This window comes from Melanotaenia boesemani, chromosome 14 (genome assembly GCF_017639745.1).
Source record: "Melanotaenia boesemani isolate fMelBoe1 chromosome 14, fMelBoe1.pri, whole genome shotgun sequence".
In the NCBI taxonomy this organism is placed as follows: Eukaryota; Metazoa; Chordata; class Actinopteri; order Atheriniformes; family Melanotaeniidae; genus Melanotaenia; species Melanotaenia boesemani.
Window position 1 is genome coordinate 4,596,905 of NC_055695.1, and position 121,896 is coordinate 4,718,800.

A 121,896-nucleotide genomic window follows, 5' to 3' on the forward strand; every position below is an offset into this window, starting at 1 on the left:
GCCGCAGATGAAGCTTCAGAGGTGACCAAACCGCAAAAACCTCCACACCATCAATGTAGAAAAAAAGAAAAAAAATTACAGGCAGTGAGGAGGGAGTGGACGAGCAGTGGAAGGTGTGTGTGCTACAAGGATATTTGTGCGCATACGTGGAGAGTGAGCCAACTGATAAATTTATTATAAAATTTGGAAATGTCAGAGTGAGTCCAGCCCCTCCTCAAACCAGGTGACCCACTGATCCTGGCTTTGATTTGTCAGACAACCCACTAGAGTTATCACAGCCAGGTGATTTCCTGGTCACGGGTCCAATGTCTCTCTCTCTGTGTGTGTGTGTGTGTGTGTGTGTGTGTGTGTGTGTGTGTGTGTGTGTGTGTGTGAGAGAGAGAGAGAGAGAGAGAGAGAGAGATGAGAGCCAGTTGGCAGGGAGACACAGGAAAAGATAAATGGGAACTGGACTCTTCAGTACATTCATGAATAGAAGCTTTCCACCAGAACTGAGGATGCTGCTGCTGCCTCAGTGTTGTTTGCATTCATGAATAAACCTGCTTGCTGCCATTCATGCAAACACAATTAGCTCCATGCTTCACCTGTGAGAGACAAGAACAGATGAACACAGAAGCCATCCCTTATAAATAAATGCTAATACAACCACTGAAGGACCTCATTAACTCTATTGTCCTCAACAACATTGAACTCATTCATTTTTGCATCTTTATATATTGAGAACAAGCTTTAATTGTATAAAAAATACAAAAAATATATTAATATTGGAATAAAATCATTCAAAGATGTCCTCAGCACCTTTAAAAAAAGATACAAAACATCTGTATAAAGTGTTCAACAGCATCCATATGCATGAAAAAGATGCAAGAGGCAGGAAAAACAAAGTGTTCAGCAGCAGATTGTGAGTTAAAGTGTGTTTGTGAGTGAGTGTAAACATGTTTGTGTGGCCTTTTGGGCTGCAGTGTGTGTGGGGGAGTGTTTTTGAGAGATATTTTTAATTCTGTATGTCAGCGCCTCTCATCTCCCTCAGCAAGAGACGTCAGAGAGAAGCAGAAAAACATTTCCAGTGCAACCATCATTTAAATACACACACTCATATACACACATACAAACTTGTGCAAAGATGTACAGTTTCAGGAATCTTTCAAACAGCACCAGTTGTGTCTTTGAAAGTTAAAAAAATTGCCAGATTGCCAGTTTTCCCACTGAGTGCTTGTGAGGGAAGTTTTACATGAGCACGATTAAAATATGAATGTGATCCAGGGTAGATATGACTTCAGATTAAATCAAGTAAGTGTTAAAATTTGCTCGTCAAAAGATTAAAACATTATTTGTTCCTCAGCATGTATGACAACATATCAACATATGGTGTTAAGAAAAGAGAAAAAAAGAGAAATTGTAATTCTACAGACTCTTTTGAGCCATTGTGACCAAATAATATCAAGCCACGTGGCAGATGATGACATTAAAGATTCCCTGAGGAGCAATCATCGTTGATCTAATGACTTCTGTGCCTTTTAGGAGTGTGCAAAGTCACTGAGGACTACAAAGTGGGATTAGAGTCATTCAGGATTTATCTCAAATGGCAGGTAAATGGATTTTGTTCACTCTGCTCAGTGAAGTCTTTGTAAAGCACAAATGTCTCAATCATACGTCACAAAGGATGTAAAAACTCTTTTTCCTTCAGAACTGCCTTAATTCATGGTGTCATAGATTCAACAATGTGCTGGAAACATTCCTAAGAGATTTTGCTCCATATTGACATGACAGCATCACACAGTTGCTGCAGATTGTCAGCTGCATCCATGATGAGAATCTCCTTTTCCACCTTTTAGGAAAATTTACATTTTGATTATTTTAATTTAGATTTATCTTCATATCAATGCAATGATTAATATTAATGCTAATGTTAAGTTTCATTTGAGAGTAGCGCCAGATCACACTCAAATTGTGTGTTTATGAGACTGCAGATTCTGCAGGTTCCCAGAGATGTGACAGAGGGGGCCCAGCAAGGCTAAGTAAAATGTATAGCTTTTGCACTTCTAGTAAAACATTAACAAATTTGTGAAAGTACTAATGGGCAAACAATGATGAATCAACAACATTCAACAAGCAAAAAAGAAAATATGACATTTTTGACTTGACATTATTGTTGTCAATGACAAGAAACCAGTAGTTTAAACTAGAACGACTCCAGCTGTGTTACTGAGGTGATAATTAGCTTAGATTACTTGTTGTGTTCATGCATGCAATGTCTACGAACTCAGCACTTGCAGGGACGGGTGAAGATCAGTTGTTTCTGAAATACTCAGACCAACAACCATGCCATGTTCAGAGTCACTTAAATCTCTTTCTTCCTCATTCTGACGCTTGCTTATTACCTCAGCAAGTCATCTACATGACTAAATTTATTGAGTTGCTGCTATTTGATTGGCTGATTAGATATTTCTGTTAACAGGCAATACTACAGGTAGACCTGATAGTGGCAAGTGTGTGAATACTCATTTTATTCTCCTTATCCTGTTTTATTTAACTTTCCAAACATGAAAGATTTCCATTTATAAATCTGTGTGATATCTATACACTCCCTGTCAAGTTTCCAAGCATCTGTTGGTGCACCATCACATCACTGGCACAGTTTAACATGTGGGAGGGAAGGTGGGTCACAGGAGAAGAAAACTGTTCCTGTAATGATCATGTAGAAATTTAAAATCTCAATGTGTAACTAAAAAGACAATGTGCAGCTTGGTTGCAGATTACAAGTGAACTACACAGAAGCCCTTTTCTTTCATTTTATAATAGACTTTACCAAAAGTGGCTATTTGTTAGCAACTCTAACAACGCTTTCCAGTTTTCTGATGCGTAATCTCCTTTTTCTGTCTCTAATGTACTTTTTGTTGCTTCCTGCACCCACTGTAATGCTTTTAATGTTTTATGTAAAGCACTTTGAATTGTCTTGTACATAAAATGTTCTGTAAAAAATAAACTTGCATTGCCTCTGAAACCAAAAGCAGAAGTTGAATAGAGGTTGACAGGAACAATGAGGCATAAAAGTGGTTTTAACTCAGAGTAATAATAATAATAATAATAATAATAATAATAATAATCTAACTACTGCAATGTTAGATTTTTACCCTAATCAGAAGTTAAAGTATTAGACAGAGCAGAGGAGACTTAGAAGTGAGGGTATGGAGGAATGTTGATTTCATCTGGTACTTGTTTTATTTGGTTGTTTGGGAGGAGACTCAGGAACGTTTAGGCCCATTTATGCTCGAGACATAAGACGGAGACGCAGACAAAAAGAAAGTTTCGTCCGTCTCCTGCATCTGTTCCACCCAATTTACACCAGGTGCGTATGCGCCAATTTCCGGCTGCGCTGCGGTTTCGTTCCGACCTCCGTGGCACGTCAATCCACACCAGGAATGTGTCAAATGCGGAGTGCCCACAAGGGCAGTCTACCTAGCTGGATCCACAATATCACAAAATCACATGAGATTTGGAGAACATGTGATTCGCCACTTCAAGGACAAATGTCTCGTCCATGATTTAAAAAAAACACACTGAGAGACTATGTCCAATTGAAGACGAAATGTTTACGTGGTTCAGCAAATGCAAATCTGCACAGGGGCTTTTATTTTGAAAATTACCAAAAGCTTTTGTTGTTTGTTTTCCTCCTATACTCCTGGCTTCCGCATCATGCCATACACCTGTATCTGGCTAATTGCCCCCATTCTTAAGCCAGAACCTGCTGCTTTCATGCAGCATTGTTAGGCAAAATGATTTCATCTCATGGTTGGTGAAAATCTCTCTTTTTTCTCCACATCAGGAAGAAGAGCTTTACCTGTCTTGGATTTACCTCTTTCAAGATTTTTTTTCTCTTCAAAACTGGGTCCAGCTACCCAGAGCATGGATAAGAAGTGTTTCTCTGTTTATTTCCAAGCAGTTGTAATTTTTGCAAAGAAAACCCAGCTGCTCAGTAGACATTGTTTACTATTCTTGGAAACTTTCACCTGAGGCCTGTACAACAAAGCCTGATTAACATACCCCAGATACCTCTCTGTTACCTGTATTAACTTACCCAGACATTCTGGATCTGGATAAGCGGTACGATCAAGCTGGTTATCAACTTGGTAATTCAACCCAGGGTTTCCCCATCTTGATCAGTGTGCGCTCACATGAATGGGGTGGAGTTTGCAGCGTCTGACCAATCGCAGGCATAAAGAAACCCTGCAGAGCAGCATACTTCACCATGGAGAAGTAGACAACTGTTCTTCAGATTTTGAAGAATTTAAACACATCATCCAGGCCAAAAGAAATACTGTTGCTGCAGCAAAAGCCAGGAAGGAATGGTGGCAGAACATTGTAGACACTGTTTATGTGTAAATTTGTGAGATTATACAATATTAATTCATGGGACAATATAAATGGACAGCACCCTGATGACTCAGTTTCACTTCATTACAGCCCAGACTTTTGGGCAAAGCTTCCTCACTGCCCTTTCTTTATATTTTCCATTCAGTTTTTTTAGGCTCAGCATCCTGATTTGTGTTGGAATATTCATTCCTCAATGTGACGGCACAAGCAGTTGTGCATTCCATAAATTCATGGTTCTGCAGTTATGCCATGTGCAACACATATTATGAACCTCATCTTTTCAGATGCAACCCCAGTGAAGAACAAGTACAAAGACATACTTCAAATCACTCAGTGACAAAGCTTTATTTCTTCATCAAAAGGATGCATCTATCCCTAAAATCTCTTTCTCTCCTAAGCTCTCCTCTGACGATCTGCTCACCAATGTTAACAGAATCTTCTAAGAATGGGCAGGACATTTTCCAAGAGAACTAATTGGTCAGGAGGTGGTGTTTTTATACACGGGGATCTCTTATCCAGAACATAACCTGCTCCGCAGCAGGTTAGCTGTTCAGCGTAAGTTACCATGGTGGTTTACCATAGTAAGAAGTGAACCAGCTTCATTGTAAAGAAAACCCAGGGTTAACTCTGAAGTTACCTGGAAAAGAGAAAATTCAGGCCTCTGGAAACTCACCTGTTGAATTCCTCTCCAAAGACCTTCTCTGCCCCTTTGCCAGTTATTCTGATCAACCAGCACTTTGGACCAGTAGCAGCACAATCTCTTTTATTTTAGTGTTTTATTCTGCTTTGCTTTATCTATATAAAAAAAAGTATTGTTGTCAGGTAAATGATTTAAGGCGACTGAAATGTAATGTAGGGTTGAATGTCTGTTCACATACAGACTGCAAAGTGGACCTTGTATGCATAGGGTCCACTTTGCCTTGCTTGACATTTATGAATGTCCCAACTATAAAGCTGATCTTGGAGCACATTAACTTTCCTCCAAACAATGTGACAAGGCAGAAAACTCATGTAGGTTCACTTTAACCAGCGATTAAATCAGTTTGTTGTCATGGTTCATGGGTTTTCTTCAGATTTATTTCTGTTCCTTAGTTTCTGTTGGTTTAAAGTCTTGTGTTTTGGTTTCCTCTTATTTCATAAAACAGAGGTACCCAATTCAGTCCTTGAGAGCTACTATCCCGCAGCTTTTAAATGACTCTCTTCTCCAACACACCTGAATCAAACGAGTGGCTCGTTCCCAGGCCTCTTCATAGCGGAATGACGTGTGGATGGGGGAATTCAGCCATTTGATTCAAGTGTGTTGGAGAAAGGAATCATTTAAAAGCTGTAGGATAGTAGAGCTCAAGGACTGGAATTGGGTATGCATATCGTAGAGTCATAGCCTTGTATGTTCTGTTCTCATTACTTCCTGTTCATGTGTACACCTGGTCTTACTAAGCTGATTGCTTCACCTGCTCCTTTTTAGTTAGTTCTCCTCCTCACCATATGAATACCAATAAATTTCTTTTGCTTTCTGCAAGGTCATCATCATTGTTTTGTCTTTTCTTCCTTGTTTTAATAGATTTTTCCCGCAGTTTGGTTTGTTTCTCTGTTTATTCATTCAGTTGGTTCTATGTTCCTGTAACCTGCTTTAACAGTGCTTTTGTTGTGATCATTAAACTTCTGACACTTTCGTGTGCCTTCCTTCTGCTTGGTCCTGCATTTGGGACCTGTCCCCAATCCCACCCCACACTGTGACACTTAAAAGCAAAATCTGAGCGAAAAGTTGGAGCTCATAAAACTGACAATCGGTTGCTTCTGAGAATCTTCCCAGATCTTCCGAGAGAATAAACTTCTCAGTTATAAATAACTTTAAAAAATCTCTTTATTTTGAAAATGCACAATGAAATGAAGACTAAAGGTTTCTGCTCTAACAGTCCTTATAAGTGAAGTCTTTCCACTGATTCTACTGGTTCAGTGAGTGTGGTTTAGTAGTTCCATCATCATGTGAAGATGCGGAAGTAACAGGCAGCATGCCGGATGCAGAATCTAAACCAAGAGATGCAGAAAAACCTCGATGACCAGCAATCTGGAGTCAGCTTCACAGTCAACCTGACTTATCAAATATTCAGCAGCTACCTAGTGACACTGAAGGTGATCAAGCCTGAGACCAGGGACAGTCATGGACATAATCACAAATACTCCATCGCTAGGAGCTGCACCCATTTCACCTCTAAAGCTCACACTTATCCCTGACAGATTATAGCTCCACACATCAAATATTAAAGTGGTGGTGTGAATTATTGATCCCAATCAATGACTGCAGATCAGAGCTCGCAGCTGGCAGTGGAGGAGCTAATGTGTGGGTGTTACACGAACAACTGAGCAGTATTACAGAACATCCACTGCTACTGTACAGAAGGCTCAAACACACATTCACGATTATTAACCCTGAGATCGTAGAGGGAGCACAGCTGTTATAGGCTGAAACATCAAATTTGATTTAATCAAAAATTCCTTGAAATATTTCAGGTTTTTAAAATCCCACAATTCTTTTATCAGTTTTACCCATTACATTGGTCTTTCATATCCAATGAAAATCTTTTTTTCATATCCAATCCATTTTACATGACTCAAAATCACAGAAAAATCATTAACTTCAAGAAACTTCCTCACGCAGATCTTTTTTTCCACACAACTTGTCTTTTTACAGGCAGTAACTGCACTCTGATGATGTAAGTTTGCTAAATAATTGGTGAAATGTACTATTCAGACACTAAACCAAATCTAAATGAGAGGTTTTCTATGTAGGATGTAATCATTTGAAGTTAAAGCAAATCAAAAACCCCAGTTTCAGGAAAATTGGGAATTGAACTCAAAGACTTGGTGTATTTTATACAGTTCTACACCAACAACAACATACAGTAGCTATGAATGTTATTTTACATTTCTGCCAGATGATAGCCCTAGCAGTGGTCAATTGTGTCTGTGATGGACTGGCAACCTGTCCAGGGGGTGCCATGCCTCTCGCCTAGTAACTGCTGGGATACGTTTCAGCTGCCTGTGACCCTGCATTGGAATAAGCAGGTATAGACATAAATGGATGTTATATCTTAACCCCTTATCAAGCGGGGCATTTTGGTAAACCTCTCCAAATTAGAATTACTGCTGTTATTGAACCCTCTGGATTGTAAGGACAGGCTTGGGCTCTTTGTAAAGGTAACACTCTCCAGTTTCACCCACAGCAATCAGAATCACTGTAAGTATTACTGATAAAAAGTTATATACTTTAGAACACATATTTTTTTGTCCTTGCCTAACCTGTACAGACAGAATGAGACCAATCTTGATGGGAAATATTGATGTTTGACCTATAGAGAGCCCTCAAAGGTAAGGAAAGTCAACATTTAAACTTTCTGCTTTTCTGTAAAAAAGGCTTTAGTGTTAGCGCTGTGGTTGTTGCGTGTCAAAATGGTTTCTATCATCGAAAAGACAAGACTTTGAGCTTTCATTTGATGTGTATATTGTGGGCATTCATGACGAAGGGGCTTGCACACATGGCTGCAATGTTGTTGATTAGTAGTCATGTACCGGGACCAGTACGTCTGCACCGTAAGGGGTTAATGCACTGTGCTGTTCAACACTGCACCGCCTGTTTTCTCACACACAAACACACAGAAACACTTTCACAGGTAAGGCAGCTGTGAGCACCACATCTGATTATGTTATTGACACTGGGCAGGAAACACAAGTGGAAACGTGCCTCAGCTGAGTGTGAAATACACAGGGGACCAGCCTGCTTCATCATAATAAATGACATAACTCATTTACATCGTGGCTGCTTTACAACACGCTGGGAACAAAGTGGACAGTTTATCACAGTCGAGCCTCACCATCCATGAACCTCTTCCTTTGTGCATTAGGACTGTAAATATAGTTGGGTTTTTTTTTGCTAGTCTTAGTTATGTCTAAGCATTCCTAAAGCCCTAGGGTGTGCTACCACTAATGATTAGTATTTCCATAATGAGCTAAATGCTAGCTGCTGCCTGTAAGTGTTGCTCCTTTGCTGTAGGGGGCAAGCTGACCTCCAAAGAAACAAACACACTGGATTGGGGAAAAAGGAGCTGGAACAATGAAAGACATAACAATATAGTGTTGAGGTTTAAAATGGTAGATATATAGGTAATATTTTAGACCTTTTTAAGGACTATATAATTCTAATTTAATATAATTGTCAACAATTCTTAAATAAATTAAGCAAAAGAGAAAAAAGCTTGGCAGAATCTTTTACCTCTGTTCTACAGAGCTTTGTTGTTTTTTAAGGAAAAGCAATAAAGTTACACCAAGAACCACACATAAGCATTAGGGGACTTGTTCCTTCAATGTTATGGCCACACTGTAGTTTATTTCAACTCAGCCTCACATAAACCATCCCAAATCATTAAGTAGTATGAGGTCTAATTCACCAGTGAGAATAATCCTCATGTTTTGGTGTTTCCTCCTGTTTTAATAACATCCATTCATTTATCCAATTTAGGGTTGTGGGGGAGGCTGGAACCTATCCCAGCTGTCATTTGGGTGAGGGGCAGCTGCACCCTGAATAGGCTGGTAATTGAAACACTAACAATTTAGAAAAAACTCAAATATCACAAAAAAATTTTTAAGCTCTCATGAGGTGATTTTTCAGATGTGTAAATATAGAAGTAATGGAAACACTTTTTTTACACCTCACTGGACGTGACCACTTCATTTCAAGTAAAGATGGCGTGGTATGGACGCAGCAGGAGGAGACGGAAAGACTGCAAATGCCCGATTATCTTAAGTTTTATAAAATTATCCTTAAAGATTATCCTGTGATCTGAGGTGTGTTTGAATTTGTCATGACAATCGGCTCCGAAACAGGTTGTGGCCGACAATTTCAAATAGTGAACTTGTTCAATATTTATGACCAAATATCGTCATGCGTGTGGTGAAAGTCGATGACTCCTGAGTTCTGACTGTGTGGACAGTGATGTGGAACGAAATGTAGCCAATCAGAGAGCAAGCTAACTGGGGAGCAAGGAAGGATGTAAAGTTCATGTTCATGCTGTCTCCAGTCTGGTTTGTTTTTTTTGTTTTTTTTTAGTTTGGGATTTTTCTGTTAATAATAGCTGCAAGACCACCATCATTAATTTATTATGTCCTCTGCCATGCTAGGTGTTGTGTTTTCCAGTCGTTGGCATGGTTCTCTTTCATTTTTCTGGTTGTTGCTATGTTTCTTCTTCATTTTTGTTAGATCACATTCAATTCTACAATCATTCAGCAGCAGACACTTTCCTCCAAAGCGACTTAGGTCTGAGCATCAAGGGTCTTGCCAAAGGCACTCAACTAGAAGGTGTTAATATTCGTCCCCTGTGGGATTTGAACTTGGGTCTCCGGCATGGGAGACAGATGCCGACTAAGCTATCCAGCCAGAAGGATCACAAAGATAGTCACAAATATTACACAAGATTTCTGGCTTAGAGGACTAGATTCTAGATGGGCTGTGGGACAGAATTGTGATGTGTGTGTTGTTCTGTGAAGAGATTATCAGAGCACACCACACACAGTACGATCAAAACTGTTGAATGCCTGATTTTTATCTTCATGTGTGGGGTTTCTATTAAATACCATGCAGCATGCTGGCACCAAATATAAATATATATATATATATATATATATATATATATATATATATATATATATATATATATATATATCCATGTGGCTTATGGATATAAGTTTCACTGTCTCATAAGGACGAAGACAGGAGACAGGTTTTATTTGTTTTGGGTTTTACATTGTTTCTATTTGAGATGGTTCAAGTGTGTCTTCTTTTAAATTATGAGTTTAAAAGTTCAAGGTATTCAGTTTTTACTGCATATTCAACATAAATACATCAAATTACATAATATAAGCTTGAGCACAATTATTGCACATTCTGCATTATAAAAGGTATTATACCAGTAAATAAAATCTGTAATTAAATTAATAAAGGGCAAATTATAGTGTTACTTATTCAGTTACATATTACACATGTACAATAATATTTTCTTATTAACAGTGTCAACCTGAGAAACAGGTTTTTTTTTTTTTTGGTCTTTCCAGGTTAACCAGTGGATAATCTCAATAATTTTGTAAGTTTACCGCTGCAAGATATGAAGAGATTTAAAAGCCCCACCTTTGTTGTATACTGCCACGTACTACAACAGTGCAGAGGAACATCTGCTGCTTTTTTTTTTTTTTTTTACATCAATGACAGTTTGTGCCAAATCTGTGGAATCATTATAGTACCACAAAAAAAGAAAAAAAAAAAAAAAAAAAAGAGTATGGGCACATTTAATTTCTTGGAAAGATTGCAGATATTTGCTTCAGCTCATATATCTATGCCTAGCCATTCACCTTAGCTAACCACATACTTGCTGCATTATAGAAACAGGAGTAATATCAATCTTTTTTTTTTAACTCTTTCCAAAGCAAATAAACACATTTCTAGAAATATCTGTACCACTGCATTTAAACCTAGAAAAATTCCAAGAAGAGTAAACAGGATGTCATGTCCTCTTTTTTTCTTTCACAGTAGAGGAAATATGCATCATCTTTGTTGTGTTTCTCTAAACACACACAGTCTCTGCCTCCCTTTCTCCTCAAAACCACTGCCTCCTTTCCTTCTTTCTATTACAATCTGTCTACTCAAACACAGACAGCTCTCCTGACTACCTGGAATACTCATTCAGATCTGCTTGTCACTTCACATCTCCCTCTTCTTTGTCTTTTCTCCACCTCTCTCTACCTCTGTCTGTCCAGCCCTCTTCCTTGTAATCTGTCTATCTGTCCATCTTAGCCTTTACTTTATGTGAGCAGGCTGCTCTGCAGAGATTTCCTGCTTTTATTTCTTCTACGGGGGAACCAAGGGAATAGTGGGAGGAAGAGGAGGGGGACTCGAAAACTAAAGAGTGGGGGTTCTAAATGTAAACAGTCAAATGCAGAGCAGCTTAAGAGAGCTATAAATAGAGCGATGGAGCATGAGAGGAAGCAAGCAAGAGAGAGATAGAGAGAAAGCTTTGCTTACGGTATAAAAATTGCTCCCGACAGTCGGGGATTAGTGCTTCCCTGGAGGATTTTCACTCCAAAAGCCCAATCTGGGGCGATTGGGAAGAGCACAAGCCTCAGTCATCTTAATTCAGTTAAACCCTGCCCAACACAGATAGAAAACATGGATCCATGTATGTTCACATGTAATACACACAGATTAATGCATTCAAGAAATATGAGCAGACAAATCACTGTCACTGTGTGTTTTAAAAACGAAGTATTAATAGAAAGAGATATGTTAAAAACAACACACACACAGACATACCGCTGAGAGCCTCATTACAAGCAGATTACTCAGCACCATCCTGCAGCCAACCATCGACATGCCTGCTGTGGTGTCTCTAAAAACATAGCGTTTGGTGGATAATTTCTATATTTTAAAAATTCTTGGAGATGAATCTTATACTTTTTGAAAGCCTGTTTATTTCCATTTTAAATGAGGCCATGTTTTAGAAGGAAAATGCACTTGTAAGATGAGCAGAAGAGTTGAGTGTGTGTGTTGTGCCTGTGAAAATATGTTGCTGGACAAGAATCAAACAAGAGACCCTTTGCTGGTTCTCATTGGTTTAACGCCTTAAATTATCATGTTGTCTTGCTTCTGAGTGTTTGTGGCCAAATGAAAATTGAGGGAAATGTGGAAATAAAATGTTGTCGGGTGAAAACATATTTGGATGTAGATACCAGGACAGCTCCATATTGAGACTGATATTTTTGCTGAATGTTGCAAGCAGAACTGTCTTGACCTTAACTCCTCTAAAACAAACAAAAGAAATGTTGGTTGATTTTCCACCATCATCCCTCCTCTGACCAGCTAATTAAAAGGGTTCGTTCATACAGGTATCTCTGGACAATAATTGATCACAAACTCACTTTCTAACCAAACAACAAAGCCATCTTTTCCAGATATCAGCAGTTCCTCTTTTTCTCAGAAAACTCTCCAGGTTCAGTGAGTCTTAAACACCTTAAATAAATGTTTTATTAAATCAATAATAACCTTCAATATATCAGTCTGGTTTAGATGACCATCGCAGTCCACTGAGCAAAACCATAACAATGAGGAGTAAAATGACTGGACTGGCACAGGAACCATTTCTAAGCATCTACAACAGAAGGACTAAACTAAAAGGTTCTCAGATAGCCTCAGACACCACTCACACTGCACAACCACTACATTCTCATTGCCTCAGGTCTGAGATACAGATCACTGGCCTTCAAGACCAAGAGAGCCATGGCAAGCTTTGTGCTCTTATCTGTTTTTTTCTATTTAACATTTGTATTTTTTTGTTTTTAACCTACTTTTTGTTATGCACTGTCTCTCTCTGCAGATGAAGTAATGGAAAAATAAAGTTCTTTGAACTGAAGTGAAGTGAATGAAGAAGAACAATATGCTGACTAAATTAAATTAACATTACAGTTGAATAGTCTATTTTGCTCCGGAACTGAATAAAATGACCCAGACCTTTCTGAGGATTTTGGTTCAAACCAGATATTTAAACCCCTGTGCATTTTCACATTCAGGTAACATGGATCTTTTCAGGCAGGTATACCAGAGCCAAAACAGGAGCTTCTCTGCACAATATTCAGAGCTTTTCTGCAGTTTGGTGCTGCAGGTAGTACCTGTTGGTTTATTACGTCATTTTCCTCAAAACAGCTGCATTCTACTGAAGATGCTGAGACTAAAATGCAAATATCCTGTAAAACCAAAACATTGCATCCAGAAATCAGTCACTGACTGTTCAGTGCTTAAAAATGGTGATACAACCCTTCAGAAATGTTTGGATGGTCTTGAAAAGTTTTTAAAAAAATTTTGGGGGTTGTTTGTTTGTTTTCTGGGCGGGGGGGGGTCATGGCATGTGGGGAGTTAACATTATGAAGACAAATAACTGTACACGGGTGTACATGCAGATACACAAGCACTCCTTTCTCTCCCACAGCGAGGATACAGGCGCTAAAGTTTTTAGTTCCCACAGCAACGTATTAGCAACAACCAGAGTAGAGATAATGAAAAAGAAGAGATCTGTGTATTATTTATTTTTATTTAGCAGACAAGAGATCAGGATAGATAGATAGATAGATAGATAGATAGATAGATAGATAGATAGATAGATAGATAGATAGATGGGGAATTTCATAATTTCATAGAGAGGAGATCAGAATCCAAGTCAAGTCTGAAGTCAATGAATATGTGAATTTATAGTGTGATTTGAGTCCACGTCTCTGGTACATGGTTTCACAAAGTAGAGGGTGTGGCCCTCTGGTGGCACAGAGTCATTGCAGTAGCAGCCTAGATATGCAAAAAAATTCACACAATTTGTTTTGTTACTCTGATGGACACTGATGGACACTTAACGTGTTGACTTCATATCTCATGAGATTCATGTCTGGCAGGGATGGGCAACTCCAGTCCTCAAGGGCTGCAGTTCTGCAGGTTTTAGATGTTTCCCTTCTCCAATACATTTGATTAAAAAAATAAATGACTGTTCTCAACAGCTTGTTGTCATATTCTTCCCAAGCATTTTCACCTATACTGCAGCAGGAAAGATCCAGAATCTGCCGGGCTGCAGCCTACTTGTTGCTGGAAGTTCAGTAGTGTTACATAGTGTAGTGCTGTGTCAGAAACTCTCAGCAAAGTTTTGTTTCACACCAGAATGACTGAAGTGTAAGTTTTCCTGAGTGTGAATAAAAAATCAATAGCTCTGAGAGTTGCAGGTGTGCTGGTGGAAGGAGAGTTGGTTGTATGTAGATCAAGGCTCAAAATTAATTCCTTTCACAGTTTGCCAAATGAATGAATAAAATATGATGCTCCAGTTTGCAAAGAACAGAGGAAAACTTCTCTAATTGGAATCTCTGTCAGCCGAATGAGCAGTTGTGGTGAGACAAATTATTCAAGTACACAAACATGCACTCTGTACATTTAATCTGGTTGGTCTGTTAGGTAACCCAAAATTTTGGCATAAGCTACATCCTCCAGGATGTGGGAGTTTAAACACCCACAATCATCAAAAAAAGTGACAAAAATTCTGTGTGGAGTAATTTGCTTTTCAAATGTTATTATAAACTTGCTTATTTCTGGAGCCTGATTCTCTCATTTTAATGATCTTAACAGCTACAGAAATACAGAAAGGCAAACATGTGGCCCGAGGCGTTAATTCTGAACAAATACTCATGAAATATTTTCAAATGTTTGTACAAATAAAGACTGACAAACTTCTGGGAAATTATCTACACTGTTTCCATACTTGAAGCCATGCAGCCAGTAGAAGACACAGACAAACGCAAGCTTCTGTCCATTAGAGGTCACATGTGGGCGCACAGCTCATAAAACTGGTGTCAAGAGGGGCAGCAGTGGGGAGGAAAATAACCATGCTGATGCTGTGATTGGTGACACAGTGACAGTGATGGAAATATTTTCCACAACCTTGCTCCGGCCTTGGCTGCAGAGAGGAGGACGCCGTAATTCTCTCCTTCCTTCTGGTGTCCATCACTGACCGTTTGACTGACAGGGGAGGTGGTACTGAGATGTTTTATTTTGAAGAGATCTATATTTTCTTAATTTTGTGTCATTTGTGGATTCAATAGAAACAATAGAAACAAATATGTTCTTTAATTCAATTGCTCATTCATAGGAAGACTAATAACATGTTGCATTATGCCTATGCACTCACTAGTCACTGTAAGAGATACACCAGTTCAACTGCTGATCTACTGGGATTTTCACACACAACCATCTCTAAGGTTAACAGAGAATGGTCTGAAGACTAATACTGGACAATAGAAGATGGAGAAACGTAAAGGTGGGGGGGATATTTTCTTGTCCCACTTTGGGCCCCTTAATACCAACGTGGCCTGGTTTAACCACCACAGCCTACCCGAGTATTGTTGTTGACCTTGTCCATCCCTGTATGACCACAGTGGAGCATCTTCTGATGGTTACTTCCAGCAGGATAATGCACCATGTCACAAAGCTCAGATCATCTCTGCTTTCTTGAACGACACTGAGTTCACTGGACTCCAATGGCCTCCACAGTCACCAGATCTTTATACAACAGAGCACCTTTGGGAAATGGTGGATCGTGGATGTGCAGCTGACAACCTGGTACTAGAAGGTAGACCTGATAAAGTGGCTGGTGAGTGTATATTACAGGGAGTCACCAGGCTTGTTCCTTTTACCGAATACATGACTTTTAATATGGAAAAGACACACAAGATCTCTATTTATATATGACGACAAATTCTGAATTTCCCTTAGAAAAACTAGTGACCATAAGCTGTAAGTCCTTGTCCAATAATTAAAAGCCACTATTTTTTATTTATTTGTTTTATCTGACAGTCCTGCACATCTTTCTGTTTTTTAAATCAAATTGATTTTCACTCCACAACTGATCTTCTACCAGCAGTTTCCACTGAAACACCCACATACCTACACACACATCTAATCTAAGCTTTGGCTGCACTGACAATTAAACTGTTGTACAATCAGATGTCTCAAATACATGTAACACAACTGAAAAGACAACCGCCTAAGGCTCTTTCAGTTCAGGCACATTTACTTGCACTACATTATGTTGTGAAATTAGGTCATTGGCATCAACTTTGCATACTGATGTAACAGCCTGCCAGCCAAGGGTGGCCTATAAGAGTATGAAATGGCAGCAGCTGATTCCATGAAAAGTCCACGTTGTTGGTGCACAGTCTGACTCAACAATGCGGTGATACATTATACCAGGGCAATTCCCTGCATTATACTGTCATTAACTGCTTTACCTTCTTCTACTTACAATCTACTAACTACAACCAAGAAACATCTCCGCTAAAATAATTTTGGAAATACTCCCATTTTAGGAATTTGATGAAAATTTTTATACCAAGCTATTCCGTTCATTCATTTCCTTCTACTTATTAGACTCTGTTGCAGGAGCAACTGTTAAGCAGAGCTGCCCAGACTTTTCTTTTGCATTTTTCTAACCATTTTCTCTAGATCCTCCAAGGGATTCACAAAACAGCTGAGAAATCTCCTTGTTTCAACTGAAGGCTATCTGGGAAGCATCTGACAAAAACTCAAACCAACCTCAGTGGCTTTCTTTGAAGAGAGAGGAAAAGGAAAAACCCCTTACAATAGCAAGAAAGAATGGCTCTAAACATCCTACAAAGGAAACCCATTTCTGCAGGTGGTACCTGTCATTTCATTCTTTCAGTCATTTTAAAGCTTGTGACCATAACTCCAGGCTGTTTGACTTCCATTTATTTTGCACTTATTCATGAACCAAGACCATAAAATCCATCTTGAGACAAGAACTCATTCCCACCCAGATAATCCACCACTTTCCTGTCAAAAACTAGTCTCAGTCAAAGGCTCATTTATGATCCCTTTACATATATAAACGTGTACTTCCATTTCAAACAATCTCAAACGCCTCTGCCCACACAGTGCCACATGTCCTTTACATTGGCAAGATTTTTTGGGCAATAATTCCACTAGAGGGCAGTGCAGAGTTCACCTCTGAGTTCCAACAAGTTTCAGAAAACAGCAAACATGGCGACAGTGGAAGAGATCATAATGCATATTCTCAGAAAGAGACATAAAAAGTGGCAACAGAGTAGATGCTGATGGTCTGTGTGACCATTAAAAACATGGCAGCTTTATCTTCTTTGTTCCTTTCACTGGTTACACATCAGCTATTCTACACAAAACCCATAGTTTCCAGTGGTTTCATAGTTTCAGGCTTCACGTCCACAAGCTGTCTGAAAATGGACCAAACTATGCATGTACAGGACACAACAATAGAATGTACGCACATTAAAAATCAGCTTCTGTCTATCTGTGTAGCTCTCAGAGTCTGCAAAATGAAGGATTTTACTCACCAAAAACTGAACACGTTCACAGTTTTCCAAAAAAGTGAACAGCACAAAACTGAGTAGATCAATGTTAACTTGAGCCAGGAAGGCACAACTCCGGCTGGCTACAATTATTTTAATAATAAACAAGACAAAACACTAGAAATGTTGCTGTAATTTTAACATTTTCTTCAGCAATCCATAGTTCTTGGTTTTACAATGTGCATTTTCTCCACAAAACTAATGCACAGCTAATTACATGTTGAGAGCTGTTGAGAATTACTATGCAGGTTCAGTCCTTTGATGTGCAAAACCTCATTGCAGGATCACATCTGCAAAAGGCACCAATACTACCTTTTAAGGACCAGTGGCTTGAAGCAGTACCCATACAAACGATCCACCCACAGGCCACCCAGAGATGAAATCCCAAGTTATTTACAAAGCACACTCCCACATATCCCCAGAATCATGTCAAACTCTGGTCCTCAAGGCCCGCAATATTGCAGGTTTTCATTATTTTACTGCACCAACACTGTGAGGATTGGCTAGGTTGTGGAAGGAAAAGGCAGAAGCTCAGCTCTTTAACCTGGCGCTTGTATTTGCTCACCAGTAAAGGGACATGGGCCATTTCGCAAAAGAGCATATTTCATTAGAAAAATAGCAAAAATACTTGAACAAATAACCAAACTACAAAAATGTTCTTTAGGAGATAGACAATGCCATATGGAACATTATGTCCTTAGCTGCAAATGAATCTGGCATGGAGCTTCCACTCCAGCTTCACACTGGAACCCCTCCTACAAGACAAACCAACATTAACTGACTTCATTAACTCACTTTATCCCAGACACAAAACATGGATGTGCACATTGACCCAGCAATTTATTTAGTTAAGACTTTACAATATTCAAAATGGCTCCATATATAGGTCCTTCAAAAATAATTAGTTGCATCGATACGAACACCCCTTCAAAACATCTACACATGGTACATGCCATGCCACCTAATTTATAAAGGCATTTAAACACTCACCATTCTGGTTTAAATGTTCATTAAAAGGCATGGGCTACACCATGACAAACACACGTGACTGAAATTAATGGGTCATTGTGAGGAAGTTGACAACAAGCTTCCCAGAGCTGATTAAGAGACCAAATTGCCTCTTTAATAATCCCATTGTCCCTGCAATGCCAGCTTCAGATACTCAACGACACACACACACACCTCTCCTCTTTAGAAACTCTTCACACATGCTGGTAACTCTGTATCATTCTCGCCTCCAAGTTTTAATAAACCTGAATGGACTTCCTCATCTGGATCATTATCAGAAGTTATTTATCTTTTTCCATCATAGAAACAAGAAAAACCTGCAGGACAGCGTCCCTCAATTAGCGGAGTGTGACACCCATGCTTTAGAAGTTAAGTAGCTGGCCCAGTGCTTCACAATAAGGATAAAAACTGCACTGTCCTCCCTCAATCTCAGGTTTGACTAGCAGATGGGCTCATCTCTCCATTAGCCCTGTGCTCTAAAAATTATGCTCCAGGAAGAAACTGGTTAGTTTAGCATAACTCAGCATGTGGCTAAATAAGAGCTCTCAAAGATGTTCAAAATGCTGAGTAAAAATTCCTAAAAGGTAAATTTAAAATTTTTTTTTATTCTTTTTAGAACATAAACAGAAAAAGGTGATGTGTTTATAGAATGAGGAACTTGTATTTTCAGACACATCACAGTCTGACCTATATACTTCCCCTCATTGCTTTGCTTTTCTTTTGCACCTTATTTCTTTACTGTCTCTGACAGGCTTAGCTGGGCAGTACATTTCAGATTGGTGTGAAATCGCCGCCTAACAGGCGGGAAATTGGCTCTGTTATTTTTGGAGCAGAGTCATAGGGGACCATCGAACCATCATCCTCTCTCTAATGAGCAGGTGATGGAGGCGTAGCTTGGGTAGGAGGGAGGGATGACTGGTGCCTCAAACACTGCACACATGGCAGATTTATAGATGAGAGTGGGGAGGGAACACAGCACTGAACGAGATTGTCGAAGTACTGAAATGGATTTGCTGAAGCTACAGTAATCCTCATCAGACTAGCCAAACAGAACTGAAGTTTTGGGCATTTCGGGGTGTGCAAGCCTCGTCCTGCATCTCTGAAATGTGGTTTAAAGTGAAAGTGAGCAAAATCAACTGACCTTGCTCAGTGCAAAAATGCATTATAAATAATGAAAATAACACAGAAAACAGACACCGAACCCCTAATTGCTCCTGATGGGTTGTGGTTAGCGGCTTGCATGGCAGCTTCCGCCATCAGTGTGTGAATGTGTGTGTGAATGGGTGAATGTGATGTATGATGTAAAGTGCTTTGGGTATCATTACAGGTACATTAAAGCGCTATATAAATACAAACCATTTACCATTATGTTCACCATTGTAGTGATGATACAAAACTACCCAACTAACATTCAAATGTTGGGTCTATCTGGGCAATAAATGGGCTAAAATTTTGATCCAATATGAAACTGTCCGTACCCACCAGGTACCCATGCACCTGAGCATAATGAATGTGAGCAACTTTACTTTGGGCAGTTATGTGACCCATAGAAATCCCAAATGGTTCCCATTTTTTCAGCAATTACCCTCATCTGTGCCATATACAAATGTTGCTTGGGTGATAATGGCCATGTACTAAATTGCATTTTATTAAGCATTTATGATTTGAGGATGTGCATAAGAGTACACAAGCAATGCAGAATGTGCAGGGTTGTAATGTTGTGATGATTTGAACTTTGAATATTGAATAGGAACCAAATTCCCATTAAGAGTCTGTCTAAAATAAGCTGGTATGACTATTCAGAGGTTGGAGATGAGCAAAACTGGAAGGAATAATCAAAACTTATTATTTTTAGAACTAATTTTCTTTTTATTAGGCTTGTGCTTAAGTTCAATAAGAACCTTTCTCTGACATATTCCCATATCTTGTGTTTAGGCTTTTCATCATTTTATTTGTCACTTTCATTTTCCCTCATTCTTCATCCTGTCATCACAACTCAGGTCCAGTGCTTTTCTCTTCTGCTACTGTTCCAGCCAGTCACTCTGATCCCTGTTATTTAAAACTGACTTCTGTCATTTTTTCTCCAGGCTGACGTTAGCACGGTCTCCTTTTCTTCCTGATACCAGTCTGAAGTATCAGCCCCTTCCCATCTCTGCTCATTCACCACCAGCATCAGCACTTCACTTCCTTCACTTCATGTCACTGATCTATATGAAGATGCCATCAATCACCAAAAGAGAAAAGGGGGGGTTCCTGTACCATCACCCATAGTCTTCTTTTTCCTTTTTTCACCCTGCCAAACACAAATTTAAGATTTGTGTCTTCTTTAGTCAGTACAAACGTATGTGAATGTTATTTTATTATTTTTATTTTATTTTTTTTAGAGAAAAATAATCTGATGAATTCCTTGCAATAATGATGAAAGGTTCTTGGAAAGATGAAGCCAGATTCCACTGATATAAACTACAAATTAATACAGCACTGCATTTGTCCAGTGCACATCATGTGTTCATGCTCAGATTATGAAAGGGGGGGGGGGGGTTGCAGCCAAGCAGCAAAGTGTCATGAATAATCTTGTCTTTGTAAAAAGCAGAACATTCCCTATAACAAGAACCTATGGATATGTTCGCCCACATCGATGCACTACTTGCACACATATTGAGGAGGCTTCATTTTCCTTCTGTAAGATGTTTTAATTGTGTGAAAACTTGTGATAAATCCTTCAGGACCCAAAAAGGAAATCTTGCTCGCATGACTGAGGGAATGCAGTCACTGGTTTCATTTCTACTTGAAGGCATCATACACAGTATTCATCACAGTCCATAAATTCAGGCAACACTGCTCTGACAACACAAACACCACACATCCCAGGCCAGTGCTCACACATCCTTGGAAAAGCAGCAGCCTCCACAGCAGTGGCTAAACACTGCCCCCTACTGTCAGGCAACCATGTCCTTCACAGGAAAATGTTGCTTGTCACAGTTTTCACCCGCATTTCCATTTTTTCTTTTTAAATAAAAACTCTTATATGTTCACACCTTACAGCAGAGATAAGTAGTGTGATACAGCATCAGAAAACATCTGCTACAATTTGACACGTTAGCCAACTGGTAAATTTCCAGTAATATTAAGCACACGTTCCCTTTTCTTTATAAACACAGCTCCACATCGTTGACATTGCCCATCACACTGAACCCATCACTCTTGGTACCCATCACAGTCCTTCTTTGCGGGTCCGTCTGCGCACTGCTAACTTTTTCAGTTTTTCTCAGCCTCATGGCGTGCCAGTGCAGGGGGTAAGGTGGTCCCACAGGGGCCGTGGAAGTGGAACCTGAAACAAAGAGAAATGTCATCTACAGCCATGACCCAGAAATGTGAAGTAAATCAGTGACAGTGATGCCAGGTGTGACGGTGTGAAGAGGAATGAAACGTGCTTGAAGCGCATGGTAGCCGGAGTGTTTTCCATGTTGAATTCAGCCACTGGGACGCCTCTGCCTGCCACCTGGGGAGCAAACATGGCTGCCGGATACACGACTGAGGAGGTGCCCACCTGCAGAGAAGGATAAATAAACCAGTGATCAAAGCTAAAAGATTCACAGAAATAATGCATACAACCTTTCCTACTCAAGATGGTGTCTATTAAGGTAAGAAAGTGCCCCACAAATGATTAAGAAGTTATTGTAAGTAGAATTTTTTCCCCACAGGAAAGTTTAAAAAAAATATATATTTTTTTTTGCATCAGTGTTTCTGTCATTACAGCCATTTTTAATTAATTTATGCTTTACCTGTAAATGATTTATTACAGATGATAAAACAGATCATGATGTTTCACACTTTTAAATTTTCATTAACAAGTGAAGCATTTAATCGGGGGTTGTTTTCTTAGTCAGGATACTTCTGATTTACACTGACATTCTTTTGTACCAGATGATTATGTCTGAATGATGCTCTGGAAAAATCTGAGCATCTTCACAAAGAATCTGAGATTCTTAATTTAAACACACTGAGGTAAAGCCTCATTATATAATAGCTGAGCAATTACCTATATTTGAATAAATCCAAAAAGCCAAAGATAATGGAAGAGAAGACTGGAGAGGTGAAAGGAGAGGTGTTCATAGTTGTTTAATGGCTTGTCTGATTAATATAACCTTGATGGAAGTTTAATGTATTAATGTATGTATAATGTAAGAATAAATGTATTATTAAGTTAAAAACTTCCACAGTCGTGCTATGGTTTCAGTTAAATGTGGTTAGATTCAAGAAGGTGAACCTAATTCAGTGGTATATTCAAAGAGCTCGTGTTTCACATGCAAATAATGATGTGATGTTAGGAAATAGTGGTTTCATCATCTGTACCAAAGAACTCCCACGTTAAGAAAAAAAGTGGAAAGCTCTAAAATTCGAGTACTACATGTTTGTATGTCTTCTGTTTGTGCTGCGTTCATATTCTAATCAAAATGCACCGGTTTGTTTCAAAGCGACAGAAATTGACATTTTCAATGGGTCTCTGTCCACTTGCTGGTGTGCACTAGGGTTATACCGACACACCAAACCACATCAGTGCATCGAGTCAATGATCAACAGTCCAATAGCCTCGATCCAAATTAAAAATATGGACATAGTGATCATTCATAAGATGCATATCAGAAAGAAAAGGTGGAATTGTTACCAAATGTACTGAGGTTTGGATGACAGTGTGCACACCTTTTCATAAAAATCAGTTGCAGCAGAGCTTATTCATTTAATCCAAACCAGGGGTTCAATCAGGGGTTTGTGAACAAGCTTTAGACTCTTACAATTAGGCCTGAAAGAATGAGTCCAGGTAGTCTCAGTTTCAGAGTTCCACTTCATAAATACAGCGTGGGAACAACTTGGATTTGAGCAAAATTCTTTTTAAATGGATGGATGGATGGATGGATGGATGGATGGATGGAAATAATACGCTGTTAAATGGTCTTAAAATGTCAAGACGTTGTTGGTATTCATCTCTCGAACAATGAATCACCCAAACACAAACACGCACCACGAGGCAGAGGTCGCAGCTGTCCAGCGCTTGTTCTGCACTGGTGAGGATGTCTGCGTCCAGAGTCTCTCCAAACCAAACCACAGCTGGTCTCAGGAGGCCATGACAGCCCTTCTGCTCACACCTGAAACACACAAACATACACACGCTGTGTCAAAACAAACTCATTTGAATAAAAGCAGGGACATAGCAGAGAGCATGGGTGTGTGTTGTACCGAGGCAGCTGCTCGACGGGGATCTTGGCATCAACCGAGTCTGGGTCTGGAGCTCTGAGGAGACAGTTAGGCATCAATAAAAAAATACAGGTTGCATTCATTTGCAGTAAGTATTTCTCAGACTTGATTAAAACCCTCTGTGGGGTCCCATTTCATTCAGTCAGATAACTTTTCTTCTTGTGACGGCATTGAGGACAAGAACACTTCCCAATAGTAGCTGTTGATCACGTGAACATCAGCCTACTTCAGGAGGCTCTTTTAGCCTTTAACATGACCACATATGGTAATTGCCTTCCTTTAGTTTCATACAGCCCACTTTCTTTTTCTTATGTCCACCGTGATGCACAGAATAATATCAAGCAGCTCAACATGAGTATTTCCCAAAAAACATTAATCACTGGTTAAACAAAGTCAGCTTACGATCACCTTAAGAATATATCAAGAATATATTAAGGGTTAAGATCTGATGTCTTAGCAGGACCTGGAAAAACTAGTCAATGTGTTTATCTTTAGTCGGCTTGATTATTCTAACAGCATCTTTCCAGGGCTACCTAAATAATCAACTAGACACCCCTCCATGTTTTTTGCGTGTGATAACAGCGGAGTCCCAAAGCCTTAGACATGGCTCTGTAACCCACTCCAGACTGATCGATATCAATGACTGTGTTTCAAATCTGTTTTTTAATTTCTTTAGATCAGGACACGATGTGTTGCTCTTTTAGATCTTTTAGCCATATTCATGTTGTCAGACAAGTTTAAGTGATTTCTTGATTCTGCAGGTGTGGTAGTAATCAGGCCTGAGTGTGGCCCCGGTTTACCTGCTTCTCACCTGATAGATTCCAGTTTCCCCACGACCCCTAATTAGAATAAGTGGTAAAGAAAACTATTGAACTAATTAATTTATTACTTAAAAAGGAGGGACAATTACTTTTCCACATAATGAAAGTTTGGTTTGGTATTAAAGGGTTTCTCTCAATGAATAAAATATTAAATTAAATGATTATTCAAAAACTATTTACTTTTTGGCTGGTAATAATTTAAATAGCATTAAGTTCATATCCTTTAAAATGGTGAAAAACTATAAAACAAATCTAAGAAAAAAAAATTCTACAAGCATAAAAGTGCTGATCAAAGCAACATCGCCTTAAAAAATTATTATGATTTCAGTCATTTCTTTTAGTTAGTGTCACCACATAATAACACCGTTCCTGTGTGACCGGAAACCAGCAGGTAAAAACAAAAGAACTCCAGATGAATCACACATACTGACAGACGTATATTTTAACAGCATTTCTGCTACTAATTGTGGTTCTGGTGTGTAAGTCTGCAGCTGTAACACGGGAACATTTGTCAGCAATCGCAAACATCCATTTTAAATGTCAGGAAAGTGACAAAGTGGCTTTCACAGTGACATTTAATATTGGTCTAATTTTTCCTTTTTTTATGGTTCCATCAGGTGTTATTTAGCTGCCTGACATTTGACTGACTGAAATGGACCGTTTCCTCTGGCATTTTCAGCTCAAATGACTGCGATCCATATCTCTTACACATTTTTTTAACTGTTGGGGGAAAACCGTCGAATTCAGCAAACAGCAGCAGATGACGCTCTTACCCTTTGCCCTTCAGAGAATCACAAATGGGGCTCTTGTAATTGGCCGCCTCATGACCACAGCTCATGCAGCGTGTTTTAAATAAGCTGCCTGAATTAAGATGAGAGATACAAGGTGAGTTTCAGAATTTGCATATTTTGGTTATAACAGCAGTTTTCTTTATTTCATTGAAAAAAAACCATAAAAAAACGACTATCATTGAGGACGACTAAGCAAATAGCTTAAATGTGAGCCGGATTCACAAAAAATGGTGTAAAATGTTCCTCGTCATTTTCTAGCTTTCAAGGTGATGCCATTATTTGCACTGTTCTGAGTTTAATTTTATTTAAGACAGAAATAAGAGAACAGATTTTGCTCACCGTGGATTTCCAGGATGTTTTTGGAACCGGCGCGGCGGTGGAGCTCGTCGATGTTCTGGGTGATGACTGTAACTTTACGCCCTTGTTTGCTAAGGTGCTCCTCACACTCGGCGATGGCCAAGTGAGCCGGGTTGGGATTCTTAGTGAGCATGACTTCACGTCTGTAGTGGTAGAACTCCCAAACACGGGAGGGATTTCGGGCGAAGGCCTCTGGAGTGGCCAGTTCCTGACAGTGGGAGAAGTGATGAGCAGTGATGTTTAAAACCCCTACATTGACTCTTGGGATGTAGAATAATTATAACTTTTTCCTTTAAATTTAATGTGTTTACCTTTTCCCGCATTTAAAAATGTAAAAAAACAGTTTCTATTGCCTCCCTCCTTTTTCTGGTTTATATGGACATCTTAAGCTTGAGCCGCTCTGCATGTTTACCAACCTGTGCTTGCCATTTCCTCCAGTAGCCTCCTGCTCCTCTAAAGGTGGGAACTCCGCTCTCGGCGCTCACCCCTGCTCCGGTGATGATGGCGATATTGTTGGCTTTGAAGAAAATCTCCCTGAATGCCGCCAGGTCTGAAAACACACATGCCATGACACTCAGAGTCGACGCTAATGTTTACAGTGGCTCAATGTCAGTAAATGTAAACAGCTACCTGAACTGGGTCTGGTGGTCATGTTCTGGTTCCTCCCGGAATTCCTCAGGTGGACATGTATTTGACTGTTTATGTAGGCTCTACAGGTTAACTGACGAACAATCATCAGGACTTGGCAACTGAGGAAGAAAAATATCACATTCAGGATTTTTCACATTCAGATTTGTATTTTCCTTTTTGTTTGGTTTAGTTTTCTGATTGTTTAAACAAAATAGACTATATTATGAATACAAAAATGCCAATAACAATGTTGTAATTAGTAGTGTAACCAATGGATTAAAATAATTATGCAATTTAGAGTGTGCATGTGCACAGCTGAATTACTTCTAAAGTAAATGTTTGATGTATTGCTTCTTACAATAAATAACAGAGACAGCTGCAAATTTGTGAGTTGCATATTTTCTATTATTTAAAAAAAGTCAATTGCATTTAGAATAATCAGGATTTACTTCTAGTGAAATAAAATCATATTTTCACAAATATTACTGGCACAACTACATTTGTACGGCATTTATTCCACTACATGTGTATTGTTTCTGTCACTGGCTTTCAAAGAAAGGCTAAATGTATATGCTTTATCTCCAGTCTTCTATGTAAATAATACTCCTTTATCAATAAATCATAAGAAAAGACTAAAGCTGGTAAATCCACTAGCCAATATTCTCTTATCCCAGATACTGTATGATGCTTTTTGCAAATATATCTGCCCATAAACAACATTTTTTCTCTTAGTAAAAGTCTTAAAAGGTCAACACACAATGTTATCATATGGTTTGTTTGGTAGTCGCCCCTTCCTTGTTGTTTATTGTCATAATTATCGTAACTTGTAGCAAAGGATGCATTAAGTCTTGTAGGCACGGAGTTCAGGCCATTATATGTGTTCGCTGGAAAACAGGAAATATCTACCTGTATGTCAAAGTCAGAAAGGTCCTTCCTTAAAAATCTGTATTGGCCAATAAAATCAATATTGGTTAGACTTAAAAATATATACAGTATATTAATAGTCAGGTGACAGACAACGAGAGTTATCTTTTTAGAAAATATATAATAGTAATATTTTTAAATGATCGATATTAAATTATCACGTCATTATTATTTAACTATTTATCGGCCGCTCTCGGCTTCCGTATAAACAGGAGCAGCATTAGTTGCTTACTTTTTTAAACTGGCTTTGTTATTTCGATTGCTAACACCTTACTCCTCCAAAATGTTAAACTTTCCACAAAATATGACTAGAAAGTATCTTTCAAGGATAAATTATAGAAAATGAAACTAAATGTGATCTGCTGAGACGCAACTTGATGCACAATGTGATTTTTGTGCACAGGTCATTCCAACTTTATAACTCAAAGGTCGCCTCAACATTAAACACAAAGCTAACCTGCTACTTTGTTAATTATGCCGTGAGAGATGGTTAACATTATCTCATGAAGAGGTTACTTTTATGCTAATTAAAGATAAAAATTAAAAGTCTGTTATTAGCGTTCTTTGCTATCAAATGCGACCCCCCTAAGCTAACAGCCTGACAGTGAGCATGCTAACAAGCTAGCACTTGTAACCCAAGAAATCGCTCAAGAAGACTAACATCCTGTTAGCTTCGGCCAGGGTTAACTGAGATCTTTTATCAGCTCTGAAGTTTGTTATCTCTGACTACCTGTCAGACCGAAGCCTGGACCATCAGCTGCTGCAAGCAGGAACTTGGTGGTGTGTTTTCCTGGTGAGCAGCTGCGGTGTATTGGATCAGCCGGAAGGGCATGAGCCTATCAAGGAGCAAAGCGGAGGTAGAAGGCAAGCTCCTTAAGTCACGTGACCAGGAGAGCAGTTATGTTTTTTTTTTTTTTTTTTGTTTTTTTTTTTTGTTGTTTTTTTTTTACTTTGTTGTTATAGTTTTTATTTACAGAATAACTGTGTGTGGTTGACTATGACTTAAAAATTAATACTACCTCACAAAATATAATTTATACTTCACAGTGCAAAGGTTTTTCCCCAGCTATTTCCTTTATGTTGTCTTCCCAGCTACCATGCTTTCTTTAGGCATTTTTTATGAGCTTCATGCGACAAAGACATAATTTTTCGAATTGGTTGTATCTATGAAAAATATTAAAGGCAATATAGTATATAGTCTCAAATATAATTGACTTTTTTTTCTTATTTTTTAAGCAGCAGCGTCAATTTACAATCGTCTCCACCAGAGGCCAGCACTGAATTGAGCTGATGGTAAAATTAAATAAATACAGCTCAAGCGCAAAAAAAAAAAAAAAAAAGAAAGATGAGCTGATTATTTAGATTCTTTTACTGATCTCCATGTGTGCCTCAGGCAGGTCTTGCAAATGCCACAATTATTATTCTGAAGTTTCTGGTATACCTGGTCAAAGGTTAAAGACCCATGATTGATGCATACCTGGATGTTTCATATTTAAATTTTGTGTTTTGTATAATAAAGATGCTAATAAGCTTTGTACGACATCATATAATGTCACTATTTCATTTAAATTGAGTTATTTTTCCATTTTATTAATTTGTTTATAAGCACTTATAAGCACTAATTTGTATATAATTTTAAATTACTTAAATTTAAGATTCGTTTCTAACAAAACATTTAAAAATAGCTGACATATGCTATCATTAATTAGCTACTATTTTTGGGCAGCCTATCAATTAATAAATCAACCGTTTATCTAAATAATTTTATCCTTCAAAACAGCCCAGGAGTTCAAACAATATTTTTTATTGTCCAAACCCTAATTAATATAAGATTATAATAATTGCTGAGTTAGAAGCATTGCTGAGTCTTTGCCTTGTATTTCAGGTGTGTGTAAACCACACAAGTCAGTTGTGTTTGGGGTGAGTGTGTTTTCCCTCAACGTGGAGTTGAAACATGAGCAGGAGGAGCTGGCTTACAGGAATAGATACATCCCATCAAACCGCTCATCTTTCTCTCCCTCTCTCCCTCTCCCTCCATCCCGTTACAACAGCTCCAGCCCCCCTCCCACGCCGTCTCGGCGGGTGCACGAGTGGCTGTCGCTGCGGTGCCGAGTCTCTCACAGTCCCGCCGGTCGCCTGTGGACGCTGCCCGCCTGGCCGAACATGGCGGCGGCCCCGGAGGAGGAGGTAGACCGCAGACCGATCCGGAGGGTTCGGTCCAAGAGTGACACTCCTTACATCAACGAGGCGCGGATCTCTCTGCACCTGGAGACAGGTAGGCAGCCTGCCAGCGACACGTCTGGGTGTTTCAGCAGCATCCAGGGGGAAATAGTGTTGAATGCATCGTGTAAGGGAAATAGCTTTGTGGCTTAGTGACAGTTCTCGGATCAGCATGACTTGGGGTTTTCATCGTGCGGGACTGCACACTGGTGGATTGTAACCGCACGGGGAAAAATTCACGCAGACTGGCTTTTATTCCACCCATGCATGCGTTATGTGCCTCGCAGAAAATCCTAGATATAGGACGATTGATTGTTTCTGCTTCTGGCCAGACTCCGCCTTGATTGTCGGCTGCAGTGAAGTGTTTGGTGAACTTGCCTACTCATTTAAAATGCTATTGTAATTAATCGTTTGGAGCGGGAGGAGGGGATGGGGGTGAGGAATGGATGCCAAATCCTCACCGTAGCGGCTCGGCTCGGCGAGCAAGCAGAGCAGATAAGTTATTGTTTCCTTTGTTGCCATGGTCACGACGGTACGCTGTCACGAAGCCTGCTTTTTCCTTTTCTATTTTTTTCCATCTACATCCCGATATCGGTTTAAAGCTATATGTCTGCTCATACGCTTCCTGATTTGGAAATAACGCAACTCCCTCCCCACGAGCAGGGCTGAGGGAGGCGGCTGTCACATCAGAGCGGAGCTGTCCACTGCTCCGAGGTGCTGAAAATACCACGCGCGCAATGGGCGACAGGCACAGACTGGGTTCGTCCACTGCTGAATAACATCATATAGACTACATATTAGATAACTGTATTTATTTATTATTTTTCTAAAGGCTGCTGCATCCAAACAGCTCGTGTCAGACCCTCCCTTCCCCAGAATTAGGCAATGTGACAAATCCCAGTCACATGGCTGCACAGCCTGGTAGTCTAGGTTAGACTTAAACCTATACTTTCCATTTCAGACTCAACTCTATTGTTCTGATTTTGTCTGGATTTTTTCCCCACCACTTTTTTGTCAAACATGTTCCTCCACACTGCTGAACAGTTTTAATCCCAAAGAGCAGAAGAATAAGGTGACGCATTTGTTAGGCTTAACCTTAAAAAAAAAAACATCTTAAAGAGCTCAGGAATTACTCACATATTTGCTCTATAATGCTCCCCCTTTTAGCCTGCTCAGACCTTCATGACTCCTAATCTTTCTCAGCTGCCCTCTGTCTGGCCCTCAACCGTTCCTCTCCATTTTATGCTCTATTAAAAGCAGCACCTCCTCTCAGTAAGATTAGCCTCCCCAGTATAAATGACACCTTTTTTCTTTCTTTTCTGGAAGCCCTGTGTCAGGCTTGGCTTGAATGTGGCTAGCTCCTGGCTATTAGCTGAAATCAGAAAGTGGCAAGCTGTCGGCGTGGCGTCCATGAGAGCAGCTGAGAAAGAAAACTCTTCTTTAAGCCCAGCTCAGGACCATGATGCCTTCCTGTTTTCTTTTCTTTTGTCTTTCCCCCCAGCTTTGTTTAAGAATAATCTTTCTTCTTTTCCCCCCTTCTCACCACTTAAGCCATCTACCCGCCCACTCCCAGGTCTCCCATTTACCTCATGTTTGTGTGTTTAGCTGCCATTGCTTTGCATAAATCCAGCCCACTCCTTTTCTTTGATGTGTGTCATCATCTCGTGTGACAAATTTGCCTGCCATCTTCAGCATGCTTGTGTCTTTATATACATGCTATGTGTGTGGGAGCTAGGTTTATGGGAGCATTTGGTAGGAGACAAGGGTTTATCACAGTGGCTTGTTCTTTCTTTTATCATCAAGCTGAGAGGTTCACATCACACAGCGCCTTTTGATGAATCTAATATGTAAATACTTAGATAACAGTTGCATTAATTTGCATCCAGGCCTTTTGGTTTTGTCTTCCTTTAAGGTCATAAATCATCACTAACCAGACTTTTTCCAATTTTACTAATATTGTTATGTTTTAGACCCAATGGAGTCAATTAATTTCTATTTTTATTACTAGTCTACAAACACTTCTTTGCAATGACTAAGCACAAAAAAAGTTGTTTATAGTTTTTTATTACTTATTAGAAGTAAATGACCAATATTATCATCAAGATTCACAAAAATTAATGTAATCGTGTACATTTGTGCCCAAAATTATTAGATTTTGGTGTTTTACAAATTGTTTTTAAAGGAATATGATGCTGCTATGCTTCTACCTGGGATGCGGACAGGATGGACACTTTTTAGAGGCTGCTCTCTGTTTCTACATCTTTTCCCTTCTCTATCAATGTGGCAAGGAAGGGAAGTGATTGAAAAAGAAAAGGGAGAATTGGAACATGGACTGTACCAGGACAAATTTAATTATTTTACTTAATGCAAGATTTGATCATTAATAAGCCAACTCTGATACAAAATCTGACAAAACTACAAATCTTCAACAAAACGTAGCTTCATAATAAAACACTTTCTTAATCACAAGTGCAAGCCTCTGCAGAGCAAAAATAAAGCATGAAAGGACACAAGCATTTAATAACAACTTAGTAATGAGAAAGAATTATGCAAATATTAATACCAAGGTGTTTCCCTGCTGCAACAAACTAGATTCAGATTAAATTAGCACAAACCTGCTAATGACCCATTCATTTGAGTCAGGTGCATCGCAGCAGGGAAACATCTAAAACCTGCAGGATGACAATTGGCCTCGAGGACCAGAGCTGCTGATCCCAGCCAGTTTGGGTTAATAAGATGGGTGTTAGTTTTTCTGTAACTTCTGCATTTTCTTGGTGGTATGCTTCAGGTGGGAAACGTAAAACGTTCCCCACTTTTAGATCTCCTGAACAATCTGGACAAGGTCCCTGTCACATAAAAACATCCTCTCAGTGATGACACTATCACCATGTTTGACAAGCTCTTTTGTACTAAGTTCAGCTTTGTTAGTAAGTAAATTGTATTTATATAGTGCTTTTCAAGGATAAATGTCACAAGTGCTTTACAATAATAAAAACACAATCATACAATAATAAAACTTAAAAAAATATTAACAGCAGAGTAAATTAAGACAAAAAATTAAAAAGTTAAAGTTGCTTTTTAAAAGAACCCACTTAACACAGAGATCCTAAATTCAATGGGAGAGTTTAAGAGTTTTTATGGCCACAATCTGAAACGCACAATCCCCTTTTGTTCTAAGTCCTGATCAAAGGAGACCCAGCAAACCCCGATGAGAAGATTTCAAAGTCCTGCTGCAGAGAGCAGGCCTGTTGGTAGTGATTGAAGCTGCTGCTTTCAAATCATGCAGACATTTTCCTGTACCCTTGTCCAAACATTAGCCTCCGTTCTTCCCCTGAGTATCATATAGATTGTGAGATGATGGTCCAGATTTTCTACTTTGAATTTTCATAGATTGAGGAGGAAGTAGACTGAGATGCATGAAGCAGACAAGTGCAGGACTGAGGTTTAAATCATATAAACTGGACTTGCAAAGACAAAAACTGAGAAAACAGCAATAATCTGGCAAAGAGTGACTGAAACCAAGGGGTATAGTGTACATACTGAGGAAAACTAACAGGGAGTAGGTGAAGCAAATGAGCTAACTAAACTAGGTGTGGTAATGAGCAAGAAGCAGGACGCAAAACAGAATACAAACTTCAAAACAGGAAATACAGAAGTAAAAATTACAATACTAAAAACAAAACCTGCAGACATATATGCTTGTTTCAAGGCTGAATGGAAGCTTTATTTTAAATCTACAGAAAGATGCAGTAATTATTGTGACAGATGTAGTTATTATTAATATCCTGTTTCCATCAGTCACCATCATTTTCTTCAACTACAATGCTGTAAACACATAACCCTCATGGGTATGTGTAACAAGGGCTTTGAAAAGGCAACAATTCTTAGGTTATTAGTTGTTAAGTCAGTAATAAAAATTTACTGCTTTGTCAGTCTGTGTGGAGACTGTGCAGACAAACAGATGCTTGTTGTATGGACAGTGATGACTAATGTGTGGACAAACATTTACCTGCTTATGTGTAAAGCAGAGACAGGCAAATTAAGCCTTCATTTAAAGCATGTTTGTGTTCTCCTTTATTCAATTTAAATAAAAAAAAAACTTGCATTTAGCTTTTGTTTATCTCAACTTACCCTTTCGTCACTAGCTGGTTTGTGAGTTTCCATTTCTCGTGTAAGAGAGGTCGGACAAGCAGAAAATTTGATGAAAACCAAAAACCATGTAGTCTGAGATAAGATGCTGAAGACCTGAGGAGTTGCAAGGTGTTAATGGTAGCTCTCTGTCTCCATAAGTATGATCATATTCTGCATTTTGGACTTTCTGTTACATTTAGTTGGTCCAGATCTTAGACTGCATGGTGTCGTGAATCCAGGTCAGCTCAGTTGGAGCTTATTAACCACAAAGACCAAGATGCAGGCATTACCACACTCATTCAGATACAGAGAGCTGATACAGACATGAATGAAAGGCCGAGACAGAGAGGGCTTAAATGAGAAGTAGGTGGAGGGTTTAAGGATAAGAACAGGATGGAGCCAGCCCCACTGCTGCACCATGAGGGCTGGCACAGACAAAAAGAACCCAGTCTGGCTCTCATCCATAGGATTTGGTAAGAATAATGCATACAAATCATCTGTGTGTTTCTCTTCTGTCTCTTATTTGCTCTCACAACAGCACTGCTATCTGCATCCATTAGGCAGGCCTTGAGCAGCAGAGTTTCAAACCTACCTAGACAGAATACAAAGACACCAGGAGGAAGTGCATGAGTTTGAAATGCAGAGACGTGCTTACTCTGCCTCGCCACCTCCCAACAAAAACACAACACCCCTTCACTGTTCTTGTGCTGGCACGTGAGCCCATCCATTCAACCCACACAAGCTGGCCTCTGTGCTGAGAGAGGAACCCTACACTGAGGAAGGAGAATGACTCACACCTAAGTTATTACTCAGGATAGAGTAAATTATGTCTCTCCCTGGATGATGGCAGAGGTTTAGCGTAAAAGAAAACAGCTTCAGGGGTTCGTACACAGTTGCTGCTGATTATCAGGCTGTGATGCTCTGTCAGGTTGCTTTATTATTTAATATTAAAGGGGTTTTTAGATGGTGAGGGATGCAGTTGCTTTTCACTATTTTTATTCAAATTATGATGGGGTTTAGGGGATGGGTTTTTTCATTGAAGACCTGGAGAGAAAATCCAGGTAGGTGAAAGATTAAAAAAATGTTCATGTCGTTAAATTTAGTTTTATAATCTCTGATTATTAGCAGCAACAACGATGGGAGAAAAAAATGCCAAAAGTCTGGCACATAATACAAAGTGGTTGCAGTGTAGATTTGAGTTAATATGAGATATTAGCCTGTTAGTATAATAATAACTGATCACCAAATACTTAGTCTCAGGTATGTCTTCAAGTGAAAGACATACAATCAATACACATCACTCCAAAAAAGCATCAATGCCAATTTGAAAATTATTATTTTTTAAATTATGTAACTATAAACACTCACTGTGCAGTTCACCTATACATTTCCTTCCATCTTGCACTAATGCTTTTTTCTTCACGGGACTGTAAACTAAGTAAACTAAACAAAGTTAGTTGAACAAAGTGCTACAATGTGCAGATAACATTAAAACTATTAAAATAGCTTCCAGCTCTCATCTTTGAGACGAGGTCCACTATTTTCCCATCATGTTAAACATCAAACTTACTTCATTTGATGTCAGAACTAGTTGTGGAAGGACCATCTGTTGAACTCTCAAATCACTAGCTTTACTAAGAAGAGGTTGCTCTGGACCTCATTTTAATTAATTTTCTTGAAGAGGTTTCACACAAGCTCCTAACCCCTAACCTCGTACTTTGTGCCTCACAACAATGAAGCATGCTTCTGTTAAATTTTTCCTGTCTGTTAGCAAACAGCTTGGCTAATAGACGTCTGTGAATGTAGTAACACGTTATTACCAGGTGTTGGTTGGCACAAGACTGTTGCATATCTAGATAATAGGTCCGTAGCTCTTTAATAAATCCTGTTGAAGTTATAACTATATGGGCTACAGATGCGCTGCTTTAAATTGATGCCATTCACATCTAAATTAGGTATTATAGAATGTGTTTCCTCCTCTGTGATTCTTAGCCAAGTCTCTGCAGCAGCTGTCTGTATGTTTTTTAGTTTTTGCCTGAGGTGAATGAAATGCAGCTTGACGGGGTTGGTGCAAGATGACTAATCATTACAGAGTATTCTGCTTCTTTACCTTCAGAACTGCGTGATTTATTTTCCGGTGTGTTATGGTTCACTGTCCATCTGTACTGAGAGGCTCCATCCACTCAGCTATGTTACATAATTTAATCTAAGCAGACAGTATAATCCTGTATACTTCAGAATTCATCCAGCTGCTTCTGTCTTCCGTAACATTATCAATAAACACTCGCCAGGCTGTGACACGGGAAACCACACACCACCTGTACAACACAGTGACATCACATGATTTTACTAGCAGGGATGCTTCTTCATATTATGAGCTGTTTGAGCCCTTCTCCATATTTATTTTTTCTTCTGGTTCAGGTGCATCTTAGTTTTAATTGTCTGAAAAAAATGGTACCACTCATGATTTCTTCTTTTTATGCTAGACTTGGACAACTCCTAGTGTTCCCTTCAGCCTTCCACTAAATTTATGGTATGAGCTTGTATTTATTATATAACAAAAACTTTAATAGTTTTTTGCAAAGTAACTATTTCTGTATTTATTTACACTCATTTTGTTGTAAAGTTTTTTTTATTGCTTTCCTGCATTCTGCTATAATGCTATATTTTTTATGTTTTATGTAAAGCACTTTGAATTGTCTTGTACATGAAATATGCTGTACAATGTCTTGCCTATAGGTGATTATAACAATAAGGATGCCCAATACTGACCTGCCTAGATGTAAAATTTTCTAGATCCGCCACTGCTGACCAACTCAAAAATTGTTTTTTTAAAAAGAACGGATGCACAAAAGTAAAAGGCAGTATTTGTTCAACTTTAATTTATTATTTTTTGCTGTTATTGTTGTTGTTGTTATCGTCACAGTGAGGCTCTTCTAGCTATTTATCTATTTTTGGTTTAGTCTGCATTGCCTTTTCCTTTGCAGCCTGGCTGTGAGCTTCTCTTTGATTTCTTCTCCCTCTGTGAAAGTTGTAAGTGTGGTCCCACTGTGTTACTGTTAGAAAAACACACTAATAACAAACAAAAGATGAAGTTATTATTTCTTTTTTTTTCTTTCCTTCTGCCTGTATTGGTGAGGGCCACCTATCAGAGCTGTTGAGCTGCTTACAGGGGACAGAAAGGGAGGAGAGGGGGATGACTCATATCTCTGTGATACGCCAAGTTTCACACTCCCACATTTACAGTGATGTGGATACACACACAAACAACCACACACACTTACTCCCACATGCCCTGCTGAACTGTCGCTTTGTATTAATTCAGCTGAAAGTGGGTCCAGTTGCAGAGAGGAGGGCTTATTGAGGCATTTGAACTATGAACTAAGTCAAAAAAGGAGAAAACTCTGAACTTTGAATTTAATTTTAACTTATTTTTTGCTTCTTGGTCACATCAGATATTATTTCAAACTCTTCTTCAGTGTTTTTTGATAAACACATTTACAGACAGATGGTGAAAGAAGACCTCCAGAGGCCGAATCAGGCACATCACAAGAAAGCCTTCAAACTCCTGCTTTCATGTTTCAATATATAAACCTTGAGTCAAGAATACAGTTAAAGCAACTTTAATTCAACTATGTCAGCCAATTATCTAAAAGAAATTTTAATTCATTTAATCAGACAAGTCACACAATTCCTTATCTGCATGCCAAACTTTAGTCCCTGCAGGTTTTTGCCATCTTTCTTTAATAAAAGTGATCACCTTAAGTAAGACCTAAAGCTTAAAAAGTGTTGGACACACCTTTTAGCATTGTTTTGCCCAAACTGGATTTATCTAGTAGACTCAAACTCGCGCTCACCCCAGCAGACTTTTGTTCAGCAGTATGGCCACTTTCATGTTGTTGTACCTGGATTTTCTTGCATAGTCAAATTCTCCAGACAGCGCACCCCAACTAGAGAGTGCACATTATCCATGATGATGATTAAAATCTGAGCATAGAAGTTTTTGCACTGCAATAAACCCATGCCACTTCTCATAGTGATGAACTTTGTTTGGACACGTCTCGAATAAATATGTTTTTGCTTGCGAGAAGTTGACCATTTTCAGCTTTCCTCAAGACCCACCAATCTTGGATCAATGGATGTTTTCCTTTTTTCTGGTCAACAACAGTCATGAAAATGCTTGAATATGTTCACCATGCTTCAGTGAAAACTGTTTTAGAAACAAGGCCTAGAACAATGCTGGCTTTGTGGGGAGACTGAAGCTAAAGGTTGAGGCTGTTTTGACGCTCCAGTAGCACAATCTGAACCTCAAGCAGTAAATGAACTATTTCAGGTGTTTGTGTTGTATTGGCAAAAGTTGTATTACATAATAATTTTGGTACAGACATCACAGGCACACTGAGTGAAAGGCAGCAAAGGGAGGTAGCAGTACTTTATACTTAAACATTTCTTCATTGGGCTATTGAAATAAATAATTTGTTTCTTTTATAACTGCTCAAAAACATGGAGTTACTCACACAAGCATCCGTAGTTTCCATTCAGCAAGCCCCCCCTCGCATTTCACATTAGCATCCGTAAGAGCCAAGTGTGTGTTTTTCTCTACCTCAGTTGGCATCTTACCACACTCCCCACATCTGGACCTGGAAATTTGACGGTTCTGCACGTGTTCTCTGCTGTTTCTAGGACTAAACTCTTCTGATAAACCTTAGATGATGTCCCAAGAATCGGTTGGAGCCGTTTTTCCTGTGTGGGAGTCATGGCCCCTGATACGTCTGTTACAACTGGGATTACTTTGGGGGCGCTCTGACACCGTCATTGTGCCTTTCACTAGCATTATTTCTTCCCCATTTAAAACATGAATGAGGGAAGGGAAGGATAGGTGAAGGAGGAAAGGATGAATGGAGAAGAGAGATGTAGAATGGATGGAAGGATGAATGAATGAATATGAGAGAGGGAGAAGGTGGATGAGGGAGAAAAGGATGATGGATGGACCAAGTTAGGGGAGTGAAGGATGGATGAATGAGGGACGGACAAGATGGATGAAGTAGGAAAGGATGGATGGGGGAGGCCAGGGGGAGTAAAGGAAAGATGAATAAATAAGCAGAGGATGGAAGAATGAACCTCTGTTTACAGGTATTTTGAGTTCAAAGTTAAAACTTCATGATTTATTTTGATCTGAAAGGAGAGTTTGACTATTGATCATCATCTTTTTTGGTTAACTTGGTTCTGCAGTTGAATGACTCTTTGTTGAAAACAGTTAACTTTTGCAGTCGCAAGTAAGATGGTTTGAGGATTTTTCTGGTGTTTTTGTGACGTTTCAGATCAGTTCGGAATCATTTTTATCAAAACAACAAAGGTTGTCCCTCGCTGCTTGCTGTCTTTCTTTCATGCATTTGTCTGTTTAAATTATTTTAAATAATCTCCTACACTGTAAAAGTCGGGATCATAACGTTGTTAAGATGAATGGTATATGACTGCTGGCTAATAGTTCTGCGACCTCATCCTGGTTTATCCTCTGGAAACCATGAAACTGACCTCTCTTTGCTGCAGTCTTGACTCAGAGCAGTGTTCCTGCTGTGCAACCAATTATCCAGAACACACTGCACGTTAAGCCTCTTCCATTATAACTCTGCTGAGGGTGCCTTCAAACAGCACACCCAGAAAATCGTATATGTGTGTCTTTGTGCATGTGTGTGTGTGTGTGTTTGTTGCCCTTATATTTAACAAGGCAATTTGCAAACATCTTATTTAGTGATGTAGCTTGTGGACAAATGAAGGACTGGGAAAGAGATGGTTAAAGAAAGATGGAGAGTGACGAAGATTAAAGTTCTTTTCACACTCCAAACAGAAGGTCTGCACCTCGATGTCTCACTTGCAGAGCATCACATTAATCTTGCATAATAAATCTCTGTCAGGATCCGAGTCCCAGTTCAGGGCCTAAATTAGCAGCAGCACCATCAAAGGCATGACTGATATTTTTTGACTGATGGAGACAGATGCCTCGATTAGATGCTGATATGCCAGGTGATGCATAGTGATCAGAAGCAGATAAAGGGGAAGAAGATGGGTGTCTTAGTCTTTTAGTCCTCTTGCGTGATATAAACCACATGCAATCAGTGTTGCATGTGTGGCTCATGTCATCACAGAAATGCACACACTGATTCAAACTGCATCATGAACATTAAGTACAGAGTACAAGCTACTGTACATCTCAATGACAAGAGGAACAAGGGTCCTTCCATTAGATGGTGTGCCCCCCACAGAGTTCTGATCTCAGCATCTCATGGAGCCAGTCTGGGACTAAGTGAGGACACAAAGGAACTGAGGCAGTAAAAAATAAATAAATAAATAAAAAATGACAGACGCATCAAGGTGAGTTCTTCAATAAGTATCCTCGTTTTACTTTTAGTGCCAGAAACTGAACATACAATGAAAATAGATTTTATGACTAAATCTAATTGGAGTCTGGCATGCAAACACTTTGAGCTTCATTTGAAGTTTTTAGATCCACTGTTGAGACTTTGGCTAAACTCCAGTTCATACACTTGGCACTGTCCCTTTGCAGAGGATTTTATTTCTCTTTTTAAGCAGAGTAGTGACCACCTGACCCTTCACCCAGGACTTTAGGGGCGTTAGGATGGCTAATTAACAACTACTCCCTGATGTCAGAAAGTAATAATGTAATAATAATTATTATGTAATAATCTTTATTTAAATAGCACTTTTAACCTTAAAAAAAAACACACTTTTCGAATAACAAAAACATCATTTTCCTCTAAGGCGAAATGTAGTATGTTAATTTAAATTAAAATAAAGTTAGATGATTTGAAACAAAAATTTTATAAAATATAAAATTATACAGAAACATTCTCAACAATACATAAATAAAATCAAATTTTAAAAAAGAAAAAATCTTTATTATTATTATTAATGTTATTATTATTATTATTATTATTATTATTATTATTATTATATATTAATAATAAGGGGAGGCTGTAGCTCAGGAGGAAGAGCAGTTGTCCACCAAATTGGAAAGTTGATGGTTAGTTTCTAGGCTTCCCTGAGCAAGGCACTGAACCTCATTTTGCCACCCTATGTGTCTATCGGGATATGAATGTATGTACATAACAATAGAAGTGCTATATGAGTGTGTGTGTGTGTGTGTGTGAGAGAGAGAGAGAGAGAGAGAGAGAGAGAGAGAGAGAGAGAGAGAGAGAGAGAGAGAGAGAGAGAGAAAGAAAGAAAGAAAGAAAGAAAGAAAGAAAGAAAGAAAGAAAGAAAGAAAGAAAGAAAGAAAGAGTAATAATAATACATTTTAGATGGAATTTAAAAGCTTAAACATTTTCAGGCATAAATTAACTATAAAAAATCTAAAATAAAACTCCACATACAGGCAAACTGTATCTTGGAAAGACCAAAGTCTCGTCACAAGTTTAGTTCAGACGGTTTCTATTCTTTTTCTCAGTCTTTGTACAGTTTGTTGATGAAGGAATTTTAGCTTCTTGAATGACCAGAAATAAATCAGACTTTCCTTAAATCCAGAAAAATGTCAAATGTTTAGTGCTTCTCAAAAAAATTTGTTTACATTTTTCAAACTAAACATTATTAGTTACCATTCTGAAATGTGTAGCTTTAAAACTACACACAACAAAAATATAGAAACACTTCATTTAGTCAAATTATGTCAGAAAACTTCGTGTACATCTCGGAGGACAAAAGTCTGGCACTTGAAGTGTAAATGGAAGATTTTATTAGGTTGCATCAGAGTCTCACATCATTAATTAAAACCTTTAACATTAAGTAAAAACGTGTTAATTTAAAGCCTGTGGTTTAATTGAAAACCTGGTTTAAAAGGGAGTTTGACCTGATAATAGTCTGTCAGCATCAGTCAGAACATCAGCAGCAGTGCTGCTATTGATCAGGACATAGTCGTTAGTTAATGCAGAGCCATGGAGAGCCAGACACATGACCTCTGCACCCTGATCAATAACCAGTTTAATTAGTCTGCAATTTATTAATTGTTCAACTAAATCACACTACAGCAATTTTTAAACTAAAATTAGTGGATGGTTTGTAAATACAAGCAGAACCAAGAGGAAACTTTAACAAAAGAAATGTTTGTATGAGTTCTGCGTGTTCAGTGTATGAAGCTGTTGGGAGATGAAGAGCAACAAAAGCAAAAGCACTCATGGTTCTAGAAAACATGAAAAGAAAATGTTGAGACAAACGACAGAAAGGACAGAAACTCAGACAATGATTGTCCCCAGCAGAAGAATTAAAAGCAAATTACATGCAGAAGAAATCCAAAAGCGTGTCAACACACCGTCTGTGACAGTGACGTTAAGCTGAGTTATTTTTACACCCATCTAATGGTCGGCGAGTTAGTTAACAAGGCTCAGAGAGAGTGTTGTGGAACCTCATTAGAGCTGTCGGGCAGGCGCAGCACCATGGAGACATGGATCACAGCTCAGGCAGGTCAAGGTGAGATTGATTCAGTTAATGCATCTCCATCGCAGCACACAGGCACAGAAGTGAGAAACTCCAGAGGGAATGGGGGGTGCTGGTAGGGTCTACTGTGCGGGAGTAGTCTTGGCCGAATGCCACGTAGAGTGTTGCAGAATGCTGTTCTGGGTCGTTCATGGGAAATGCAGGCTTCACCTGCTGGCAGCATGAAATAGACGGGATGGTCTACAGCGAGACAGATGTGAGGAGCTCAGCGTCTCACAGGCAGCTGGAGAGACCACAGGCTGTCTAACGGGGGACACGCTGCCACCTCAGATGTGACAGGAACACCTGTGGTCTAAGTAGGTGCTGCTCAGGCTCTTGCATGTGTGCACATTCACACAAACATGCAGCTTGCTGAAAATCTCCGACTCGTCCAAAAGACTGATCCAAGAGTCCATTTGAGTCTGCAGCACACTGAGCTGTAACCTGCCGAATGTCTGCACCGTCTTCTGTGTAGGGAGCCTTTCTGAGGCCTGCAGCAGAATTCCAGCAGATCCCCAGGTCCCAGATCCAGCTCCTCTTGTTTTAGGTTTCACTAAACAAGCCAACTGTTGAACTGAATTACAAATGGTACTGGGTTTATGAAAGGGAGAAAACCATTGGGGGCGACATAAAAATATTTGTTTTAGTTTAATTTGTTGATGCCTCACAGCAAAAAGTCACTGGTTCCAGCCTTGGCTGGGGGGAGGTTCGAACAGTGGCCTGTGTGGAGTTTGCCTTTCCCCCCGTGTATGCGTGGGTTCACTCCGAGGTTCTCCAGCGTCCTCCCACCATCCAAAGACATGCATGATAGGTTAATTAGTTACTCTAAAGTCTCCCTGAGGTTTGTCTCTCTGTGTCGTCCCTGCGATGGACTGGCAACCTGTCCGGGTGTACCGGACCTGCTAATTCCTGGTATAGGCACCAGCTTCCACAAGAACCTTAATTGGACTAAGAAAATGAATGAATGAAATAAATTTATTATTATTATTATTATTATTATTATTATTATTATTATTATTATTATTATTATTATTATTATCATTATTATTATCATTATTATTATCTTGCATCTATTATCTTTAAATGCAAATATGACTTGAGAGTGTAGATCCACTAAGCTCAGTTTCAGACATTAATAATTCAAAAGTTATGATGAATTATTTCTCTTTATAAGGTAAATGACGACTACCCTCCTGATAGTGATGCCAAAATATCGATACTACAGATACCAGCTTTTTATGTTCTAGAATCCATCTTCCTGTTAGAATTTCGATATTTTACTTATTTGGGGTAAAAATACAGTCTATCACAAACTGGAATACAGTGGAAAGTAGCTATAATATCAGGATCTTCTCTAAATTATACCCAGTTGGCAGGAACTACTTTTTCTTATGCTTACCATGGTCATATCTAATTCCTTTGATGCTGCATTCAGGTGCTAACCCCTATTCAGAGGGAGAAAATGTGTACCACTGATGCTAAATTTTGCATCCTGTTTTGTTATGCACAGTAATAAATGTGGTTATAAAATAAGAAAATGTTGCAATAAATATCTGTATGAGTTCAGCTTGGAGTGATATGTGTCCCTTAGATCAGCTCACAACAATTCAACAGGCCTAGATGCAGTCGGTAAGGATGCTGCAGAGGCTGGAGTCATTAAATATTTGGTAAACTGTCATTGTAGGTTTTTTATAAATAAAAATATGAATGAAAACTATTTAATAGGATGGAAAGACAATAACATCAACTCCTCTCATTTGTTTAGACTAAATATTTTAATATGTAGGTGTTGACAAACATGAGTTATTGTGGCATTTATATATATATTTTTATTCATTTTACTGGTCATCTCAGTTTGAATCACAAAGTTTTCTATAAAAGTGTAACTTTCACTTCCTTTCCCCTCAGCATAAGCTGCTTTGAAAGTCATTTTCCAAATACAATAAGTTCCTGAACAAATTGTAAGATCAGTATCGCCAATGCTGGCTTGTATTTTTCTTGGTATCGGCTTGAAAAGAAAACGAGTGGTAACGTATATAACTACCTCCTGATCTAGAGCTTTACACATGAATATCATTTTATCAGCTGTGTATTTATTTGGGCTATAAACATATTTTTACAGTCTTTCTTGGAGATGTATCTATTTATTTATATGTAGCTTTTAGCATTTCTTTTTACATGCATATGGATCGGCTCGATAAAACTGTGACTTCTCTTTGTTGATTGTCAGATGAACATTTAATAGGGGCAGTTCCAATAATCAATGCCATATTAGAGTATTAAGAAATAAATCCTGAATCCTGTCCAGATGCAGCTTGAAACCCTTAGACTGCTATTCATTTATGATGCAATGTGTAGGCTGAACACTTGGCAGTATGAACAGTAATGAAGATGATTCTGCTGCAGCTGGAACATCATTACAAAGCTGTGAACATGTATTTATGGGTCTAGATGTAGGAAGACATTCTTAATCCACACACACGATGACACCACATTCTTTCTAAAAAACATGTTTTAGAAAGTATATGCTAAATAAGCACTGTACTGAATTTGACCCCTTTTACCTCCAGAACTGCCTTGATAGACTGAACAAGGTGTCGGAAACCTTCCTCAGAGGTTTTGCTCCATATTGACATGACAGCATCACACAGTTGCTGCATGTTTGTCGGCTACATCCATGATGAGAATCTCCCGTTCCACCACATCCCAAAGCTGCTCTACTGGACTGAAATCGGGTGGCTGTGGAGGCCGTTGGAGTCCAGTGAACTCATCGTCATGTTCTAGAAAGCAGGTGGAGATGATCTGAGCTTTGTGACATGGTGCATTATCCTGCTGGAAGTAGCATCAGAAGATGCTCCACTGTGGTCATACAGGGATGGACATGGTCAGCAACAATACTCAGGTAGGCTGTGCTGGTTAAACTAAAACACGCTGGTACTAAGGGGCCCAAAGTGTGGCCAAGAAAATGTCCCCCAAACCATTACTTTCATGATGTTTCCATCTAATTCTGAGCCTAGCATCTGAATGTGGAGCTGAAATGGAGACTCATCAGACCAGCAACGTTTCTCTATCTTCTATTGTCCAGTGTTGGTGAGTGTGTGTGAATTGTAGCCTCAGTTTCCTGTTCTTAGCTGGCAGGAGGCACCCGGTGTGTCTTCTGCTGCTGTAGCCCATCTGCTTCAAGGTTGGATGTGTTGTGTGTTCAGAGATGCTGTTCTGCAGATCTTGGTTGGAACCAGTACTTATCTGACCTCTTGTTGCTTTTCTATAATCTACAACCAGTCTGCTCATTCTCCTCTGACCTCTGACATCAACAAGACATTCTGGTCCAGACAACTGCTGCTCACTGGATATTTTCTCTTATTCACACCATTCTCTGGAAAGCCTAGAGATGGTTGTGTGTGAAAATCCCAGTAAATACTCAGACCAACAAACATGCCACGTTCAGAGTCACTTAAATCTCCCTTCTTCCTCATTCTGATGCTCAGTTTGAACTTCAGCAAGTCATTTTCACCATGTCTACTTCACTAGATGCACTGAGTTGCAGCCATGTGATTGGCTGATTAGGTATTTATTTTGACAAACATTTGGGCAGGTGTAGCCTAATGGTGAATGTATATTTTGGTGAAACTGATGGTTTTTTCCAATTTAATTGTAGTTTATATGTTAAAACATTTTTTTTTACCCAAGCAGAAAGTCTAAATACAAATAACGTATTTTACCTGTCATGCATCATTCAATCTGCAGATGTCACCACCTTGACTTGCAGTCACTTGAGACATACTGCAGGTCTTAGCTTGTGTGGAATTTGGTTAGGCCATAGATTTATTGATCAGTCTCCCATCCCACCCATCTCCCATCTCCTTCTCATTGGATGGGCTGTCTCGTGTAAAATCAGGTGAGTCATCAGAATAAGACTCTGAGGGAGCCTTCGGAGTCACTTTCCTTCACTTCATACAAGGAACCATGATACCGCCTCTTACTCTGTCCTTGTTTCCCCATCAATTTAGGCCTAATCCACTTTAATCAAGTGCTGCAGAAAGCCCCTTTTATGGAGAGTCTTTTGATTGGATGTGTGTACTTATAAGTGTGCCTTCGAGATGGAGGTTAGAAAATGCAGAATAGTCTTTTGATTTTGGTTGAAAATATAAGCAGTAACCCATAAAAATAGCTTTTAAATAATTCACTGTACAAGCACAGGCCTAATCAAATTAGCACACACATGTTTATGACAGGTTTTTCATGTGCACCACAGCTGACTGATGAAACATGAAGGAGACAAGAGATGATCAGATACTGCCTCCTCCTCCTGACCAGTCTGCACCCTGCAGCTCTGTCTGACACTGTCAAGAGACAGATGACTTCATTTTAGACTAGATTTGTTGTAAATTAGCTCCACCTGCTGGTAGAAAAATGTAACTACATGCTGTGACCCTTTACTGGCCTCCACAAACCAGATGCAAATGTCTCTCTTCAAAGTATGTTGACTCAGGTCATCTTCTTAAATCTGCAACTATTTCCAAGTGTAGCTTCTTTATACCTTCTTAAATTGTACGCTCTTATTTTTGTCATCTTTTTTTCACTGACTGTGTCACAGCTTAAAATATATTCTCATAAAACACAGAACAGACCCAAGTGCTTCACAAAGAAATACAAGAAATAAGGAAATATACAACCCAACAAACAAATACTAAGCAAAGGCAAGTTGTAAAATTTAGATATTAATTAAATATTTATCACATAAAAGAACAAATTTAAAAAAAGGGAAAAAGTAAAAGAAACACATACAAAACATTTAATAAAAGCCCAACTAAATCAGGCTTCATAAGAATTTATTTATGTTTGAAAAAGAAAAAAAAATTGCAGGTTTTTCTGCCTTTTATTTATTTCCTTTTTCAAGGCTTAACCCTGATTGGTTGAAGCCGCAGGTTCCGCATGCATCTCTGTGCTCTGTGATTGGCTCACAGTCTGAGGAGTAACTGCTGCATCAAGTTACCGCCTGACAGGGAGAGAGAAACCGGAAGTTAACAGCAGCTTCACATTAAAAGTCAAGCAGCTGTTAGTTTCATAGGTTTAATAAGCAACTATTCACAGTGAATCAGGACTATAAGTAGAGTAGAATTGGACAGATAATATACAATTTGTATATTTATAAAAAAAAGAAAACTACATTTTTTTTATTATTGCCACATGTTTTATTTTTATGTTGTTTGATTTATCTTCTCAGTACAACACATTCCTCTATGTGCTCTTCCAACATTTTATTTTAGAAATAGAGGTCAGAAATAAAATTTCTAACCAAAGAAGACAAATGTCTAAACTACCTGATTTTAAATGGCCTGGGATGACAATGATGAGGACATTTATAGGTAGCACAAGCAAACATTCTTCTACACAGGGGCAGTGCATGTACAGATGGATTGAAGATGTCTTTGTTAGGGACATATTTTACACCACTCCACACTGCACACTTGTGTGGTGGAATAGCAGAAAGGCTAGTCTACAGAGACTTCAGTGACTTAAAATGATGTCATGAGATTATTGTGGAAGAAAGTAACATTTTAAAGGAAAAGTCTTTGTTCTCTATTTGTTTTATTGTTATTGTTATTGTTGTTTTGTTATTAAGTGTGAACTGAACCTCTGTTTCTTTCCTTCTCTTTTTACTTTGTTTACTTTCATTATGTCTGAAAAATAAACTTTAAAAAACTAAACTAACTGAGATGGTGCAGTGTGGCTGCTGGAGATGGTACTTTTCAGACTGTTTTGCAAAATTCATGTTTAGATTTATTTGTCCCTGAATTGAAATTGAAATTAAAATTTCTGATCAACTATTTTTCAAACAATGGATAAGCAGCAGAATTTTATTAATTAAAAACTTGTGAAGGCTGCACAGTCGTGTGGTGGGTAGCACTGCAGCCTCACAGCAAGAAGGTCGCTGGTTCAATTCTCGGCCGGGGGGGAGATTCGAACTTTGAGGGCGGTGGCCTTTCTGTGTGGAGTTTGCATGTTCTCCTCGTGTATGCGTTGGTTCTCTCCAAGTACTCTGGCTTCCTCCCACCGTCCAAAGACATACATGTTAGGTTAATTGATGACTCTAAAATTCTCCCTAGGAGTGACTGTGAATGGTTGGTTGTCCCCATGTGCAGTCTGTGCGATGTCTATTCAGAGTGTACCCTGCCTCTTACCTGTTAATGCTGGGATAGCTTACCCATGACCTGTAATGGACTAAGCTGTACGGGTATGAATGAACAAAAGCACCTGATAACCTTTAGCTTTTTATTTTTCTCTATTATTTTCTACTTTTGTTCCAGTGACTTTTATCCCAACAGTAGTTAGTATAGTTAGTATACGTACCTTCATACATGCAGGACAAATATGACCTGTATTTCTGGTCAGTAAGTGATACATGTTTGTGAGATGGCTCCTTAAAAACACAACTTGTGCAAAAACTTCTGGTTTATTTAATTTTCTATGTTCACATGAATGACCATCGCTAAGCATGAACAAAACGATGGAAAAAAAAAACAATGAGCTAATATAAAAGTTTTTTTTTTCTATTATATGATGTCGCATTTAAAAAATAAAAAGTAGAGGGGGAAAAAAATCATGGTTAGAGGCTTTTATTCTGTAAACAGTGACCGGAAGTTGTTTTTATTATGGCCGACTTGTTGGGGTTGCATGGAGTTTGAAATCCTCTGCACCGGAGCGGAGGGTGAGAGGCTCCAGCTCTGCGGTCCAGCGCAAACATGGCGGGCTGTGGAGGGGACGTGATGGGCTCGTGGTCCGGGTCAGGATCGAGGACGGCAGCTGCTGCGTGCGAGCAGGAAGGGAAGCCGAGGAAAAGGAGGACAGCCTTCCACCTGGGCAGGATGAAGTCCCGCAGCAGCTCCACCAGGCATCAGCTGCAACACGAGCCCGCCGCCAACAACAACAACATGCCGTTCATGATCCACAGCCAGATCGGAAAAGAGATCAAACACATCTGCAGCAACTGCAGAGGAGCCGAGCAGCTGGACGGTGAGCGGACCTCCGTTTACTCCCAGAGGAAGAGCAGGGTTGCCGGGGACCGCTCCCTGCCTGCCGGGGGATCAGCTCTTAGATCTGTCTGGTATCAAGTGTTGGTTCAGTCCTGTAGTTTTTCTTTATTATCGCGGTGTTGCAGCATGTTTTCTCGAGGATTTTAGTGGAGTTGCAGCTCATTCGAGATTCAGTTTTTATGGTCAGTGTTGCTTCCCCCTTCTGTGCCTTTTTAGATCCCAGATCCTGATCTGAAAGCAGAAGTTTCTCATCATCTACAGCTTTGAACAGGCCTACAGTAATGATTACAGAAATACAAATACACAGGTTTTTATTAAATTTTTGAAAAATATTTTTATTACTTTTATTTTAAGGGTGTTTTAATATGTAATATTTAAAATAAGACATGCAGGAGCTCAACATGACAGTAAACTAAATAAAAATGGGGGGAGGAACAGAACCCCTCAAATCAGTTGAATAAACCAATAAACACTCCATCCATAAAATAAAAAATAAACAAAATTGATACACACGTGTACAATTTTGAAAAATAATTTTAAATGGGATGTTTTGCCAACTAACCATCCTAGGATATTGATTCTTCATAATTAAGTCTGCTTTAATTACGGCTTTAACTATTAGTAGGTTATCAACAATGCCGCTGATTAACTTTCCATCAATCGTCCAGTCGATTTTATCGACTTTTTGTTTCTGCACTCTCAAATCCCTGGTCAATAGCTCATGAGATTTGCTCAACTAATCTGTGAATTCATTTAGACAATTATCCATGATCATTACTGTCCATCTGCACATCAGTTCCACATTTAGCATGAAAGCTACAACCAATTCATTAAGATGTATCATTGAGCAAAACCTTTTTAAATCTTCATTTATTTATGAAATCATAATATTAATTTAATGGTACATTGCTGTGTCACACCTTATATTTCCATAAAGTGCTTGGAAAACACTAAATGGGTGATTTTTGGAAATTTAGACAGAAATGTGACAAACACAGAGATTTTATATCTCTAAGGAGTTTTAGATTCAGTGTTTGGTCTGAGCATCTTTATTCTAGATTACAGTCTGAACCACGTTAGATAAGATTTCCTGTAAGTTCTTTTCAGAATAGTTCTCCAGGCTTCTTGAAGGACTTTCCAAAGCTCTTCTTTGGATGTTTCCGCATTTTGTCCCGTTCTCTGTCCAGATGATCCCACGCTGCTTCAATAATGTTCTGGAAAGGATCCATCCCTCCATCAGAACTGTTGAGGTTCAGTTCTGGGCAGGATTCATCCCTCCAGACCTGTTGCCACTTCAGTCCAGTTCTTGTGTCTTGTGTAATTTCTCAGCCTTTTCTCCCTGTTTTCCTTCCTTGAAAATGGCTTCTTGACAGCCACGTTTCCATGGAGACTGTTTCTGATGAAGCTTAGGCCAACAGTAGATGGATCAGCTAAAGTTATCTCAGGAATCTCAGACCTGGTCCAGGTCTTGGCTGGATTTCTTTCAGATCAAGTTAATCTGCTGTAGACTGTTTTTAGTCCTGACTCTTCCTCTTTTTTACCTTCACTTGTCCAGTTTCTGCCTCCATGCTGAGATTTGGCCCGTTTTCAGCTCTTCAGGAATCACCTTGTTGCTGCTAAAATCCTGTTTTCTGGCCGTCAAACTGTCTGATCTTTGATGTTTGAAAAATAATATAAAATTTATTTTTTTAGACAATCAGTATGACAATTTAGAGAATATTAAAACAGATTTATATATAAAAAAACACCAGTAGCATTCATTATCACAGTCGACAAAAGAAGAATTTGCTTTTAGTTTTCTGTTCTGTTATTTCAGCCACTTGCAGCTGAGTCGGTCAGATTGTTGATGCTTAAAAAGAAATGCTCTGTCAGCTGAAAACATCTGTCTTGATTTTTTACCAACAATAAAGCCATAAAAACAAGGGATCCAAAACCAGGAATGAACCAGGCACTTGCGTCATCTCATGCTTCTACTCCTGTTTATCTGATCTGGGTTGCTGTTGAGTGACTCAATGTTTCAGGCAGCTGTGAGGTAACAGACTCGGGGTCAGACCGAAAGAATGTCACCCTGCAGTGTGAGTCCGAGCCCTCTGACTCACGGCTGTGCTGTAGGGAGGTGCGGAAGAACAGGACACCTTTATTGGGTTTAACAAACAATGAGTCGAGCAGGAATGCTGTGATCTAGTTCATTAAAGGAGGAAAAAAGCAACCTTTAATCAGCTTGAAATCTGCATGAGTTGAGGGTTTTGTAATGAAATGTTTGCAGCAGAGTCCTGGAACAAATGGAGCTTGTTTTTGTGTATTTGTGCAGTGAAAGTTTCCGTGCACTCTCACCAGGGTGTTATACTACTGAGTGGTTATGTGTTGTTGTCGAAGGGCCTCTCCATGGTTGCTGCTGCAGAGCTGAGCTGACATCCATCTTACAACAAGACCACCTCGGGGCTGACATCTCCCCTTGTCTGTGGCAGCTCACTGGTTTACAGTCGCTTTGTTTTTCCATCACTGACATCCTCTGCAGATTTATTTTTGGCTCTGCTTTGTGTAGCAGCTGTTGGTTCTGTGTAAAGGAAAAAGAGAAAATTCTTAATCTAATAAAAGAATATTAATTTGAACAAGAGCACAAATTTGAGCAAACGTTTTGTGTCTGCTTTCAGCATTCTCAGTGTCTCAAACACATCATCAGACTGGGTAATCGGCTACACAGCTTTGGAAGTCACGCTTGTCTGGTTGGCTGTTTAAGAGTCTGTTAGCAGGATGGCTTGAAATTTAATAAAATATTTTCCATCAGTTCTAAAGTTTCATGTCAATTCCTACAAAAATAAAGAGGGACAACTTAAGATGAATAACACGATTCATTACACCGTATCATTTTTAATTTAACAAAAATGCGGTAACAGTGTGTGGGAAAACTAAGCCCACCCTACAGCTTCCGTAGGAGTTACGTAGAAGCCAGCTCGACAATGCCAAGGAGGAAAGACATCAGCAATGATCTTAGAGAAGAAATTGTTGCTGCCCATCAATCTGGGAAGAGGGTTCAATTTGGAAAACATCCAAGATGGCTGCCAATCTTCTCATGGGCGGACGTAGGGTCTATGATCTCCACGCTGTGGAAAACGCAGATGAAATCGCTGAATTTGACCATAAAATGGATTCCCTTGTAAAACATGTTCCCTTGTGGAATTTGCTCATATGAGGGTGCGATCTGCTTTCCCTGCTAATCTAAGAGTTCTTCAGTGTCTGAGCCTAATAAAGAAGAGAAGGAAGACGAGAGTGAAACGTATGTTGACAGCTGCAGCTCCCTGGCTGTCTCATTTATGCTCCCTTTATGTACATAAATAAGTATGTCCGTTTCAGTGTCACTGCCCTCATACTTCCATGCCTCATTTACGTTGGTATGGTTGTTGGTAATAGATCCAGCAGAGGGCAGTGCAGAGTTCAGAGTTCACCTACGAGTTTCGACGTCGGTTTCAGACAGTAGCAAACATGTCGAAGGTGGAGGAGATTATGGTGATGTGCATTCTCAGAGGGAGAATTTTAAAAAGGCAGCGTTATAGATGTCTGTGGTCTGTGCAGCTATTAAATACATCCTGGCTTCTGTTTCTTCTTCTTTCCTTTCACTGGCCACATGTCAGTTATACAGCTCAGCACTGCCCCCACAGTTCCCAGTGGTACTGCTCCGCCAGCTACGTTAGGCTACTCATTTGCAAGAGATGGAACTGGAACAAATTATGCACATAAAGACAGACAAAGACTCCATATCTGTCTTTAGTGTACAGCATAAATGGGTCTTACAAGACCAACAGGAACACCAAAGTTGTCTAAGAAATGAAGAATGCTACCATAAGCCACTCTAGAAAAACAGAAAAAGCTGCCTTCGTTTTCGGTGAAGTGTTGCAAATAATGAGAAGTCAGGAAACGAGAGGAACCTCAATAAGACCAAATTAGCCCGAGTGTTTGAGCTGCAGGTGGAGGAAGATCCACAGGGAAAATATTAATGATGTTGATTAAACTACTTACGTGTATTAAAACTACAAATAATGTTGGTTGAGCATGCTGCACATACGGGGAAGAAGAGACTACAGCTAGTTGATGAAGCTGGCGCAGGTTCCAATCCGGGCCTTGACCCCTTTGCTGCAGGTCACCCCCATGTCTCTAACCTCTTTCATGTTTGGTAACTGTGTCATAAAGGCCTCTAGGGCTAAAATGAATATATCTTTAGGTAAAAGATATTTTCCTCATGAACTGTTTAAATTTTATACATCCACACTATGATTAGAGACCCACCCCCTTAGAAAAAAGTTAGGTTACAAAATAAAACACAGAATGCAGGCAGGGGAGAAAAAAAATGGAAACTGTACATTTCAGATTCTCTGAAGTTAGCGTGTTAAATGTTAAAGTTCATGACAGTCCAGTCAGAAAAAGACTGAACCAGTGTGGCTTGTTTGTAAGTGTTTCTCTCTAAAAAGAAGATGGCAGCACAGCTTAGGTTTGCAAAGCTGCATCTAAACAAAACACAAGACTTTTGGAACAATGTCCTTTAGACAGACCAGACCAATGTGGAGATGTTTGGTCATGATGCACAAAAAAACAAGTACAGAATATCAGCAAAAACACCAGCAATCAAGGACGGTGGTGGAGGGATGATGATCTGGGCTTGCTCTCCAGCTACAGGACCTGGACACCTTGCAGACATTGAGTGGATACCAAAGTATTCTAGTCAGATGTGAGTCCATAATGATCCCAAACACAGCAGCAGATCTACAACAGGATGGCTGAAAAAGAAAAGAATCAAGATGTTGACATGATCCAGTCAAAGTCCAGACCTCCACCTGGATGAGATGTTGTGGTGGGACCTTCAGAGAACTGCACGGGAACCAGTGCTGCAAACCTCAATGAACTGAAGCAATGTTGGAAAGAAGAATGGAGCAAAATTCCTCAGAGACTGATAATGCAATACAGAAAACCATCACCTCATATTATTCATTAATATGTTTAATTTTATCTTGATACGTAACGTCTTTAGAATTAAAGGAGGAATAGTGACTGAACATTTCATGGCATCTTGAAATGGACCTGATGTTAGTTTTGTGTTGGAACACATTTGGAGGCAGTAGTAAAACTATTTATGTTATTTAAACATTTTATTTTCTCATTCATAATTTTGATGCATAATGCTTATTTTTCTCTTTTTTGTCACATTGATAAAAATGTAGGAGGAAAAAAGAAGCAGATGAAACATTCCTGATTATTGTGTTGTTCCACTTATTTATTTACTTATAACTACACATGAACATATAAACTCTAAGCCGTTATTTTATCAAAAATTCCTAAATTATCCTGAGATTTCGTACTCGCTCTGCGTTTATTGGTGTATTTGTGTGTTCATCTGTTCTTGTCTCCTGAATTATGGGCTTCCCTGTTCTTATGTGTCTCTGCTGGCTTCAGCCTCGTGTTCTTGTTCTGCAGAGGATGCTGTGTGTAATGGGAAAGGTGTCATTGCAAATGGGAAAACTGGGGCATGCTGTAAGGAGTGGCCTCCAGCATGATTACTTTCATGCAGCTCCCTGTGGGGTGAAGGGAATTGCAGTGAGAGGAGGGAGGGTGAACAAGGCTGCTTTTCTGTTAAAGGAAATTTCTCTGCAGACTCTCCTCATTACACTTCGTTTTCGCTGCCGTTTGCTCTCTGTTTAACCTCCCTCTCTCAGGTGCATCCTGAGGCTTCACTTCCATTTTTCTTTTTCCTTTTTGCCCCTCCCAGTCGCTACATAAGCTTTCTGCTGGTGGAGCCACCTAACACATAAACTGTGATTAAGGGCAATCCAAATTAGCTTTACCTGACTTGATTATCTACCTTCTACTGGCAGAACGTCCCCTGACATTTGAAGCTGAGACAAGTGATCATCTGGTTTCCTTGATGATAAAAGAACTCCATTATAAGAATTCGAAATGGTATAATTGTTTTATGTCTGGCATGAAAATAAACTGCAAAACTTAAGTAATAATTTCTTTTTCAGCTGCAACAAAAGAAAAACTCCAAAAAAAGAATTAATTAGACTTAATTTTAGAATTAATTTGTCAGTTTATGGTGGACTTCTGAAAGGACTTTACCCCTCTGAAATGTATCTCCTTTATCTCCCCAGCTTCTCTGTGCATCAGTTGTTTTATTGCTGCATTTATTAGAATTGTTCTGCTGTGTTTCAAAAGCCTCCACCTCGGTGTTTGTACAGGTCAGAGGTTAAGGGGTTAACCATCAGGCTCTTTCTCGCTAGGATTGTTCCAGAGCATCACTCGAACCGAGTCACGTCCAAAAATACAAAAAAACATCATCAAGCTTAATCAGGTGTTGTTTGTCTGCTTGTTTATCACGTTGTTGTCTTTCTGTCTTCCAGCTGAGGAAGTGGAGCGGTTGGCCGCAATGCGCTCTGATTCCCTGGTACCAGGCACACACACACCTCCCATCCGCCGGCGGAGCAAATTCGCCACTCTTGGACGTCTGTTTAAACCCTGGAAATGGAGGAAGAAGAAGAGCGAGAAGTTCAAGCAGACCTCTGCCGGTGAGAGCCCAAATGCTTGTAAACGCTACACTTCCATTAGCTCCCAGTTCTGCACTTGTTCCTTTCTGCAATCTACTTCACTCACATCTCTGACAGCAGATAAATGTCTCGCTGTTGCACCTAGCAACAGACGCAGTGATGAATGGGAGCTCAGAGGGGCTGTGCCGCAGAGCAAAGGGTGAAATAGAGGCTGCAGCTTTGCTGCTGTATGATGGTGATTGTGGAAGGCCTCCGAAGCCCAGACGGGCATCAGAACATTGAGCAGACCATAACCACCACAGCACTGTACCTTGATTCCATCATTTACTCTAATAAGTTATATATGAGAGATAAAGTCTGTAGCAAAGAAACAAATTAATTTAAGAATAGAAAAAATAAAAAAAACATTTGAAGACATAGTAATGAAGACATGATGTTACCTAAAGCCTAAAGCACACATAACGATTTTTGGACTGTTTTTGTCACGATCTTTGTCCAAAATGGGTCGTAGCCGACAATTGGGAATATTGAACACGTTCAGTATTTCAGAGCCGTTTTCTGAGGAACACCGACGACTCGTACGTTCTGAAAGCGTGGATGATGACATGGTACGGAATGTAGCCAATCAGCGAGCGAGCTGACTGGGGAACAAGGAAGTAAATAAAGTCTGTGTTCACGCCGTCTCCAGTCTGTTATTTTTTTCAGTTCTGTATTTGTCTGTTCACAGCAGTCCCATGACCACCATCATTTCCTCGTCCTATATATCCTCCTCCATGCTGTGTTGTGTTTTCCGGTTGTTGCTCTGTTTTTTCCTCTATGTTTCGATGTTTGTCCGGTTTGGAGGACTTGATTGTTGATGAGTTGCGGGACGGCATCGTCATGTGTGTGTTGTTATGTGATCACATTTTCGGAGCAGACCACACACAGTTCGATCAAAACTGATATTTTTTATCTTCACGTGTGAGGTCTCGATAAAAAATCTCATAAGATTAAAAAAATCATTTTGTGTGTACCAGGCTTAAGATGTGAAGCAAATTAAAAGGCTTATTTACACAATTTAAATTTTGATTTCAATGTATAACCATTCAGACTAGAAGCAGTTAATTAAAGAGTGAAAGAGTCTATAATTAATGTTGGTGGCAGCAACACATTAGCTTAAAATGAAAAATTTTGTCTCCAGTAGAGACTGGAATGTCTCTTTATGGTTGAATTAACTCTGCGTGCAGAGAAGCGTTCCCTATGTGAGGAAATGTCTGTTACATATGTCCACTTCAGAGCTACAATATTCACCCGGTGCAAAGCTGTGAAGGGTTTGATTTGCATTCAGAAACAGCCGCTGTTGTTGCTTCTCAGCTGGATGAATCGTTTTACATCCTGTTCTCACAAACACAGCAGAGGGGTGACGAGAGGCTTCCTACAGCCAAGCTGTTCTCCCAGCTGTCGCAGCTTTTTTAATTTTTTCCCACTGAAACCTTCCTCCTTCCTCTGCATCCACAGAACACACATTATTCATCTTATAGCACACAGACATATACACTCTGCTTGCTGCATGTTGTGTGCACCATGTGTTTTAGCTGGAGTCCAGCCATTATACAGTCGAGGTGCATTAGATAATTGTAGCATACATGATTGATCAAGGTTCAATACAGAAGAGTTTCTTTGTGTTTTTAACAGGAAGAAATACTCAACTTTATGTGCAAATAGAAGTTTGCTAAAAACCTGCATATTAAAATGTTAAGATTAGATGGTACCTTATTTTTATTTATTTAGTTAAAATCCAGATTGGCCAAAGTAATTAAAATCAATTTTCTGATCCACATTAGTCCAATTAATAAAGACTGGGTTCATATAAATCAATAAAAAAAGACAATTACATAGAATAATTAGCTAAGGAAACCAATGCAGTTGGTATCAAATCTTTTCTTTGATTCAATCTTCAGTCCTGAGTGTGCACAGGCGACAGTGGAGAGGAAAAAACTGACCTTGACAGGAAGGACAAACTTCCAGCAGAACCAGACTCAGGAAGGGTGGCCATCTGCTGCGACTGGTTGGGGGTGGAGAGGACTGGAAAGAAGGGTCAACAAGCATCATAACTCTGAGCCAGATATACCTGCTGAGAAAGAAAAGTTGAAGTTATTTACAGAGCACATTAAAAAGCAACATCCAATGGCCAAATGGCTGTACATCAAAAGTAAAGACGCAACTAGAAAGAAACACTTACTAATAAAAGCATTAAAAGATTAAAATTAAACTCTCATACTGAATTGAAAGCCATTGAAAATAAATGTGTTTTAAGATGAGATTTACAAACAGCAAGAGTTGAAGCCTGACTTCTGTGCAGAGGCAGCTGGTTCCACAGTTTAGGAGCCAGATCTGAAGCCCGATCGCCTTTGTTTACCAGCCTCGGACATGGGACACATAAAAACCGATGATCAACAGATCTGAATGATCTGGAGGGCACATAAAGCAGCTAGAGGTCGGACAGATGCACAGATACCTCACTATCAAGAGCCTTATAGTTCAACAGTGAAACTTTTAATTCTATCCTAAAACAGACAGAGAGCCAATGAAGGGAAGCTATAACAAGAGTTCATGTTCATGCTCTCTTGTTTGTGTTAAAGGATGAGCTGCAGCGTTCTGGACCAACTGCAGCTGTGAGATACAGATACAAATATCACCATCATATAAAGTGAGTCGCTCTTTCAAAGTTCTTAAAAGTTAAAGATTCCACCTTAGATAAAAGCCTCAACTTACAAAAATATCTCTTTACTACAGATCAAATCTGTCCTCAAAATTCATCTGAATCAAGTAACAACGTCATATATTTACACAGAGAGAATGAAGAGTAAAGAAAGAAAAATAGAGGGAAGTAATTTAGACATCAGTGCATCATGGGATGCCTCCAGCAGTCTATGGAAACTTGAGTGGGTGGCTATGGGGTCCATCAAGCCAGCCTTAACTAGGAAAGTTTGAATCTAAAGTTAAAAGTAGAGAGAGTTTCTGCTGAGCTGGTTTCACAGAGAGGGGTCTGATAACTGAAGGTTCTGCCTCCCATTCTTCTTTTATAACCTCTGGGAACCACAAATAAACCGGCAGTCTGAGAGCGAAGTGCTCTGTTGGGAAACTCTGGAACTATTAGATATTAAAGATAAAATGGGTCATGGTTTTATGTTAGGAGAAGAATTTCAATTCTATTCTGGACTTAACATGGAGCCGATGAAGACAAGCTAAAATTGAAAAAATATGATCTCTGAATTAATTTATGTATTTTCTAAACATTGTTCTCCTTTAAGTAATTATTTATGAAGTCTAGATAGATTAAATAAAAGTGTCTAACTGTGACTGTTATTCAGTGCAAACTTTCTTTAGTTCACACAATAAACACTTCTGAGTCTGTCTCAAATAAAAGGTTAATATTTTAACATGTGCATATTTGATTTTTTTTTAATCAAATTTGACAGTTTCTGGTGAATTTTTGAGAATAGATTTTAAAAACAAAAAGTAGTCAATGTTTTAAACAGGAAGGTGGTTGAGAAAAAGTGGAGCCGGATTTGATTTGATGAGATGATTATAACCATTTTAAAGATAATTAGTAAAACTTTATTGAACTGGTTTCATTTGTCTCAGTCATATGTTTTTTGACTGCAACAGCAGACTGAACAGTATCTTTCGGAGGGTCATCCAGCTGCAGGTGAAGCCAGGAGATCAATGCAGGCCACAAAACAACAGCGATGGAAGCAAAGCCACATAGCTGCTGCAGCTCACCTTCCTCACCAGCAGTCACACTCTCACCATCTACAACACCAGCTTAATCAGCATATTTTTGTGTTCTTTCAGTGTTGGAGAGGAAAATGTCCACTCGCCAGAGCAGAGAAGAGCTCATCAAGAAAGGACTCCTGAAGGAGGTTTACGAGAAAGATGGAGGTCACAACAGAGGTGATGAAGAACATGCTAAACTAAAATGTTAGATATTGAATTGCTTTAGCTGGTTTATTTAATTACTGTAGTTTGATCTCATTAATTTAGTTCTCATAAGGCTTTCTTCAGCATTTATACAGCTTTTTTCTGTCATGTCTAAAATATTCAACACTTCCAGTCTGCAGCAATGTTGAGTGATAAGTTATTATTATTATTATTATTATTATTATCATTATTATTATTATTGAATAGTAATATTCCACTTTTCTAACTCCAAGACAACACATTGCTCATAAAAAAAAACTAACCTTGTTAACAAGCCAAAACAAATCCATACAATATAATTCAAAGCTAAATCATCCATCAGTGCTGTGTATGGACACTTTAAATCTGCTGAGCACCACCCACAGTCTCAGAAATGTGAGCAGATAACTTGCATTATCTGCTCGAAACATTAAAGGCTCTACATCAGGGATCCCCAACGCCGTTCCTTAAGGCCCACTGTCCTGCAGACATTCAATGTTTTCCTGCTTCAACACACCTGACTCAAATGAATGGCTCATTAGCAGACTTGTGCAGAGCTTGTCAGAGAGCTGTTTAATTTAAATCAGGTGTGTTGCAGCAGGGAAACATTGAATGTCTGCAGGATAGTGGGCCTCGAGGACCAGGGTTGGGGACCACTGCTCTACAGCTAATGTGCATGAATTGTGAGAGTCTAATAAAATGTGAATCTAGGGTAATCTTAGCTTTTTAGCTTTTTTGGCTGCTATAACAGCAAATACACAAACATGCCAAACAGCAGATGTTAAATGCAAGAGGAACTGTATTGTATATGGATAATGTATTCACTGTTTATGCACCTGCTCGTGGTCGGCAGAGTGGATGAGCAGCCATTAGCAGCTCCCATTCAGATGCGCTAGCTGCCCCCAGTCTACTAGCCACCCGGCTGCTAGACTAACCAGCAGCAACGTGGCCTGACAGTCTGGCTGCGTAAGCCTGATGTTCTGATAGTTTCAAAAGCAGCTCAAAGTGAATAAATTACCAATTTGTTTTTCAATTTCAACTTGCATACAACGTTCTATGATTTAGCTCTTTGGTTAAAGAAGTTGCCATAGCTTAGCATAGCATAGCATAGCATAGCAGAGTATAAGTAAACATGAAAAATGAAAAAAAAAGAAGTGTTTTTTGTTTTGTTTTGTTTTTTATTAAAGGAAGCCAAAGAGTGCTTAACCTAACCGACATTATTTTTGTTACCAGGAATTAAGGAATTTATTAGTGCTTTTTTCCCCTCATTCAGTGAAAGAGGATGGGTAGTAGTAGAAGTATTATGGTGGTAGTGGTAGTAGTAGTAGTAGTAGTAGTAGTGTTAATTTGGTTGCAACTTGCAACATTGACACTGAATGTAAGAAGGTAAAAATGTGACACATTTTCTTGTTTATTTGCATTAAATGATCAAAATTACTTTTGTATTTCTTGTAAATTGTTCTGAATCTTAGCTTTCTTTGTTGACTCTCCACATATTTACACTTTCAGTAGATTGCTCATCGCCGGCTCTTCGGGAGGAGGTAAAGATGGAGAATGGTCGCTCCCCGGTGCTAGGCGCCAGTCTTTCAGAGTCTGAAGGTGCTGAGATGATGGAGGGAGCGGCAGCAGTTGTAGGTAGGCAGCAGAGCTTCAGCACTTGCTAATTCTTCACTTATTTTATAGATTGTAGTCTCTCACTGCTTTTATATTAAATTTTTCCATAGGACCACTGGAGTTTCAAATGTCAAGTGATGGCACATGTCAACAACCCAGCCCGGCTCCACCCACAAAAGCATCTACACTATATCCGACTGATGTCACTGAATCAACCATCTCCAGACCTCCAACGCTACACAAACAACCTCCCGCTCTACCACCCAAACCTTTCAGCAGGTTACCGAACCACATCACAGGTAAGCTTGTCTCAGCGCATGCTCATTTTTCTGCGTGTGCACACTATTACATCATTTCCTCCCTCTCACACAGATGGCGCCCCCGTGAAGTTGCCATGTATGTCAGTTAAGTTGTCTCCTCCTCTACCTCCAAAGAAGCTCATGATCTCAGTACCTGCAGGGGGTATGGAGCCCTCCTCACTCACCTTCCAGAAGTGCCCCGCCCCTCCAAGCCACGCTCCAATGGGAGGGCACTCGCTGCAGTACGGGACGCTGCCCGTTCCCCTGCATCCGCCCAGCCGAATCATAGAGGAGCTCAACAAGACCCTAGCCCTTACCATGCAGAGATTTGAGAGGTGAGAATGACACCACTACAGGGCTCAGTTTCTCTTTAAAGGTCAACAAATATATTCTTGGTCATTAAATAATTATTTATTTATTTGATTAACTTAGAAATTAGCTACATGATCATCTTTGTTTAAGTTTTGGACAGCTGCCATCATGCCTCACCTGTAGTTTGGAAGTTGCTGGTAATGCCAGACCTAATAACCCTGCAGCAGCATCAAAATAGCTGGAATCAATGTTTATTTCAGAACTTAGCATAATCTCTGAGGCCATGCTTAAATTTTAGCATTGTTTTTGAATGTGAAGATGAAATTGCATGATATTTACTCTGCAACTGCTAGATCTTAAAGTGGCTGATAATTCTCAGAACCTCTCAGAAGCATTTTGGATCAGCTGGAGGCTTTTCAGAACAGTTTTTGGGACAGAACAATAATGGGGATCTGAAAGGAACAAATGCTGCATGGAACAGTTTCCCTGCATCACTCAGACAGGATGTTCCTCATTTTGATGTAATGCATGATATTAACATTGGTTAACATTATGCAGGTGACTCCATGTCGCTACATGCAATTTAGGCTGATGGTGTAATCTCATTAAATGGAAATAGTGAAAAACCATGAATGTGAAAAGAATTATATGATTAGTTGTTGACTAATCATTGGTTGTGGCTTTGAATTGTTTAATCCATAAGCTGAATAAAATCTTATTTTAAAATACTAATTTAAAAGTGGTTTTATATTTAGATAAATAACTTGAACCAGTAGCTTTGTTTTTTATTTATTAATATAAACAATGAAAATAATTTAATGTTTAATGGTTTCTGTTTAATTTGCCTGCCAATCAGTTTGCCAAATATTAGTGACTTAACTGGTCTGTTTGTAGAGTGTATATAACCTTTAAAACCTTAAATCTTTACTTTTTATTTATACTAAAGATTTATTTTTCAGCTGTTGTTCTGTCCACTTTGTAGAATTTGAAAATGGTTTTTCATCAGCCATGGTCCCCTACTTTGGATTAAATCCATGTCCTTAACTTCCCTCCATCTTGACCAGCAGTGTGTCTGAGGGGAAATTACTGCCTGTCGAGTTGACTGAGTTACTCGTCTGTGTCCAGCTTCACATACACATATTATATACAGCTGTGACCATGACCTTTGTTGTGTTTGTCTTTCCTCTGGAACTTTCAGTGTTTAGATCTGAGGCTAGATTACCAAAAACACACCTCTGACCTTTGAACTCTCTCATCAACATGCAGCTCTATGATGCACACCGTGCCCACGGTGATGTTCGATTGCGACGACAACAAGGAGAACCTTCCAAATGAGGCAGATTATGAGGACTTGCCAGGCATGTATAAAGATGAGGAGGAGGAGGAGGATGAAGAGGAAGACGAGGAAGAAGATGATGAGGAGGAAGAGGGTGATGAGGAAGAGGAAGAAGATGAAGATGATACACTGCTTACAAGTAAGACCAATTGATGCTGGAATAATCATTTTCTTTGCCTACGAAAGGGTTTTTGAAACTCTACAACTCACCTCAGGTGCTCCTGATGATTGTCTGCTGTGTTTTCTTAGAGGCTTTAGGATGTTTACTGTCTTTACAGGTGTAGCAGCTGGTTGTCTGGTTTTTCTGTTTGGGTTTGATTGCACATTTGTTTGTGGTTGTTTGTTTTTTATTTTTTATTCCTCTCGTTTTCCTTCTCATCACTCTTCCTTTCTCTCCCCTGGTCACCATCTCCCTTCTGTTGTTCCTCCAGTCCAGCAATTATATGTAAATTTAGCAATAAACAGATTAAAAAAATAATAATAATAAAATTAATTAATATTTTTAGGATTCAGTGGAAGCCTCATATCCAAAAGGTTGTTCTCTGTTGGCTTTAATTTGGTCTCCAAAAACTTTAAGGATGTGCTCAAGTTAACTTGCTGAAATGTCACACAAAGCAAACTGCTCTTTTTAACTGTCAGTTGTTTTTATTTTGAGGAGAGCTATGTCTCATTGCGCAGACATGGGACTGTTTACAGCACTGTTGCTATAAACTTCAGCAATCAAATCAAACTTTATTTATAACGTGCCTTTCATGCCAAAGGCAACACAAAGTTCTTTACATGATAAAAAACAGTTCATGCATTATTAAAATAAGCCTTCACACACCAAAATAGATAACATAGCAATTTAAAAACACACTCATTATAGACTTTTTCCACACACATGCATACACACACAAACAAAGCAGTTGCCCCCATCACACCCCACCTCCTACCTCGAGTGCAGGACCCCCAGCCACCCAGACAAGGGTGATCACCACGACAACAAGCCCCATACCGAGCAGTCAAAACGCCCAGCGTTAAATAATGTGCTAAAAAAAAGTAATAAAGTAAAATTTAAAAAATAACAAAAAAAATCTAATCATATAAAATAAATTAAGATCAAATAAAATGAAGTTAAAAGCTAAGCTAAAAGGTGGGTCTTGAGCCTCTTTTTAAAAGCATCACCAGTCTATAAATACCACAGCTCCTCTGGTTAGAGCAGAGCCCCACGTCCGTTTGCCTCTGCTGGGTAAAGTGAAGGGAGATGACCCTGAAGCTAGCTGCAGCTTCAGCCAGGTGGAATCACCTCACGTCCGTTTGGTGGTGGCAGCAGGAAAGTTCAACAGCGACAGTGGAGGCTAAAGACCAAAGCAGCACGATTACTAAACTCTCACAGAAAGATTGCTTCAGGAGCAAAAGACCAGACGGAAAGACAAACAGGTTTTGTTGTATCTGAATGCTCCTGGGGGCGTGGTGTTTCGTTCGCATGGCAAAGCAGAGAGAAGCTGCAGTCTCTTGATGCTACCAGCCCAGGTTCAGTCCCGGTATCTCTGACCCACTTTCTCATCTACCTGCTGTTCAAGGACACTACAGCCCACACAATGTTAAAAATAAAACAAAATAAAAACTCCCATGTATGGAGCACACACACTATACAATAAACATTTTACATGCATTTTAAAATTCCCCTATGGAGATTAATTATTTTTCATTTCAATATTAGTGATGACACGACTAATGGACTAATAAGTTTTAATTGTATTACTAGTTGACTTCAAGAATCACTTAAAATGCCAATCCCTATTAGAAATATATCTGGAGGTCTAAAGGTGAAAATACATTAGGCCTGGAAATTAAACAAGCAGAGCAATGTGATTTGTTAAGATCGTCATGCTATATTTGCAACCCTGGACAAAAAAATGATGGAATCAGCACTCCTGAAAGGTGTTCATTCAGCTTTTATCGTTAGCAAAGAAAATAAAACAAGTCAAATACGACAAATTTCTTTAATTTAAAAGCTGGACATTCTGGCTCCAGAGACTATAGAATTTAGGGAGAATTTTTCGTTTGTTTTCCAAGGTGAAAATGGAATATAAATTCTTCATTAATCAGGTTCCAATTTTCAGTGACAGTTCGGCATGTTTGCAGGATGGAGCTTTTTCATGTCTTTCTTTCTGTTTCCACCATCATTTTCACTCAGAGCTGCAGACTGTTTGTTCTGCATTCATTTAGCTGTCTTTTCTAAAAAGGTTGTATTGCTTTTTGTTCTGTTTCAAGATGGATCATCATCATCTTGACAAATGACTTCATCAACATCAAACCTGCTGCTTCTCGCTACTTTTGTTCATGCTTTTCTTTGTGTTGCTGATGTTTTGGTGGCTGTGATTCATGATTTTTCCCCCCAGCTTGTCTGTCTTGTTATAGGTGCTCCAGATGATTGTCAGCTTTGTTTTTGTTGTTGCAGATGGTTTTCTGTTTCAGCTGAGGCTGTGTTGTTCTCTTCTGTTTACTCTCTCCTTTCTTTTGCCTCCACCCTCCTTTTCAGGTGCAGCATTAATATGTAAATTCAGCTGTAGACAAAAAAAAAAATAATACTTAATTATCAAGAGGGGCCTTATGTCCATAAAACTCCTCTTGGCAAAGTAAATTTGTTTGGTACAACACAGCAGCCAGACCATCATTCTGCTTGCTATGATGCTGGACAGGACAAGAACAAACATACTTTTGACTGAAAGAATGAGAAAAGTCCACCTCTTCGTTTACTGTGGAAGCTACTAGGCATGAGGGGGGTACACCCTGGACAGGCCACCGGTTTATCGCAGCTCCTCTGGTCCTTTACCTGAATTTAACTTCATACCATCCATGTTTGGAGAAGTTTGCTCACTTTCTTCAGGTAGTCATTTTTTACGTTTCACTGTAGCAGAACCAAACTGAAGGATCATCATCAGTTTCCTCAGCAAAGCAACTTTTAATGAATTGGGTTTATATGAAGACAATTATTTTGAATTGGACTAATGCGGACTATAATGAATGGGATTTGATTGGATTGCAGTGAATTGGATTGAATTAGATTAGAATTGGATTGGATTGCCTCAAGCGCCTTGAGATGACTGTGTCGTGAATCAGAGCTATACCAATAAAGCTAGTTGAATTGAATTAATCTCCTTGCCTCATGCAGATTTATGATTCATTGCTATCATCCCAAACACCCAGTTCATGATGGATTCTCTTTAGCCAAATGTAATTTTGTTATAAAATTGTATGTTTTGTTATGCATATGCAATTTTTAGTTTACTTTCAGACTTACTGTATGTTTCCCTGATACAGCCTTCCCATTTTCTTTGTACACACTCCAAAGTTTAGACCAGCTGACTGGAAACTGGTGACATCTTTCCCCACACTCCCTGTTGAAATGACATTTTTTACATTTTTACCTGGCAGCTCTGTAGTTGGGCCACGTTTCCTGTCAAAATCAGTCATATAATGACCTCTGCACGCGCTCTCTTTTTAACTGTAGACTCAATGGCTTTTTTTTTTTTGTATTTTATTTCAAACTAAAATTTAAAAAAACAAACAAACCAAAAAAGGGAACATTTACCACACAGAATCAAAGCTTTTTGTCCATAATAATTTAGATATTAAAACTTTCATAGCATTTAATAAGGATGGAAGGCATATAATAAACCAAAAATCACAATAATGAGAATAACAGACAATATACAGTTTCCAAAAAGTCTCATTGACTTGCTCATACCTTTTAATTGTATATTTTTTATATATTTTTTTAAAATCTACTTATTGTTTGATGTTTTCATGTCCTCACTGCAGCTATTCCTTGATTGAACCCTTCAGAGTTACAATGAAATCTGGCGTTTGTTTTCTCCCTCAACTGGAAATTGGATACTGTTTGGCAGGTTCTAGGTTTGCTTTAGAAAAACCTTTGAAACAATATCCCCAAAATATGAATAATAACTACAAAATGGTGTCAAATACAAACCAGTTAAACTTGTCCCAGTCAGTTTAAGTCACAGATCACTGCATCCTGGATCTGAGTTGTGACGGTATCCATCCATTTCTCCTGAAGGCACGCTGGCCATGAAGGTTTTACGAAAAGACTCTCTGGCCCTCAAGTTGAGCAACCGTCCGTCAAAGCGGGAGCTGGAGGAGAAGAACATCCTTCCAATGCAGTCAGACCAAGAACGGCTCGAATCTCGACAGCAAACGGCCACCAAACTGACCAGGTGAGCACCAGATTAACTAATTCACACACACCCCACACCATTTCAGTCACGTGAGCTGGGATAGACGTGAGAAAAATACAAGGTTGAGGCTTTGTGTTGTATCATTACTGACAAGGTGAGTCAATGTTTAGTTTGATCCAGAAAAAATAAACCAACATGAAGAAAATCTGTTTTTATGAATGTATAATGCATCTGGTTAAGCGCAGCATCACTACTATATCTATGTATCTCCTCCATCACCTCATACCAGCTTTGCTTTCATTGACGTGTCGCCATGTTGTCTTCTACTGGAGAAAATATTTTCTTCCATCTGATCTTTGAACCCCACCTCTGTTGCAGTTTTTCTGTTTTGGCAGTTTTTTTTTAAAATTATGCTTCAATCTCCCTCCTGTTCTGACCATCACCTGTGCCAGCATCACATTGCCTCTGAGTCTGTGCCTACAGCCTCTAAAGTCCCAAAATCCACCCTCATAAAAATGGCATTACATGCACTGTCAGCTAGTCTGTCCACAGGACTAAAATGTCTTGTGTAAGATTTTGGGGCGCATTAAAGACAAGCTGAAAACATGCAGAGACATTAAATTTATGTGTAAACAGATTTAAATTTCCCTTTTCTCAGGCGGTTGAGTCAGAGGCCAACAGCAGAGGAGCTTGAACAGAGAAACATCTTGAAACGTAAGACAATTTTCTGACAATTGGAAGCAAAAAGAGGCACATGTGCGTCACAGTTTGTGTGATTGTGCGCTTTCTGTTGTTCCGTCTAGCTCGAAATGATCAGGAGGAGCAGGAGGAGAAGAGAGAGATCAAGAGACACTTGTCGAAAAAGGTAAGGCGGAGAAGAAACTGATTAGGAAGCACATCTGTCTTAATTTTGGATTGAAATATGAGCATGGTTACCATGGCAACTTGACTCCCACCCTTCAAATTGCAACCCTCTGAAAGGATGATAGTATCAGTGGTTACATCACTGTGTTATTCTGTGTGTGCTTGTTCAGCTGCATTTGCTGGGTCATAAAACACAGTCCATCATACTTGTTGGGACCAAAACACTTACTCTGACAGGTTTAAATTGGTTTTTGATGGTCAGATTTGGTTTTAGAGGGTACAGAGATATGACATGCACTGTCTCAGAGAAAGATTTTCAGTGAATGGTCATATTGGGGCCATTTCTGTAGCTGTTCACTGGGACAACAGCTGCTGCCAAAGCAATACTGAGACGTGAATTATATTTTATTGATACATGACCCAGTTTAAGCTAAAGCCACTATTTCACTGCAGAAAAAAATATTCAAAACTCCTTTTTTTCCTTTAATGTATTTTTATGTTGTATTTAACATTAAAGGGATAGTGCACCCAAAAATGTGTTTTTTGAGCAGTAAACTACCTATACTGTTGATACTGTTTTGTGGGTAAAAAATGGCTCATAACGCCCTCTACAAGGCAAAACCAGGTTTTTTTTGTGACATAGAACCATATCTACAACACACAAAAATTTTAAAAACCACAGCCGCTCCCTCCAGATGCAAACAGACAGGTCCTTGCATAGAAAACCACGCCCACCAATGCATATGAAGGCATGTGAACTTTTATGGTGTAGATTTACTAGTTTCAGACTTCTATTCTTTCACAGAGTTTCTCATGGAATATTCCTGCAATGGGACGGATTTATGCTTTTGAGGGGTGTAAAAGTAACACCGGACTTTATTCTTTACCTGCTGATCCTCATCTGGTGACAGACAGCAGCTCAGGACCACCTTGTTCTTGTGTAGCTGAGGGGATTCTGGAGGGGAAAGTCTTCCACATCAGAGGCCGCTCTGTAGCGTAGCTGCTTTGTGAATCTCACTTTGCATCTTGCCAGTGAGCTGAGCTGCTGTCTGTCAGTCATTTCTGCCCGTGTGTCCTGACCCGCCCACTCTCCGCTCCCTGATCCCCCCACACCTCCCACTCCAACCCTTGCAGTTTCAGGCATTTTTCAAATTCAACAGTGGGTGAAGTTACACTTTAAATGTTAAATTTCTCTTTAAATATACAAATATTCATGTGTAACCTACAGCAGTGGTTCTCAATCTTTTTCTACAAGGCTCCTCTTTGGAGGAGTTAAAATTCCAAACCCAACCGCCCCTATAAAACACACGTAGTAGGCACAGGAAAATGAAGCCATATCCCCGAAACTGTTGATTATCATTTAGTGTCGCTGAATCCCTGGATCCAGTAATCTTGTAGAAGTTTATGCAGAAAATTTGTTGTAATTTGATGACAACTGGCAACACTCCTTTAATTCCATCCTCCAGCTCAGCCAGAGGCCCACAGTGGAGGAGCTGAGGGAGGCGAAGATCCTCATCCGCTTTAGTGACTATGTGGAGGTCGCCGAGGCTCAGGACTACGATAGGAGAGCAGACAAGCCATGGACTCGGCTAACAGCTGCTGATAAGGTTCATTTAACCCCCCCCACACACAACAAAACTAAAGAATATTTGATTCACACTGGAATCTGTCTCATACACTGTTTGAATTTGTCGTGTTTCACAGGCTGCCATTAGAAAAGAGCTGAATGAGTTTAAAAGCACAGAGATGGAGGTGCACGAGTCGAGCCGTCATCTGACCAGGTAAGATAAATATGCAGGATTTGTCCTCAGGGTGGTGCCACAATGAAGGCCCTGTTTTATTTATTTATTCTCCCTCTGACAGTTTCAGACTTCGCTGCAGTTTTAATCGATTCAGGCTTAACTCCCTCCGCTGTTTCCATGCTGTGCGCCTGTCGGATTGTTAAGAACATAATTACGAGCAGCCAAGTGTGAAAACTTCTAATCACCCTCCCAGTTGTTGGGTGACTGCTGTGCACGAGGAGCTGCATACGTGTCACAATGCTGCAGAATCACTAATTCTGAAAAGTTAGTGTATTTTTAACCCTTAATTACCAAAGATGCCATACGTCAATGACAATCAACAGTTACTTGAACCTGAGCTGATAAGGAAGATGAAGCAAACAAAGAGGAGACATAAGTCCTCCTTACATTACCTGATCAAGAAAAATGGCTTTCCTCAACAGCTTGTTTTTAAGTGTTACTCAAGCATGACCCGTTAATCTGATCCATATGTGCTGCAGCAGGAAACATCCAAAACCTGCAGGCCAGTGGCCCCTCAGGGACCAACTTTGGACACCCCTGCTTTATACAGTGTGTGGCAGTTTGTCTCAAGTGTTGAAATCTACTGGATTCCCTCAGATTGGGTGTGTTAACAGTGTTGCGCCCATATTAAATTATTTATGGAATCGTTTCGAGGAAACACACCAGATTTATTATATTCAGTTATGAAAAATCTGATTAACGCACCTGAATTTCCCCTATACAGCGATATCTTTGTGTTTGTAGACCTCTTTATCTGACTTATTTAGGTTTTTTATTTGCGCATGTGCTGCATCGCGTCTGTCTTTTCCGCATCCAACGTTAAAAATATGGAAGCGTCATAACGTGAGCGTAACTCATTAAGAAAAACAATGGCTTGCAGCAGCGGGAAGTCAGAGTATAAACAGTAAAACATTGATGAGTAGTCTGTTTTGCAGGCTTATTAGCTCTCACATAAGCAGCTAACGCTAAAGCCGTGGGCGCCACCAAGTTCAACAAAATAACCAGAAGTCAGAAAGAAATCCGGTAATGGACTGAAAAATAAAGACAAAGGTTTTACAAATATCACATTTCAGAAGTGCATGTAGAAAGTTCAAATCTGATTATTAAAATGATCTGATTAGTCCAATATTGGATTTTGCTAATCACGTAAATAGCGTCAATGATCATTAAAAAGCAATCCAATCAGTATCCAGTTCCAAACTGTAGCAGGTAGTTCTATAGATAGATATTCTTATAACCCAATCAGATGTGAAGAAGTGGCTCAAAAGGTCTAAGTAATTGTAAGAGGATATAACTCTCCAGCACAGAATGGAATGGTAATTATCCAGTAAGAGAAACATGAAGGCTGAACAGATTAAAAATGCTAACATGTTATTTTTCTAGTAACATCACAAAGAGTTGATCAGGAGGCATTTATTCAGTTGGTTGCTGTGTGAAACTTCACCCTGTACCTTTAAACTCTATAACTTGGTTCTGCAAGGTCAGACCACATTGCTAGCATTTCCTAAAAGTTGCTAATTTTCCTGTTTTAATTTTCTCCCGGAAGGTTTCACCGGCCATAAAAACAACTCCGTCACACCTCGTCCACATTTTTCTACTCCGACAGAAGTCTCAAGTGTTCAGACTGCTACCTGCTGCCCTCCGACTGCTAACCAGCGTCAACTTCAACCCGACAAGTTGACCTCAAGTGAGTTTGAGCCATCGCAGGACATGAGAGCAAAAACTTTCAGATGGATTAAACTCTGGACTGCTGTGTCCCCACAGTGGGAATTTTACAGACTTCTTGATATTCAAAAGCTTTTAATTGTCATTTTTTTATGATGAAGAGGTGGTGATGTTTACTTTGCTGCACTTCTGGTTTTGAATAAGGCTACAGGAGGTCGCACACACACAATCTGTGCCAATTTCATTTAGGGAAATGGTTGGAGATGGGTATTTATTTTATTTTACTCCTTACTATTGTGTTCTGGCGTCATCTCTGCCAGGCAGGTGCATGTTTATTTTCCACAGATGACACTGAAATAACCATGTTCGTTGTCAGAGGAATTGAAATATTTGCAACACTGTATGCTGTTGTAGGCAGCTGAAACTAAAGCCAAACTCATAAAATCAAAGTTTTCATAAAAATTAACTGCAGAAATATAATTACTAAACATTTTCACATCAGTTTACTGAGCAATAATTTCAGATTCTCTCATTAATTGTCCATCCGTTTATGGGCTGCATTCAAGAGCCCAAACAGTTAAGTTTCCCATTTTAAACCAAAGCAACTTGACTTGTTGTGGCCCTTGAACGCATCCCAGAGTGACAGCCATCAAGAGTTCAGTAACCCACTGTGTCACCGTGCCTACAGTATTGTTTACAGGGATTTCAAAGTTGCCAAATGATCTTATTTAAAAACAAAATATTACCTGTAGACAGTAAAATGTCACTGAACTCTGCTAAATAACAACAAAGTACTTTTTTTGTATTTCATTGTTTATTGTTTGAGGTCAGCCTTTTACAGAAAATATGAAAACCTTGCCACCTTAATTTTTTTTTATTGTTTACAGTTCAAATTGGATCCATGAACTAGCAGTCGTGATCATATTGAGAATTTGTTGCTCAGTATGTGTCACAACTGGTGTGTCTGTGTGTATGCTTGTATACAAGAGTCAGCGATGATGCTGTCGCTTGTACGTAAAAAGGTGTTTTGAGAGAAATATTCTCAGAATTCTAGGAGGATGTACATAAACTAAAAGGAGTTTTTGTAAACAGAAAAACTGCATGTGAGTATTAATTTATTGTGTCTTCTATGATGTATGCAGTTTCTTAAAGAAAGAAACTTATTAAAAATAATAAGTTTGTGCTTCTTTGTCTTCTTCTGTGGGGAAACTTCCACACATTGTGATCCGCATCACATCTGTCGTGCCACCTCCAGTCTCTTACCGACTAAAGTGTGTCATATTCTCAGAGGAAAGCTGGAATATGAAGAGTGGCTCCCACATCCCTGGGCTTATTAAAAGTGGCCAGTGATGAGTTTCCAGTTCATTCATGCAGAGACAAAGCCCCATGGATGGTGAACGCTGCAGGCTCTAGGGGGAGGTGAGATTAAGTCCTGGTGGATTCTGGGGAAGTATCTGCCTCATCTGTGTCCATGTGGCTACACAGCATGAATAGGGTTGCCACAATACTTGTGCCACAGGTCGATGGCTTTCGTCACAATAGCGTCTGTGTTTTCCTGCGGTATCTAGATGGGATGGGTGGAAATCAGCAACAATATTGTAAGGATGCTGTCAAACTGTTTAATTCACTCAGTTTCTAACAATCATCTGTTTCTGCTTACCCAATCTTTTTAAACAGTTCAATATTGTAAGAAGTGTTAAAGCTATTTGCAGCACAATCAACATTTCTTTAATCCCAAACAGTCATACTGCCTTGTATTATTTTAAAATAGTCATAAGCACTACTTCTTCAGACTTTCTGAAGGCCTTTTTAAAGTTTTTCTTTGGACATTTTCTGCCTTTTCACTTGTTTTCAGTCCAGTCTTGTACCTGACCATCTCCAGAGAAATATGCTTTTTTTTGATGAAGCCAACTACTGTAACACTGACCAATGAATTATAAAAACATACCAAGACTCCTAACTCAAGGGATGAGCCAGTGTTGACACTGTGCGTAACAGTCAACTTAGCAAAGAACTGATTTTAAATTACAGTGGTGTGAAAAAGTGTCCTGATTTCCTATTTTTCCAGCATGTTTGTCACACTTAAATGTTTCAGAAACAGATTTAAATTAGTCAAAGACAACATGTTAACACAAAATGCAGGTTTTAAATTAAGGTTTTTATTATTAAGGGAGAAAAACAATCCAAACCTACATGGCTCTTTGTGAAAAAGTGAAATAAACCTAATATCTGGTTGGACCACCCTGCAAACAAGGGTTTGCCATAACTTGCAGTGCGTTTTTTTACAGCACTGTGGAGGAATTTTGATCTCACCTGTGCGGAATTGTTTAATTCAGCCACATTGGGAGGGTTTTTGTGCATGAACTGTCTTTTTAATGTCATGCCACAGCATCTCAATAGGATTCAGACCAGGACTTTGACTAGGCCACTACAAAGTCTTCATTTTGTTTTTCTTCAGTCATTCAGAGGCAGACTTGCTGGTGTGTTTTGAAACATTGTCCTGCTGCAGAACTCAGGTTGATTAGGTGTGATGAACCTCAGTTAAGTTATACTTTAACAAGAAGGACAATCACTTTCTCACACAGGGCCATGTAGGTTTGGATTTTTCTCCCTTAATAAAAACCTTTATTTAAAAACTGCGTTTTGTGTTTACCTGTGTTGTCTTTTACTAATATTTAAATTTGTTTGATGATCTGAAACATTAAAGTGTAACAAACATGCAAGAAAATAAGAAATCAGGAAGGGGGGGAGGGGCTCTTTGTTACTAGCAAGTTGTCACAGAGAAGCATAATTTGTTCCCATTTCCTAATTTGCATCTCTGGAAAACATTTATGTTAACACAGTTTAACAGACAGAAAATAGGATTTTAGCAGCAACAAGTTAATTCCCAAAGAGCTGTTGGCTAAAAATCGGCATATCTCAGCATGGTGTGCAGTATGTCCTTAAAACATGAGGAAACTTGAAAAGGAGGACAAAGAAATTAACTACAACAAAGGATCTGAAATTTAAGTCATTAAGAAGCAGGAACAAATCCAGCAAAACAACCCAGACCTTCAGGCGATCTATCTACTGTTAGCCTAAACATCATCACAAACTGTCTCCATGGAAACGTGGCTGTCAAGAAGTCATAAGGGAAACAGGGAGAAAAGGCTGAGGTATGTCTAAACATTACTGAAAAAGTGTAGGATCATCTGGACAGAGAACGGAACAAAATGCAGAAACATCCAAAGAGGAGTTTTGGAAAGTCCTTCAGGAAGCCTGGAGAACTATTCAAAGAAAGCTTATCTAAGAAGGGTTAGACTGTTTAGGAATAAAGCTGCTCAGACCAAATATTCACTGTCAAGATCACTGGAATTGTTTTGCCTTATTTGCAGCTATTTTTGCATGTTTCTGGCATAAATAAATTTAAAAAAAATGGGAGTCACTGAAGACTTTTGCACAGAACTGAAAATCTGTTTAAGTAAAATGACGAACGTTAAGCTTCATCGTTATCTTTATTATTTTATCATAATAACGATAAAGTGCCATCATCTACTCACATTAGACAGGAACTTGACCACACCATCTGGCTGGTTGATGCCCATCAATATGATCTTGTAGCTAAGGAGGATTTCCAGGGCCACAAACACCAGGATCTTACAGGAGCCGCTGATCACCTTGTCCCACACCCTAAAGATAGTTTCCAAGACAGAGTCCAAAAACTTTAATATAACCTTTTGTTTTTTATTTTACAGTTTGTTTTTTTTTAAATGAGGGTTTTAAAAAAAACGTGCTGCATGGAAACAAATTCCGAGAAAAAATAATACAGTGATACTATTACCAGTACAGTAATTCTAATATAGAGTTTAGAGTGTAAACTACAGGTTTAATGCTAACTAAGTCCACAATGAAATGTTAATATACTAGAACTGCTTTTTTCTGCACTTTGGATGTGTTCAGGTGTATATCTAAGGCCTTATAAGTTGCCTTACCAATAAGACAATTATAGATGTGCAACACAACATGTTGTGTGGTCTTTACTGCACAGTGGCTCCATCATGAACAGTGAGCTGACCTCTGCAGGCTTGATTCAGGCAGGCAGCCGGCGAAGCAGCGTCTGAACCAGAGGCCGTACGGCAGCTGGGCCAGCGCACCGCTGTTTTTCAAATGGTTCAGCAGACGAGGCTCCTCCTGACTCAGATAATGCTCCAGGCTCTTTGGCTGCATCAACACAGAACAGTGAGAAGCTGAACAAGAAGAAACAAAGTCTTAATTCATAGACACACATTAAAAGAAAAGAGAAAATCATCAAAAGTCTTGAATCTCAAGAACTTTTACACTGATGCAGCCAACGTTTTAAAAACTAAATTTACACCATGATTCCTGATGTGCTGTTACAGTCGTGATTCTACGCAGCAGCGTTAAACCGGACTTTCATAACTTAAGCTATGTGCAGTAGCAAGAAACTATGCATGGATTTGTTCAAGCGGATATATGAACCTGCTTCCTTTTATCAATACGTGACATTATGGAAATAACTGCGAAGCGCGCCGAGCTCTTCTCTATGATGACAGTTTGCCATTAACCCTTGAACAGCCAGCTCTACCAACAAGTAGAGCAAATCTTTCAGTCTATAATGAATTTTTATTAAAATGATGGAAATAAACCTGCCTGAACACCTCTACTACTTGTTTTGTGTATGTAATGCACAAAGGAAGTGTTTATTATTTCATTACTGATCCAAACTTTGACCATTTTACTACTGTGACTATTATTAACTATCGTTTCAAGCATTGGCTAAAAAATATTATTATTGTCCAAAGGAGAAGAAAAAAATGTTAAGAAATACTTTTCTCTTGCCTTTTTTCCTTCGTGTGAACTTTAAAGACCTAAACATAAATATGATTGATGTAGAGGCTCTTGAATCATTATTTTAATCATTATTTGTTCATCTTTGGAACATTAAGGTACTTTTTCAACAATGTTTTTTGAATAAAACTTAAAGATTATGGACCAAGAAATAATTCAAAAATATAATCATTATTATTTTATTAGTTTTGTTAAAAAGACCATTTTATTTACTAATTATTTTTAAAAATCTTTTTGGTGCTGTAAACAGCTGCAGCTGAGTCGGCAGATGACTCCAGTTTGAGGATCATTTCTTTATTACCTCTACGGCATCCTTTATTCTAGGCAGCATCTCCAAACACCCAATCAACCTACTAAACGCAGCAACCTTTGCTTTGGTTGTGAATCTAGAATTTTGATTTCCAAATTAAACGCGTTTCCTTTTCTTTACTCCAGCAAGCTTCTCAACTTTATATTCAGTGACTGTACTTCTCCTTAGCTGCTGCTTTCTCTGCCATGTCTGATGCTTTGTGGTGTTTCAGCCTTGTACAGTTTAACAGCAGCTTTGTTTCCAAGAAAAGAAACTTTCCAATATTAACCCCGATTAAGACCTTAGACTGCTATGTAAACAGCATTTTCTGTCTTCTGTCTGCATTTTCTGATCTCAGTTGCATCATAGAGATATCTATACACTTTAATACTCCTGCTAAGCATTTCAAACATATGGAAGTTACCAGCTGCTCAACATTACATGCAGCTATGACAGGACCTGACAAAAGCTGATGCTCAAAATGAAATCCACATGCTCTGGTAAACCTTCCCCTTTCCCTGCATAAATCTACAAAAACAAGACCTGTGTTTAACTGATTAACTTGCTTTGTTTTTTACAGATTATAACAAACAAAATTTCAGGACAAACAGAAGAAACTTTGTTATTGTTAACTAATCCATTATACCCACTAAACAAGCACAGCTTTGTTTGGGATCAAGTCTTTTAACAGTTATTTTTCATTCCAAATATGTAGCATCACATCCCACCTGGCTCCTTGATAATTTATCTAATGGTTTATTAAACCTTTGTAAAAGGGGAACAACCAGTAATTTCATTCAAACATACAGTATAAGCCAACTTCTGCAGACTGGACAAGTTCCACAACTAAAACAAACTACTTACAAAAAGAATCCGAATCAGAATAATTTATTTTGCCAAGTCTGCACGTACAAACAAGGAATTTGACTCTGGTGAATTTATTGAGGATATTCAAGTTTTGGGTAAAAAAAAATGACAGAAAATGTAAAATGTTCATGCTACACTGATATATCATAAATGTAATGTAACTATAATTTCCCTCAGGGATTATTAAAGTATTTTCATTACATGTGTGACATTTAAGTGGAATCCTGCAGCGGTAATTCCTTCTGTCAAACTATTAAAACAAAGGCTTAAAAAAGTGGTGATGTCTCCGTAGCTTGTCATGTGTTAGGTGTTGTCTTGGTCTGATGATGTTGAAATGTGAACAGTATGATGGAGAGAATTGTTTAAGCATGAGCTGACATAGAACAAGAACATTAATTCAAATACTTACTTTGGGTTTTTTGTGTTTGTTTTTATGGTAAATCACCCTGTAAGAGAAGTAAGTGCTTAAACACTGAACAGTTGTGCATTCAAAAGTTTGGAGAAAGTTAAATTAAGTTCATCTGCAAAGGTTTTAGTGCATTTTAGGTACATTCTGATATTGTACAAAAAGCATTGCATGTACGAACTTGCTGATTTTCATCTCAAGCACTTGTTGGGAACGTGAAGTTGTGGCTCAGCGATAACAAGAAAAAAAACATAAGGAACTCAGTTTTTTACCATTATATAACCAGTATCTTGGTTTAATAGATCTGTGCTAAAGAATATCCTAAATGCAGCTCAACTTACAGGAGGCTTTTCATCTTTTAATCCTCTTTAATTTGTTAAGGAAAGATTAAAGCTCTGAAAAATGTCCAGTAAGTTGACCATATAGTCTTGTTTGTCTTTGTGTTAGTCCTGTGATCAACTGACAGTGTGTCCAGGCTCCAGCCCCCCGCCCACATCCCTGCCCAGCACTGGATGGATGGAAGCTAATCATGCTTGTTCTGTTGAACTAAACATTTTAAGGTTAACAAGTTCAGCTCAGCTACAAAACTTTTTTTTCTTTACAGGAACACTTACAAGGTGTGGCATCGAATCCCCGAACTTTGTGTGAAACTGATTGATGAAACACTTAATCAGCCAATAGCAGTCGACAGGATCATCAACAATCTCTTCCATGGCTCGGCTGATGGAGAGAAAGTCTTCATTTTCTTCATCCTGAAAAACAAAAACAATAAATCAATATCATATAAGAGAAGCAAAGAAATAACAGACTTTAATGAATGACTAATATATCCAATAATTGAGTCTGTAACAGTGAAATTAATTTACCTAGTTTTCAGAAAATGACGTGTCAAAGTTTTTAAAGTTTCACTTCTTTAAGCAAGAAATGTAGAAACTTTTGTGCCACAAATATAACTTTTACACAAAACTTTCCACAGATGTTCACAGTCTATAGAGTGCAAACTTTTAGTCTTTTAATTGATGTAAACAAATTCTGATTTGAACCTTTACAATTAAAAGAATGAGCAGCTGTGGACGATTAAGACACTTACCATTGCCAAATCCAAGTCTGTGTGGCTTCCTTGAGCAATTACAGACACAAATGCATCCAATTAGCTGGTTAATGTTCTCATAATGGCTGTAATTGATGCGCTGACATAAATCTTTTAAAAGATTTGGGCTCCAGTTGTCCATAATTTATATGGAAGGACTGACATGCTGCTAATCTTAAGCAAGCGCAGCTTTAATTACAGAAACCTCAATAAGGCAGCAACTAACCCATGATTTACAGTCAGGTTCATATATATTTAGACGCTGACACATGTTTTGTTATTTTACTTGTTTACCCAAACATATTCAAGATAGTTATCTAATCAATATGGGCTTAAAGTGCAGACTATCAGCTTTAATTTGAGAGTATTCACATCCAATTTGGAGGAAAAGTTTAGGAATTACAGCTCTTTAATATGTAGCTGCCTCTTTTTCAAGGAGCCTAAAGTAATTGGACAATTAACTCTAAAGCTATTTCATGGGCTGTTCCCTCATTAATCCATTATCAATCAAGCAGGTAAAAGATCTGGAGCAGATTTCAGGCGTAGCATTTGCATTTAGAAGCTGTTGCTGTGAACCCACAACATGCAGTAAAAGGAGTTCTCAAGAGAGACTATCGGAGAGATATGTGGACAAATTGCATCGTAAGGCTGGAAATTCAAAATGACCTGGACGTCCATGAAAGACAACAGAGGTGGATGTTTGCAGGATCTTTTCCATAATTATGAAAAACCCTTTCACAACATCCACCCAAATGTAGGACACTCTCAAAAAAGCAGGCATATCAATATCTAAATCTACCATAAATAGAAGAATTAATTAGAACTAATACAGAGGGTTCACCACAAGGTTTAAACCATTAACCAGCCTCAAGCATAGAAAGTCCAGATTTAGACTTTACCAGAAAGCCTCTAAAACTGACTCAGCTCTGGACAGCATTCTTTGGACAAATGAAACTCAGATCAACCTGTACTAGAATTATGGGGGGAAAAAGGTAAAAAAAAAAAAAAAAAAGACTGGGACCAGCTTGTGATCCAAAGTACAGCATATCTTCTGTAAAACATGGTGTAGGCAGTTAAATGTCATGAGCCTGCATACCTTCCAACAGCTCTGGGTCACTGCTGTTTATTGATAATGTGACAGCAGACATAAGCCGCTTAATGAAATCTGAAGTTATAGAGAATTAATTTCTGCTCAGATTCAGCTGATCGGATGTCCCGTCACAGTACAGATAGAACAATGATCCAAAACATACTGCAAAGGCCGGCAAGGAGTTTTTTTAGGGCAAAGATGTGGAATATTCTACAACGGCTAAATCCATCATCAGATCTCAACATGACTGACCATGAACTTACTTAAGACAAACGTTATCTAAAATGTTAATGTGGATAGTTTTAATTGTGTAACACTTTCTGTTGTTTACTGGCCAAATCGATGTCTGCATGTATAAATGTGCTATCATTGGTGTATTTTGACCTCTGCTAATGATCTGACACATTCTCGTAAGTGAAGAATTTTAGATTTGTTCATACATATGACGAGTAAGCCAGTAGGGTAGCACCATCACAGTCTGCCATCTTGAAACTACAGCCGCCAGCAAGGGACAAATAGCACCAACTACGTGTTTTCCCTGCAAGCCAGCACACAGTGAGAGGCGGGAGTAGAAGATAAGATAAATGAGAGCAGCTTACTACCCCGGCAAGGTGGAACATTTGTTAAATTGTTATTCACAAAAATGCAGGACCATGAATATGCTGCAGTGATTTTCACCATCGCGAAAAATGGGTAAAAGGGGGCTAAAAGGCAGCGTGGCCAGAGGATACAAAAAGGATAAAAACAAAAAGGAAACACATCAGGCTAGCCTTCCCCGGGTAGAAGGAGATCAAGAGGGAGAAAGATTTTAAAAGGGATGCTGAAGTTGCCAGCTTACTCCTCGACAAGTTAGTCATCGGTAGTGCATTAAATGAGCCTAGAGATAACTTTTTTCATTCGGTTTTGTTAGACAGCGCTGCTCGTTATCATGGGCACATAACAGTAATTTCTGCAATACGTGTTTGAGAAAGTGAGACGCTAGAATGTTCTACGCGTTAGACACATTTCCAACGTTGGATGGCAGTAATTCTTACACAATGTCCCTTTAATAAAAGAACAGTCTTTTATCTAAATGGAAGATGATAATTATCATGTCCAAACTTTTTCTTTGTTATCTTCTCATTTGGTATATCAGTTTCCATTAGCAGCTGAGCATCTACATGATCTAATATCTGAGACATGACGGTACCACGTTTTTCATCTTACCGGGGGTAGGGTCTCAGAGCACCGTGGGAGGACCTGACTCTCCAGCTGGAACATGCGCAGGTACATGTGGGTGGAAGGTGTGGAAGGGTTGATGTACCTCATCACCTCCAACGCCTCCACGATATCCTGGTACTGCTCCTTCCGGTAGCCTCCAACCAAAGTATGAGAGTCACTGTGGGGAGGTAGGATGCCTGCACGAATCATAAGAATCAGGGTACAGAGACACAGGACAGTTTTCAGAAACAAAGTTTATATGAGCATATGTTTTTATTTGCAGAAATATTCCAATAATGACATGTAAAGAGCATTTTCTGGTCACTTTAAACTGAAGAAGGTAATATTCAGAGTAGGCAATAACAATTTTAAGTATTGCACTAAAACGTTTTACTAACTATTCAAGAATTCAGTTTTGTTTGACACCAACTGTTAATTTTACTAATTTCCTTGATATTTTCTGCACTGTTTAGGTTGCCAAATTTGAGGTAGGTGACAGCATCTTTCATGTTTCATGTGCGTGACTGTGTGCATGTGTTTCTTACCCAACAGCACCTTCCATACATGGATCCTGTACATGGAGGGGAGGGGGAACCTCTGACTGAAGGTGCTCAACTTTTCTAGATCTACAAGAGAGTAAACTTCTTCTATTATTTCATTACATGCGGTGGACTCTAGTAGTGACAGACCTCCTTTTAAAAAGGGCCACATTTTGTTGTTAACCTGGAAATAAGATGGAAGTTTGAGTTTTTAGAGCGATCTATAAAATAAAATGGCATACTGGTAAATAAAATAAAGAAAAAAACACTTAATATTCTTTAAAACTGAGGCATTGAGTGTTTCTTTTAAACATGTTAAAGTATCTTGTTTAGTCTGATCAGGTGTGGAAGCCCATAAATGACTTTTTTTATTATAGAAAACTAAAAATACAGACAAATATTTTACTAAAAATCTGTGAAATGACAAGTTAGCCATCAAATTAAAATTTTCTCTCAAACACTGATGTGACTGGTGATTTTGGCTTTTAAGCAATGGTAATTTTCTTGGTTTCTATTAAAGCAAGAAACATGGTGGATTACGATGTATGAATTTATGGGATCTTGACGTTTGATATGTTCTTAGGAAGATTTAATGTAAATAAATGACCTACTAACGCCAATCAGTCCCCTCTGTAATGAATGTTTTTATTGTAATACATATCACGTTCAGCTTTAATACAACATCAACGCCACAAATGACCGTTTTCGTTGCATTAAAATATTACATACCCAGTGGATTATCCTTGAGCAGTATTTCCAGTGATTTCTTCTCCTCCACTCCTCTAAAACCCACTTTCTCGTAATATGCAGAGCGGAAGTTTCTCTGAGGGTCGTCAGCCATGACGTGACCTATACCTATACATATTAAAACAACCGTCCATTATGATTTATCCACATTTTAGAGTGATAGACAGTTTTCACATCACAGAAAAGTAGCTTAATGAGACAACTGGTGCATAATGGGAAACTTTAGTTGAGGTCAGTAAGGTTACAAATGACCCCAACTGGAAAATGTTAATATACCGATGAGCAGCGTCTTACCTTAATGTAATTTACAACGTTTCCAGTTCGTAGTCGTTGTCTCTCTGAGTTACTTCTGGTTGCTGCATAACTTCAGGTTAAACACGCTAACATTAGCTTAGCCCGGTAAACTGAAAATCTCTCAATAATTGATGCTGTCAATTTATTCTGTGTAATATGGTTTACGGCTACACTGTATTTAGAAGGAAACTGCCAAGGTAGCAGTACATCCTGATAAGCTAAAATGAATCTAAACGTTCAGCTACATGCTAACTGTGTCTACCAAACAACTTCCGGGTGACTCGTTCAAAATAAAAAAGTGAAATCTTTTAGTTGCAACTAATAACATCACAGCTACTTTTTAAATTTTTTTTTACTTCCCCAGATAAATAGATCTATTGAAAATCAATATACAAAAATAACCTGAAACGTCCATTGTTGGCCTCAACGCGCTACTCACAGCTTCCATGAATAAAAAGTTAAAACACTGTTATTTTGAAGGCGATTGACAGTTTGAAGGAAATCCTGTGTGAGAGACGACCCTCACTATCACACGCCCACAATACATTTATTGATAAGGTGGTTAATTACTTTGCTCCCTAAATTAACCTTTTTTGTTTGTTTGTTTGTTTGTTTGGTAAAGTTTCTCAAATAATGCTAGATGTCATGATACGGAAGAATATTGTACTCTCATGGAGAAAACGCTCGTTTTTGCTACATAATTTTAACAAAGGCCATTAATAATAATAAAAAAAATGGATTGGTTTTTGTTTTTTTTTTCAGTATTTTTGGGTTTTCTAAAATATTTAATTATTGAGTTAATATTTTTCCAAAGATGTTTTATATTTTATGTTTTTTAAATTAACATAATATTTTACAAAAACATAAAAAAAAAAAAAAAAAAAATAGAAGCTCCAACATGTTCTGTTTGTTTTTTCTACTTGTACTTTATTTTGTGAAGACATAGAATGTTTTGTTTTGTTTTTTTGTAAAATTATCTCATTAATTCAGAAAAATCTTTCTTTTTCATGTGTCTATTGCGACCTGACTGAAGGTAAATAGGCTACTGAATGTCATGCAACATCTCACCCTTGCCTATTATACTTGTCTTGCATAAATTTGTAATCAATGCATGTCAGTCATCTTTAATAAAAATACACACATGTAAAGTCTTGTAAAACCAAGACTTAGGAAATCTGTGATATATCCATAAGGAAAGATGTTTACCTTTTTGGAAACATTCTCTTTCAGCTTTTAAAACAACTTTCAAATATGCATTAGCTGTATAATCTAAAGAAAAAACGATTTATTGTGCAGATGCTAAAATAAAATGTTAAAAATTGAGACAATAAAGAAGTTTGTGGCATTCAAAGCCTTAGCAGATTAGTCTTACTTAGATTTGGTTTGGTGAAAGGTTTTATTGAGGTCAAGCAACATAGAATATGCATATTAATTCAAGCTATCTGGTTGGATTACAAATGTCAATACTGACATTTTCTCAAAGACTGAATTATATCTTATTCTGAACATTTAGTATTAATTACTTTAATTTTCCCAAAATGAGAAAATATTTTGCAATAATGTTTACATTTTATTATCTCCATTTTAATGAAGTGAATTTAATATTCTAGCTGTGAGGTACACATAAAATTAGTATTTACTGCAGTACCTTACATGTAGCAATTAAATGTCTTCAAATATTCCAGAAAAATTACAAAGAACAACAAATATCACAAATACATCGGATTGAAGTTTTATTTTGAAGTTTTATTTTGAGATAATGAAAAGCAGTTCCAAATCTAAAAGAACTAAATAGAAAGAAACAACTGATTCAGTTCCAAAAAAGTCATCTAACTTAGTAGCCCTTTCCACAAGAAAAAAACCCCAAAACAAACAGAATACATTTTAGAAGAAAATAAATGAAAAAACACAATACCATGTTATTCCCAACAAAAACTCCAATGAAGTCACATGTAATGAAGGCTTGGAAAATTAGATCTGAAGCAGTTTGTTTATGTAAAAAGAAAAAAAATATGGCATGCAATATCTAGTACCTTTATGAGGCGGTTATTAAAACATTTGTCCATTGTCAACAAAATATCTCAGAAGTGTTCTTCATCTTAATCATTTAAACTCCAGCTCTGTTAGCATAGCAACACCAAAGGATGAATATAACATTAGGAAAAGTTTAACCTTTGCACATTTGAAGTGCTCTCACAAACAGTAACCGATTTGAAAGAAAAGACCATGCACCTGCAGAACCTTGGTTTATTTATGAGATGAGAAGCTGGTCATAAAACTGCTGTGCTTTGTTAAAGGGGAGCCAAGGTCTAGACTGCTCCTGCGGGAGCACCGTCGTGAACCACTCCTTGAGCCTGTGGTGGATCCTGGGGCAGAGGAAACATTGTATGGACTGCTGATTCCCCTGGAAGACACAGAAGATGCCTGGAGCATTCTCACCCCAGTACCCTCCTCTACCAAGCAGTTATCCAGAGCCTCTTTGTAAGATATTTTTAGTTTGCTTTTTGGACATGTCAGGTTCTTTGTGTGGTGTTTGATGTTTTGGAGCCTCTGTGCTGCTCTCACATCCAACCAGCCCATTTTCAAAGCATCCTCTATGCTTCTTCTGCAGCCCATGTCTGGGTCATACAGTCCCCCTGTTACAACCTGGAACTCCATGAATCTATGTCCTGCCTCGTATGGTAGCCACATCTCCTTCATGGCTTTAGCAGCTGACATCTTCTTCTTAGTTTTCACATCCTCAAAACCAATATAGGCCTTCTGGGCAGGCTTGAGGTTAGTAGCCATGTCATCATCTATTATGCCCATGCGGGAGGCCTCCTGGATGCTGACCCTGTGGCCATTTGCGGGATTCACAATTCCTCCAGTGCAGGCTTGGGCCTCAAGCAGTCTCTGGGCAGTGATGGAATCCAAAAGACCACGATTTAAAGCCTCTGTGACAGATATCTTCTCAAGTGTATCTGTATCAAAAATGGCACCCACAGGTGCCAGCTCACCCACTGTTTCAAGAGGAGAGGACATAGTGATTGATACAGTGGATAGATGCTTCAAAGAGTCGGAAGAATCCTGAGCATCAGCGGCATATGTGGTGCTTTCTTCTGTGACAGTCCTTGTGCTTGTTGTGGTTACCTTGGTGATAATAGATGATACAGGTCTTGACTCAAATCTTGATGTGGAAGAGGACGAAGATGATGTCAATGACACAGGCATTGATGCTTCTGCTGTTTTGGAAGTGGGAGTTGTCACTGACAATTCCCTAAAAGATGTTGACGTTCTTGAAGTTGATGAAGATGATGATAGCTGTTTGGTCTTTTCAATGACAATATCAGCAAACTGACTGAGGGTGATGGTTCGTGAACGGTACTGCCGTAGAACTGATTCATCAATTACTTGCTTTTCAAGCAGTTCAGAGATGTCATACTGTCTTCCAGTTTTCCTGTCAATGATAATGAACCTTGTGGAACCATCTGGAGCAGTGATAGTGATCTCCTCCCACTCATATTCCTCAGACAGTTCTACAGGTCTTGATATGAATGTGGAAGAGGAGGAAGATGATGTTAATGACACAGGCACTGAGACTTCTGCTGTTTTTGAAATTGATGTCAATGAAGATTCCCTGAAAGATGTTGATGATCTTAAAGTTGATGGTGACGTCACCGAAGATGCTCCTGAAATTGTTGATGGCATTGAGGTTGATAATGGTGATGATAGTTGTTTGGCCTTTTCAGTGATCAAACCAGCAAACTGATTGAGGGTGATGGTTCGTGAACGGTACTGCTGTAGAACTGATTCATCAATAACTTGCTTTTCAAGCAGTTCAGAGATGTCATACTGTCTTCCAGCTTTCCTGTCAATGATAATGAACCTTGTAGAACCATCTGGAGCAGTGATAGTGATCTCCTCCCACTCACACTCGTGCTCAGGCAGCTTTACAGGTCTTGATGTGAATGTGGAAGAGGATGTTAATGACACAGGCATTGAGACTTCTCCTGTTTTTGAAGTTGATGTCAATGAAGATTCCATCAAAGATGTCGATGCTCTTGAAGTTGATGATGATGTCACTGAAGGTTCCCTCAAAGATTTTGATGCTGAAGATGCTCCTGAGATTGCTGATGGTATTGAAGTGGATGATGATGTCACTGAAGATGCTCCTGAGATTGCTGATGGTGTTGAAGTTGACAATGATGATAGTTCTTTGGTCTTTTCAGTAATGATATCTGCAAACTGAGTGAGGGTGATGGTTTGTGAACGGTACTGCTGTAGAACTGATTGATCAATTACTCGCTTTTCAAGCAGTTCAGAGATGTCATACTGTCTTCCAGTTTTCCTGTCAATGATAATGAACCTTGTGGAACCATCTGGAGCAGTGATAGTGATCTCCTCCCACTCACACTCGTGCTCAGAAAGTTCCAGGAAGGTTTCGTAATCAATATACCCTTTGTCATATGCTTCACGTATTGTCATCTCTCTGTTAGTTTCTGGATCCACAATTATCACTCTCCTCCTCCTTCGTGCATGTTTCTGTTTTGCCTCTTGCTTCTTCTTGTCTATGATAGGCAACAGGATGAGGCCAGTCTTCTTGTCGAAGATACAGCGTTTCTTTAGTTCCAGATAGGTTAAGTTTTCATCTGTGTTTGGGTCGAAGAAATCTTTTGTGTCATCGCTTTCATCAGTCAAGATCTTGTTCATTTCTTCGTTAAAGTAACCTCTCTTGTAGGCCACATTTACATCAATACGAATGCTGTGCTCAGGATCAATGATTCCGCCACTGGCAATCTGGGCCTCTAGAAGGCGAATTCCATGACTTTTCTCTATTAGACCTTTCTCCATAGCCTGAAAGAGGGAGATTGTCTTGTCTGTTCCACGCACTTTGTAGCCAGTCACAGCCCTTTCTGCTGCTAACAGTTTGTCTCTGAACTCCAGTCCAAACAGTCTTCTGTTGTAGGCATCACTAACTGTTAGATAGAGATTATTGACAGGATCTACTATGAAACCTGAGGCGGCCTGGGCTTCAAGTAGTTCCAGAGTGGTGCCACTACGCAACAGCCCATCTTTCATGGCCTGATAGATTGGCAGCACCTTGTCACTGGCTTCATCGTAAACTCCTGCTATGCAGGTGGAACCTCTAAGGTGTGAACGTAGACGGTCTTCAATGTCTTGGGTTGTCAGTTTACCTTCATTCAGTTGGTTTATATCAGAATGTTCCAAAAGGTTTGCATCCACCAAATCTATAACAGACACCTGGTTCCTGAGTCCCTGTACAGTAAATGGTAATTTAGGTTTGGGGAGAAGTAAAAGACCTGTAACTGGGTCAACTTTGCATTTTTTCTTAAGTGAAACATATGTTGTTGGTTGTTCGGTGTCTGGGTCAATGTAGCACTCAGGGCACTTATTCAAGGCCTGGTATAGTTCCTCATCTATGAGGTCCCGATCCACTGCAATGTCTTTGGGTAAGAACACACTGAGGGCAGGGTCCATAATACCGCCAACTGATTCTTGAGCTTGAAGCAGATGCAAAGCTGTGTTTTTGTCAATTAATCCCTTTCTCATTGCCTGACCAGCTGAAATGAGCTTGCCAGTATTTGTGTCTCTGTAACCTATAGCAGAAGCCTCAGCTGCAGACAACATTGACTCATCTTCCTTACTTACTACTCCTCTGGAACATGCTTCTTTTACTGTAAGATACTGATTAGTCCTTGGGTCAATGATGTGACCTGTGGCTGCCTGCGCATACAGAAGCATGTCAGCACTGCCAGGTGACATGATTTTCTGTTTCTTTGCATCAGTGAAAGACATTTTCTCTAAAGGTCCAGCTGCTACACCAGCAATTGATCCTGTCCCCTTAAGAAAGACTTTTTTATCCAGAGACAGCTCTGAGACAGTCTTCTCCCCTTTCATTAGTTGGTTAAATGTTGGTTTGTCAAGAACTCTGCAATCAAGCAGCTGCTGTGCTGAGACCATCTTACGTACACCGTGAAAAAGTAACTTGGAGGCGTCAAACTTTTCTGAGACTGGCAAAATGTGCAAGCCTGTCTGAGTGTTAGTATTACATCTTGTTTTCAAAGCACCATAGCTGACACCATTGTCAGTTTCTGGGTCGAGATAACAAGCAGGTCTTTGGTTTAGAGCACGAAGGAGCTTTTCATTTAAAAGGTTATGCTGAAGAGCTGTTTCTTTAGGTAGGAAGACACTGAGATTGGGATCTAAAATTCCTCCTACTGACTCCTGGGCCTGCAGCAGACGTAAACAAGTCTTCTCATCAATTAAGCACTTCTTCAGGGCTTCAAACACTGACAAAGGCTTGGACGCACAAGTATCTTTATAGCCAACAACAGCAGCTTCTGCAGCCAACAGTCTGTTTCTATCTTTTGGATCCACAAGTCCTTTGGCACATGCCTCTTCTACAGTCAGTTTTTGTTTAGATTTGAGGTCAGTAATGTAACCTGTTGCAGCCTGGGCTTCAAGCAATAAATCTGCACTTTCCTCTGAAATTACCATCTGTTTCTTGGCTTCTACAAATGAAAGTTCTCTTTGACGTCCAACTACTATCCCAGCAATGGAACCAGTGCCTTTTAGAAAGATCTTTTTATCCACAGACACCTCTTGAACAGTTTTCTCTCCCTTCACAAGCTGGTTAAATGTTGGTTTGTCCAGTACACCACAATCCAGCAGCTGCTGGGCTGAGACTGGCTTGCGGACACCATCAAACATTAGTTTGGAAGGATCTTTCTTCTCAGAAACTGGTAGTAGCATCAAACCTGTGTGAGGTTCAGTTTTGCATCTTTTCTTTAGAGCTCTGTAGGTGGCATCTTGCTCTGTTTCTGGATCAGTGTAACACTCAGGATTCTTGCTTAGTTCACGGCAGAGATCTTCATCCAAAAGGTTGCGCTTTATGGCTGTTTCTTTGGGGAGGAACACACTGAGGTTTGGATCTAGGATGCCCCCTGCAGACTCCTGGGCCTGCAGCAGACGTAGGCCAGTCTTTTTGTCAATTAGTCTTTTCTTCATTGCCTCATACACTGAAAGAGGCTGAGCTGTATGTGGATCCTTATAACCAACAGCAGCAGCTTCTGCTGCTAACAGTTTGTCTTGATCACTTTTGTCCACCACTCCCTTTATACATGCTTCCTCTACTGTCAGTTTCTGATTGGAGGAGGGGTCAATGATATGACCCGTGGCAGCCTGGGCTTCCAGCAGCAAATCAGCGCTTTCTGGGGATACAAGCATTTGTTTCTTGGCTTTTGTCAAAGACATTTTCCCTGAAGGTCCCACTACCAAACCAGCAATTGATCCTGTTCCCTTGAGGGGAATCTTTTTATCCACAGACACCTCTGGGACAGTTTTCTCTCCCTTCATAAGCTGGTCAAATGTTGGTTTGTCCAGTACACCACAATCCAGCAGCTGCTGGGCTGAGACTGGCTTGCGCACACCATCAAACATTAGTTTGGAAGGATCTTTCCTCTCAGAAACTGGTAGTAGCATCAAACCTGTGTAAGATTCAGTTTTGCATCTTTTCTTTAGAGCTCCGTAGGTGGACTCTTGCTCTGTTTCTGGATCAGTGTAACATTCAGGATTCTTGCTTAGTTCACGGCAGAGATCTTCATCCAAAAGGTTGCGCTTCATGGCCGTTTCTTTGGGGAGGAACACACTTAGGTTTGGATCTAGGATGCCCCCTGCAGACTCCTGGGCCTGCAGCAGACGTAGGCCAGTCTTTTTGTCAATTAGTCCTTTCTTCATTGCCTCATACACTGAAAGAGGCTGAGCTGTATGTGGATCCTTATAACCAACAGCAGCAGCTTCTGCTGCTAACAGTTTGTCTCGATCACTTTTGTCCACCACTCCCTTTACACATGCTTCCTCTACTGTCAGTTTCTGATTGGAGGAGGGTTCAATGATATGACCCGTGGCAGCCTGGGCTTCCAGCAGCAAATCAGCGCTTTCTGGGGATACAAGCATTTGTTTCTTGGCTTTTGTCAAAGACATTTTCCCTGAAGTTCTCACTAGCACACCAGCAATTGATCCCGTTCCCTTGAGGGGAATCTTTTTATCCACAGACACCTCTGGGACAGTTTTCTCTCCCTTCACAAGCTGGTCAAATGTTGGTTTGTCCAGTACACCACAATCCAGCAGCTGCTGGGCTGAGACTGGCTTGCGGACACCATCAAACATTAGTTTGGAAGGATCTTTCCTCTCAGAAACTGGTAGTAGCATCAAACCTGTGTAAGATTCAGTTTTGCATCTTTTCTTTAGAGCTCCATAGGTGGTATCTTGCTCTGTTTCTGGATCAGTGTAACACTCAGGATTCTTGCTTAGTTCACGGCAGAGATCTTCATCCAAAAGGTTGCGCTTTATGGCTGTTTCTTTGGGGAGGAACACACTGAGGTTTGGATCTAGGATGCCCCCTGCAGATTCCTGGGCCTGCAGCAGACGTAGGCCAGTCTTTTTGTCAATTAGTCTTTTCTTCATTGCCTCATACACTGAAAGAGGCTGAGCTGTATGTGGATCCTTATGACCAACAGCAGCAGCTTCTGCTGCTAACAGTTTGTCTCGATCACTTTTGTCCACCACTCCCTTTACACATGCTTCCTCTACTGTCAGTTTCTGATTGGAGGAGGGTTCAATGATATGACCCGTGGCAGCCTGGGCTTCCAGCAGCAAATCAGCGCTTTCTGGGGATACAAGCATTTGTTTCTTGGCTTTTGTCAAAGACATTTTCCCTGAAGGTCCCACTACCACACCAGCAATTGATCCTGTTCCCTTGAGGGGAATCTTTTTATCCACAGACACCTCTGGGACAGTTTTCTCTCCCTTTACAAGCTGGTCAAATGTTGGTTTGTCCAGTACACCACAATCCAGCAGCTGCTGGGCTGAGACTGGCTTGCGGACACCATCAAACATTAGTTTGGAAGGATCTTTCCTCTCAGAAACTGGTAGTAGCATCAAACCTGTGTAAGATTCAGTTTTGCATCTTTTCTTTAGAGCTCCGTAGGTGGACTCTTGCTCTGTTTCTGGATCAGTGTAACACTCAGGATTCTTGCTTAGTTCACGGCAGAGATCTTCATCCAAAAGGTTGCGCTTTATGGCTGTTTCTTTGGGGAGGAACACACTTAGGTTTGGATCTAGGATGCCCCCTGCAGACTCCTGGGCCTGCAGCAGACGTAGGCCAGTCATTTTGTCAATTAGTCTTTTCTTCATTGCCTCATACACTGAAAGAGGCTGAGCTGTATGTGGATCCTTATAACCAACAGCAGCAGCTTCTGCTGCTAACAGTTTGTCTCGATCACTTTTGTCCACCACTCCCTTTACACATGCTTCCTCTACTGTCAGTTTCTGATTGGAGGAGGGGTCAATGATATGTCCCGTGGCAGCCTGGGCTTCCAGCAGCAAATCAGCGCTTTCTGGGGATACAAGCATTTGTTTCTTGGCTTTTGTCAAAGACATTTTCCCTGAAGGTCCAACTACCAAACCAGCAATTGATCCTGTTCCCTTGAGGGGAATCTTTTTATCCACAGACACCTCTGGGACAGTTTTCTCTCCCTTCACAAGCTGGTCAAATGTTGGTTTGTCCAGTACACCACAATCCAGCAGCTGCTGGGCTGAGACTGGCTTGCGGACACCATCAAACATTAGTTTGGAAGGATCTTTCCTCTCAGAAACTGGTAGTAGCATCAAACCTGTGTGAGGTTCAGTTTTGCATCTTTTCTTTAGAGCTCCGTAGGTGGAATCTTGCTCTGTTTCTGGATCAGTGTAACACTCAGGATTCTTGCTTAGTTCACGGCAGAGATCTTCATCCAAAAGGTTGCGCTTCATGGCCGTTTCTTTGGGGAGGAACACACTGAGGTTTGGATCTAGGATGCCCCCTGCAGATTCCTGGGCCTGCAGCAGACGTAGGCCAGTCTTTTTGTCAATTAGTCTTTTCTTCATTGCCTCATACACTGAAAGAGGCTGAGCTGTATGTGGATCCTTATAACCAACAGCAGCAGCTTCTGCTGCTAACAGTTTGTCTCGATCACTTTTGTCCACCACTCCCTTTATACATGCTTCCTCTACTGTCAGTTTCTGATTGGAGGAGGGTTCAATGATATGACCCGTGGCAGCCTGGGCTTCCAGCAGCAAATCAGCGCTTTCTGGGGATACAAGCATTTGTTTCTTGGCTTTTGTCAAAGACATTTTCCCTGAAGTTCTCACTAGCACACCAGCAATTGATCCCGTTCCCTTGAGGGGAATCTTTTTATCCACAGACACCTCTGGGACAGTTTTCTCTCCCTTCACAAGCTGGTCAAATGTTGGTTTGTCCAGTACACCACAATCCAGCAGCTGCTGGGCTGAGACTGGCTTGCGGACACCATCAAACATTAGTTTGGAAGGATCTTTCCTCTCAGAAACTGGTAGTAGCATCAAACCTGTGTAAGATTCAGTTTTGCATCTTTTCTTTAGAGCTCCATAGGTGGTATCTTGCTCTGTTTCTGGATCAGTGTAACACTCAGGATTCTTGCTTAGTTCACGGCAGAGATCTTCATCCAAAAGGTTGCGCTTTATGGCTGTTTCTTTGGGGAGGAACACACTGAGGTTTGGATCTAGGATGCCCCCTGCAGATTCCTGGGCCTGCAGCAGACGTAGGCCAGTCTTTTTGTCAATTAGTCTTTTCTTCATTGCCTCATACACTGAAAGAGGCTGAGCTGTATGTGGATCCTTATGACCAACAGCAGCAGCTTCTGCTGCTAACAGTTTGTCTCGATCACTTTTGTCCACCACTCCCTTTACACATGCTTCCTCTACTGTCAGTTTCTGATTGGAGGAGGGTTCAATGATATGACCCGTGGCAGCCTGGGCTTCCAGCAGCAAATCAGCGCTTTCTGGGGATACAAGCATTTGTTTCTTGGCTTTTGTCAAAGACATTTTCCCTGAAGGTCCCACTACCACACCAGCAATTGATCCTGTTCCCTTGAGGGGAATCTTTTTATCCACAGACACCTCTGGGACAGTTTTCTCTCCCTTTACAAGCTGGTCAAATGTTGGTTTGTCCAGTACACCACAATCCAGCAGCTGCTGGGCTGAGACTGGCTTGCGGACACCATCAAACATTAGTTTGGAAGGATCTTTCCTCTCAGAAACTGGTAGTAGCATCAAACCTGTGTAAGATTCAGTTTTGCATCTTTTCTTTAGAGCTCCGTAGGTGGACTCTTGCTCTGTTTCTGGATCAGTGTAACACTCAGGATTCTTGCTTAGTTCACGGCAGAGATCTTCATCCAAAAGGTTGCGCTTTATGGCTGTTTCTTTGGGGAGGAACACACTTAGGTTTGGATCTAGGATGCCCCCTGCAGACTCCTGGGCCTGCAGCAGACGTAGGCCAGTCATTTTGTCAATTAGTCTTTTCTTCATTGCCTCATACACTGAAAGAGGCTGAGCTGTATGTGGATCCTTATAACCAACAGCAGCAGCTTCTGCTGCTAACAGTTTGTCTCGATCACTTTTGTCCACCACTCCCTTTACACATGCTTCCTCTACTGTCAGTTTCTGATTGGAGGAGGGGTCAATGATATGTCCCGTGGCAGCCTGGGCTTCCAGCAGCAAATCAGCGCTTTCTGGGGATACAAGCATTTGTTTCTTGGCTTTTGTCAAAGACATTTTCCCTGAAGGTCCAACTACCAAACCAGCAATTGATCCTGTTCCCTTGAGGGGAATCTTTTTATCTACAGACACCTCTGGGACAGTTTTCTCTCCCTTCACAAGCTGGTTAAATGTTGGTTTGTCCAGTACACCACAATCCAGCAGCTGCTGGGCTGAGACTGGCTTGCGGACACCATCAAACATTAGTTTGGAAGGATCTTTCCTCTCAGAAACTGGTAGTAGCATCAAACCTGTGTAAGATTCAGTTTTGCATCTTTTCTTTAGAGCTCCGTAGGTGGTATCTTGCTCTGTTTCTGGATCAGTGTAACACTCAGGATTCTTGCTTAGTTCACGGCAGAGATCTTCATCCAAAAGGTTGCGCTTTATGGCTGTTTCTTTGGGGAGGAACACACTTAGGTTTGGATCTAGGATGCCCCCTGCAGACTCCTGGGCCTGCAGCAGACGTAGGCCAGTCTTTTTGGCAATTAGTCCTTTCTTCATTGCCTCATACACTGAAAGAGGCTGAGCTGTATGTGGATCCTTATAACCAATAGCAGCAGCTTCTGCTGCTAACAGTTTGTCTCGATCACTTTTGTCCACCACTCCCTTTATACATGCTTCCTCTACTGTCAGTTTCTGATTGGAGGAGGGGTCAATGATATGACCCGTGGCAGCCTGGGCTTCCAGCAGCAAATCAGCGCTTTCTGGGGATACAAGCATTTGTTTCTTGGCTTTTGTCAAAGACATTTTCCCTGAAGGTCCAACTACCAAACCAGCAATTGATCCTGTTCCCTTGAGGGGAATCTTTTTATCCACAGACACCTCTGGGACAGTTTTCTCTCCCTTCACAAGCTGGTTAAATGTTGGTTTGTCCAGTACACCACAATCCAGCAGCTGCTGGGCTGAGACTGGCTTGCGGACACCATCAAACATTAGTTTGGAAGGATCTTTCCTCTCAGAAATTGGTAGTAGCATCAAACCTGTGTAAGATTCAGTTTTGCATCTTTTCTTTAGAGCTCCATAGGTGGTATCTTGCTCTGTTTCTGGATCAGTGTAACACTCAGGATTGTTGCTTAGTTCACGGCAGAGATCTTCATCCAAAAGTTTGCGCTTTATGGCTGTTTCTTTGGGGAGGAACACACTTAGGTTTGGATCTAGGATGCCCCCTGCAGACTCCTGGGCCTGCAGCAGACGTAGGCCAGTCTTTTTGTCAATTAGTCCTTTCTTCATTGCCTCATACACTGAAAGAGGCTGAGCTGTATGTGGATCCTTATAACCAATAGCAGCAGCTTCTGCTGCTAACAGTTTGTCTCGATCACTTTTGTCCACCACTCCCTTTATACATGCTTCCTCTACTGTCAGTTTTTGATTGAAGGAGGGGTCAATGATATGACCCGTGGCAGCCTGGGCTTCCAGCAGCAAATCAGCGCTTTCAGGGGATACAAGCATTTGTTTCTTGGCTTTTGTCAAAGACATTTTCCCTGAAGGTCCAACTACCAAACCAGCAATTGATCCTGTTCCCTTGAGGGGAATCTTTTTATCCACAGACACCTCTGGGACAGTTTTCTCTCCCTTCACAAGCTGGTTAAATGTTGGTTTGTCCAGTACACCACAATCCAGCAGCTGCTGGGCTGAGACTGGCTTGCGGACACCATCAAACATTAGTTTGGAAGGATCTTTCCTCTCAGAAACTGGTAGTAGCATCAAACCTGTGTGAGGTTCAATTTTGCATCTTTTCTTTAGAGCTCCATAGGTGGTATCTTGCTCTGTTTCTGGATCAGTGTAACACTCAGGATTCTTGCTTAGTTCACGGCAGAGATCTTCATCCAAAAGGTTGCGCTTTATGGCTGTTTCTTTGGGGAGGAACACACTTAGGTTTGGATCTAGGATGCCCCCTGCAGACTCCTGGGCCTGCAGCAGACGTAGGCCAGTCTTCCTGTCAATTAGTCTTTTCTTCATTGCCTCATACACTGAAAGAGGCTGAGCTGTATGTGGATCCTTATAACCAACAGCAGCAGCTTCTGCTGCTAACAGTTTGTCTCGATCACTTTTGTCCACCACTCCCTTTACACATGCTTCCTCTACTGTCAGTTTCTGATTGGAGGAGGGTTCAATGATATGTCCCGTGGCAGCCTGGGCTTCCAGCAGCAAATCAGCGCTTTCAGGGGATACAAGCATTTGTTTCTTGGCTTTTGTCAAAGACATTTTCCCTGAAGGTCCAACTACCAAACCAGCAATTGATCCTGTTCCCTTGAGGGGAATCTTTTTATCCACAGACACCTCTGGGACAGTTTTCTCTCCCTTCACAAGCTGGTTAAATGTTGGTTTGTCCAGTACACCACAATCCAGCAGCTGCTGGGCTGAGACTGGCTTGCGGACACCATCAAACATTAGTTTGGAAGGATCTTTCCTCTCAGAAATTGGTAGTAGCATCAAACCTGTGTGAGGTTCAGTTTTGCATCTTTTCTTTAGAGCTCCGTAGGTGGCATCTTGCTCTGTTTCTGGATCAGTGTAACACTCAGGATTCTTGCTTAGTTCACGGCAGAGATCTTCATCCAAAAGGTTGCGCTTTATGGCTGTTTCTTTGGGGAGGAACACACTTAGGTTTGGATCTAGGATGCCCCCTGCAGACTCCTGGGCCTGCAGCAGACGTAGGCCAGTCTTTTTGTCAATTAGTCCTTTCTTCATTGCCTCATACACTGAAAGAGGCTGAGCTGTATGTGGATCCTTATAACCAATAGCAGCAGCTTCTGCTGCTAACAGTTTGTCTCGATCACTTTTGTCCACCACTCCCTTTATACATGCTTCCTCTACTGTCAGTTTCTGATTGGAGGAGGGGTCAATGATATGACCCGTGGCAGCCTGGGCTTCCAGCAGCAAATCAACGCTTTCAGGGGATACAAGCATTTGTTTCTTAGCTTTTGTCAAAGACATTTTTCCTGAAGGTCCAACTACCAAACCAGCAATTGATCCTGTTCCCTTGAGGGGAATCTTTTTATCCACAGACACCTCTGGGACAGTTTTCTCTCCCTTCACAAGCTGGTTAAATGTTGGTTTGTCCAGTACACCACAATCCAGCAGCTGCTGGGCTGAGACTGGCTTGCGGACACCATCAAACATTAGTTTGGAAGGATCTTTCCTCTCAGAAACTGGTAGTAGCATCAAACCTGTGTGAGGTTCAATTTTGCATCTTTTTTTTAGAGCTCCATAGGTGGCATCTTGCTCTGTTTCTGGATCAGTGTAACACTCAGGATTCTTGCTTAGTTCACGGCAGAGATCTTCATCCAAAAGGTTGCGCTTCATGGCCGTTTCTTTGGGAAGGAACACACTTAGGTTTGGATCTAGGATGCCCCCTGCAGACTCCTGGGCCTGCAGCAGACGTAGGCCAGTCTTTTTGTCAATTAGTCCTTTCTTCATTGCCTCATACACTGAAAGAGGCTGAGCTGTATGTGGATCCTTATAACCAACAGCAGCAGCTTCTGCTGCTAACAGTTTGTCTAGATCACTTTTGTCCACCACTCCCTTTACACATGCTTCCTCTACTGTCAGTTTCTGATTGGAGGAGGGTTCAATGATATGACCCGTGGCAGCCTGGGCTTCCAGCAGCAAATCAGTGCTTTCTGGGGATACAAGCATTTGTTTCTTGGCTTTTGTCAAAGACATTTTCCCTGAAGGTCCAACTACTAAACCAGCAATTGATCCTGTTCCCTTGAGGGGAATCTTTCTATCCACAGACACCTCTGGGACAGTTTTCTCTCCCTTCACAAGCTGGTTAAATGTTGGTTTGTCCAGTACACCACAATCCAGCAGCTGCTGGGCTGAGACTGGCTTGCGGACACCATCAAACATTAGTTTGGAAGGATCTTTCCTCTCAGAAATTGGTAGTAGCATCAAACCTGTGTGAGGTTCAGTTTTGCATCTTTTCTTTAGAGCTCCGTAGGTGGCATCTTGCTCTGTTTCTGGATCAGTGTAACACTCAGGATTCTTGCTTAGTTCACGGCAGAGATCTTCATCCAAAAGGTTGCGCTTTATGGCTGTTTCTTTGGGGAGGAACACACTTAGGTTTGGATCTAGGATGCCCCCTGCAGACTCCTGGGCCTGCAGCAGACGTAGGCCAGTCTTTTTGTCAATTAGTCCTTTCTTCATTGCCTCATACACTGAAAGAGGCTGAGCTGTATGTGGATCCTTATAACCAATAGCAGCAGCTTCTGCTGCTAACAGTTTGTCTTGATCACTTTTGTCCACCACTCCCTTTACACATGCTTCCTCTACTGTCAGTTTCTGATTGGAGGAGGGGTCAATGATATGTCCCGTGGCAGCCTGGGCTTCCAGCAGCAAATCAACGCTTTCAGGGGATACAAGCATTTGTTTCTTGGCTTTTGTCAAAGACATTTTCCCTGAAGGTCCAACTACCAAACCAGCAATTGATCCTGTTCCCTTGAGGGGAATCTTTTTATCCACAGACACCTCTGGGACAGTTTTCTCTCCCTTCACAAGCTGGTTAAATGTTGGTTTGTCAAGGACACCACAGTCTAACAGCTGTTTTGCTGTCACTGGTTTGCGGACACCATCAAATATCAGTTTGTTTGGATCTAGCTTTTTAGCTATTGGCAAAAATAGTAGACCTGTATGAGGTTCTATCTTACATATTTTCTTCAAAGCTCCATAACTGGCATTTCGTTCGGTGTCTGGGTCTATATAGCATTCTGGTGTCTGGTTTAGAGCATAACATACTTTTTCATCCAAAAGGTTGCGCTTAATAGCTGTGTCCTTAGGAAGAAATACACTAAGATTGGGATCTAAAATCCCTCCCACTGATTCCTGGGCCTGTAGCAGCCGTAGTCCACTGTTGTCATCAATTATTCCCCTCTTCATGGCCTCAAACACACATATGGGCTTTGTTACATTTGGATCCTTATATCCTATTGCAGCAGCCTCTGCTTCTAATAATCTGTCTCGGTCATTAATGTCTACCACACCTCTTGCACATGCCTCTTCTACTGTCAGCTTCTGATTGGTTTTGGGGTCAATGATGTGACCAGTGGCAGCCTGGGCTTCCAGCAGCAAATCAGCACTTTCAGCAGATATTAGCATTTGGTTTTTGGCTTCAGACAATGACATTTTGCTGGGATTACTGACTATACCAGCAATGGGCCCAGTCCCTTTAAGATTGATGGTTTTTTCTACAGAGACCTCAGGGACTGATTTCTTTCCCCTTTCTAGGTCTTTAAAAGTTGGCTTGTCCAGGACACCACAGTCCAGTAGCTGCTTTGCAGTGACAGGTTTTCGTACGCCATCAAAGATAAGTTTGTTGGGATCTACCTTCTCAGGGATCGGAAGAAGCAGAAGGCCTGTGTGTGGCTCTATCTTACATCGTCTTTTCATTGCCATATAGGTCGTACCCTCCTCATTTTCAGGATCTAGGTAGAGCTCAGGTCTTTGATTTAAAGCATGGCATGTGTTATCATCAATTAGGTTACGTTCAATTGCTGCATCTCTGGGAAGGAAGACGCTTAGTAGGGGATCAAGAATGCCCCCGACAGACTCCTGTGCTTGTAACAGACGCAGTGTTGTATTCTTGTCAATCAGGCCCTTCTTCATGGCCTGAAATACTGAGAGTGGTTTGTTTGTTTCAGGTCCATTGTATCCTACAGCTGCAGCCTCTGCTGCAAGCAACCTCTCTCTATCCTCATCATCAACTACACCTTGATTATATGCTTCTTCAACTGTCAGTTTCTGGTTAGTTCTTGGGTCAATAATGTGGCCTGTAGCAGCTTGTGCATCTAGTAGCAAGTCAATGCTATCTGGTGGGAGTAGATTCTCTTTTTTGGCCTCTGTGAATGTCAGTTTACAAAGGGGTCCAGTGATGGACCCTGGACTTCTTAGACCCTCAATCACCACGCCAGCTATTGGGCCTGTCCCTTTTAGACTGACTTTTTTGTCATTAGAAACCTCAGGGACAGTCTTATGTTCCTTTGCAAGCTGGTCAAAAGTTGGTTTGTCCAAAATTCCACAGTCAAGTAACTGTTTAGCTGTGACTGGTTTGCGGACTCCATCAAAAATCACATGGGAAGCATCAAGGCCTGGTGGCTCTCTGTTACTTTTCAGCTGAGTCTCCATGGTTTCTCTAACAACCGTCACCTCCTGCAGTTCTCTCTGCATGGATGACATTCTGCTTTTATATGTGTCCTCAGTCTCGTTATGTTCTCTCATTAGCTTCTCTACTTCACTTTTCAAGGATTTCTTTTCCCTCTCAAGAATCTCCTTGCTTGTGTCATACTGTCTGAGCAGGCTCTGTATATCATCACATTGGTCCTTCCAGTAGCTTAAATCCCTTTTTATCCTCTCATTCTCCTCTTGTAGACGTTGTGTACTGCGAAGCTCAGAATTAAGCGACATTTTAACACGACTGAGTTCTTCTTCTGTTCTTTGAATGAAATCCTTGTCTTTACCCTGCATCTTCAATTTCAGCAACAGAGCGTCTCTCTCGTTTACAGTTTCGCTGTGCTGGGACTGAATGGATTGCATCATGGTTCTTGTCTGCAAGAAATGGAAAAAGTGGAGAAAGAGCAGTGAGACAAAGCATTAGTAAAGTCAGAAATCTATTTGGACAAAATGTCATTTTCTACAAAGATATCAATGTAGAAAAAATGAATAGTGCTACTTCAGAACAAGAAAACACAAAAGGGTCTAACAGGACTGGGAAGAAAAGTGTGTATACTTTTAGCTTTAAAGCAGTCAAGCTTTAAAGAAAATAACCCAGTTTTTAAAAAAGCCAAAAAGGTATTGAATTTCATGGCAAAATCAGCTTCCCAACCCTGCAGACAAACACCATTTTGACACAGCATAGTTTATAGCAACTGCAACTACACAAACAGACAACCTACTCTATGAGTTTTTCTAATAGATATTTCTAATACATACCATCTAAATTTTGCGGGTTTGTAAAACAGCACATATACATGTACCAAATATGGGAGCAAATATTTACTGTATCCTGTTATCCTCAAGTATTTTAATAAATTGGGATATTTTAAGTATATAAGTGCCATTTTACATGTTTGCAAAATGTATTTCAAGTGGAAACAAATATGGTAAACAATGGTCAAACCAGAGCAGGGTGTTGTCACTGATGGTGTTGATCAATCTGAATAAGGGAAGTAAAAACAAAAACAAGCATTTTTGCACATGAAAGGAAGTAATGGGATCAGTAGACGGGAGGCAGAGAGGCACAGATTGTGTTTGCATGCAAGTGATTCACATGCAGCTTTCCCAAACACATATACATGTATGTGTTCAAATCAGAGACCACTACAGAGAATCTATGACTATTTCAGGATGCAATAAAAAGCTCAGCTACAGTGGTTGCTAAGTGAAATTCCAAGTGAAGACTCTGATTTGGAAAGATGAGACTAGTCCACGACCAATGTACCTCGGTCAACTGCTTTTGTATGCTTTTGGTCTCCAACTTGAGTTTCTCCCTCTCAGAGGACAGTTCTGAGACCAGGTTGTGGTGGTCAACATTGCTGAGCTTGCTGGCTTCTAGCTGCTGCTCCAGGGCTGTAATCTGCAAGGAGAGCTTATCCTCACTTCCCTTTTTGGAACTTAAAAGTTCCTCATAATTATGTCGTGCTGCCCTCATCTCCTCCTCCAACCTCAGCCTTTCTTTGGTCTGGGTTTCTATCACCTCCTTCAGCCTCTGAAGCTCAGCAGAGTTCTCAGTAAGTGTTTTACTCTTCTCCTCAATTGTCTTGTAGAGACCTGCATTCTTGCTGTTTGTCTCATTGACTTGGACCTGCTCCTGCAACAGTTGCTGCTTCAGTTTTTTCAGCTCACTGCTCAGCTGAGTGATGCATTCTGATGAGGTCTGGTTTTGTCTTAAGCATTTGTCTAGCTCCTTCTGCAGCCTCAGACGCTCCTCTTCACCTCTCTTTTCAGATGTGCTTGTTTGTTCTTGGCTCTGGCGAAGTGCGGTGATGGTGTTGGTGTACTGTGTCATAGCCATAGTGTTTTTTTCCAGCTCTGCTTCTATCTGCCGTCTTCTGCCCAACTCCTCTTGATTAATTTTCCTCAGATTCTCCACCTGGCTCTCCAGCCCATCTCTCACAGCCTGCAGGTCTTTGATGCGTCCTTGTAACCTGTTCACATTTTGTTCCACTCGGACTCGATCTTTGCTTTCTCTCTCCAGCTCAAATCGTATATTCTGAAGCTCCTCTTGACACTCCCTCAGCTGGGTCACAGCCACTGATGAAGTGGTGAGCTTCACCTGCAGCTGGGCAAGAGACTGCTCAAGCACAGCCTGTCCTTCTTCTGTGGTTTTCCTCCTGCGGGTCTCCTCTTCTAGACTGTGTGAAACATAAGCCAGCTGGTCACTCTTCTCCTGCAGTGTCTTCATGACTTCAGCTAGCTCCTCTCTATACTTGCTGTTTTTGTCATCTCTCTGTCTCAAAAGCAACTCTACTTGACCTTCCATTTCTCTCCTCCTGCGTCTTTCCTCTATGAGCATGGCACGCTGATTGTGAGCTTCCTCCTCTAACGTCTTCCTTTGCTCCTCAGCCTGGCTAATAGAAATCCTGAGCCTCCTGAGGTCCTCTTCCTGATTCCTCCTCTCTGCCTCCATCCTCTCATACTGCAGCTGGACCTCAGCTGTATCCTCATCCCTCTGTGCCACCAGCCTCTGGATGTCTGTGCGGCTGATCTGGATCTGGGATTCGTAGCTGAGCTTTAAGTTACTGATATCCTTACTGAATTGGCTTCTTACCTTTGATATATCTGTCTGTAGTTCCTTGACCCTTTCTTCCTCCTTATCCAGCTGCCGCCGCAACTGCACAATCTCATGCTCCTTATTTGCCACACTCTTCTCCACCTCCATCTTGGACCAGCTGAATGTCTCCAACTCGTTCTGCCTCTTCTTCAGTACTGATTCATACTCTTCACTCTGCTGAGTATAGCGCTCCTCTGCCAGCTTTGTTTTCCTCCTTTCTTCACTCAACAAGTAGTTAAGACGTGTCACCTGATCGCTGAGGTCTGCCAGTTGGCTCTGAGTGGAGTCCAGGCTCTCCTTGGTGGCACTGCACTCCAGTGCTGTGCTTTGTTTCACCTCCTCCAGTGACAGCAACTGGTCCTGGGACTGAGAAAGCTCCAGCTGGTACCGAGCAACGGCGTCTTCTAGTGATTTGTTTTTGTTGTTGCGTTCTTGGATATTGTCCCTTAGAAGTCGAAGTTCCTCTTCCAGCAGGTCAATCTGGGTGCTACGTATCTGAAAATAAAACAGAGTTCAGATGAATGCAGAGGTCAACATCAAGGGCTTTGCTCTTTAGCGGTTTTTGTCTCCACCAGCTTCTGAAAAAAACCTCTGGATTCTCTAAAATTTTGTTTGCAATACAATGAAAAGAGCAGAGCATATAGTCAATGTATCAGAGATGTTTAGCCATCTAACTGCAGCTGGAAATAGCAAACAATAGACAAACAACAACAATTACAGCCATATTTTACATTGTTAATGGAATATTGCTGATTAAAGTACACATTAATTTGAAAACATAAAATCCAGAATTTGACAGCAATAACACACGACAAGGTTATTTGTTTATTATGGATCCCCCTAGCTACAGCTCATCGCTGCTGCTATTCTTCCTGCGGTCCAACCCAATATCCATTCAAAAAATTACACCTTTAATGATAATTTAAACCGAATTTTACTATTTGTTTGTAAAATATAGAAGCATATTTACTTTTATGTTACATTAGACTCTTTTTAATGACACTTTTTGATCACTTGGTAACTGGGGATACTAACTTGAACCTTTTTGTGAGTGTGTTGCTTAGAGTGAATTGAATTATTTTTTCATAATACAGTGAATAAAGTCAGTGAAAATGCTCAAAATAATTTAGTTTGTACTCTCAAATGAAATAATCAATTGCATATGTTTCTTTTTTCTTTCTTTTTTCCCATTTTCAAACCAGTCACGTCTTTGGAAATAGGATTTGTAGCTCTAAAAAGTCAATATAAAGCTACGCTTAATTATATCTATCCATTATGAGGACATATCATATTTAAAATGTTTACATATAGTGTATAGCAACTAGCTACTACTACTGCTGCTCCTCCTCCTCCTACTACTACTACTACTACTACTACTACTAATAATAATAATAATAATAATATAAAAACACAAGAAGATACAGCAAAACAAATAAAAGATAGATAAAAATATTCAGCACAGAGGATGAGTACCTTGAGTGCCTCCATGTTTTTGAGCAGCTCTCCCAGGAATTTGTAGTAGTCCCCAGACAGAGTCAGCAATTCCATGTAACGTGTCTGAAGGTATGTAGCCTGGGACAAAACAAATCCACATGTAACTTCCTGTTATTCACAGAAAAGAGTCATTTAACTAAATTGTGAGATTAAGACGATACCTCTTGGTGCAGATCCATTGACGGAGACTTGAGCATTGTCCTTTTGATGGGAATGTTGAGCAAAGTTTCTAAACCAGAGCTGTAAGAGGCAAGGTCCGTTTCATAGTCCTGCAAAAAACAAAGCAGAAAATGAACATCCATAAATCCAACCATCCATTTTCTGTACTCATTTAATCTTATTCATGGTCACATATGGTGCTGGAGCTTATTCCAGCTGTTATCAGGCGAGAGGCGAGGTGCACCCTGGACAGGTTGCCAGTACATAACAGGACAGAAAATGGAAATATTTAGTGAATTTGATTTATTGTCTGTTTCACCTGCTCACCTTAATAGCATTGACACAGGCCTCACTGTCCCTCAGCACGCTCTCTAATGTCTCTCTCTTTGCCTTGATGTCCATGTTCAGAGTCTGGAGAAACCAACAAAATAACAAAGTCAGCCACTGAGCCAATGTGGACATGGTCCTTATCTGTAGCAAACAAATAATGAAGGGAATAAAGGGTTAAGCAGAGGACCTTCTGGTTGGTAATGTGGTCCTTTAGTGCTTGGACATTGTCTATCTGGGTGGCCTGCAGGGTGTCCTGTGTTTTTCGTGTGGCATCAACCCACTGAATGAAAGAGGTGCTGGTTTGCTTGTAGTGCTGCAGCTGTGGCAGATACAGCTGCAAATCCTGTAGTCTGAGCAAGAGCAGTGCAAAAATAAGTTAGTCATTTCCAGTACAATGCAAGTGGGCAAGAACATCCTCTATTTAGTTTATCATGGATTGATGTAACCAAACAAAGGTCCACACGTCAAAGGTTTGTTGATTTATTCATATATTCATATAAATTTAAAAAAAAGGAGAAAAATACCTAAATCTGAGTGATTTAGGGGATGGTTTATCAACTTACAGTCAATTTAAAAAGTTTTTTTCTCTAATTTGCCATGTCAGAGCTCATGCTGTATACTAAGCCTTTTGCTTAGAGGAACATAGATATGATTGATCCACGAGACTTTGGTAAATTTGGCATATATCCTAAGGTTTTTTTTTTAGAAGTGGTCCCAGAACAATTGTTCACGCAACAAATTATTGTTGTTATATGCACAGTTTCAAAGTGACAACCAGTTTAACTTCTTTGTTTCTATGAAATGTGGCAATGCAACAGTTTACATCTATGTGTAAACAGAGCCCACAAATCCAGGTCTACATCAGGTAAAATCTTCAAGGTGGTGTTACAACATGGTACTTCATCTTATAACATAGAGGGGGAGAAAATAAAGAGTACGGCACAAACCTGCTCTCAATCTGTCCCTTGATTCGTCTCCAGCGGTCGAACAACTGGCTCACCAGCTCGGTGTATTTTGACAGCATCATGTCACACCTGTGGAAGGGGCTGCCCACCTGGCTGTTCCAGTGATTCGCCTTGGTCAACTCAGCCTCCATACAGGCCAGAACATCCTTCTTCTGATCCAACTCTAATTTAATATTCTAAACATCAACACAGTAAAAAATAATTAATCATCTAAAGGATAGATGTCCCTGGCTTTAGCACAACAGCTTCTTAAGGCCAACCGCTGAGCCATGAGCTGATATGCACTGACAGAAATAGCTAGAACAGGATACTTTATACAAGTTACTGTTGGCAGAGAGTTTTTAAAATTTAAGAGAGTTAAAAAAAAGAGTTTTCTGCTGTAATTTATTTGTTTATTTTTGAAAATGTAACATTGTAAACGTACCTTCAGGGTAAACATATAATCCTGTACTTCAGTTGGAGACAGAGAAGTGGTCTCTTTTTCTGTTAGCCTTGCTTCATGAACTTTCACAATGTCCTCAGCTCGTGCCACACTCTCCAGCATGTCCCTTAGAGCCCGCAGCCTTATAAAAGAGATTAATGACAGGTGGGAAAAGTTTTAAATGAAAAATGAACACTGGGTGGAATACATTTATTTTGTTTAAAATTCAGTTTAGCTATGGTATGTATGAGCAAACTTGGTTTTCTGTTCCATTTTGAACATTGTTTAATTCGGATAATTAATGTTTAACTATACTCATGTAATGTCTCTAACTGAAATTGACTGGGCAAATTAAGTAATAATACTCTACAGCTACAGCACTCAAGCAATGAACAAACTGATAATACAACTTCTTTAAACTTCTTTTAAATTTCAATCATGTATTATTGCATTCTTGTCCTTTTCTTTGTAAAATTTCTTTCAAACAAATTTATTAACTCATATTCAGTTTAAGTTTGTTTGCTATTTTCTTTGAATTTATGCCAGTGGTTTCTTCTTTAGCCCATAAAATATAGTTTACGGTGTCCCACAAGGATCAGTATTGGGTCTCCTGCGGTTTACTTTGGATATACTCGTTAATTTCCACCATCACATAGTAATGTGCATTTCTAAGTAGATGACATCATCCTATACATCTTCTCTTGAACTGCAAATAGTTTGTTTATCACGGTAATGTCAAAACATTTTAAAATTGAATTACTTGGCTTTAACAGAAGCTTAAACTCTGGTATACGCTTCAAAGAGTTCTGTTGGTATTAAAACAGCTGGTAGATAAACCTTCAATTTGAAAAGTATGTAAACAAAGATGTGTTATTTTAGAAATAGTTTGTTTTGGAACAGAGTAACTTGGGTGTGTTTGCGTTATTTACCGCTGTACGTAAGCCGACGAGCTGCTCTCCAGACTGCCCAGCCTCTGATTGATCACTCCAATCTCACTTCGGAGAAACTGGGCTTTATCTGCATCATTTGTGCGTTCCACTTCCTTCAGAATATTCTCTCTCAGACGTAGATACTCCTCACGCATCGAGTCAATCTCACGCTGGACTGTCTAGAAAGCACACAAGTGCACATACATGTGTTGCAGTGATTATAAGGAGTGTTTTAGTAAGGACATGATGCTTTTGAAGTTTTTCTTTACCTCTAACTGAGTGATCTTGAGGCCACAGTCTCGAGCCCCATCATCTCCAAAGCAGACATGAACATGTTGACTCAGTGTTCCCTCAGCGGCCTCCAACCTCAATCTGAGTGTGTGCAGCTCTGATAATGTACGAGATGATGATAATAAAGAGGAAGAGGAGGAGGAGGACAGCAGAACCTTCCTCTTCACTGGCTCTGTCTTGGTCACTTTCACTGTGTCCTTCTTTATCACCTGCTCATTGGTCACCACCTCTTTCTTCACCTCCATTTTGTTCTCCACTAGTTTCTTAAGCTCCACACTCCGTCTTTCTTCCTCCAGCCTCCTGGCCTCTTCCTCAACAGCAGATTGCTGCGTTTGTTGGATTATAATCAGATGCGGAATACGTTGTTGTTCGGCTACTTGCTGCATTTCTATCTGCTCCTGATGTGCAGCTGTGGAGGAACAAATCATGTAATTTTTATAGCTGTCTGAGCTACAGGAAAAATATAATTGTCCTGGAAGAGCAAGATTTAAATAGTTCACAACCTAATGATTCTTCTTCCCTCATCATAAACTAACTTCACATTGTTAGATTAATTCCAAAAAATCAAGCATGTTTTTGAAAAAAGATAAAAGCAAAAAAGTAAAGTATAACATAAAACTCAAATTTTTAATAAAGTTGAGCACATTTGAAATTTTAATTCAAATTTTTACAGTGTAATCTTTGTCATTTCATTACCATGTAGATTTATTTAAATGAAAACACTTCATACTGTTGTAATTAAAGTTGTGTTTCTATAAGTCCAATAGTACTACTTTGTAATGTAGTAAAGTTATTTACTTTGCACTTCAGAGCTGCAACACTGATGCAATCAGAAAGAATCATAATCAAGCTCTCAGTGCAGAGAAAACCATAAAAATACAACAAAATAAATGGTTTCTATTAAACCCTAACACTTTAGCACAAATTATAAGATTCTATTTGAATTAAACAGAAGGTGAATTTTGTCTAAATTTATGATCATCTGAAGTTTCTACTTCTTTTTCATTAATCTGACTGGATTACGACGACATTTTATGTTTCTGATGGAGCTATTTGAATGTGGTTTATTAATCTACATAAAGATGTATTACTAATTATAATACCCATCACTGTGAGCTTTTTCATTAAGTTGGATCAAATAATAGTATAGTTTTATTTTATTATTATTTTTTTTAATTCCTTTTTCCTCATATTCTTGTTTTAATTTATTAAAACAAGAATTATTAATAATTGGGTTTTTGTTTTTTGCTTTTTTAATTGAAAAACGTGACAGTATTTATGATGCAAGTGTGTCAGTAGAGAAAGAAATTAAAAAGAGATTAATCCAGTTTGAAAGATTCTGTGCTGATTTTCAGTTCTGCTTCTTTTTTATTTGCCTTTTAATTTTCAAATCACCAATTTTTCTTTTAATTTTTGCATCTTCTGTTTTTTTGTTACTAGCATTTTCTTTTATTTTTGGCTATGTGAATCAAGTTTAAATTAGGTTGATCAGTTGTTTGGAAAAATAACAATATGCATGTCTGGGTTTTCTGTATTATTATAAATTATCATTAGAGTGTGATTTATTAGTACCAGAATACTGCATGCAGTATTAAAAACATTTCAAGTTACTAAAATCTTTTGTCTGCCAAAATAAAAAATACACCCATGTGCTTTGCTTTAGATGGCTTTAACTGAATTAACACTGATTTAAAAATATATGAAATTACCCTTCACTTATCTCTGTGGGAGGAAGGTGTGACCAAGACTAATAAAAATGTATAAAATAACATATTAAATAAAACAATAGAAGTTATAAAAGTAAAAAATGCTCAAATATTTAAAGAAATTAAAAATATGAGACAAGAACAAAGTGCAGAAAGTGGCGAGACAAAGCAACAGTTGTGTATGTGTAACTATAAATAGTACTGACTGTAAACAGGCAGCTCCACCACCAGCTTGTCGTAATGCGCCTGAGCTCCAGTAAACTGGTTCTCGATGCCCCTCTTGTCCTCCTCAGCGAACATCTGGGAGCTGTGGCAGCTCAGTTTGAACTCCTCATAGTGGGTCTCCAGGTTCTTCATGATTTGTTGGTACTCCTCAGGACGCATCTTGGCCAACTGAACACACACAAGAATTATAAGTGATGTAGATTTAAAAGAATTAAAACCTGCACCCCAACAGAAAGATAAGCTCATACATGACATAATAATAATATGGCAGGTGCAGATGGAAACTGGATTTACTCCATGTGGTGTTGTGCAGTTTTCTGAACCATGTTATGATCTGAGTTGTTTTGTAAATTATTCTCAATGACGTCTCTAGATTCTTATTGTTGATGTGTTCAGCTGAGAAGTACGGCTGAGATGTATTATGCTATCAGATTTGAATAAGACTTTATGCAGTAAGAGGTCAGGTACCACGTACATGCACAGGAAGTTTAAAAGAATGATCCACTGCTTAAAGTGCACTTTCTCAGTCAAAGTAACAAAAAAAAATCCCCAAAACATCACTTTTTGTGTTTCAGAGCATATCTCTGAACTAGCAGCTCTAAAACTCTGACATAACTCAGTTGTTGTTTTGGAGTGGGTGGGTGGGTGTGAGAGGGATTATCCAGCTTCCCATCTGTCATGATGGTAAGACAGGTAGGAAGCTGGATAATCCGACTTGGTAAGATGCATTTCTCAGGAATAAGTGAAATGAGGAAACTACTTTATTCCATTGGTTTCTGTTTTTAGAGACATTTTCATAAATCCATAATATAAATAAAGTCAGTGCACGGTGGTGTGGTGGTTAGAACGCAGCCTCACAGCAAGGAGGTCGCTGGTTTAAGCCTTGGCTGGGGGGAGGTGGCCTGTTCTCCCCGTGTATGCAGTTTAATTTAATTTAATTTAATTTAATTTAATTTAATTTAATTTAATTTAATTTAATTTGATTTGATTTCATTTGATTTAATTTAATTTCATTTCGGTTTTCGGTACATATTCATAAACTCATAACATAAATAACTATTGTTTTAGTTGAGAAGAAACTAGCAATGAGCTTGTATGAAAACCTCACTAAAAGAAATAAAATTACAACCTGTGCATTTAAAATAAGAAAAAGCAAAACAACAAATGTTGTGTGTTGAAGTACCAGAAAATATAAAACATGGATTATTAATTGCAACGTTTTTTGGAAATTGAGTTTCCAACCAGTTTTATCAAAAGCAGAATAAAAAAAAACTGATTAAAACTGACTAAATTGATTAAACACCACCCTTATAAACAATACTTCTTAACATTACCCTCTTAAAACATAAAACACAGATGAATGGATTTGAGACGAATGAATTACCTTCTAAGTTTTGACTCCTCTGACTGGCTGTCCTATTTCTTGAGTGTTTTTATCTGAGATGCCTTTTTTTAACAACCTTGGATATTTTAACACATCGCTTACAAGACTGAGCCTAAAAGCGGGATTACCATTCATATCTTACCATGGTGATGGTGAGGCTGTTTATGTATTTAATATCCAAGAGACAGTACTGCCAGGCAATGAGGCTCTTAACATTGATGTAAAGCTGATTCCAGATGGACAGGATGGCTTCGTAATACTGCTCATTCCTTTACACAACACACAGAAATCAAATTACAACCTTCACTTTTTGTAAAAAAAATTTTAAGATTCACTTTTGAAATGAAAAGGAATATGAAAAGTATGAATTTATTTGGCGCAACTGTGCCAGAGCAGATATGTTTCTTACTTGCTGGCGAGGCTGATGCCCAGTGGATTAGGAGGTGGTACAATCAGGCACACAGACGGCACCAACATATCTAGTCCTCCAGGGCCGGTCACAAGCCACTTACTGCGCTGGCTGTTGTCCTTCAGGATGGCCTCATCACCCTTACAGATCACCTTCTGTGGAGCCCAATGAAAATATATTTTAATCATGGAAAATAAAACTACATTTATAGTATTTGCTGTTTAAGTTCTGCTTAAAAAAGGCAATAACTTCCTCTCATGTCTATTTCAACTTGAGTTTAAATCACTCAAGTCACTGGTGTAAAGATTGAACAGAGAATTGTGTTTGAGTGTATTTGACTGTGATCTGATCATTAAAAGCTGACCTGGTCTTGTTTGAAGTCGCACAAAGCCTTGACGACGATGCTGCCGCTCTTCTCCTCTGGGTTTCTGGGTTTCAGCCTCACGATACTCTTCGAGTTGATGACCAGATGCTGCACCTGCCGCCTCTGCTCCAGTATCTTCTCCTTTTCCCTCTGAAGATAAGAAAGAATAAAATAAAATAGAATCTTTGAACTAAATGCAGCTACTGTTTTTTGCATCATCAGTTAGATGTACATCTATGGATGTGTGGCTGCTGTAAGAAGCTCTCATACCTCCAGACCTTTGAGGAGCTCCAGCAGGTCCTCCAGTGAAGTGTTCTTGTCACATACATAGGTCTTACGAATCATCTCATGTTTCTTTTGCAGAGCGCTGTAAGTCTCATTAGCCTCCTTGAAGAACTATTAAAAACATATCAGATGGGTCAAGGCTCAGGAAAAGATTTCAAAGGATCCTTTACACGATTCATGGCAGGAAAGTTGACGTGGTCTAAAAGTTTCTTCTGCTTAATGATTAAAAGGCCTGTTTATTTATGTTTTGCATTTCATACTTCAGGGCTCTTCAAAATACTAAACGTGATGTGAATTTTTTTTCTGCCTCTAGTATAAGTGTTCAGTTTAATAGCAAGAACTATCCCAGAGAACAGGGATTGCTGATAGATACTGGTCCCTAACACAGAGAGTCCCAATATAAACAAAGGTTTTGGGAGATATTTTCCCAGTATATTGGACCAGTGATTTCCAATTTGGGGTCCCCAAAATTCCATTTCCAAAGATCAGGGGTTGCATGAGCTTTTCACTGCATTCATTTTTACTAATATTATATTTATCCAAGTAAAACAAATTAACATATTTATTTGACAAACACTGCTGTTGCACACAGAAATGTGCTGTGTGAACATGTGCTTGTGTATTTTATAAAACTGTAGGAATAAAGAAAAGGGACTCTAGAAATTGTGCACCAGCACCATGCAACCAGCTAACTGGATTACTTTTAAAGAGAGGTACACACATTCACTCTTTAAAATGAGACCGACAAACGGTCTCATTTTATACGGTTTCAGATGTCTGATCCTAAATCACATATCATGTTATGTAAAAATGTTCATTGCCACATTACATTGATCTCATAACTATATTTCTAGGAAAATTTATATGAAAACTTCAGACTTTTTTTATGGCACATTGATTAAGCAGATCAACCAAATACAGTTTTAGGTAATTAATCACTGCATACCTGTCCAATATCCCCATGTAACAATAAAATAATAATAATAATAATAATAATAATAATAATAATAATAATAATAATAATAATAATAATAATGATAATAATAATAAAATAATAATAATAACATACCATTGCATAGATAAACCCCACCCTCACACCTGACAGCTAAGCCCTGTCTCACACGTAATGGCTCTAATGGTTCAAAGTCAGTTTCATTAAAGAAGAAAAGGTCTGCTGAAATAACATGAGCTAAAGATTAGAGATTCCTCATTCGTCATTACTGTGCATGCACATCCACAAGAAAAAAAAAGTGTGCAAATTAAGTTTTGGAGACTGACATGGGTACCCTTGGGAGGGGAGGGCTTTAAAAAAATGCTTTAGAAATGCATAAATCTGCAGACTGTAGGAATAATTTGTTTGTTAATCAAGCTCTTTTCTGAATGCGACTCTTGTGATTGATAAAGCTGCATAAATATTTCTGACTTGGTTTTTAGTTTTCAAAGCTGGAGAGGTAAGTTAAGCACTGATACTAAACTCTGTGTCAAACACAATAATCCAAACTCCGTCTGGATTCTGGATTCTCAGTGCTCCGATATGCTCACAAGCTAGTTGCTAACATTGTCTGTCTAATGTTTATACAGAAGGGGTCACATAAAAGTTCAGTGCATAAGAATTACTGAGCTCTAGTGGGAAAGATGAGCAAAGAAATTACTTCAAATGTCAAGCATCAGTGTGAATGGATGGTGGCCATCAGTGACCCAAAGTTTTCCATGCATAAACATGTTTTCATCTATGAGTGGTTCTAATGGCCGCCCTCAGGTAAAGCAATAAAAATACTTTTTGTACCTTTTAACGTGCTACTTATCCCAAACGGTGCTCTAGAATGGATCAAACAAAGCTGGCAGCTTTAAAACTTAAAGAGTTCTTACTTCACATAGAGTTGTTTGTCCTTTAAGAGACACCATAGTAAAAATGGTGGAACAAAAATATCAACTGCTATGTCTGTGGATCTGCGACAAGTAAATAAAATGGTTCATTCTAAGGGAATTGCTATTTTTGTAAAGTGATAGGATACCAATAGAAACACAGTTTTTAATTATATATTAAATGTTTCTCTTGTTGATTTTAATTTTGTTACTTGCTGTACCTTCAAGCTGCAGATTTTCCACTTCAGCAGCTCATTTGACAAAGCACGTGGTCATTTTTTTTCACTACTAAAACACACCTGATCATATTTAAGTTACCTGGCAGTAAGCTCCGTTCTCCTTCAGATGAACATCAATACATTTCGTAATTTGAAGAAGCCAACTCCACTGAGTCTGCAGTGTGTCCCTGTAAGCCTGCAAAATGCACAAACACACAAGAATGAGTAACTATACAAATAAAGACAGCTATGTTATTTTGGATTTTTAAGTGAACGTTTCCACACCTCAATCTTGTCGGAGGCTGGATGGTTATCTTTCAGGAGGGCGTTCACTTTGGTTTTCAGCTTATACAGATCCTTCTCTTTTTCCTCCAGGGCACTCATTAGTTTCTGTTACATAAGAAGAGGTTTAGTAATCACAGGGGTTGCAGAGAAATGTAAAGATATAGAGGAGAAGCTCTGTGGTTTTTCCTCTAAATGGATGAGAGACACCAGCTGCCAAAATCTAATCTGCCACAGATGTTTGCTCCCTTATGAGATGCAAATTGCCTTCATAAAGTAAATTAGTGTCATTCAGGGTCACAGATTTATTCCAAGAATGTTAATCAACTAGAATGAAGGTCTTAAAAACTGAGATCAAAACATGAAAATCTGTGGCGTCCAGTTATGATGGTTAATGTGAGTTTTACTGACCGAGTAGCTCTCCTGCTTTTTGGGGATGTACTGCTCGATGTTCTTGTCTCCCCAGTTAAACATCAGCTCCTCTTCCTCTTTGTCATTCACCCACATTATCTCTTTGGATATGTCCTGAAGGATGTGGATGAGGTCTCGCAACTGCTCGGTCCGGCCAAATGACATTTGCTGTCGAGACAGAAGCGAGCAGGGTAATGCTAATGGTTTACCAGCAAATACAGTGCAGGTACTGATGAGCTTGTAGTTCATTTCACCTGTAAACTGTCCCATTCCTTCTCCAGAGTGTACATGTTTGGTTTGTCTCCTTTCTTTTGCTAAGACAAAAGAATGAATCAGTCAAGCCTTTTTGTACAGTAACTTCTATAGAGGTAAAAGAAATTAAAAATGTTGAACAGACTGTACTCTAAAAGACAACGAATGAATACAGACTAATGCATTCAATTACATCAATTTAAAGATAACAAAAGCACATATTTTTGGAGCATTTGTCTCATGCTGGAAGTGGCAAGTCAGTTTTTATGTGCAGCAATGATAAATTTCCATTTCACATCAGACTTGTGATTTGCCTGCCACCCACCAGGTCGTCTTTGGCTCGGTCCATCTCAGGGCACCTCTGGATGGAGCTGTGAAACTTCTGGTGGTTGATGAGCTGCTGCTCGAGGGTTGCAGGATCGTCTCCCCATGAAGCTGTTTCAATCAGACGCTAAAACAGACATTTTATTAATGATTTAACTTCTGACGTGTAGATAAAAACCCTCCGAACAACCGATCCACAGCTAACTGGTCGGTCTGGTGCGTATGATTGTTGTCCAAATAGATTTATGGTTGTTGTCACCAGCAGGAGGTAGCAGAGAAACTTGTTAGGCCAATTGTACATTTGATTTATGAGACAGCTGCTGTTCAATATCTCAGGAATCCACCAGGGAAAAAAAAAAAAACAAAAAAAAACAATTCAGTGTCAACAGAAAGTTTTTATCTCTAAAGTCAGTGTAAATACGAAGTAACACACAACACTCCCTGCAGTGGGATGGGCTACGTTCAAGCCAAGAGGAAGACTTTTTAAATGTTTAATTAAATCATTCCTTTGCTTTAATTATTTGCAGATTCTCAGACGCTTTCAATTCACACAAATCTCCGATTTATGGAAAGTAAATGAAATGAGAAGATTGTAAATCATCAAAAACACAAGAAGTGTCTGAAATGTATAAGCGAAGGTTGATTCTAATCCAAAATTGACACGATAATTTTGGATTAGAATTTATGGAAACAACTCTACTTATAATAATTCAATATCTTAAATTTACTGAGCCTTATTTTAATTTGGATTTAATATACATTATAAATGAGTACTGTATAAATTTAATATAATTCCATATTCCACAATGTAGTGGCAAATGTATGGTAATATTCCCTCCTCTTATCCCTTCTCTACGTTTATAAAGTAGCTCAGGAAGGACAATCCAGACACTGAATTTGCTGCAGGAGTGTTTTGTGGCTGCTGTAATTTGGGTCTACCCTTCAACTTGGAAGGGAGGTGTGAGGTAGAAGGGTGTTTTTTTGGTTTGAATTTGTAGTTTGCTGCAACATTTACACACTGGCTCTATAATTCAAGTCACTCCTGTTATCCTCGTTTAAGGTGTTTAATTATTCTCCAAAACCATGCATATAAAATGATACATATACTAATTTCAGCACCTTCAAGCAAAAAACAATTCCACACAAAGGAGCATTACTCCTCCGTAAACAAAGGACTATAAATAGTAGTAGTTTGGTGTGTGTGTACTGATGCATACCTTTTGCTGTGAAATCCAGCCCATAGCATCATGGAAGCTCCTTCCAGGTTCTTCCCAACCTCCAGAGCTTCCTCTGGTGCTCCTCCTCCTCTGTACGGTGCCTGAGATGGCCATGTGCACCCCTTTCAGCTGGTTCTTATACACCTCCACGCTGCCAATCGATAACAAAGACCAAACATTTGGCACAAGCTTAGAAATATTATTGAAGAGTACATAGATAAAAATGTGGCTAATCAAAAGAGAGAGAATGATGGAGAAGATTAAAGGAGACGTCCTTCTCACCTCCTGACTACGTTGTCATTGGGTTGTCCCATTTGGCTCAGGTCTATCGCACAGGTTTTCAGCCTTTCAATGGCCTCTCTGGCCAGCCCCATGTAGTATTCTGCATCACCAGGAGCACTGCCCTGCAAGATGGACACAGCATTTAGATAAGAGCACAAAGTCACTATCCAAGAGACTGAATGCCGAATAGATAGTTTTCTTGTGTTTAAACTGAGAAATAACTGAATCGAAAAATCATTTCAACAAGATTTTGTTCTACTGATGAACTAAAAAAAAACATAATTGGTCATTTAAGGAAGAGTTGAGACTCACTGTTTACAGAACTCAATCTGACATGTTTGATGGGCAAACTACTGCTTGAGCGGTTTCTGTCCTAAAAGCAGATCCACCAGAGAACTAAAGAATGCTGCATCGTCCAGGAACTCCAGCTATAACCACCCAACATTTCTCTCATTCTTTCTGTCTCCTTTGCCAGCAGAGGACACGCAGCAACACTTTTCTTTCCAAATATAACATTTCTGGACTACAACTGATTTTCCTCTGTGCTTATGAAGACAAAGAGACAGCGAAGAGCTGGAAAACACAACTCACAGACTGAATGCTGTATTCGGCCTTCTTCAGGTACTCATTGCACTGGATCTGCAGGGTTGCAGCCCTCTGGTTGATGGTGTTGAGTGGGGAGCCACTGCAGGGGGCAGCAAAGTAAACTCATCACCAGAAAAATCATCACTGTGACCAGCCTTAGTTGTTATATGTGAATTACAAGCATTTGCACCACAGAATCAACAATAAAATCAGCTTCTAACTTTTTTTCTTCATGCAGCACTTTACAATGACAATTTCATCAAATATAATTTCCTTCTAATATTAAATTGGCCATAAAATGTCAAAATCTCCAGTATTTATTCTGAGAGTTTTGAGAGAATTTTCAAATGGACTTTCCTTAATTACCCCTTAGCCTTTTAGAAATATTCTGCATCCCCTTTAAAAGGATTCTGTCATTTTTCAGTGTTCTGACAAAAGAATTTGAATATTGTTTTTTACTAACAGATGCAGCCAAATGTTCCTTATTGGTTACACGCGAGGTTTTTATCTTCATCTTTTCAGGAAGCTGTATCAGTAACAGTGTTTATAAACACTTCCTGGAAAGAAGCCCAATATAAATATGAACCCCCAAGAGATTTAACAACTGACATAATCAACCAATTTTGGCCCCTTACAGAAACATGGGTATCGATGAACATGTTAGCCAAATTAAAAACTAAACATAGAGCAGAAATATTGGCTTTGGCTAACTGGGAAGAAGTGTAACCAAATAGTCTGTATAGCAGTGCAGCTCTGAATTTGTTGTTTACACACTCAGTGCCATCTGCAACACATTTAGAAGAGTACACATCACAGATCAGATGGAGGGAATTAAGCTGAGTCGTCACAGTGAGTTTGTGAAATACATTGCTTTAAATTCAATAAACTGCAACAAGATACATCCAACATGCTGTTGTGCTGTAAAAAAAAAAAAAAGAGTTTATGCCAAAAACCACAATAAGTTCAAAGATTTTAGGTTATGAACATACATAACTGCAAATTTTCCTGCAAAAGGAGATTCAATTATTCACTTCTAATAGTTGTAATTAGATTTAAGACTAACTGGAACAACAGACTGAGAACCTGCTAAAATATCTGACATACAGTACAAACAAAAACCAGTTCAGTTTGTGTCTAAGATAACTTCTGCTCCAAGTTTCATTTGCATTTTCTACATGAGTCACTCAGGGAAGAAAAACAAAAAGGATTCTGCATTTTACATCTGTACGATGTTGGCCACGCTGTTTATTCAAGACGCAGCCATCTAAGTAGCTGCTGTCAACTGGTGTGACAAACACTGATAAGAAAAGCTTAAGCTGGTGCCAAACTAATTCACATTGGTCCATTTAAAACAAAACATCCCCCAACAGGCTCTACCAATAATCTTTCTTTGGTCTCCAACAGATTTTAACATTTGAAAAATTATAAATGCTAAAGAAGCTGCAGGTGGGTGTGGTGGTTAGCACCACGGCCTCACAGCATGAAGGTCGCTGGTTGGGTTCGAACAGTGGCCTTTATGTGTGGAGTTTGCATGTTCTCCCCTGTGTATGCATGGGTTCTCTCTGGGTAATCTGGCTTCCTCCCACCATCCAAAGACATTCATGTTAAGTTAACTGGTCACATCACTTTAAATCTTTCTTAGGAGTGAGTGTAAGTGTGCTTGTCTCTCTCTCTTGGCCCTGCAATGGACCTGCCCTGGGTGTACCCTGCCTCTTGCCTGTTAATTGCTGCAACCCTGAATTGGACTAAGTGATACAGAAAATGAATTAATGAAGACAAACTGTATTATATTCTTTCTATATTCCTTTATTGGGCAAAGGACCATATTTGGACACTTCATTGAAGAAAAAAAAAAAAACATAGAACCACACTGAGTTCTCCACATCAATTATCAAAGATTAGGCTACATTCCAGCTACTTTATTGAGATCAGTATTCACCATAGAAATGAAAAAAAAAAGTTTAGTACTGACCACATACTACTGTAAAACTTTTGTTTTTGTTTTTTAGAAAAAGGTTTTCACGTTTTAAAGTCTTGTAATATTCCCTGATATAATAATAATACTTTTCTATGGTTGAAAATCATCTTTCTACAAAATAATGATTCTGTAAGCAGTGTTGGTTGTAATAATTTTTCTGTTCTCCATTTCTTTCAGTGTTACATATATAAAATGAGAACTTTTACCCAAAACAAGTTTATTCATGGTTTTCCCAATAAGCAAATTTTCCACTAATACCGATAATAAATACCAGAAACTCTGGTATGAAATTAAAACTGAACAGTCTGATTCAGAACCAAAAAACAGAGTCCGAGCATCAAAAATGTTTGTTTGCGGATATTCTGTGGATGAGGATGTTGTGATGGCGTTGAAAAGATATAATTATCTCTGGATTGAAGACTGAATGTTTTTCTTTTTGCGTCAGAGGTACTCGACATTTCAGTACGCGCAATAAATCAAACCTCTCTCAGGGGGGGGCAGCAACTGTGCAGTCAAGAAGGTGATTTATAATAAAAATAAATCTAGAAAACATATATGCTGTACGTCATAATTAAGAAAGATAAGCTGTTTATTGCTCTGCGGCGTTTGCTTTATTAACAGAAAATGCAATTATTCCTTCAGTCAACAGATTATAAATTCACTAAAGGAGTTTTTCTTTACCACCCCCCTTTTGTAAGTATTTAGAAAGCACCTGCAGGTTCGGTTTGCAGTAGGATTTGAAAGATAAGTTACACGCTTATAAAACACCAGCAAACCGATGGTTTGTAATTTCAGGCAGAGCTGAGAAGTTTGCAGCGCTGAAGTTCTGATCCCGGAAATTTACCTGGGAAATTAAGCATTGCAAGGTTTTTGCCTGGCAACTGTTTGCAGAACCGAAATGGATACTTGGATAAAGGAAGATGTTAGAATGAATATTTTATGACAATCCGCTTTACAAAACAGACACGCATCCTCAATTGCGCAAAAAAAGTGCGCACAAGGTGACAACAGAAAAGAAAATTTGATTCCCACCTCACTGCGCCCATCGCCCCGCTCGCCATTCCTCCTCCTTTGGAAAGGGATCTTGAAATGCTGTAGGTTCTGTATCCGTCCATGGAGGGTTCGTATCCGTTACCGTCTCCGTGCAGCCCCTCGCTCCGTGCGTAATGGTAGGTCCCAGCGCCAGCCAAGTCGCTTTTGGAGTTGGCCCTCCGATTCATGTTTAGTCCCTGCTGTGACCCGTACATGTTTATACTATTGGGGATGGCTGTCTCAGAGAAGTTACCGCAGGAGAGCCGCGGCAGGCAGGTCGCCCCTCCACCGTTTTCTCGCCCTGCTCCCCCAGCTGAAGACTGCGAGCAGCGCGCACGTGAGGTGTGCTTTTGGACGGTGACCACACCTTTCTGACTCCACCTAGCCAAAAAACAAGAAGTTTTTTTCTGATCTGCCACTCCCCCCCAAAACTCAGCTGGAGGCAGAAAAGTGTGTAACAGTGCTGCTTCAGTCTTTGTGGGAACTGATCAGGCTCTCAGGATGTGGTGTTTTAATTGTAAAACATGGAATAGTTGGTATTGTGAGGACATTTATGAGGACATTTTATTGAAGCTGGGTTTTTTTTCTTTTTTTTTTTTTTTGGAAAGGGATAATGTTTGGAGAATGAGGCCTATTTGGAAAAGTGATGAGATTTGTGGTGATAACTTTAAAATAATTAGTTTTATTATAAATATATTGACTTTCATTAATATTGTTTCGGAAATTTTGGAAAAAATTAACGTTTTTTTCTAAGTAAAAAGATGATTTAAAAACAATGCAAAAGCAATAGGACTTTGGCAAAGTCAGGATTCTTTTTGAAGATTTAAAATGCTTTTTAAAACAACAGTGTATTAATATTTATATCCAGATTTGAAAAGTTGGGCCATTTCTGAGGTTCTGAAACATCTAGAATCTCAAGTAAATTCAGGGATTTTCGCAAACATTTTAGTAAAATTATACATTATTTTCAAAGAATCCGTCTCAGTTAAGACCTGGGTTCAAAGGTCTGCATCTGTCTAAGCCATGCAATTAATTAAAGAGTTTATGTCTTCTCAGGACCGGAAATCACTTTTAGTTTAAAGCACATACATTCATGCATTCACATGCATTCAGCACATCCATTTAGTACAATTACTGAATGAAAATATAGAATAAATCCAGCAACATTAAACCTTGATTAACCCTTC

The 121,896-nt window shown here is 39.5% G+C and overlaps 4 protein-coding genes and 1 long non-coding RNA gene across 8 annotated transcripts; 1 reads left to right on the forward strand and 4 right to left on the reverse strand.

Annotated features, from left to right (window-relative positions):
* Nucleotides 1–20,234: 20,234 nt before the first annotated feature.
* On the reverse strand, nt 20,235–27,981 carry sirt5 (sirtuin 5). 2 transcript variants are annotated; one of them, XM_042007135.1, is made up of 9 exons: nt 27,861–27,981; nt 26,207–26,325; nt 25,993–26,126; nt 25,559–25,784; nt 25,202–25,289; nt 23,590–23,643; nt 23,375–23,498; nt 21,786–21,901; nt 20,239–21,682 (listed from the first exon to the last, which is right to left on the reverse strand). In XM_042007135.1, the coding sequence occupies exons 2-9, from the start codon at nt 26,310–26,312 to the stop codon at nt 21,610–21,612; spliced, it is 921 nt and encodes a 306-aa protein (XP_041863069.1). In that variant the 5' UTR covers nt 26,313–26,325; nt 27,861–27,981; the 3' UTR covers nt 20,239–21,609. The 2 variants fall into 2 exon arrangements, with proteins under 2 accessions (XP_041863068.1, XP_041863069.1); XM_042007134.1 differs by having other exon boundaries at nt 20,235–21,901.
* A 1,184-nt stretch (nt 27,982–29,165) lies between these two features.
* Nucleotides 29,166–72,737, forward strand: phactr1 (phosphatase and actin regulator 1). Of its 3 annotated transcripts, none has more exons than XM_042006195.1 (13): nt 29,166–29,405; nt 55,395–55,559; nt 59,376–59,474; nt 60,990–61,115; nt 61,205–61,393; nt 61,467–61,728; nt 62,972–63,180; nt 67,108–67,264; nt 67,884–67,939; nt 68,029–68,090; nt 69,556–69,696; nt 69,794–69,870; nt 71,438–72,737. In XM_042006195.1, the coding sequence occupies exons 1-13, from the start codon at nt 29,294–29,296 to the stop codon at nt 71,451–71,453; spliced, it is 1,671 nt and encodes a 556-aa protein (XP_041862129.1). In that variant the 5' UTR covers nt 29,166–29,293; the 3' UTR covers nt 71,454–72,737. The 3 variants fall into 3 exon arrangements, with proteins under 3 accessions (XP_041862129.1, XP_041862127.1, XP_041862128.1); XM_042006193.1 differs by lacking the exon at nt 29,166–29,405 and adding an exon at nt 48,655–48,985; XM_042006194.1 differs by lacking the exon at nt 29,166–29,405 and adding an exon at nt 48,655–48,985 and having other exon boundaries at nt 60,993–61,115.
* LOC121653018 lies at nt 65,425–67,096 on the reverse strand. Its single transcript, XR_006012727.1, has 2 exons — nt 67,021–67,096; nt 65,425–65,593 (listed from the first exon to the last, which is right to left on the reverse strand). It is a non-coding gene; the product is annotated as an uncharacterized LOC121653018 (long non-coding RNA).
* On the reverse strand, nt 72,700–83,098 carry tbc1d7 (TBC1 domain family, member 7). Its single transcript, XM_042006196.1, has 8 exons — nt 82,927–83,098; nt 82,615–82,740; nt 81,892–81,972; nt 81,353–81,543; nt 78,581–78,718; nt 75,611–75,756; nt 75,096–75,225; nt 72,700–73,120 (listed from the first exon to the last, which is right to left on the reverse strand). The coding sequence occupies exons 2-8, from the start codon at nt 82,724–82,726 to the stop codon at nt 73,034–73,036; spliced, it is 885 nt and encodes a 294-aa protein (XP_041862130.1). The 5' UTR covers nt 82,727–82,740; nt 82,927–83,098; the 3' UTR covers nt 72,700–73,033.
* Nucleotides 83,099–84,651: 1,553 nt separating this feature from the next.
* On the reverse strand, nt 84,652–120,948 carry LOC121653049 (epiplakin-like). Its single transcript, XM_042006258.1, has 24 exons — nt 120,710–120,948; nt 117,706–117,799; nt 117,115–117,236; nt 116,833–116,983; nt 115,617–115,742; nt 115,294–115,353; nt 115,040–115,207; nt 114,632–114,736; nt 114,447–114,542; nt 112,248–112,373; nt 111,978–112,127; nt 111,614–111,768; nt 111,347–111,473; nt 109,802–109,988; nt 107,868–108,298; nt 107,599–107,777; nt 106,673–106,811; nt 106,231–106,424; nt 105,471–105,633; nt 105,281–105,364; nt 104,956–105,063; nt 104,774–104,872; nt 103,298–103,795; nt 84,652–101,076 (listed from the first exon to the last, which is right to left on the reverse strand). The coding sequence occupies exons 1-24, from the start codon at nt 120,922–120,924 to the stop codon at nt 85,174–85,176; spliced, it is 19,680 nt and encodes a 6,559-aa protein (XP_041862192.1). The 5' UTR covers nt 120,925–120,948; the 3' UTR covers nt 84,652–85,173.
* Between the last annotated feature and the right edge of the window lie 948 nt (nt 120,949–121,896).

Excerpts from the sequence above, each read along its gene's own strand:
- sirt5 (XM_042007134.1), bottom strand. The coding sequence starts at position 26,312 with ATGATTGTTCGTCAGTTAACCTGTAGAGCCTACATAAACAGTCAAATA. Across the intron at positions 23,644-25,201 it reads GATTCTCTGAAGGGCAAAGG|AGCTCCAGACCCAGACTCGG; the intron begins GTAAGAGCGTCA and ends CTGTCTCCTCAG. Across the intron at positions 21,902-23,374 it reads GCTGCGACCTCTGCCTCGTG|GTGGGCACCTCCTCAGTCGT; the intron begins GTGCGTGTTTGT and ends CCTTCTCTGCAG.
- phactr1 (XM_042006193.1), top strand. The coding sequence starts at position 48,715 with ATGGCGGGCTGTGGAGGGGACGTGATGGGCTCGTGGTCCGGGTCAGGA. Across the intron at positions 48,986-55,394 it reads AGGAGCCGAGCAGCTGGACG|CTGAGGAAGTGGAGCGGTTG; the intron begins GTGAGCGGACCT and ends TCTGTCTTCCAG. Across the intron at positions 67,940-68,028 it reads ACAGAGAAACATCTTGAAAC|CTCGAAATGATCAGGAGGAG; the intron begins GTAAGACAATTT and ends TGTTCCGTCTAG.
- tbc1d7 (XM_042006196.1), bottom strand. The coding sequence starts at position 82,726 with ATGGCTGACGACCCTCAGAGAAACTTCCGCTCTGCATATTACGAGAAA. Across the intron at positions 75,757-78,580 it reads GGGATTCGATGCCACACCTT|CCAAAGAGCCTGGAGCATTA; the intron begins GTAAGTGTTCCT and ends GTGTTGATGCAG. Across the intron at positions 75,226-75,610 it reads CCTGAATCAAGCCTGCAGAG|GGTGTGGGACAAGGTGATCA; the intron begins GTCAGCTCACTG and ends AACTATCTTTAG.
- LOC121653049 (XM_042006258.1), bottom strand. The coding sequence starts at position 120,924 with ATGTACGGGTCACAGCAGGGACTAAACATGAATCGGAGGGCCAACTCC. Across the intron at positions 117,237-117,705 it reads CCGAATACAGCATTCAGTCT|GGCAGTGCTCCTGGTGATGC; the intron begins GTGAGTTGTGTT and ends TCCATCTTGCAG. Across the intron at positions 114,737-115,039 it reads AAAAGCAGGAGAGCTACTCG|AAACTAATGAGTGCCCTGGA; the intron begins GTCAGTAAAACT and ends CTTATGTAACAG.